The 144179-nt window shown below is 43.7% G+C and overlaps 2 protein-coding genes across 18 annotated transcripts in view; both read left to right on the top strand.

Moving 5' to 3' along the window:
• Nucleotides 1-19300, top strand: part of TDRD5 (tudor domain containing 5) — a 94887-nt gene extending 75587 nt beyond the window's left edge. For all 10 annotated transcript variants that reach the window (XM_021930079.2, XM_021930057.2, XM_031658116.1 and 7 more), the window contains 2 exons: nucleotides 252-456; nucleotides 18712-19300. In XM_021930079.2, the coding sequence (XP_021785771.2) occupies nucleotides 252-456; nucleotides 18712-18959 (453 nt within the window). In that variant the 3' untranslated portion in view covers nucleotides 18960-19300. The remainder of the gene's footprint in view (nucleotides 1-251; nucleotides 457-18711) is intronic.
• Nucleotides 19301-71029: 51729 nt separating this feature from the next.
• Nucleotides 71030-143044, top strand: FAM163A (family with sequence similarity 163 member A). 8 transcript variants are annotated; one of them, XM_021930016.2, is made up of 6 exons: nucleotides 71030-72380; nucleotides 131619-131649; nucleotides 133796-133887; nucleotides 138098-138118; nucleotides 138907-139251; nucleotides 139837-143044. In XM_021930016.2, the coding sequence occupies exons 5-6, from the start codon at nucleotides 139159-139161 to the stop codon at nucleotides 140245-140247; spliced, it is 504 nt and encodes a 167-aa protein (XP_021785708.2). In that variant the 5' UTR covers nucleotides 71030-72380; nucleotides 131619-131649; nucleotides 133796-133887; nucleotides 138098-138118; nucleotides 138907-139158; the 3' UTR covers nucleotides 140248-143044. The 8 variants fall into 8 exon arrangements, with proteins under 8 accessions (XP_021785708.2, XP_009190644.2, XP_021785701.2 ...); XM_009192380.4 differs by having other exon boundaries at nucleotides 131619-131762; XM_021930009.2 differs by lacking the exon at nucleotides 71030-72380 and adding an exon at nucleotides 72457-72518.
• The last annotated feature ends 1135 nt before the right edge of the window (nucleotides 143045-144179 follow it).

Below are 144179 nucleotides of genomic sequence, written 5' to 3'. Positions count from 1 at the left end.
TGTATGGTAGCACTCAGTGCCCTGTTTGCTTATGGGATGTGTTCCTTAAATGTTTCTTGAATTGAATTTATGTTCATTAAGATAGAGACGGACTCGCTTTTTCTAGAGAGTATCTAGGTTCTTGAAAGTGGGTAGTTTTATTTATTAATTATAATATGGAAATATTTGTATTTTGCTTATAATAAGGAAATAGGGCTTAATTCTTATACTAACATTTTTCATGCTTTTGCCCCATTTTTCCCATTCTGCAGCAACTAGACATAAATGGTTCTTCAGAGTCTTCCACACTGCCCAAATTGGAAGAATTCTATACCTCTCTTACCCAGTCAGAGGACCAGAGCCAGTCCGAACCCAACAACAGTCAGACTCAGCCAAAGCAAATTCAGCTTTCCACAGCAGTAGTAGCCCGTTCAACTCCTGCAGTGGATGATTCTGCAGAAAAGCCCTCTGGTTCTGGTATGTTTCTGTGTACTTGTGCATGCTCACAGCTGACAAACATGATGGTTTGCCATGTTGCTAAAAAAAACCTTCATTTATCCCTTGCAAAATATGTCTTGAAACATTACTGACCCTAGCGTTTGTGTTAAGTCCTTGTTTTATGTTTGGGCTCAATTGTTCCTTTAACTTTGCCACTCTTCTTTTTTTCCGCACATTTTTTTGGGGTGGGGTGTCCCATTTGTATAGAGTAAAATTTTCTGGCTGTAAAGTGTATAGTTCTTTGAGTTTTGACAAATGGATAGTCTTGTCATCACAGCCATAATCATGATAACATTTCTATCAGCCTGAAAAGTTTCCTTGTGCCCCTTTGCAGTCAGTCCCGTTGCCTGCTTACTGGCTTCTGGCATGTCACTTTCCCTTTTCTAGAATTTCATATAAATGGAATAATACATAGTTTTTATGTCTGGCTGGCTTCTTTCACTTACCGTAATATTTTAGAGTTTCATTTATGTTGTGCCAGTATCAGAAAGCTGTTCCTATTTATTTGCTGAATAGTATTCAGTTACATGGATATACCACAATTTACCTGTTTACCAGTTAATGGACACCTATATTGTTTCCAGAATTTGACCATTATGAATAAAGCTGCCATGAACATTTGCACACAGCTCTTTGTGTAGAAGTATGTTTTTATTTCTATTAAATATATACATAAAAGGTCGGGCACGGTGGCTCACGCCTGTAATCCCAGCACTTTGGGAGGCTGAGGCAGGTGGATCACGAGGTCAGGAGTTCAAGACCATCCTGGCCAAGATGGTGAAACCCCATCTCTACTAAAAATACAAAAATTAGCTGGACATGATGTCAGGAGCCTGTTATCCCAGCTGCTTGGCAGAGGCTGAGGCAGGAGAATTGCTTGAACCTGGGCGGCAGAGGTTGCAGTGAGCCGAGATTGCATGACTACACTCCAGCCTGGGTGACAGAGTGAAACTCCGTCTCAAAAAAAAAAAAATTTATATATATATATACACACATAGGAGTGGATTTGCTAGGTCATACAGTAACTGCATGTTTAACTTTTTAAGAAGCTGCCACACGTTTTCTAAAGTGATTGCACCAATTTGCAATCCCACCAGCAAGGAATAAAAGTTTCAAGCACTCCACATCCTTGTCAACAGATGTTATTGTTGATCTTTTTTTTTTTTAATTTTCACATATTTGGGTTTTTTATTATACTTTTGAGTTCTAGGGTACATGTGTACAAGGTGCAGGATTGTTACATATGTATACATGTGCCATGTTGGTGTGCTGCACCCGTTAACTCATCATTTACATTAGGTATATCTTCTAATGCTATCCCTCCCCCCTCTCCCCACCCCATGACAGGCCCCGGTGTGTGATGTTCCCTGCCCTGTGTCCAAGTGTTTTCATTGTTCAATTCGCACCTGTGAGTGAAGATGCAGTGTTTGGTTTTCTGTCCTTGCAGTATTTTGCTGAGAATGATGGTTTCCAGCTTCATCCATGTCCCTACAAAGGACACGAACTTATCCTTCTTTTATGGCTGCACAGTATTCCATGGTGTGTATGTGCCTCATTTTCTTAATCCAGTCTATCATTGATGGACATTTGGGTTGGTTCCAAGTCTTTGCTGTTGTGAATAGTGCCGCAATAAACATACATGTGCATGTGTCTTTATAACAGCATGGTTTATAATCCTTTGGGTATATGCCCAGTAATGGGATGGCTGGGTCAAATGGTATTTATAGTTCTAGAGCCTTGAGGAATCGCCACACTGTCTTCCACAATGGTTGAACTAGTTTACAGTCCCACCAACAGTGTAAAAGTGTTTATATTTCTCCACATCCTCTCCAGCACCTGTTGTTTCCTGACTTTTTAATGATCGCCATTCTAACTGGCTTGAGATGGTATCTCATTGTGGTTTTGATTTGCGTTTCTCTGATGACCAGTGATGATGAGCATTTTTTCATGTGTCTGTTGGCTGCATAAATGTCTTAGTCATGAAGTCCTTGCCTATGCCAATGGCCTGAATTGTATTGCCTAGGTTTTCTTCTAGGGTTTTTATGGTTTTAGGTCTAACATTTAAGTCGTTAATCCATCTTGAATTAATTTTTGTATAAGGTATAAGGAAGGGATCCAGTTTCAGCTTTCTACATATGGCTAGTCAGTTTTCCCAGCACCATTTATTAATTAGGGAAACCTTTCCCCATTTCTTGTTTTGTCAGGTTTGTCAAAGACCCGATGGTTGTGGATGTGTGGTATTATTTCTGAGGGCTCTATTCTGTTGTTCCATTGTTCTGTACCTCTGTTTTGGTACCAGTACTAGGCTGTTTTGGTTACTGTAGCCTTGTAGTATAGATAGTATAGTCAGGTAGCATGATACCTCCAGCTTTGTTCTTTTTGCTTAGAATTGTCTTGGCACTGCGGGCTCTTTTTTGGTTCCATATGAACTTTAAAGTAGTTTTTTCCAATTCTGTGAAGGAAGTCATTGGCAGCTTGATGGGGACGGCATTGAATCTATAAATTACTGTGGGCAGTATGGCCATTTTCACAATATTGATTCTTCCTATCCATGAGCATGGAATGTTCTTCCATTTGTTTGTCTATTTGATTGCGTCTATTTGATTCTTCTCTCTTTTCTTCTTTATTAGTCTTGCTAGCGGTCTATCAATTTTGTTGATCTTTTCAAAAAATCAGCTCCTGGATTCATTGATTTTTTGAAGGATTTTTTGTGTATCTCCTTCAGTTCTGCTCTGATCTTAGTTATTTCTTGACTTCTGCTAGCTTTTGAATGTGTTTGCTCTTGCTTCTCTAGTTCTTTTAATTGTGATGTTAGGGTGTCAATTTTAGATCTTTCCTGCTTTCTCTTGTGGCCATTTAGTGCTATAAATTTCCCTCTACACATTGCTTTAAATGTGTCCCAGAGATTCTGGTATGTTGTGTCTTTGTTCTCATTGGTTTCAAAGAACATCTTTATTTCTGCCTTCATTTAGTTATGTACCCAGTAGTCATTCAGGAGCAGGTTGTTCAGTTTCCATGTAGCTGAGTGGTTTTGAGTGAGTTTCTTAATCTTGAGTTCTAGTTTGATTGCACTGTAGTCTGAGAGACAGTTTGTTATAATTTCTGTTGTTTTACATTTGCTGAGGAGTGCTTTACTTCCAATTATGTGGTCAATTTTAGAGTAAGTGTGATGTGGTGCTGAGAAGAATGTATATTTTGTTGATTTGGGATGGACAGTTCTGTAGATGTCTATTAGGTCCACTTGGTGCAGAGCTGAGTTCAATTCCTGGATATCCTTGTTAACTTTCTGTCTCATTGATCTGTCTAATGTTGACAGTGGGGTGTTAAAGTCTCTCATTATTATTGTGTGGGAGTCTAAGTCTCTTTGTAGATCTCTAAGGACTTACTTTATGAATCATGGTGCTCTGGTATTGGGGGCATATATATTTAGGATAGTTAGCTCTTCTTGCTGAATTGATCCCTTTACCATTATGTGATGGCCTTCTTGTCTCTTTTGATCTTTGTCGGTTTAAAGTCTGTTTTATCAGAGACTAGGATTGCAACCCCTGCTTTTTTTTTTATTGTCGATCTTTTTAAATTTTGCCAGTCTCTCGGGTATGTAGTGGTATATTATTGTAGTTTTAATTTGCATTTTCCTGTTTACCACGATGTTCACCATCTTTTTCGTGTCCTTATTTGCCATTCGTGTATCTTCTTTAGCTAAGTGCCTGTTCAAGTACTTATTCACTTTTTAAATTGGGTTATCTTCTTACCTACTTGTAGAAGTTCTTTATTCTGTACACACATTCTTTGTCAGGTATAAATATTCCTCCAGTCTGTGGCTTGCCTTTTAGTGTCTTTGGAAGAGCAAAAGTTTTCAAGTCCAGTTTAGTGATTTTTTTTTTCTCTTTACAATTTGAGCTTTGTGTATCTTGTTTAGAAATCTTTAACTCAAATAACTAAGATTTTCTTCTACATTTTCTTATAAAATGTTTATAGTTTTAAGTCTAAGATCCAATTCAAGTTAATATTTGTATAGGGTATGATGTGAGGATCAATGTTTATTTTGTTTGCATCTGAATGTCCAGTTGTTCCAGCACCATTTGTTGAAAAGACTGTCTCCAGTAAATCGCCTTGATACCTTTGCCAAAAGTCAGTAGACTGTATTTGTGAGGATCTGTTGCTAAAATTTCCATTTTGTACTCTTGGTCTATATGTCTGTCTTTATACTGCTGTCTTAATTACCATGGCTTTATAATAAGTGTTGAAATCATATAATATTAGTCCTCCAACTTTCTTTTTCCCAGGTTGTTGTGCTATTATAGGTCCTTTGATTTTCACATAAATTTTAGAATTAGCTTGTCAATGTCTACACAAAGCCTGCTAAGATTTTGATCTGATTTTTTAATTTAAGTTTGTAGATCAATTTGAGGAGAATTCTCATCTTAACAATATTAAGTCTATCCACATACTACATTTTTTGTTTTGCAACAAAATTTTAATTAGAATGTAAGTTGTTCAGTTATAGTGTACTTCTTATGTATAATTTTCATAAAATATTTTGTAAAAACCTAGGATAAATTATATGATTTAAAATTTTTTTTAAATTGTTTTACTTCAGTATGTTTTGGGGGAACAGGTGGTGTTTGGTTACTTGAATAAGTTCTTTAGTGATTTCTGAGATTTTGGTGCTCTCATCACGTGAGTGCTATACACTGTACCCAATGTGTAGTTTTTTTATTCCTCGACACCTCCACCCTTTCCCTTGAGTCCCCAAAATCCAATGTATCATTTTTATGCCTTTGTGTCCTCATAGCTTAGCTCCTACCTATGACTAAGAACATATGATGTTTGGTTTTCCATTCCTGAATTACTTCACTTAGAATAATAGTCTCAAATTCCATCCAGGTTGCTGTATATGCCATTATTTCATGCCTTTTTATGGCTGAGAAGTATTCTGTGGTGTGGCGTGTGTGTGTGTATAATACACACATATATATACACACACATATATATCATATTTTCTTTATCCACTCGTTGATTGATGGGCATTTGAGTTAGTTCCATGTTTTTACCATTAAAAATTGTGCTGCTATAAACGTGTATGCAAGTATCTTTTTCGTATAATGATTTATTTTCCTTTAGGTAGGTACCTACTAGTGGAACTGCTGGATCAAATGGTAGATCTTAGTTCTTTAAGGAATCTCCACACTGTTTTCCATAGTGGTTGTAATAGTTTACATTCTCACCAATTCATAAAAGCATTCCCTGTCCACCACATGCATGCCAACATCTATTTTTTTTTTAATTTTTTGATTATGGTTATTCTTGTAGAAGTGAGGTGGTATCACATTGTGGTTTTAATTTGCATTTCCCTAATAATTAGTGATGTTGAGCATTTTTCCATATGCTTGTCAACCATTTGTATATCTTCCTTTGGGAATTGTCTATTCAAGTCCTTAGCCCACTTTTAATGGGATTGTTTCTTTTTTTCTTGCTGAGTTCTTTGTAGATTTTGGATATTAGTCCTTTGTTGGATGTATAGATTGTGAAGATTTTCTCCCATTCTGTAGGTTGTCTTGTTAACACTGCTGATTATTTCTTTTGCTGTACAGAAGCTTTTTAGTTTAATTAAGCCCCATCTATTTATCTTTGTTTTTGTTGCATTTGCTTCTGGGTTCTTGGTCATGAATTATTTGCCTAAGCCAATGTCTAGAAGGGCTTTTCCATTGTTATACTCTAGAATCTTTAAGGTTTCAAGTCTTAGATTTAAGTCTTTGATCCATCTTGAGTTGGTTTATAGGGTGAGAGATGAGGCTCTAATTTCATTCTTCTACATGTGGCTTGCCAATTATCCCAGCACCATATGTTGAATAGGGTGTCCTTTCCCCACTTTATGTTTTGGTTTGCTTTGTCCAAAATCAGTTGGCTGTAAGTATTTGGCTTTGTTTTTGGGTTTCCTATTCTGTTCCATTGGTCTGTGTGCCTATCTTTATGCCAGTACTGTGCTGTTTAGGTAACTATGGCCCAAAAAAAGAGTTTGAAGTCAGGTAATGTGATGCCTCCAGATTTGTTCTTCTTGTTTTGGCTACAGGGACTCTTTTTTGGCCCCCCATATGAATTTTAAGATTGTTTTTTCTAGTTCTGTGATGAATGATGGTAGTATTTTGATGGGAATTGCGCTGAACTTGTGGATGGCTTTTGACAGTATGGTCATTTTCACAATATTGATTCTATCCATCCACGAGCATATGTTTCCATTTGTTTGTGTCATCTATGATTTCTTTCAGCAGTATTTTGTTTTTCTCCATGTAGAAGTCCTTCACGTCTTGGTTAGCTGTATTCCTAAGTATTCTATTTTTATTGCAGCTATTGTGAAAGGGGTTGAGTTTGTGAACTCAGAAAATCTGAGATAGGTCTCAGTTAATTTAGAAAGTTTATTTTGCCAAGGTTGAGGATGTGTCTGTGACAGAGCCTCAAGAAGTCCTGATGACATGTGCCCAAGGTGGTTAGGGCACAGCTTGGTTTTATACATTTAGGGAGACATGAGACATCAATCAATATATGTAAGAAGTACATTGGTTTGGTCTGGAAGGTGGAACAATTTGAAGCAAAGGCAAGCAGGGAGGGAGCTTCCAGGTCACAGATAGGTGATTCACAAAGGGTTACATTCTTTTGAGTTTCAATCAGCCTTTCCAAAGGAGGCAAATCAGATATGCATCTCTCTCAGTGGGCAGAGGAGTGACTTTGTGTAGAATGGGAGGCAGGTTTGCTCTAAGCAGTTTCCAGCTTGAGTTTTCCTTAGTGATTTTGGGGGCCCAAGATATTTTCCTTTCACAAGTTCTTGATTTGATTCTCAGCTTGGTCACTGTTGATGTGACCAATAGCAGAGCTACTGATTTGTGTGCATTAATTTTGTACCCCAAAACTTTGCTGAATTCATTTACCAGTTCTAGGAGCTTTTTGGATGAGTTTTTAGGGTATTCTAGGTATACAATCATATCAGCAAACAGTGACAGTTTGACTTCCTCTTTACCGATTTGGGTGCCCTTTCTTTCTTTCTCTTGTCTGATTGCTCTGGCTAGGACTTCCAGTACCACGTTGAATAGAAGTGGTGAAAGTGAGTATCCTTGTCTTGTTCCAATTCTCAGGGGAAGTGCTTTCAACTTTTCCCTGTTCAGTGTAATGTTGGCTGTGAGTTTCTCATAGATGGATTTTATTACCTTAAAATATGTCCCTTTATGCCGATTTTGCTGAGGGTTTAATAAAGAGATGCTGGATTTTGTCAAATGCTTTTTCTGCATTATTGAGATGATCAAGTGATTTTTGTTTTTAATTTTGCTTATGTGGTGTATTGAAAGGGTGGCCTGCCCCTCCACACCTGTGGGTGTTTCTCGTTAGGTGGAACGAGAGACTTGAGAAAAGAAATGAGACACAGAGACAAAGTATAGAGAAAGAAAAAGTGGGCCCAGGGGACCTGCGCTCAGCTTACAGAGGACCCACGCAGGCACCGGTCTCTGAGTTCCCTTAGTATTTATTGATAATTATTTATTGATAATTATCTTTACCATCTTAAAGATAAGGGAGTGGCAGGACAATAGGATCATTGTAGGGAGGAAATCGGCAGTAAGACATATGAACAAAAATCTCTGTGACATGAATAAGTTTAAAGGAAAATGCTGTGCCTTGAGATGCATATGCAAACATCTCCATAAACCTTTTAGCAGCATTGTTTTAGCCTATCACATGGGGAGAAACCTTGAACAATACCTAGCTTTCCTAGGCAGAGGTTCCTGCGACCTTTGGCCGTGTACGTGTCCCTGGGTAGTTGAAATTAAGAGAATGGTGATGACTTTTAACCAGCAAGCTGCCTTCAGGCACTTGTTTAACAAAGACACATCCTGCACAGCCCAAAATCCATTAAACCTTGAGTCACCGCAGCACATGTCTCTTGCAAGGACAAGGTTGGGGGTAGGGTCACAGATTAACAGCATCTCAAATACAGAACAAAATGGAGTCTCTTATGTCTACTTCTTTCTATATAGACACAGTAACAGGGTGATCTCTTTTTCTTTTCCCCACAGTGTATCACATTTATTGACTTACGTATGTTAAACCATCCCTGCATCCCTGGTATGAAACCCCTCTGCCCATGGTGGATTATCTTTTCAATATGTTACTGGATTCAGTTCACTAGTATTTTGTTGAGGATTTTTGCATCTGTGTTCATCAGGGATATTGGTCTGTAGTTTTTTTTGTTATGTCCTTTCCTGGTTTTGGTATTAGGGTGATACTGGCTTCGTAGAATGATTGAGGGAGGATTCCCTCTTTATCTTTTGGAATAGTGTCAATAGGATTGGTACCAATTCTTCTTTCAATGTGTGATAGAATTCAGCTGTGAATCCATCTGGTCCTGGACTTTTTTTGTTGACAATTTTTTTATTACCATTTCAGTCTCACTGCTTGTTATTGGTCTGATCAGAGATTCTGTATCATCCCGGCTTAATCTCGGATGGTTGTGTATTTCCAGAAATTTATCCATCTCTTCTAGGTTTTCTAGTTTACGTGTGTAAAGATGTTAAAAGTAGCCTTGAATAATCTTTTGTGTTTCTGTTATCAGTTGTAACATCTCCTGTTTCATTTCTAATTGAGTTTATTTGGATCCTCTATCTTCTTAATCTCACTAATGGTCTTTCAATTTTTATCTTTTCAAAGAACCACCTTTGTTTTTCATTTGTCTTTTGTACTTTTTTTGTTTCAATTTCATTTAGTTCTGCTCTGATCCTGGTTATTTGCTTTCTTCTGCTGAGTTCGTGTTTGGATTTTTCTTGTTTCTCCAATTCCATGAGGTATAACCTTAGATTGTTTATTTATGCTCTTCTAGACTTTTTGATATAGGCATTTAATACTATGAACTTTCCTCTTAGCACCAACTTTTGCGGTATTCCAGAGGTTTTGATAGGTTGTATCATTCAGTTCAAAGAATTTTTAAATTCCCATCTTGATTTCATTGTTGACCCCGTGATCATTCAGGAGCAGGTTATTTAATTTCCATCTTCTATTTGCATGCCTTTGAGTGTTCCTCTTGGAGTTGATAATCCAATTTTATTCTGTTGTGGTCTGAGAGAGTACTTGATATAACTTCAATTTCCTTAAATTTACTGAGGCTTGTTTTGTGACCTATCATGTGGTCTTAGAGAATATTCCATGTGTTGATGAATAGAATACATATTCTGCATTTGTGGGGTAGAATGTTCTATAAATATCTGTTAATTCCATTTGTTGTAGGGTACAGTTTAAGTCCATTGTTTCTTTGTTGACTTTCTGTCTAGTGCTGTCAGTCGAGTATTAAAGTCCCCTACTATTATTGTGTTGCCATCAATATCTAATTTCTTAGGTCTAGTAGTAATTGTTTTATAAATTTTGGAGCTCTAGTGTTAGATGCATGTATATTTAGAATTGCTATGTTTTCCTGTTGTACTAGTCCTTTTGTCATTATATAATGTCCCTTTGTCTTTTAACTGCAGCTGCTTTAAAGTTTGTTTTGTCTGATATAAGAATAGCTACTCCTGCTAGCTTTTGGTGTTCATTTGCATGGAATATCTTTTTTTTTTTTTTTTTTTTCTTTTTCCACCTCTTTACCTTAAGTTTATGTGAGTCCTTATGTGTTAGGTGAGTCTCCTGAAGGCAGCAGAAACTTGGTTGGTGAATTCTTATCCATTCTGCAGTTCTGTATCTTTTAAGTGGAGCATTGAGGTCATTTATATTCAATGTTACTATTGAGATGTGAGGTACTATTCTATTCATCATGCTATTTGTTGCCTGAATACCTTGTTTTTTTCATTGTGTTACTGTTACGTAGGTCCTGTGAGGTTTATGCTTTAAAGGAGGTTCTATTTTGGTGTATTTCAAGGATTTTTTTCAAGATTTAGTCTCCTTTAGCAGTTCTTGTGCAGGCTTGGTAGTGGTGAAGTCTCTCAGCATTTGTTTTTTTGGAAAAGACTGTATCTTTCCTTCATTTATGAAGCTTAGTTTTGCTGGCTACAAAATTCTTGGCTAACAATTGTTTTGTTTAAAGAGGCTAGAAATAGGACCCCAGTCTCTTCTAGCTTATAGATTTCTGCTGGGAAATCTGCTGTTAATCTGATAGATTCTCCTTTATAGGTTACCTGATGCTTTTGCCTCACAGCTCTTAAGAGTATTTCCTTGGTCTTGGCTTTAAATAACCTGATGACTATGTGCCTAGGCAGTGATCTTTTTGTAATCAGTTTCCCAGGTGTTCTTTGAGCTGCTTGTATGTGGATGTCTAGATCTCTAGCAAGACCAAGGAAGTTTTCTTTGATTATTCCCTCAAATACATTTTCCAAACTTTTAGATTTCTCTTCTTCCTCAGGGACACCAGCTACTCTTAGGTTTGGATGTTTAACCTAGTCCCAAACTTCTTGGAGGCTTTGTTCATTTTTTAAAATTCTTTTTTCTTTGTGTTTGATGGATCAGGTTAATTCAAAAGCCTTGTCTTTGAGCTCTGAAGTTCTTTCTTCTGCTTGTTCAATTCTATTGCTGAGCCTTTCCAGTGCATTTTGCATTTCTCTAAGTGTGTCCTTGATTTCCAGAAGTTGTGATCGTTTTGTATTTATGCTTTCTATTTCATTGAAGAATTTTTCTTTCATATCCTGTATCATGTTTTTTATTTCTTTAAGCTGGACTTCATCATTCTCTAGTGCCTCCTTGATTAGCTTAATAGTCAACCTTCTGAATTATTTTTCTGGCAATTCAGAGATTTCATCTTGGTTTGAATCCATTGCTGGTGAGCTGGTGTGATCTTTTAGGGGTGTTAAAGAACCTTGTTTTGTCATATTACCAGAATGATTTCTCTGGTTCCTTCTTATTTGAGTAGAGTATATAAGAGGGACGATCTGGGATTTGAACGGCTGCTGTTCAGATTCTTTTGTCCAACAGGATGCTCCCTTGATGTGGTGTTCTCTTCTTTCCCCTAGGATTGGGGCTTCCTGAGAACTGAACTGTGGTGATTGTTTTTGCTCTTCTGGGTTTAGCCAGTAAGTGGAGCTACTGGGCTCTGGGCTGGTACTGGGGAGTGTCTGCAAAGAGTCCTGTGATGTGATCCATCTTCAGGTCTTGCAGCCATAGATACCAGCACCTGTTCTGGTGGAGGTAGCAGGGGAGTGAAGTGGACTCTTTGAGGGTCCTTGGTTGTGTGTGTGTTTAGTGCACTGGTTTTGTGTTGGTTGACCTCCAGCCAGGAGATGGTTCTTTCAAGAGTACATCAGCTGTGGCCCTATAGGGAGGATGCAAACTTGCCCTAGGCATACCTGGTTAAGTATTCAGGTTTCTTAGCCAGTAGGCAGGGCCATAGAGCTCCCAAGAGATTATGACCTTTGTCTTTCGCTACCAGGCCAGGTAGAGAAAGATCACCAACCAGGTGGGGGCAGGGATAGGTGTGTCTGAGCTTAGCCCCTCCTTGGGGAGGGCTTGCTTCGGCTGCTATGGGGGTGGGGGTGTGGTTCCCAGTCCAGTGGAGTTATACTCCCAGGGGGATTATGGCTGCCTCTGCCGAGTCATATAGGTTGCCAGGGAAGTGGGGGAAAGCCGGCAGTCACAGGCCTCACCCCGCTTCCATGCAGCCTGCAGTTCTAAAGGCCAGTCTCACTCCCACCGTGGCCCCCGCAACAGCACCGAGTCTATTTCTAGGCAGCTGGTGACCAGGGCTGAGAACTTGCCCCAGACCACGAGCCTCCCCGATGAGAAAGCAAAAAGACTCACAGTTTTTCGGCATCTCAGGGAACCTTCAGGGGTGATCCAGTTTCATCAAAGGGTCTATGGATTCTCTCAGCTTTCCCTGTTTGCTCCAAGAACTACCACAGGAACATAAGTTCACGACGTGAGTGTCCACGTGCTGCTTTGTCTATCCAAGCAGGAGCTACAAGCTAGTCCTGCCTCCTATCCAGCATCTTAATCAACTATATTTAAACATTTATCCTTCTTTAATTTCTAGCAATGATGTTTTGTAGTTTTCAGTGCATAGGTGTTTTTCATCTTTTGTTAAATTTATCCCTAAGTATTCAATATTTTTATACTATTGAATAAATGGCATTTTAAATTCAATTTTTTATGATTACTGGTATATAGAAATATAGTTGGTTTTCATATATTCCATGACCTTGCTAAACTAATTTGTTCTAATAGCTTTTTTGGGATTTTCTGTATAGACATTTCATATGTTGGGGGGGAAAGATCCGTTTACTACTTGTGAAATTGTTTGCCATTTTTCCTTTTCCTTGCACTGGTTAGGACTTCCATTATAGAGCTGAGTAGGAGAGGCCAGAGTGACGTCCTTGCATTGTTGTTGATCTTATAGGGAAGCATTTTATCTTTTACAAATAAAGTATAATGTTAGCTGTAGACTTTTTGTAGATGCTCTTGGTAGGCTGAGAAAGTTCCAATTTATTCCTAGATTTCTGATAGTTTTTATCATGAATGGGTGTTGAATCTTATCAAATGCTTATTCTGCGTGTGTTGAGATGATTATGCTGTTGCTTGTTTTGACTGTTTATGGGATGGTGAATTATATTGATTTTCAAATATTAAACCAACCTTAAATTCCTGGGATAATGCCCTCCTGGTCGTGATATACTATCCTTTTTATATAATGTTAGACTCTATTTGTTAAAGTATTGTTAAGGATTTTTATGGCCATGTTCATGAGGGATATTTATCTGTAGTTTTCTTTTTTAATAATATCTTTGTCTGATTTTGGTATCCAGATAATGCTGCTCTCATAAAATAAGTTGGGAATGTTTCCTCCTCTTCCATTAATATTTTCTGGAAGAATTTGTGTGGAATTCATATTATTTCTTTCTTAAATGTTTGGTAGAATTCAATAGTGAGGACCTCTGGACCTAGAGTTTTCTTTGAAGGAAGGTATTTTAAGCTAATGTCTTTAACAGATATAAAGTTATTGATTATCAGTTTCTTCTCAAGTAAACTTTGGTAGTTTTCTCTTTCAAGGAATTTATCCATTTCATCTAAACTGTAAAATTTATTAACATAAATTTTCATATTCCCTTATTTTAATATCTGTAGATATTAGTAATTTGTGCCATCTTTTTCCCGCCTGATCTTAGTGTGCCTAGAGGTTTATCAATTTTATTGAACTTCTCAAATAACCAGATTTTTTGTTGCATAGATTTTCCTGTTTATCTCTGTTCCATTTCATTATGTTCTTTCTTTTCCCTTCCATTTGATTACTTTGGGCTTAATTTTCTTTTTCTAGTTTTTCAAATTGAAACCTTAGATCATTCATTTTATAGTTTTTCCTAATATGTGTTTAGTGATACAATTTTCTGTCTAAACCCTGCTCTTGCTGCATCCCATGAATTTTGATATGTTGCATTTTCATTTTCATTCATTTCAAAATATTTTATAATTTTCCTTGTGAATTTTCTTCTTGACCTATTGGTTATCTAGAATTATGTTGTTTAATTTCCACATACTTGGGGGTTTTCCAGATGTCTATTATTTATTTCTAATTTAACTTGTTGTGATCAAGTAACATAAATTTTAATTCTTTAAAATTTTTGACACTTTTATAGCCTACAATGTGCTCTATTTTTGTAAATGCTTTATCTGTACTTTAGAACAATGTATATAGTCTGATGATAGGTAAAGTATTTCATAATATCAGGTTGAGGTGATGAATAGTGTTGTTTGAATCTTCTATATCCTTACTAATTTTCTAATTGTTCAATCAATTATTGAGAGATAATTGTTGAACTCTCTAATTATAGTAGTTGATTTGTCTTTTTCTTTTTTCAATTTTAACAGGTTTTGCTTCAAGAACTTTGAAGCTCTGTTAATTAGGGTTATTATGCTCTCTGGATGAATCAATCCACTTATCATTATTAATTTACTCTTTATCTTTCATAATATTCTTTGCTTTGAAATCTATGTAGTTGATATGAATAAAGACACTCCAAATTTCTTTTGATTTGCATTTGCAGGGCATATTATTGCCATCCTATCACTTTTAACCTATCTGTATCTTTATACTTAAAATAGGTTTCTTGGCTGGGTGCTGTGGCTCATGCCTGTAATCCCAGCATTTTGAGAGGCCAAGGCAGGAGGGTCACTTGACCCTAGGAGTTTGAGATCTGCCTGTGCAACATAGTGAGACCCTGTCTGTACAAAAATTATTTTAAAAACTAGCCGGGTGTCCTGGTGTGCACCTGTGATCCTAGCTGCTTGAGAGGCCGAAGCAGGAAGATCACTTGAACCCAGGAGGTTGAGCCTGCAATGAGTGGCGATTGCAGCAGTGCATTCCAGTCTGGGCAGCAGAGTGAGACCCCATTTCAAAAACATAAAAATGTAGATAGATAAAATTTTGTAAACACATGGTGTGGTTTTGCATTCTTATCAATCTTGACAATCTCTTCTTTTAATTGGAATGTTTGGACAACTTAAGGTGACAATTGATATGGGTTAATATACATTATTTTGCTATTTGTTTTGTTTGTCCATTTGGTCTTATGCCCTTTTTTCTCTTTTCCTACCTTTAAAGTGAGGTTTTTAAAATTCAATCTTTATCTCCTTTATTGACTTGGTAGTTTTGTTCTTTTTTTAGTGGTTTAGGGATTATAGTATATTTCTTTAAATTGTCTCCTTCAAATGATACCACTTTATGTATAACATTAAAACTTTTCATTTTTCCCATGCCAGCCTTTTAGCTATTGTTATTATATATTTCACTTTTTAAATATGTTGTAAACCCCACAATCCAATTCTTGGATTGGATATCAAAAATATCCAGTTCTTGTTATTTTTGCTTTATAGTCAATTATCTTTTAAAGATATTAAAAATGAGAAGTTTGTTTACTCACACATTTTCCATTCCAGTGTTCTTCATTACAATGTATAAATTGGGGTTCAGCAAAGAGCCGAAAAATAAATCTTTTTAGCTTTGTAGGCCATATGATCTGTGGCAATTATTCAACTCTGCTGTTACCACATGAAAACAGACGATAGGTAAATGAATGAGAGTAGCTGTATTACAATAAAACTTTATTTGTAAAATCAAGTGGATTTGGCCCACAGGGCCAAAAAAATTTAATTTTTCTGTCACCCTTCCCCCGTTTTCTTGTAACTGCAGTTACACGTGTGGTAGACTGTTTGATGTTGTTCTATTGCTCACTGATACATTTCTTACTCTCAGACTTTGCTGTGTCTCATTTGAGTTTGTTTCTACTACTATGTCTCCAAGTGTACCAGTCGTCTTGTTCAGTTTCTAATTCAGTGTTTTTTTTGTTTTTGTTTTTTAAGACAGAGTCTCACTCGGTCACCCAGGCTGGAGTGCAGTGGTGCACTTTCGGTTCACTGCAACCTCTGCCTCCCAAGTTCAAGCAATTCTTCCACCTCAGCCTCCCGAGTAGCTGAGATTACAGGCTTGTGCCACTACATCCAGCTAATTTTTTAAGTTCTAAAATAATGGATTATGCCTCCTTTTTCTCTGAAATCTATGTGTTTAAGATCTAGAGACAGGGTTTCACTGTGTTGGCTAGACTGGTCTCGAACTCCTGACCTCAGGTGATCTGCCCGCCTCTGCCTCCCAAAAGTGCTAGGAATACAGGAGTGAGCCATGGCACCTGGCCCAGTGTATTTTTCTTCTCTAGAGGTTTGACTTGGGTCTTTTTTATATCTTCCATTTTTTTCCACATTATAGTCATGTTTTCCTTTTTATCTTCTTGAATAGAGTGCTCTTTAAACAACTATTATAATATCCATGTCTTATGATTCTATCATGTATATAACTTTTGAATTCTGTGTCATTTCTGAATGTTTATATTGATTTTTTTTTCTCCTGATTATAGGTCTTATACATTCGTTGTCTCTGGTAATTTTTTATTGAATGCCAGACACTGTGAATTTTACATTGTCAGCTTAATTTCTTTCTAAATTATTATTATACTTAAGTTCTGGGATACATGTGCAGAATATGCAGGTTTGTTACACAGGGTATACACATGCCATAGTGGTTTACTGCACCCATCAACCTGTCATCTACATTAGGTATTTGTCTTAATGCTATCCCTCCCCTTGCCCCCCACCCCCCAACAGGCCCCAATATGTGATGTTCCCCTCCCTGTGCCCATGTTCTTATCGTTCAACTCCCACTTATGAGTGAGAACATGCGGTGTTTGGCTTTCTCTTCCTGTGTTAGCTGAGAATGATGGTTTCCAGCTTCATCCTTGTCCCTGCAAAGGACATGAACTCATTCTTTTTTATGACTGCATAGTATTCCATGGTGTATATATGTGTTGGCTTAATTTCTTCCATTTCTCCTTTTCTTCCTGTCTTTTCTTGGGGTGAGGAGATGCAGTTTAATTTCCCAATCTTTTTTTTTCTTTCAGTGTTCCTTTTAGGTTTATTAGGCTGGTCTGGAAAAGCCTGTGGTCTAGGTCTGGTTTGGTTTGGCTTTGCTATTTAGGCAGTACCTAATACCTTCTGAGATTATTGATGGACTTGATGTTGCATGTGTTAGGATGTCTTTCCGCTATGGCTGATGAGAACACAAACTGTTCTGTCCCAATGTAAGATCTAATGATTATTCTGCCTGCTCCTTTCTGGTAGTTTTTCCCTGGCCTTCGTAGTTTGCTCACATGCACAGGAGTCAGATGACTACTCAGTCCAAGACTCAGGGAGACCTCTCAGCGGATCCTCAGTTTCTTCTCTCTCTCTCTGCAGCTGCCTCCTCTCTGGTACTTTATATCCACAAATTCTAGATGCCTAGCCTTTCTGAATTCTGAACTTTGTTTTCTCAACTCAGTGAGACTACCTGGTTCAATCTGGATTCCTCCTCCTCATACTACAGCCTGAAAAGTCTTTTCAGGCAGTGAGCTAAAGCACTTACAGATTGCCTTCTCTCAGGGGTCACTGTCCTGGGTTGCTTGTTCAATGTCTGAAAGCTGTTGTTTCATACATTTTGTCCAGTTTTCCAGTTGTGTAAGGCAAAAGAGTAAATATTCTTGTCGAAAAACACCATGACTGAAAGCAGAAATTTTGCTACTCTTAAATTCTTTGGTCATGTGTTCCTGCTTTTCATACCTTTTACTATCTGAGCTCACCTAAGACTTCCTGTAAAATCACATTATTTAATTAAATTATTCTTTTTCCTCTCTAGTAGACACTATAGTTTTATGATCAGAATTTCACTTTTTAGAATATGCTGTCAAATCTTCCTTGAACATCTCTTCACAAAAGTGTGGAACATATACCACGCATTACTCTGCTAGATGCTAAAAATGCAAAGATGAATTAAATAATGGATTATGCCTCCTTTTTCTCTGAATTTTTTGAAATCTATGCTTTTAAGATCTAGAACAATGCTATTCAAAACGTAGTCTACATACTGGTGCCAGTTTGAAGGGTTTGCAGCAGTGGACTACACTGTAAGGAGTTTATTCCAGAGTATTCAAGCAGCTACATTGCTGAACACGTGCTTAGCTCACCTGAATTTTTTTTTTTAAGCAGGACTTTCTTGAAAGAAGCAATGTGTTGGTTTAGATGCCAGAAAAAGCACCTTCTTTCATTGTAGGCAGGTAATAAGCGGTTTATAGACCAGCTACGAGTACACATCTCAGAGTGCTTAGCATCGCCTTCCTTGGCTGTTAGGAAATCTCAAGCATTGCAGTTCCAGCCATTTTATTTAAAGGGTTATTTCTTCTTAATTAAAATGAATTACTTAGGCATTCATTTTATGGCTGATAACTGGTTTGGGGGACTTCTTAGCAACCACAGTCTAGGATGGTTTTATTTTTATCCTGGCACAGACTTGGAATTGGAACAACTTTGGCAGCAGAGAGAATGCCTGTGGGACACCATTCAGCTTAGTGCTGGAAGGAAATAGAAGCACTTATGGGCTCTTCTCTGGGATTATCTATTATATCCAATTTATTTTTATTACATTCCTAGAAATAAAGCATCCCTTCCTTGTTCATAAGTATATTTTCCCTCTCTCACCTTCATCCCGACAAGTTTTATTTTATCTCAATTCATGATTCCCCATTTCCTTTCCATTTGTTGACTGGTTTCTAAGTCTCATCTTCTCTGATTAACCATTGGTAATTGTCGCGACCTAACAGAAAATGATTGTAATACCAATTAGTATAGAACTAGAATGGGGGAAAGAAGGCAGTAAGTATGAGAACCCCGTGAAAAGATGTTTGTGTACTCTTTCTTTTCCAGTGGAAAGCTCACCAGAGATCCTAAAGAATGAAGATTTTTCTAGCAGCCGTGCTGTTACAGTGTACAAAGACAAGAGCCAAGAATCCATGGACCAGCTGTCTTTGATTTTGTCTTATGAGTGCCAGATTTCTCAGAAGCTCTACATTCCTCGAAGTACAGCCACTGCTGCCTTAGGTGCTGCCGCACGGTTAGCTACATCCAGGAGCCTCCTACACTGGTACCCCAGTGTGAAAAGGATGGAAGCATGAGGGAGGGAGGGAGGGAGGGAGGGAGAAAGGGAGAAAAACAGAATCCAGCCGCTTAGGCCTTGATGAACTCCCAGGCCAAAATGAGGAGATATTGACGCAAAATTGTATCTTGATTGTTGATACTTTTGTCTTTCTGTGGCTATATGTTAGCTTTATTATGCTAACAGTCTACTTTGATGTGTAAGTATTGATATTTACTGTTGATCTTGATTTTTCTTGATTTTATTTTATTCTGTGTTGTTTTGTTCACCTTTGTTTTTAATGTAGTTTAAAGGAATTTGTTTTTTGTGTGTGTTTTTCTTGTACATTATCATGACTGATAAATGAAAATTGAAAAACTAGTATTTGTGATCCATATTTGGCAAAACAAAATAGTCTTACATTCCTGTCTCCAGAAAAAAAGGATGTTTGACTCTTAGGGCTGCTTTCTAACTTGAAGTCTTCTATATCATAGAGCATCATCATGTCTTTGAAATATTGGGATCAATAAGAAAATCTACACCCTGAAGCTTTGGTCATATGAATACTTTTACATTTCAAAAAAATTAAGCTGTTTGCAGTAAAGGCAGTTTCTGAAATGTAGCTGAGCCATCTCTATAATTATCACAGTTCCCAAGAGCCTTAATGTAGCAATCGTTCCACAGTGGCATTCTTTAAGTATTTATATGACATGTTCTCTGAGGTCAAATTCTGTGAAATGTGATGTGGTAGTCTGTTGAGCTCATAATATAAATCATCAAAAAAGACTGAAGGTAAAATTTTTAAATGTGAGTAATGATGGTTAATTTTTTTACCAGACTTATTCCCAGATTTTAAAAATATTTTACTCACAGAATTAACCCCTAAAACAGAATCATTTCTTAGAAGTAAAATCTGAGAAAGAGATGTAAATAGTGAGCTTGCTTCATGTAACAAGGTTCTCACCCACACAGCTGCTCTTCTAAGGCCTCCTTTTTTGGCATTAAATGACAGAGCTGGTCTCCTGGTTCCTCTCTCTTTTTCTACAATAAGGAATTTCTCCTCTTTCCTTCTCAACTACTTAATTAGCAAAGTATCCACTAAGGAAGGGGCTCGGAGGGAGGTAAATACAGAAATACAGAGGTAAATACATTCAGAGTATTATCATGAGACAAACCAAAAGTCTTTACTGATCATTTTCTGTTTAAAAGCCTTAGGGAAAACATGTTTAAATGTAGTACAATTTAAAAGCTCAGATTCACCTCTGATTCCAATATATCTGTAAGAAAAATGTAAGGATACAGTAATTGACAAAAAAAGACAAAAGTAATCTGGAAACATCACTGATAGTTAATACAACTGATGAAACAGTTTTGGGCTTTTGTGATTTTGTATCACACATCTTTATTGGAGAAGGCAGGTAGAGAGTTATATGGAGGGTCAGTGGACAGTTAAATATCATGTGATGGTTAAATATTATATATATGTGATGCTCAATTGGTATGAACTGGTGGAGCTGTTTTTCATATAATTTTAGATAATTAGACAAAACGTGTTTCAAAAGAAGAAAATTCATTGTGAAGTGCTGGCACTTTTGATTCTTCCTTTAAAGAAGCTGCCAAATCTGATACTATATTTTACTTTTCCAGGTGAACACTTCACTTAAACTGAGTTTGGGGCAAGATGAATCTGGTAGAAGCAATATGTCATAAGGGTTGATGGAAATACACATTTAGTAAGCTAAACTGTAACCCTCCCTATAATAGCACCCAGATACCAGAAGGAAGTCTGCCCAAACTGGGTAGCCTTTTTGCAAGTTTGATAGTTGGTTTCATAATCTGACAGGGACTAATTTTACACCTTGCAAATTGGATGGGGATTATGAAATAACTGTGCTAAGGCTGTTTCAGAATCTCATTTGCCTGTGGCTGGATAGAGAATCATTTAGACAAAACTATCTCAAACTTCTTTCAAATGAGTGTCAACACACTTTGAAAGAAGCCTATTTAGTAATTAATAATTAATACCTCATTTCAGTTGGTGTGAAGAGCGAGCCTTTGAGAGGCTTGTACATGTTGACTACTTGGCTTTGACTAGGATAGCCACCCTGTCAATCTGTTTACTTATTATACCTTCTTCCAAAAAGGTGGGCTTTGTCTAGTAGTTAACTAAACTGTCAGCAAAGAATCAAAGTAGATACATCGTTTGAAAATGAGTAGATTTCTGTGTATGGGCAGGAACAGTGATAAAGAAATGTACAAAAGATATGTAGATGCTATGTGTTTTAGAGTTAATTTTATTGTGTTGTCAAAAGATGGACTGACATCTATACTCTGAACAGTTCCCTGCCCCACCCTCAACATTTTTGGCATTCAAGAGCTGTTTGCAGTAATGGAGGTCCCCAATGAATGTTGAATGGGAAGTGGGAGCCTGAGGTATGTGAAATGAAACGAGTGAGAACATAAAGGAAAATGCTGGTGCTAAATTCCTTAGGGATGGAAGAGGGACTGGCTTTACTAAAAACGACTCTGGTTTCACCTCCAGTGGCTTGTAGCCAATACTACCCATTTCCCATCCAGAAATACCCCAAAAGCCTGGGGTAGGGGGTGGCTCATGCCTGTAATCCTAGTACTTTGGGAGGCTTGGGTGGGTGGATCACTTAAGGCCAGGAGTTCAAGACCAGCCTGGCCAACATGTTGAAACCCTGTCTCTACTAAAAATACAAAAATTAGCTGGACTTGGTGGCATGTACCTGTTAGTCCCAACTACTCAGGAGGCTGAGGCATGAGAATCATTTGAACCCACGAGGCAGAGGTTGCAGTGAGCTGAGATTGCACCACTGCACTCCAGCCTGGACAACAGAGTGAAACTGTCTCCAAAAAAAAAAAAAAACCCACGAGATATCAAAAGAGGAGCTATTCCAGCAGCAAGCAGCCTTTCCCCTCTAAATTTCATGTTTGAGATGTCAGTAGAGGCTTCTGCCCACAATCAGCCTATGTCTAACCTAGAGACTTAGAATTACGGAGTTTTGATCTAGAAGGGAACTTACATGAGGAAATTTGAAGTCTAGAAAGATTAACTTGACAGCAGCCAGGGGTGGCTGGCAAGATGGCTGAATAGGAACAGCTCCGGTCTGCAGCTCCCAGCGAGATCAACACAGAAGGTGGGTGACTTATGCATTTCCAACTGAGGTACCAGGATCATCTCATTGAGACTGGTTAGACAGTGGATGCAACTCACAGAGGGTGAGCCAAAGCAGGGGAGGGCATTGCCTCACCCAATAAATGCAAGGGGTTGGGGATCTCCCCACTAGCCAAGGGAAGCCATGAGGGACTGTGCCATGTGGAATGGTGCATTCCAGCCCAGGTACTACACTTTGCCAATGGTCTTCACAACCCACAGACCAGGAGATTCCCTTGGGTGCTTACACCACCAAGGCCCTGGGTTTCAAGCACAAAACTGGATGGCCATTTAGGCAGACAGCCAGTTGCAGGAGTTTTTTCATACCTCAGTGGTGCCTGGAACACCAGCAAGACAGAACCGATCACTCCCCTGGAAACGAGGCTGAAGCCAGGGAGCCAAGTGGTCTAGCTCAGTGGATCCCACCCCCACGGAGCCCAGCAAACTGAGATTCACTGGCTTGAAATTATCACTGCCAACACAGCAGTCTGAGCTTGAACTGGGATGCTTGAGCTTGGTGGGGGAGGGGCATCTGCCATTACTGAGGCTCAAGTAGGTGGTTTTCCCCTCACAGTGTAAACAAAGCCGCCAGGAAGTTAGAACTGGTTGGAGCCCACCACAGCTAGGCAAAGCTGCTGTAGCCAGACTGCCTCTCTAGATTCCTCCTCTCTGGGCAGGGCATCTCTGAAAGAAAGGCAGCAGCCCCAGTCAGGGGCTTATAGAGAGAACTCCCATCTCCCTGGCACAGAGCACCTGGAGGAAAGGGCAGCTGTGGGCACAGCTTCAGCAGACTTAAATGTTCCTGTCTGCCGGCTCTGAAGAGAGCAGCGGATCTCCCAGCACGGCGCTTGAGCTCTAAGGGACAGACTGCCTCCTCAGGTGGATCCCTGACCCCCATGCCTCCTGACTGGGAAACACCTCCCAGCAGGGGTCTACAGACACCCCATGTGGGAGAACTCTGGCTGGCATCTGGTGGGTGCCCCTCTGGGACGAAGCTTCCAGAGGAAGGAACAGGCAGCAATCTTTGCTCTTCTGCAGCCTCCACTAGTGATGCCCAGGCAAACAGGGTCTAGAGTGGACCTCCAGCAGACCTGCAGCAGAGGGGCCTGACTGTTAGAAAGAAGACTAACAAACAGAAAGGAATAGCATCAACATCAACAAAAAGGACATCCACACAAAAACCCCATCTGAAGGTCACCAACATCAAAGGCCAAAGGTAGATAAATCCACAAAGATGAGGAAAAACCAGCTCAAAATGGCTGAAAATTCCAAAAACCAGAACGCCTCTTCTCCTCCAAAGGATCACAACTCCTCTCCAGCAAGGGAACAAAACTGGACAGAGAATGAGTTTGATGAATTGACAGAAGTAGGCTTCAGAAGGTGGGTAATAACAAACTTCTCTGAACTAAAGGAGCATGTTCTAACCACATGCAAGGAAGCAAAGAACCTTGAAAAAAGGTTAAACGAATTGCTAACTAGAATAACCAGTTTAGGGAAGAACATAAATGACCTGATATAGCTGAACATGAGAACTTCGTGAAGCATATACAAGTATCAATAGCCAAATTGATCAAGCAGAAGAAAAAATATCAGAGATTGAAGATCAACTTAATGAAATAAAGCAAGAAGACAAGATGAGAGAAAAAAGAATGAAAAGGAATGAACAAAGCCTTCAAGAAATGTGGGACTATGTGAAAAGACCAAACCTACATTAGATTGGTATACCTGAAAGTGATGGGGAGAATGGAACCAAGCTGGGAAACACTCTTCGGGATATTATCCAGGAGAACTTCCCCAACCTAACAAGACAGGCCAACATTCAAATCCAGGAAATGCAGAGAGCACCACAAAGATACTTCTCGAGAAGAGCAACCCCAAGACACATAATTGTCATATTCACCAAGGTTGAAATGAAGGAAAAAAGGGCAGCCAGAAAGAAAGGTCAAGTTACCCACAAAGGGAAGCCCATCAGACTATCAGCAGATCTCTCTGCAGAAACTCTCCAACCCAGAAGAGAGTGGGGGTCAATATTCAACATTCTTAAAGAAAAGAATTTTCAACCCCAAATTTCATATCCAGCCAAACTAAGTTTCATAAGTGAAGGAGAAATAAAATCCTTTACATACAAGCAAATGCTTAGAGATTTTGTCACCACCAGGCCTGCCCTACAAGAGATCCTGAAGGAAGCACTAAACATGGAAAGGAACAACAGGTACCAGCCATTGCAAAAACATATCAAAATGTAAAGTCCATCTATGCTAGGAAGAAACTGCATCAACTAGCAAGCAAAATAACCAGCTAATATCATAATGACAGGATCAAGTTCACACATAACAATATTAACCTTAAATGTAAATGGGCTAAATGGTCCAATTAAAAGACACAGACTGGCAAATTGGATAAAGAGTCAAGACGCATCACTTTGCTGTATTCAGGAGACCCATCTCACAAGCAGAGACACATAGGTTCAAAATAAAGGGATGGAGGAAGATCTGCCAAGCAAATGGAAAACAAAAAAAAGCAGGGGTTGCAATCCTAGTCTCTGATAAAACAGACTTTAAACCATCAAAGATCAAAAGAGACAAAGAAGGCCATTTCATAATGGTAAAGGGATCAATTCATCAGGAAAAGCAACTATCCTAAACATATATGCACCCAATACACGAGCACCCAGATTCATAAAGCAAGTCCTTAGAGACTTACAAAGAGACTTAGACTCCCATACAATAATAATGGGAGACTTTAACACCCCACTGTCAACATTAGACAGATCAATGAGACAGAAAGTCAACAAGGATATCCAGGAATTGAACTCAGCTCTGCACCAAGCGGACCTAATAGACATCTACAGAACTCTCCACCCCAAATCAACAAAATATACATTCTTCTCAGCACCACATCGCACTTATTCCAAAATTGACCACATAGTTGGAAGTAAAGCACTCCTCAGCAAATGTAAAAGAACAGAAATTATAACAAACTGTCTCTCAGACCACAGTACAATCAAACTGGAACTCAGGACTAAGAAACTCAATCAAAACCGCTCAACTGCATGGAAACTGAACAACCTGCTCCTGAATGACTACTGGGTACATAACGAAATGAAAGCAGAAATAAAGATGTTCTTTGAAACCAATGAGAACAAAGATACATTACCAGAATCTCTGGGACACATTTAAAGCAGTGTGTAGAGGGAAATTTATAGCACTAAATGCCCACAAGAGAAAGCAGGAAAGATCTAAAATTGACACCCTAGCATCACAATTAAAAGAACTAGAGAAGCAAGAGCAAACACATTCAAAAGCTAGCAGAAGTCAAGAAATAACTAAGATCAGAGCAGAACTGAAGGAGATAGAGATGCAAAAAACCCTCCAAAAAATCGATGAATCCAGGAGCTGTTTTTTTTTTTTAAAGATCAACAAAATTGATAGACTGCTAGCAAGACTAATAAAGAAGAAAAGAGAGAAGAATCAAATAGATGCAATAAAAAATGATAAAGGGGATATCACCACTGACCCCACAGAAATACAAACTATCATCAGAGAATACTATAAACACCTCTACACAAATAAACTAGAAAACCTAGAAGAAATGGATAATTTCCTGGACACTTACACTCTCCCAAGACTATACCAGGAAGAAGTTGAATCCCTGAATAGACCAATAGCAGGCTCTGAAATTGAGGCAATAATTAATAGCCTACCAACCAAAAAAAAGTCCAGGACCAGATGGATTCAGAGCTGAATTCTACCAGTGGTACAAGGAGGAGTTGGTACCATTCCTTCTGAAACTATTCCAATCAATAGAAAAAGAGGGAATCCTCCCTAACTCATTTTACAAGGCCAACATCATCCTGATACCAAAGCCTGACGGAGATACAACAAAAAAAGAGAATTTTAGACCAATATCCCTGATGAACATCCATGCAAAAATCCTCAATAAAATACTGGCAAACCGAATCCAGCAGCACATCAAAAAGCTTATCCACCATGATCAAGTGAGCTTCATCCCTGGGATGCAAGGCTGGTTCAACATATGCAAATCAAGAAATGTAATCCAGCATATAAACAGAACCAAAGACAAAAACCACATGATTATCTCAATAGATGCAGAAAAGGCCTTTGACAAAATTCAACAGCCTTTCATGCTAAAAACTCTCAATAAATTCGGTATTGATGGAACGTATCTCAAAATAATAAGAGCTATTTATGACAAACCCACAGCCAATATCATACTGAATGGGAAAAAACTGGAAGTGTTCCCTTTGAAAACTGGCACAAGACAGGGATGCCCTCTCTCACCACTCCTATTCAACATAGTGTTGGAAGTTCTGGCTAGGGCAATCAGGCAAGAGAAAGAAATCAAGGGTATTCAGTTTGGAAAAGAAGAAGCCAAATTGTCCCTGTTTGCAGATGACATGATTGTATATTTAGAAAACCCCATTGTCTCAGCCCAAAATCTCCTTAAGCTGAAAAGCAACTTCAGCAAAGTCTCAGGATACAAAATCAATGTGCAAAAATCACAAGCATTCTTATACACCAGTAACAGACAGAGAGCCAAATCATGAATGAACTCCCATTCACAATAACTTCAAAGAGAATAAAATACCTAGGAATCCAACTTACAAGGGATGTAAAGGACCTCTTCAAGGAGAACTACAAACCACTGCTCAGTGAAATAAAAGAGGACACAAACAAATGGAAGAACATTCCATGCTTATGGATAGGAAGAATCAATATTGTGAAAATGGCCATACTGCCCAAGGTAATTTATAGATTCAATACCATCCCCACAGAATTGGAAAAAAACTGCTTTAAAGTTCATATGGAACCAAAAAAAACCCCACATTGCCAAGACAATCCTAAACCAAAAGAACAAAGCTGGAGGCATCACGCTACCTGACTTCAAACTATACTACAAAGCTACAGTAACCAAAACAGCATGGTACTGGTACCAAAACAGAGATATAGACCAATGGAACAGAACAGAGTCCTCAGAAATAATACCACACATCTACAGCCATCTGATCTTTGACAAACCTGACAAAAACAACAAATGGGGAAAGGATTCCCTATTTAATAAATGGTGCTGGGAAAATTGGCTAGCCATAAGTAGAAAGCTGAAACTGGATCCTTTCCTTACTCCTTATATGAAAATTAATTCAAGATGGATTAGAGATTAAAATGTTAGACCTAAAACCATAAAAACCCTAGAAGAAAACCTAGGTAATACCATTCAGGACATAGGCATGGGCAAGGACTTCATGTCTAAAACACCAAAAGCAATGGCAACAAAAGCCAAAATTGACAAATGGGGTCTAATTAAACTAAAGAACTTCTGCACAGCAAAAGAAACTACCATCAGAGTGAACAGGCAACCTACAGAATGGGAGAAAATTTTTGCAATCTACTCATCTGACAAAGGGCTAATATCCAGAACCTATAAAGAACTCAATCAAATTTACAAGGAAAAAACAAAAACCCCATCAAAAAGTGGGCAAAGGATATGAACAGACACTTCTCAAAAGAAGACATTCATACAGCCAACAGACACATGAAAAAATGCTCATCATCACTCACCATCAGAGAAATGCAAATCAAAACCACAATGAGATACCATCTCACACCAGTTAGAATGGCAATCATTAAAAAATCAGGAAACAACAGGTGCTGGAGAGGATGTGGAGAAATAGGAACACTTTTACACTGTTGGTGGGATTGTAAACTAGTTCAACCATTGTGGAAAACAGTGTGGCAATTCCTCAAGGATCTAGAACTAGAAATACCATTTGACCCAGCCATCCCATTACTGGGGATATACCCAAAGGATTATAAGTCATGCTGCTATAAAGACACATGCACACATATGTTTATTGTGGCACTATTCACAATAGCAAAGACTTGGAATCAACCCAGATGTCCATCAGTGACAGACTGGATTAAGAAAATGTGGCACATATACACCATGAAATACTGTGCAGCCATAAAAAAAGGATAAGTTCATGTCCTTTGTAGGGACATGGATGCAGCTGGAAACCATCATTCTCAGCAAACTATCGCAAGAACAGAAAACCAAATACTGCATGTTCTCACTCATAGGTGGGAACTGAACAATGAGATCACTTGGACACAGGAAGGGGAACATCACACACTGGGTCCTATTGTGGGGAGGGGGGAGGGGGGAGGGATAGCATTAGGAGATATACCTAATGTAAATGACGAGTTAATGGGTGCAGCACACCAACATGGCACATGTATACATATGTAACAAACCTGCACGTTGTGCACATGTACCCTAGAACTTAAAGTATAATTAAAAAAAAAAAAAAGATGCTTATAAGCAAAAAAAAAGAAAGAAAATGTGGTATATATATATACCATGGAATACTACTCAGCCATAAAAAGGAATGAAATAATGGCAATCACAGCAACCTGGATGGAGTCGGTGACCATTATTCTAAGTGAAGTAACTCAGAAGTGGAAAACCAGACATCGTATGTTCTCATTTACAAGTTGCAGCTAAACTATGAGGAGGCAAAGGCATGAGAATGATATAATGGACTTTGGAGTCTTGTGGGGAAAGGTGGGAGAGGAGTGAGGGATAAAAGACTGCACACTGGGTACAGTGTACAATGCTTGGGTGATGGGTGCACCAAAATCTCAGAAATCACCACTATGCAACTTATCCATGTAAACAAAAGAGCACTTGTTCCCCAATAACTGTTGAATTTTTTTTAATAAAGTTCATTAGTGAGGAAAAAAAAAAAGAATATGTAGCACATATACACCATGGAATACTATGCAGCCATAAAAAAGGATGAGTTTAAGTCCTTTGCAAGGACATGGATGAAGCTGGAAACCATCATTCTAAGCAAACTAACACAGGAACAGAAAACCAAACACTGCATGTTCTCACTCCTAAGCAGGAGTTGAACAGTGAGAACACATGGACACAGGGAGGGGAACATCACACACCAGGGCCTGTCGAGAGGTGTGGGGTTAAGGGAGGGATAGCATTAGGAGAAATACCTAATGTAGATGATGGGTTGATCGGTGCAGCAAACCACCATGGTACGTGTATACCTGTGTAACAAGCCTGCACATTCTGCACATGTATCACAGAACTTAAAGTATAATTTTTTTAAAAAAGATCAACTTGCCTGTGGTCACACAGTTTGAATTATCATATCTGCTGATTCCTAGCTCAATGCCCTTTCCATAGGAAATATTGTAGCTCCATCTTCTGTACTTGAAATGATTTGATGCCAGAAGACACAGCTTTGATAGATCAGTCCATAAGAAAGATGCTTGTTGGCGGTGTTGGGCAAGGGACTAATTAGCAGGCTTAGTCATATCCTTGAATGTGGATACTTAAATAGTGGGCCAGTTCTACAGCTGAAGAACCTGAAAAAGGGATAGGATAGCATAAGGAATGAGAAACCAACTTCTTACAGAGAAATCTTTCTGAAGCTTTCTATTAACATTTATACTAATAGGCATTTCTAACATTTTTTATATCTTTTCATAATCTCATATACAGTCCAATGGATAGCATTCACTATATGCCTTATTTATAATTCTGCAAGAGCTGTCACTAAGATGTTGAATATATTTCATTTCATGAAGCCCATTCAAAGCTTGACCTTTTCCAAGATTCCAACCAAGGAGCATAGCTGTATGAACTAAATCTATGTGCTTTGAATTTAGCCCCATTCCTAACAAGTGGTGTTTGTTTCATTTGGACAGTCACCAGTCATTCTAGCAAGCTTTAGGTCCCACTGGCCTCCTGAAACCAGAATCCTTTAGACACTTGTTTTAACTGTGGACAGATGTTGTAACTACTCAGTTAAGGAAGTCTTTAATATTTAGTATCATAATTGACTTGTATGCCACTTTTCATGTGAAATTGAGTGACCGTACCTCAAAACTGAATAGAGAATTTATTCATAGCTAAATTTTCTTGTTTTTTTTTTAAGCTTAGTTTTCAGGAAATGCTTGTAGCTTTCTGTTTGGCGTAAACTTTGTTGTATGTTTCCATTAAAATTTTTTAATTTATGGAAAAATTATAATAAACAATATTTACTTGATTTTAACTTATTGGTGCAATTTAAATAAATAATCTCATGAGGAAGTCAAATGTATAACTCCATCTCTGTCCTCTAAACTTTTGTTACAGAACTAATGGGAAGTTGTTGGAATCAAGAAATGATTAGCTTAATCTTTAATCTTTGGTGTTTGTAACAGCATTTTGTTTGAATTAAATACTTATGAAGTTGAAATTTGTTTTTTCAAAAATGTCTCTGTGGTTCTTTGTAAATTAGTGTTGTTGATTCTATAGGAATGAACATTTCATTTAAATACATAAAGCACTTGAGTAAAACGCAAAATTTATGTAGTTGGAAAACAGATTTGACTCTTGACTAAACCATTTGTCTTCATTTTTGGCATGACCTCTTTATTTTTAGAGTACTGGCCTAGTCAGCCTTTCCTATATTTTAGATAATTCCATGAAATTGGAAATTCATTAATGTTGGAGCCACTTCTTAAGTACCTGACAGCTACATTTCAAAGAATTATTTATCGTGCGTATAGCAACGTGTGAAACTCTAAGTCATCATCTAGGTTCTTAAATTCCCTTTTGAAACTGTTCCAAACACCAAATACCAAACCTAATTCTATCTAGCAACTATAACTCATTGCTCATTCAGCTGCCTGCTTGATTTATTGATTCCACATTCAGAGCCTTTGCTGCAGTCCAGCTCTTCTGCCTAGAGCAGAACATTTCCAGATGGTTCTGAAATTCCAAAACTTTTCCTTAATCTGTCATTCCACTGGACCATAAGTAGAAGCTGTAAACAAGTTCAGTTCATTACTTACCAGAGCAAATGGTTCCCTGACAAAAGCATTCATTACTGCAGTGTTGTTACTCTGATGGAGAATCTCTTCTGATACCACATGTATGAAAACACCTTTCAGTTAAATAAGATGATATGTACCACTTAGGATACTGACTGTTAGGCAAAGAATATGCCCATGTATTTCCTCTTCATGATACCCTGTTTGACATGAGTATAATGTCTAAGACTTTTCAAGTTTCTATATGCTAGGGACCAGTGATCTCCAACTTTTATGGGCTCATTAACTTTCTTTTTAGAGACAGGGTCTCAGTCTGTTCCCCAGGCTGGAGTGCAATGGTGCACTCATAGCTCACTGCAGCCTCAAACTCCTGGGCTCAAATAACCCTCCCATCCCAGCCTTAGAGTAGCTAGGACTACAGGTGCATGCTACCACGCCTGACTAATTTTCTATTTTTTAAAATTTTTTATTAGGGACAGGGTCTTGCTATGTTGCCCAGGCTGGTCTTGAACTCCTGATCTCAAGCAATCCTCCCACCTCGGCCTCCCAAATTCCTGGGATTACAGGAATGAGCCACCATGGCTGGCCCAGACTTTGTTGAATAGGAGAAGTTCAGAAAAATCTCCCTCTTGCTCAAGCCCCACCTCTGCCCTGTGTTCCACGCCTAGATATGAACTAGGAGTAGATTCCTGGCTACTCCTAGCCCTTCACCCTGTGATCTAAAAAAAAAAAAAAAAAAAAAAAAGCCCCTTTATCAACTAAGAAAGGCACTAAGGTTAAAAAAAAAAAAAAACAGAAGTTACCTACGGGTCAAGGGTTCAGGGCTCAGTTGACAAGATACCTTCCTGAATGCCTAGGTAACAAGGAAAACTACACTCTTGCTAAACCCTCTAACAATAGAAGCTACCAGACTCCTCCTAACTGATTTCCAGCCCTACATACATTCTTTTCTGATAAGCACACCTGTAGATTCTAAGCCAGTTTCAGCCAGCTTATAGAGGCTGTACACAAACTCTGTGTTCTGTAGTTCACCTTTTAATGTAAAGAGCCAAATTCTACCTCATTTTAATGTTAAAAGCCCACTCTAGAGTGAACATGAGATGTGTGTTACACATATGTCTATACAATTGGGCATGTGCTCGACCCCTCCCCTTCATAAATATGTATAGCTTTTCCACCAATCCTGCTGAATGTGTATGACTATTATGTGATACAGCCCAGTGAGCTATCAAACTCAACCTCTCTTCCCCTCTTAGAAGACGGAGCACCTTCATCCATGCTGGAGATTATCCCTTCCCTGTTTGCAAACTGATACCACCAATAAAGCTCTCCTTTTCACTATGTAGCCTTTTCTGGTGGTTTTAGATGACATGCCTCACATTCAAGGACTGTCAAATTCTACCTCCTCATTATCTCACTAGTCCCTCTTTCTCTGTAGACCTGCTGCCATCCCAGGCTAAACCACTTCCATGTCTTTCCTGGCACATGGTAGATGCTCAGTAAATTTTATTGAGTGATAGAATGAGTAGATAGAACAGGGAATAGGATATAAATTAAGGCCAATTGAAATCTTAATCTTTTTTCTGCAATGCTGTGTTCTGAATATCTATAAAACAGAAGACTTATTGGGAAGAGCCTAATCAAACATGAGCAAACATCCCATTTAAACTTTGCGTTTAGAATTGGATGAAAAGCACGTCCTCCACATAAGCGTTCTGAGTAGAAAGGCAGGAAGTATTTTGTTAAGGTTATTCGTCTGCAGAAACCATATCTGATCATTTTTCTGGTTGGTTTTGTGAAGGAAAGTGTCCCCCTAAAAAAGCAATTTGATATTTTCTGCTTTTCAGCAACAGCCTCTTAGTCTCCCCAGAAAACACTGATTTGCCAAATTGGCTCCTTTTAATTTATTGTTCCTCATTCTTGGAGGTTTGCCTCTGACTTCATGGTTTATTTTCCAGAAAATTTTTCTAACACCACAAACCCCAGTGCAACAGGTAAACAAGTCAAAAGAAATTCATTTAAAGCTGCCGTTTAGAGTTAATATTTATCTTGAACTTTAACTTCTTTCTGTGGATCTTCCGGTGGTCTTAAAGTTTGTGGCTCAATCAAGGGATGTGTGTGTGTGTCAGAGAGTGAGAGAGTGGGTGCTAGCCTGAGCACTGGCTATGTGGTGCGCCAAATAATGAACTCCAGGGACAAAAGAAAAAGGAAAGAAACCAAAGAACTTGCTCTACTTACCAAGAAATGTCTTTGTATTTTGTGGTGGCCTTTCTTCCATGAATCCTTTTTAAGTATATATTGACTGTGAATGTTAAAATTGTGAGATTTTTGTTTTGCATGCGGTATAGTGTGAGAAAATGTGATTTTAAAAAATAATAATACAACTAAAGAAATGAGAAAGGAAAGTACCACCAACTTAAAGTTTTTATTAGATAACAAAGATTGAATCATGGATTCACACTGAAGAATAAAATGCATTAAAATAACCATTGCCAATGCAGCAGGCACAGCAGCAGTTTGCAAGCTTGGCCTTGCACTTTCATCCCCTGGAGGAGCTTTCAAAAACTTCCGAGGCTTGGAACACATCTCCTAAAGACTGATTAGTGTCTCCTACGTGATTGATTCTAACGAGCAGCAAGAGCTGAGAACTGCCACGCGGGAGGATAACACCGACTACATACAAGAAACAAACACAAACACCTATGTCCTGACCTTTCTCACTGAAACTTTAAAGTGGTGATTCTCAAGGGAAGGAGCTGGAGGAGCACACTGCCTGGATGAAGAGAGAACTTCATCGGTCTATTCACACTGCCCCTCGTCCCCACCCTGTTTCTTCAGTCCTTCTGTGAAAGCTGACCTTATGAATTGGGCCATTCTTGTCACACCCACCTGAAACAGTTGAGAAGCCATGGGGGAAAAGGACTCAGGACCCATAACGTTGCTCCAAAAATGTAATTCTCTGCACACCTGGCTGCTGAAACTGTGTGCTGTAATCTGAAACCCATTTCATCGAATAGTTCCTAAAATGATTTGCTGCAATTCTAAGACTAATTTTACCTACTGCCATCACTCACTAATCAAAACTTGCAGCTCCCTAGAACCTCATTAGTACCAAAGAACTTTCTCAAAGAGCAGTATGTAACGTTTCTCTTTTTTATTTGTATTATTATTATTTTTTGAGGCTGAGTCTCACTCTGTCACCAGGCTGGAGTGCAGTGGTGCCATCTCGGCTCACTGCAACCTCCGCCTCCCGAGTTCAAGCGATTTCTCCTGCCTCTGCCTCCCGACTAGCCAGGATTACAGGTGCCCACCACCACGCCGGGCTAATTTTTGTATTTTTAGCAGAGATAGGGTTTCACCATGTTGACCAGAATGGTCTGGATCTCTTGATCCGCCTGCCTCAGCCTCCCAAAGTGCTGGGATTGCAGGCATAAGCCACTGCGCCCGGCCACATTTCTCTTTTTTATAAAACCCCAACATTCTCCTTGTTCTTCAGACATACCAAAGACCGCCCTGTATGCCATGAATTGCAATTCTTTCTTCCCAAATGAAAGTGAGAACCACTGTGACATATCCAACGGTTTTATCCTTCAGACGTGAGCATGGGCATAAGAAGCTGAGAACTCCTATGTTAGAAAGTAATTTTATTTTTAATAAGTGAAATAGAGTAGCAATAGGTTACTGTAACTCATCTGAATCTGATTATCCACTGTCTAAGTTCTATATTCTTTTATCTCCCATAGTGGCATTTTCGTACCAAATATTGTAAAAAATGTAATGTGGGCCATATCACGAACAATACTTGAATTGTGATGGCTTTTTTCCCCTCTCACAATACTGGCCAAATGGATGGCAATGTGGGGAGAGTCGAAACAACCTTCCCAACAGTGGAATCAATGGCAACTCTTCTTTTGTTTGTTAATGCCATGACATTGATTGGGCAAGATAAACTGATATCACTGGAACTTTTGTGAAACCTTAACAAAATTGAATTTGCTGTTGTCTTTGAAATGAGTCTTTAGGAGTGTCAGGGTGTCATAAGGAGTGTTTAGTGTCATAAGGGCATTGGCCGAGGGTTAGTTGGTAATACTGCCCGGATAGCTGAGCTTTCAGTAGCAGCTGCTAAAACGGATAGCAAGGGGAAAGTAGTGTGTGAAAACCTCATTCGAGTTTTCAACTTGGAGATGATAAGCCCAGGATTTCTCTACCTGAATTACTCTTCAGAGTAGACTTGGTGAGGGGAATACTTCACCAAAGCTGGATTTTTAAAAAATGGTTTTGTTCTAAAGTCAAATTAATTATTCTTTAGAGGGTTTTGCTTTTTCCTTGCTGCTAGGTGGCGCTCTAGGACAGGAGTTCTGTTGCCAGGCCAGCTGCTAAAAGTCCTTCCCTTGTGTGTTTCATCGCAGGTTTTAGAGTTAAAAATGGAGTTAGGCGCTAACTTCATCCAACCCCTCTTTTTACTTGGAAGAAAAAAAAAAAAAAGTTAAGTGACCTAGAACTAGATCATGAATTCCTTGGAAATAGGGTCTTAATGTGTGATCTTCCCACAGATTAAAATTTCCCTTTCTCATTTTACCCTCCAGGAAATGGCCATAGAGCACTCCCTTTTTACAGAACTTAAAGTTTAATACTGCATAGGTATCTATTCTTTGAAGGTGGTGGGAAAACACCAACAACCCCTAATTTCATTCAGAAGCTGCAAGTACTGATTCTATCCTGCTCCACTGAAAAAGTTTTAAGAAAAAAAATCACTTTGCCATCTTTATTTTGGCCTTCCCAGGCAGATGTGTTTTCACCTCCTTTATAAATTACTGCTATAGGAAAAAATGCAAAATTATTACAAGTTAGGCACAGTTTTTAGTCTTTAACATGATTTTTTAAATTCCAGAGCATTAAATTTTGTGTTTGTCTGCCTTTCTGGGGAAAGTTCCTTGGCTTGCTCAGATTCTCAAAAATGATTAAGAATGCCTGCAGGAGGCCGGGCGCAGTGGCTCATGCCTGTAATCCCAGCACTTTGGGAGGCCAAGGCAGGCAGATCACCTGAGGTTGGGAGTTCAAGACCAGCCTGACCAACATGAAGAAACCCTGTCCCTACTAAAAATGCAAAATTAGCCAGGTGTGGAGGCGCATGCCTGTAATCCCAGCTACTCTGGAGGCTGAGGCAGGAGAATCACTTCAACCTGGGAGGCAGAGGTTGCAGTGAGCCGAGATCGCACCGTTGCACTCCAGCATGGGCAACGAGAGTGAAACTCCATCTCAAAAAACAAAAACAAGAATGCCTGCAGGAATTCTGCATCCTGTAATATGACTATTTGCTCACCAGATTCTCTGTGAGATGGAAAACTGATTAACCCTTGCGACTTCACTCTCAAATGAAGACAAGCAAATTCTGTGGTCAGAGCCTGGTTTTAACTCACATCAGGAGTCAGCTCTAATAACCATCACTTGCAGAGGACTTTACAAATTGCAAAGCAGCAGAGGCTGCTGCCAACAAGTTTAAATCACATTAACACAAGGATAGTATACAAGACAAGGGAGTTATTTGATAAGTTCTACACCCCTGTTCACTTCTAGGAAGCAAAACGTTTACAAAGGAGATAGACCAGCATTCACAAGAGAACTGATTGGATAATAAGAGCTTTATGGAGTTCGTATGTGCCACAAGCTATTTGTTCTGTGTGCTTTTATGTAGGTTACATCATGTAATCCTTACACCACCACCATGGGATAGGTGGTATTACTACTCCCATTTTACAGATAAGGAAATTGAGGCACAGAAATGTATTTTGACAACATGTCAGAAATTAATAGTTTTATAATAATCTTAATATCCAATTACTAAATGCTTATTATATGCCAAAACTTTTACATATTTAATATTTACAGCATCCTTGTTACTACTCCTTTTTTACAAGAGGAAAAACTTGAGGATCAGAAAATTAAGTTATTTACCAAGAATCATGCTAGTAAGTGGTAGGACCTTAAATATGTGAGATTTCGCCAAAGAGTTGCCAGTCTTCTTATACTTCTCTGATTCCCTCTTAAACCAATTCCAGTTCCACCTACACCACTCCACCAAAACTGCTCCTGTCAAGTTCTCCAGCAACTCCATGCTGAATCCACCAGCCATCCCTCAGTCATTCCATCTGACTTATCAGTAGCATTTGAATCACTTGACAATCCTCCTCCCTGACACTCTTTCTCTTCTCCCAGGACATCTCATTCTCTAGGGTTTCCTCTTACTCACTGATCAAAGCCTTAGCATCTTTTGTGCCGCCTCCTCTTTTTCCCTGACCTCTTAATGCTGCAGGGCACCCCAGGCCTCATTCTCTTGGGAATTCCTCCAGGCTCCTGGCTTTAACTACCATCTACATCTATAGGAAATCCTGTTGGCTGTGCTTCCAAAATGTGTCTGGAACCTGCTGGCTTCTCACTACCCCTACCTCCACCACCAGGTCTGAGTTATTGTGCTGAGCCTGGACCACTTCGCAGCCTCGTCTGGCTTCCCTGCTGTCCACAGTGCTCTCTCTCTCTGCTCTCCACAAAGCAGCCAGAGTGGCCCTTTCAAGCTCCAGGGCAGCTGGCATCCCTCCTCTGCCCAAGGCCCTCTGACGGCTCCTTACAATGGTCCACAGTGGTGTTGCCAAAGACAATGCAGGATGCCCAGTTAAATTTGGATTTCAGGTAAACAGCTAATAACTTTCTAGTTTAAGTATGGTTTCATGCAATATTTGAGGCCTATTTGTATTTTTAAAATTATTCATTATCTGAAATTCAAATTTAGCTGAGATTGCATATTTTTATTTGCTAAATCTGCCAGGCATATCCACCAGCTCTACATGATGCCCCGTTACCTCCTTGACCCCATCTCCCATGATCTCCCCCTTATTCAGTCCACTCCCCCACACTGGCCTCCTTGCTTTCTTCCAGTGCATAGTTCCTCACTTTGGGCTCTTGCCTTGGCTGTTCTTCCTCCAGCATCTGCATCATCTTAAAGAGGTGATTTCTAAAATGACTTCTCAACCCTGTGCTCCCAACGCCCCTCACCCTGCTCCACTCTTTTCCATAGCACCTGACTTCTAACATGACTTATTTGTTTTATTGTGAACGAATCTGGTAGGTCTCCATCAACCAGAATCTAAACTCCACCGGGCACGTATTTTTGTCCATTTCATGCATGATCATATCCCAAGAGGCTAGAACAATAGCACCTCAGTACACAGTAAGTGTTTGTTTATTTTGAATGAATGCTTTCAAAGGCTTTTGCTCCTTTCCATTGCATTATATATTCCCTCTGTTTCAACTTACGGTAAATATCTGAACAAACTGAGAGTGCACAGCCTGGAGAGGAGATGATGGGCAGAGGTGGAGAATGTGCTCACACCTCAGCTGGAGTGATCCTTTTGTTGTGGGACAGTCTGGTTCAAGGCACATAACTGTCCACAGCTCTCTGCCCAGGCAATTGCCACGTTCCCCACACCCTCAGTGTTGCCCTCTATTTAACAACAACAACAAAGCATGTATTTTCTATGTGTCGGGTCCTGTGCTAACCTCCAATACAAGGATAAACAAGATAATGCTACCTAGGAGGAACAGGCAATGAGCTCGAGGTTCTTGCCTGACTGATAAAATGAAAAAGAACTGGGCCTGACTGGCCAGATTCACTGCAAGAGCCACAAGCCCTTATATCCTATCATCTCCCCCCAGGTTATTTCCTACTTTGGTAACCGCCAAGAGAGAACCAAAGTGAATATTAAGCAGGAGCAGTGAGAAGAACATCGGCTGTAACCTCTCTCTGACCCCAATGCAGTAGCTCAGCAGAGATGAATTAAAGCGCAGGAAGCTTGTTGGCGTCAGTCTCGATTGACGCCAACAGGAAGGTGGAGCAGAGAAGCAGATTTGCTGCTGAAAATCATTTCCCCTGGAAAGTCCCAGGAGAAAAAAAAAATCATTACAGCTGGGATAATAATGTTTACTCAACAGCTTTGTGTAAATTTTTGACGCACCTTATTTCTGCACTATTAGGGTCTGGAATTACTGATTAAAGATATTATTAGGTTGGTGCAAAAGTAATTGCGGTTTTTGCTATTATTTTCAATGACAAAAACCTCAATTACTTTTGCACCAGCGTAATACCATCTTAATATTCAATTGTTAGCTGGAAAAGTCTAGGGCAGGTTACAGAGGTGTGGTATTAACATGGCTAAAACACACACAATAGAAAGTGGAGAAAGCAGTAGTATCTTGAGGGGAGGATGGTTTGCAATGCCCTTTTCTCCCTTTCATTCCAGGTGGGCCTCCAGCATATCCTAGTCACCAAATTACAGAGCTGACATTTTCTAATTCAACGAAAATTTACTGAGGGCCTGTTTGACACAGGCTGTATCACTTCCTGTCTCCAGGGTATTAAACTGACTAAAAGAGCTCATCCTGTACTAAAGAGGGTAGCTCCCTAGTGCAACTGTGACCAGGCATAGAGGGGTAAAAAGTCAACTCTGGCATTAATAAATGCCCACAGCAAGAGCTTGTTCTTTCTTGTAAAAAATGACCAAATGCTAGAACTCAGGACACCTTGGATGACACCCAATATTCTAGAGGAAAATCATAGATAGACCTGGCAGGTCTCGTAAGGCAGAGCTGGCCTGGCAAAACTGGGAAGTGAGCCATACTTATCCTCAACATTCTCTAATTTTCTTTTTCAACTCTTTTTCCCTTTGACCATTATTTGGTTCTGCCCCATGAGTGGCCACAAAGTTCCCCTGCCCTGCCCTCCCCTATCACAACCCACCCAGGACCTTGCTAGATGACACTGACCCATTCCACATTTTAGAGTCTGAAATTATTTCCCAGTCCTCCCAGCACTTTGGGAGGCTGAGGTGGGTGGATCACGAGGTCAGGAGTTCGAAACCAGCCTGGCCAATGTGGTGAAACCCTGTCTCTACTAAAAAATACAAAAATTAGCTGGGTGTGGTGGTGCACGCCTGTAGTCCCAGCTACTCAGGAGGCTGAGGCAGGAGAACCGCTTGAACTCAGGAGGCAGAGGTTGCGGTGAGCCGAGATTGCGCCACTGCACTCCAGCCTGGGTGACAGAGTGAGACTGCATCTCAAAAAACAAAACAAATACCCAAGGAATATTGCTATCTAGCAAGGGAATGTGACAAAACCAATTGAAAAGGAATAAACTAATGACTATAATAGTTTAGATAACTTCCTGGAGTGCTTGCCTTTTGGAGAGGCAATAAATAAGAAAATGAGGCTCTGAATGACCAGGACCAAATAGAACCTTCTCAGATTCTATCCTATTCCTCAAAGTAATATGATAATTAACTAAAATTTTGAGATTTTTGCCAAGGAGAAAACATTACATTGACTCTTCTAGTAACTGAGACAACTGCACTTCTTAATCCTCCCTTTTCCAGACAAATATCAGCCAGTAGGTCCCTCATTTCTAACTCCTCATATATGGCAATAGGACATGGCATTTCTAAACTATGAAAAGATGTTAAATTTCATCACTTTAACAATGTATGATTTAATCACATATAAAATGAAAGATGGTTGTTAGAGTTCTTCCAAGATAAGTCTCTAGCTCCTCACAAATTTAAAGGATCCATTTTAAACTGATGAAGAGGCTCTAAGAAGAGACACTAGAACCAAGTGTGAACAGACATCTAGACAATTGATTCCAGATGGCTAAAGCTCAACTTCTTCATTTAATTAACAAACACTTGTTGAGGACTTACCATGTGCCAGGCATCAGGCTCGATGCTGAAGACGAAAGACTGTTCCTGTCTTCAGGGATCTCACAGTTTGGTGGGACAGGGCAGAAGAAACTTACAAATAAGCCACCACAACAGGCTGTGATAAGTGCCATTATGGAGCACATACAGGGAGCACTGGGAGCACAGAACACTGCACTCACTCTAGAGTGGGAGAGAAGGGTATATTGGAGAAAGATTTCTCAAAAAAAAAAAAAAAAAAAAAAAAAACCTGTACTGGATTTTAAAGGTCATATACCTGTCTCTAGTTTTAGTGTATGGAAGGCATTTCCAAAGCACATAAATGGTATTTCAAAAGCACAAAAGAAAAAAGGGAAATGTGGGAGATATTATTCCAGTTGGTTGAGGAAAAAAGTAAAAAATAAGTTAAAGGGGCCAGACACAGTGGCCCATGCCTGTAATCCCAACACTTTGGGAGGCTGAGGCAGGCAGATAATTTGAGGTCAGGAGTTTGAGACCAGCCTGGCCAACATGGTAAAACCCCATCTCTACTACAAATACAAAAATTAGCTGGGTGTAGTGGCGCATGCCTGTAATGCCGGCTATTCCAGTGACTGAGACACAAGAATCGCTTGAACCTGTGAGGCAGAGGTTGAAGTGAGCTGAGATCTTGCCACTGCATTCCAGCCTTGGCAACAGAGTGAGACTCTGTCTCAAAAAATAAAATAAAATAAGTTAAAGGAAAATTACCCAAAACTTGTAGACAAAAGGTGATTATGACTTTTTAGGTCATGCTAACAACATTTTCTAATGAACCTACTTTATTTACACAACTGATCATGACTCAAACATTTTACAAGTCTGTAAAATTTGTAAGGTGATTTTGTTTCTACCAATGTAAAGAAGACCCATGGGTTATCTTCTTTACATTGGTAGAAAAGGTTCTTTACATTGGTTAAGAAAAAGGTGGGGGTGGGTGTAATTTTCCCATAGGACAGTTTGTAACTAGCAAATTTATTGCAGAATTCCTTTTTTCCCCCTCATTATAAAAATCTCAGTTTCTCACTCTCTTCGGAACCTTCTTGGCCATCCTACTGGTTTCATCATTAAAGAGTTAAATTATACTTTGAAATGAGCTCACCATTTTTTTTGTATAAGGATTAGGTTTTTAAATTCACATGAAAACTTGAGGGGCTCGGAATAGCTAAAAATATCTTGAAAAAGGACAAAGTTGGAAGTCTGATGTCCAGATTTTAAACCTACTACAGAGCTACAATAATCAAAATAGCGTGGGACTAGCATAAAGAAAGACACATAGACCAATGAATAGAATAGAGATGGCAGAAATAAACGTCCAATTAAATGGTGATTGAATCTTCAACAAGGGTGCCAAGACCATCTAATGGGGAAAGGACAGTCTTTTCAACAAATGGTGCTGGGAAAACTGAATATCCACATGCAAAAATATGAAGTTGGCCCTTTAGCTTACACCATATACAAATACAACTCAAAATAGATCAAAGGCCTAAACATAACACCTAAAATTATAAAACTGTTAGAAAAAAATATATAGTGGGAAAGCTTCATGACATTCAGTTTGACAACGGTTTTTGGATATGATACCAAATGCACAGGCAACAAATGTAAACAGATAAATTGGACCAAATTTGAAACTCTATCAAAGGACACAACCAATAGAATGAAAAGGCAACCTACAGAATGGGAAAAATATTTGGGTCTTGCAAAAGATTAGTAACCACACACATACACACATACGTACACACACACATAGCCAGCTAGCTATCTGCCACATTTTTTTTACCCATTCATCTGTTGATGGACACTTAGGTTGTCTTCTCCATATCTTAAATATTTTTGTCTTTTAGTCTTCATACTTAAGATATAAGTGGTTTATTTACCCCAATTACAGTATTAAAATACTCTGAATTTATCTGTTTTCTTTCATTTACCAGGGAGTTTAATACCTTCAGGTGTTTTATTTCACATTTGCATCTATTTCTTTCAGGTTGAGGAACTCCCTTTAGCACTTCTTGTAAGGCAGGTCTGATGTAGATTAATTCCCTCAGTTTTTGTTTGTCTGGAAAAGTCTCTCTCCATCCTATTTGAAGGATAGCTTTACTGGGTACAGTATTCTTGGTTGGCAGTATTTTCCCTTTAGCACTTTGAATATAGCATCCCATGTCTCCTGGCTTGCAGAGTTTCTGTGGAGAAATCTGCCGAAAGCTGTATTGGGACTCCATGGAATGTGATATGTTTCCTTTTTCTAACTGCTTTGAGTATTCTTTTTTTGTCTTTCATTTTTACTAATTTGATTATGATGTGCCTTAAGGAATTCATCTGTTTCAAATTTGATTGGTGTCCTCTGAGATTCCTATACCTGGATGCTGTTGTCTTTCTCCAGATTTGGAACATTTTCAGCCATTATTTCCCTAAAGATACCTTCTAGGCCTTTTTCTCTCTCATCTCCTTTGGGAATTTCTATTATGTGAAGGTTAGTTCTCTTGACAGTGTCTCATAATTCCCCTAGGCCTTCTTCATTCTTTTTAAAAAATTTTTTTGCTCCTCTAATTGGATAATTTCATGTGTTCTGTATTCATGCTTGCTAATTCTTTCCTCTGTTGGATGAAGTCTGCGCTGAAGCTTTCTAATGAGTTTTTCCGTTTAGCTATTGATATATTTATTTCTAGTATTTCCATTTGCTATTTTAAAATTGTTTCTATTTATCTGTAAAATTTCTCATTTTGTTTTTGGATTGTTTTCCAAATTTCATTTAGTTTTCTGTCTTCTCTTATATTTCTTATGATTCCCTGAACTTTTTAAAGAGGATTATTCTGACTGTCTGTGAGACATTTCACAGATCCGCAGTTCTTCTTGGTCTATTGCTGGAGCTTTGTTGGTTTCTCTTAGTGGTGTCATATTTCCCTGAATTTTCAATCTTTGTATAGCTTTATATCAACACCTGAGCATTTGAAGAGATAGCCACTTTTTTCAGGTTTTGCAGATATTCTTAGGTGGTATTAGAGTTTTACTATTTAGTGTCAGAACTTAAGCACTGGTCAACATTGCTTCCTGTTCTGGGGAGGACTTAAAGTGAGCACCAGAATGAAAACACTACAATGGAACTAACTCACTGCCCTGTCATTATTTCTTCATCTGGGGAATAATAATAGCAAACATCAGAACTTAAACATTGCCCTGGAACTATATTGGTACCCTGCTGTTATTTCCTGGTCTGGGGAAGGCCTACTTAAATAGGCACTGGAACTTAATCCTGATCATTTAGTTGTTTCTACATCAGAGAAATGCTCCACATAAGCACTTGGGCTTTGTAAAAAAATTTAGCCAGGAATTTGGGCCTTCCCATTAATTGTGCCCCTTGCAGTGCTGTGGGGCAAGCCAGTCTCTTGAATGTGGTGTTGCTGCTGTCCAGAGCACAGAATAGCCTCTAAGATCCATGGATCAGTCATTGTCATCAATGCCTTCTTCTTTGGCCCCAATTCACTGCTGGTGGTTCAACTTTCCTATTACCTCTAATGGTTCCTGCAGGGTGAGACCATAGTCGACTTCCTGTGAAGATTCCCAGACTGGTGGGAAGATCCGTTGTCCACCTCCAATTCCCTCCTCTCACTTCAGAAACTATAAGTCTAGGGAAATTCTCTGTGAGTGGCATTATGCCAGCTTGGGGAGTGGCTAGCTCAGCCTGAAATGACCATTTTTCTTACCAATTGCCACTTCTCTCAACTCTGTGGGCCCAGGAGGTTTCTCTACTCTCTTGAGTTCTGGTGAATTCATAGTGGTGTTCTTCTTTAGATAGTTTCTCTTTGTATTGTTGTAGGGGAAGATGCCAGGAGATCTATTCCACCATCTTGCTAACATCACCAACCTGTTTCCATATCCTGGCTTTTGTGAATGCCGCTGCAAATATGGGCATGCACATATTTCTACAAGACACTGATTTCATTTCCTTTGGATATACATCCAGAAGTTGGAATGCTGGATCATATGGGAGTTCTATTTTTAATTTTTTGAGGAATCTCTATATTGTTTTCTATTTTACATTTGACTGCACCATTTTACATTTCTACAACAGTGTACCAGGGTCCCTTTTTCTCCACATCCTCATCAACATCAATCATGTGTCTTTTGTCTTTCTGATAATTTGGTATTTGTCTTTTTGACAAATAATGGCCATCCTAACAAGTATAAGGTGATAGCTCGTGGCTTTGTTTTGCATTTACTTGATGATTAGCGATGTTGAGCATCTTTTCATATATTGCTGGCCATTTGTATGTGTTCTTAGGAGAAATGTCTATTCTGGTCTTTTGCTCATTTTTTATTGTTCGTTTTTGTTGTTGTTTTTGTTTTTTGTTTTGCTGGTGAGTTGTGTTAATTCCTATATATTTTGGATATTAGCCCCTATCAAATATATGGCTTGTGAATATTTTCTGTCTTTCCAAAAGTTGCCTTTTCATGCCACTGATTGTTTCCTTTAATGTGCAGAAGCTTTTTAGTTTAATGTATTCCTACTTGTCTATTTTTACTTTCGTGACTTGTGCTTTGGTGTCACATCCAATAAATCATTGCCAAGATCAGTGTCAAGATTTTTCCCTATGTCTTCTTCTAGGTGTTTTACAGTTTCAAGTCTTACATTTAAGTCTGTAATCCATTTTGCATTGACTCTTGTGTATGGTGTAAGATAAGGCTCCAATTTTATTCTTTTGCACTTAACTATTCAGTTTTCCCAACACCATTTATTGAAAAGACTATCCTTTTCTCATTGTGTATTCTTGGCACCTTTGTCTAAGATTAGTTGACTGTATATGTATGGCTTTATTTCTGGACTGTCTATTCTGTTCCACTGATCTATGTGTTTGTTTTTATGCCAGTTCCATAATGTTTTGATTCCTGTAGCTTTGTAATATAATTCAAAATCAGGAAGTGTGATGCTTCCAGCTTTGCTCTTCTTTATCTAGATTGCTTTAGCTATAGGTCATTTGTGGTTCCATACAAATTTTAGAATTTATTCTCTATTTTTGTGAAAAAATGTCATTGGAATTTTGATGGAGATTGTGTTAAATTTGTAGATCACTTTGGGTAGTATGGACATTTTTGCAGTATTAAATCTTCCAATCCATAACAGGGGATATCTTTCCATTTATTTGTGTTTTCAATTACTTTCATCAATGTTTTATAGTTTTCAGTATGCAGATCTTTCACCTCCTGATTAAATTTGTTCCTATCTTATTATTTTTGATGCTATTATAAATGGTGTTGTTTTCATTATTTCTTTTTCAGATAATTCATTATTTTTATGTTGATTTTGTAGTTTTTGACTTTAATGAATTTATTAGTTCTAAAAGTTTTTTGGTGAATAAAAGTTATTAATTTACTGATATTACCCAACCCCCTTCAGCTACATTACCCTCTGTTTTTCCATAGTAAGAAAAAGAATGATTTGGAGTTATTTTCTAGACTCAGCTCTCTCTTCTAGGCAGTGATCTCAACTATTGTTCTGCCATCCATGTACACTATCTGGGATAGTTTTTCTCTGCTTCATCTGGAGGCTTTATGGTGATGTTAGTTTATGTTTTTCTTTGTGATTTAAAAATTCTCCCAGAAAGCATATACATTTGCAAAGATTAATTTGAGAACACCAGAACCATGTAGCATCAAGTGACAATTTAGAAAATGTGATGCTTGCAGCTTTGCTCTTCTTTATCTAGATTGCGTTAGCTATACCTGACAGGAAATCATCTTCCATCCTGCTGGAAGTAGTGCAACATTGTGACTAGGGCACTTTCTACTGAATTTGACCACAACACTATCCAAAATTTTTGATGTGTGTTTAAACTGAGTAATTTTTTAATTAGTGTATAGATATTTTTAAAGGAGTTTATTTCTTCTTCACTTCACTCATTGCACATAAATTGACAGACAAGTGCATAGATTAAACAAGATGGATAGTGGTTATGTACCAAGCAAAGAGGACCCACATGTACAGAGGCATAGAGATGTGGGGACCAGGAACACAATGTTCCAAATAGGTAAATTGGATTGGATCACTGGGTGCAAATAAGATGATAGAGAATTAAGGCTACCCAAGCATGCAGAAGCCAAGTGAAAATGGATCTTGCAGGCCATACAAAGGAGTTGAGATTTTTTAGTTTAATAGGGAGCCATTGAAGGATTTCAAATGCACTTTATAAAGATGCATTTTGACAGCAAATATGAAGTATAGACTTGAAGGAGGCAAGACTGGAAACAGGAAGACTAGTTCAGGTTATTGTAATAGTCCATAACCCATGCAGAAGTAATGAAGGCCTAAAGTAAGACATAGGGGATAGAGAGAATCAGAGTGTCTCTCCTTGAAAAGGAAACAGTCCAAAGGTCTCACTCAGAAAATGCAACTCTTTTCCATGTCTTGTCTCCAGAATCTATTTGTATGAAAACAAATAAATAATACTAAAATTTCAAACAGCAATTTTATATGTGTATCTTGGGTCTATTCAGAGAACAGTATCCATTGGCATTTGGCCTCTCCAGCAATATCTTATTTTCCTTTTCTATTTTAGATTGAGAGGGTACATGTGGAGGTTTGTTACATGAATATATTATGTGATGCTGAAGTTTGGACTTCAATTGAACCTTTCACCCAAATAATGAACATAGTACCCAATAGGTAGGTTTTCAACCTTTCCTTCTTTCCTCCCCTTTTGGAGTCTCTAGTGTCTATTTTTCCCATCTTTATGTCCATATGTACCCAATGTTTCAGCTATATCTTATTCTGTACATACATTTAAGTGTGCAGAGTTCATGAAAATTTGCGCCACATTCCTAGGAAAGCTGGTCATGTGGGATAAATATTGAACTACAGTTATCTCCTTTCAATCTTTTGGAAGCAGAAGATTTCCATTTTCACAATTCCAATTAATCACTTACAATGAATTGAAGCTCCTTTTCTTAACAGATACATCATTTTCCTTTGCTAAAGTTGGTATTTTCTTAGGCATGCCGTGGAAAGACAAATCAGTTGATATCTTAAGGAAGCATCAGTCACAACTGGTTATTTAAGATTGAGAAGGAAACAACTGAGCAGCCCAGGACCTAAAGCCATCTGGAAAATTGGCAGAGTAAAGATCTTCAAAAATCCTTTCCTCCATAAAGGCAATAAAAATAGCAGCAAAACTGACAGAATCAACTTTTTCAGAACGCTGAAAATTAGCCAAAGACTTGCAGCAATCCAAAGAATGTTTAGTCAAAAGAAATGGCTGAAACCTGGTAAGAAGAGCAAGCTTTGTAGCATGTCAAGATGCCAATACTTTTCAAATTGATCTACACATTCAATGCAATCTTTATCAAAATCCCAGCTGGCTTTTTGTGGAAATTGACAAGTTGATCCTAAATTTCATATGTAAATACAAGGGACACTAAATAGCCAAAACAATCTTGGCAAGAACAAAAAAGAAACAAAGTTAGAGGATTCACACTTTCAGATTTCAAAACTCTCTATAAATCTACTGTAATCAAGACTGTGTGGTACTTGTATAAAGATAGACATATAAAACAATGGAATAGAATTGATGGTCTAGAAGTAAACCCATACATTTACAATTAATTTTTGACAAATATCAAGATTATTCATGCTGAAAGGGTCATCTTTTCAACAAATGGTTCTGAAACAAACGGATAAACACATGCAAAAGAAGGATGTTGGACCCTATCACACACTATATACAAAATTAACTAAAAATTGATCAATAACTTAAAAACTGAAACTATACAACTCTTAGGGAAAAAAGTAGTCATAAATCTTTGTGATTTTGGATTTGACAATTATTTCTTGGTTATGACACCAAAAACACAGGCAACAAAAGAAAAAATAGGACTTCAAAATAAAAAATACATAAATTGGACTTCACCTAAATTAGTAACTTTCGTGCTTCAAAAGACACCTTCAAGAAAGTGAAAAGACAGCCCACAGAATGGGAGAGAATCTTTGCAAGTCGTATATATGATAAGGAACTTGCAGAAAAGGCAAATAGCTCCATTAAAATGGACAAATAATATGAATAGACATTTCTCCAAAGAAGATAAACAAATGTCCCATAAACACATGAAAAGGTGCTGAACATTATTAGTCATCAGGCAAATACAAAGCAAAACCGCAACATAATACTTTACCCCACACTCACTAGCCTGGCTATAATAGACAGACAATAAGTGTTGGTGAGGATGTGGAGAAATTGGAACACTCATACACAGCTGGTGAGAATGTAAAATGATATAATCACTTTGGAAAATAGTCTAACTAAATATAGAATTACCATATGACCCAGAAATTTCACTCCTAGCTATATATCAAATGAAAAGTTATATTCTTACAAAAACTTGTAAATGATTGCTCATAAAAGCATTATTTGTAATAGCCAAAAAGTGGAAACAACTCAAATGGCTGACTCATGACAACTGATGGATGGATAAACAAAATGTGGTATATCCATACAATGGAATTTTATTTAGCCATAAAAAGGAATAAAGTACTGATTCATGCTACAACATGGATGAACCTTGCAATTATGGTAAGTGAAAGAAGTCAGACACAAAAGGCTACATACTGGATGATTGTATTCATATGAAATATACAGAATGGGCAAATGCATAGAGACAGAAAGTCAATTAGTGACTTTCAGCAGCTGGTGGGAGAAGAGAACAAGGAGAGGCTACTAATTCATATGGAGTTTCCTTTTGTTGTGATGAAAATGGTATATATCTCTGGTTTAGATGTTTAGGACCTTCCAGTTGTTAGAATACAACATTAGATACCAGAATTAGGAAATCCAGATGCCTTTCATTGTAAGTCGTTTGATTCTACACCAAGGTTGATCTGCCATATTCTAAGAATAATTGCTGTCTATCTCTCATGTTTCATGGAGAAAATTTACAAAGTATATTGGTCACTGATGCTTCTTTTCCCAAACTCATGCCAAAATCTCAACTGTGTCAGGCATGTAGGAGGTGGTCAATAAACATTATTTACTTTCCGTCACTATATCAATTTATGTCTGAGCCTCTAAGCCTTTAGAAATTGCTAGTGTTCCCTAACAGTAGCCATGGAATATGTAAAAAATAAAAAGAATTTAAGGATTAATATTGGGTAATCTGAAAGGAAACGTGAATTCTAGTGAAAATCAGAAATCTTCTTAATCACTCAATAGCATTATGTAACTCTCTTGCTCATAACCTCAGTCTTGGCAAGTATTAGGACACGAACTCTCCAGAGTTGTCCCAGGAACAGTAGGTCCCAGAAGAAGAAGAATGACTTGTGACAAGAACCCTGAGGAGTGCCTCAATCTGTTTCCATGATTTATGATCTTCTTACCTCAGTAATGACTCCCACCATTTGGTTCAGACTTACAAGAGGCCATGTCTGACATTTTAGCAGAGAGACGGGCATATACCATCCTGAATCTGTCTTGGGCTCACGAATCACACTGAGCTCACAAATCACCTTTCTTTCCTGTGAAGTTATCAGCTGTTTAATTATAGATAAGTTTGCATCTGTGGCCAAGAACCCTGGCCAGGTTTTATAAAACCCGAACTGTCTCTCAGTTTCCAAGGACAATCAACATCAAGGAATCTTGCTGCATGACTGTAGGGTTGATGAAAAATTCCATTTTTCACAAGTAAAACATTTTCTTAGATTTGTGAATAGCTACTGACAATGTCTAATGAAACAACTGATAATACATGTGGGTTTGGGTGAGATGGGAAGAAAACTGAAGCCAAAGGGGTCCTATAAAAATCACTTCCTGGCTGGGTGTGGTGGCTCATGCCTGTAATCCTGGCACTTCGGGAGGCCAAGGTGAGCAGATCAGTTGAAACCAGGAGTCCGAGACCAGCCTGGGCAATGTGGTGAAACGCTGTCTCTATTAAAAATACAAAAAAATTAGCTGGGCCTGGTGGCGCATGCCTGTAGTCCCAGCTACGTGGAAGGCTGAGGCAGGATAATTGCTTGAACTGGGAGGTGGACGTTGCAGTGAGCCAAGACCCCACCACTGCACTCCAGCCTGGGTTACAGAGTGAGACTTTTTTGGTACGGCCCTGTAAGAGGTAGAGAAAAAGACTGAATGACTCTCAAGATTCTTCAACTTCCCATATTGTAAAATCCGATGTTTGAGGAATTGTGTGTAATTATTATTTTTATAGCTAATATGTACAAGTTGTACAAAACATAAAAAATTCAAAGGGGTCCTATAGAAAAAAAAATCTCTATCCATCCGTTTTCTTTAATCATCATTTTTTTTTTCCCCCGAGATGGAATTTTGCTCTTGTTGCCCAGGCTGGAGTGCAATGGTGTGATCTCAGCTCACTGCAATCTCCACCTCCCAGGTTTAAGTGATTCTCCTCCCTTGGCCTCCCAAGTAGCTCTGATTACAGGCATGCACCACCACCACTGGCTAATTTTGTATTTTTAGTAGAGACGGGGTTTCTCCATGTTGGTTAGGCTGGTCTTGAACTCCCAACCTCAGGTGATCTGCCCGTCTCGGCCTCCTAAAGTGCTGGGATTGTAGACGTGAGCCACTTGTGCCCAGCCTCGTCATCAAATTTCTAATCCCAGGGGCAATGTTGCCAGGTACTGTTCTAGGTCCTGAGGATAAAGTCATGAACAAAATAGAGTCCCTGTCCTCAGTGAGCTTACATTCTAGTGTGAAGAGAAACAAAATAGCTTTGGGTATGACAAAAATAAAATAGCCTGAGGAGGAGCAGCTTTGAGGTAGGAGAAAAACCAGATGAGTATGGTTTCATAAAACTTAGAGAAGACAAGTATTTCAAGAATTAGGGAGTTATCAGCCATGTCAAATGCTGTAGAAAGGTCAAGTGAGATAGCAACAAAGTGTTGACTATTGGCCTTCACCAAGTAATGGTGATTGGTGACCTTGACAATTGTTTCAGTGGACTGGTACAATCAAAAGCTCAGCTGAAATGGGTTGAGGAGGGGATATAAAAATTACAATTAATCTGCTAGAGGAATATTGATTTAAAAATATGTGAGAGAAGCAGCAGAGCCCAGGTAACGGGAAATGTGCATTGGGCGGAGTTTTTCTTAAAATGTATTATATTAAGGCATGTTTATATGCACATGAAATAATCTAAAAGAAAAAGCAATGAATTCAGGAAAGAAAGCAGATCATTTCAAAAATAAAGTCCTCGGCCGGGCGCGGTGGCTCAAGCCTGTAATCCCAGCACTTTGGGAGGCCGAGACGGGCGGATCACGAGGTCAGGAGTTCAAGACCATCCTGGCTAACACGGTGAAACCCCGTCTCTACTAAAAAATACGAAAAACTAGCCGCGCGAGGTGGCGGGCGCCTGTAGTCCCAGCTACTCGGGAGGCTGAGGCAGGAGAATGGCGTAAAAACCCGGGAGGCGGAGCTTGCAGTGAGCTGAGATCCGGCCACTGCACTCCAGCCTGGGCGACACAGCGAGACTCCGTCTCAAAAAAAAATAAAATAAAATAAAATAAAGTCCTCGAGAAGGTAAGAGGGGATTAGAACAGGGCACAAGAGGAGGGCCTGGCCTTCGGTAGAAGCAGGGATACTCCTTCCATTTTAACATCCTTCCAGAGGATCTACACACACACACACACACACACACACACACACACACACACACACACACCGTACACAGATATGAATGGGTATATATCTTTTCTTTTTAATTTTTTTTTTTTTTTGAGTCAGAGTCCCACTCTGTCGCCCAGGCTGGAGGGCAGTGGCGCTATCTCATCTCACTGCAATCTCCACCTCCTGGGTTCAAGCAATTCTCCTGCTTCAGCCTCCTGAGTAGCTGAGATTACAGGCGTGTGCCACAATGCCCGCTAATTTTTGTATTTTTAGTAGAGACAGGGTTTCACCATATTGGTCAGGCTGGTCTTGAAGTCCTGACCTCAGGCAATCCGTCCGCCTCAGCCTCCCAAAGTGCTAAGATTACAGGTGTGAGCCACCACATCTGGCATAGATATAGATAGATAGATAGAGAGAGAGAGAGAGAGAGAGAATGAGATTTTGAGACGGAATCTTGCTCTGTCACCAGACTGGCATGCAGTGGCGCGATCTCAGCTCACTGCAACCTCCGCCTCCTGGGTTCAAGTGATTTCCCTGCCTCAGACTCCCGAGTAGCTGAGACTACAGGCGTGTGCCAGCACCCCTGGCTAATTTTTTGTATTTTAGTAGAGATGGGGTTTCACCATGTTGGCCAGCATGGTCTCGATCGCCTGACCTCATGATCTGCCCGCCTCGGCCTCTGAAAGTGCTGGGATTACAGGCATGAGCCACTGCGTCCAGCCCTATTTATACATTTTTAAACTCAAATAGCAAATAACAACATGCTTTATGTAGTGTTTTGCATCTTGTTTAAAAACACTTAACAGTATGTCTAAGTATATACTTACAGGCTTTCTCATTCATTTTGACTGTTGCATAGTGATGTCTTTTATTGCTACACCGTAATTTACTTCTAATCCTCTACTAGTAAACATTGTTTCCAGTGTTTTTCTATTGCAAACAATGCTTTAATGAACATCTTTGTACAGAGGTATTAGTGTGTCTGCAGAATAAATTACTAGAAATGGACTTGTTAGATCAAATAGTATAAACATTTTTAATTTTGAAAGCTATTACCAAATTGTGCCTAATTTATACCAATTTATAACCCCAAACATGTATTAGAGTCCCTGTTTCTACCTCATCCACTCAGTGTTAGGCAGACTTTAATATTTATCAGTCTGAGAGGTGAAAAATTGTGTCTCAGGGCCTTAATTTGCATTTATCTTTTTACAAATGAGGTTTGGCATTATTTCATGTTTAAAATTCATTTGTGTTTCCTTTTCTGTGTACTTTCTGTACATCTGCCTATTTTTCTATTGTTATTGGTCTTTTTTCATTAATATGTAGGAACTCCATACATTAAGAATTTAGAGTTTTGTTTGCCATATATGTTGTAAATATTTTCCTAATTTGTTGCACGTGTTTGTACTTTTACATGTATCAAATTTTATAAACTTATGTAGCTTATGTAGTTTTGTTGTCTATTGTGTGGTTTGTATATTTTCGGAGTCTATTATGTGAGTCCACATAGTCTATTGACCTCTTCCTGTACGGCTTCTGAGTTTGGTGTTATGCTTAAAAGTACTACTGCACTCTAAAATTATAAGAAAAAGAGGCCGGGCGCGGTGGCTCAAGCCTGTAATCCCAGCACTTTGGGAGGCCGAGACGGGCGGATCACGAGGTCAGGAGATCGAGACCATCCTGGCTAACACGGTGAAACCCCGTCTCTACTAAAAAATACAAAAAACTAGCCGGGCGAAGTGGCGGGCGCCTGTGGTCCCAGCTACTCGGGAGGCTGAGGCAGGAGAATGGCGTGAACCCGGGAGGCGGAGCTTGCAGTGAGCTGAGATCCGGCCACTGCACTCCAGCCTGGGCGACAGAGCCAGACTCAGTCTCAAAAAAAAAAAAAAAAAGAAAAAGAAAAAGATTATTTATTTTTATGTCTAAATCTTTGATCTATGTGAGATTTATTCTTACTAAGAAATAAGTTAGGAATCCAACTCTTTTTTTTTTTTTTTTTTTAGATGGAGTTTCACTTTTGTTGCCCAGGCTGGAGAGCAATGGCCCTATCTTGGCTCACTGCAGCCTCCATCTCCCAGGTTTAAGCAGTTCTCCTGCTTCAGCCTCCCAGGTAGCTGGGATTACAGGCATGCATCACCATACCTGACTAATTTTGTATTTTTAGTAGAGACAGGATTTCACCATGTTGGCCAGACTGCTCTCAAACTCCTGACCTCAGGTAGTCCGCCTACCTCAGCCTCCCAAAGTGCTGGGATCACAGGCGTGAGCCACTGCATGCAGCCCCAACTTAATATTTTTTGTGACTATCCAGATTCCCAATGCCATTTATATAATGCCATCTTAATCGTTGACTAAGTTCCTGACCATGCCAAGGGAGAAGTGGTTAAAGAAAAATAGTATGCATTCAAATATTTGTTAAATGAGAATAGAAAAATTCATGAGCAATGGAACATTGGGAATGGGAAATTTGTAAAACATTAGTTGGCAAAGACTTTGCTCCTGACTTGTAGTCTTTCTTTCTGAGCCAGTTTACACTATTGTCTTGGATGACTAAACTGTTCATGTTGAAGACCCATCTGGTGACTTAGCCTTGCAGTGTCTTCACCTTGATTCCAGTGATTTTCATCTTCACTCTATCCCCTCGTGCCCCTGGCTACATTCTGGTTTTCACTGCCATCAGGAGCTGTTCAATTTCTGAAATATGAAACTCAAGCATCCTGCTTTCTAACGACAGCCTCCCATTCTTCTGGCTCTTTAGCTCCCTAATCACTACCGCATGTCTTCACCCATCCACACGTGGGTCCTTTCACCTTTCTGACTTCTCTCAGCAGCTTTTCCTGCCTTTCCATTCATTCTCTCTCCAGTCATTCTAACCACTCTGGTCAGCCTTGAATTCCTTGTTCTTGTTGTCTTTTTCTCTACCCGTGGGTCAAAACATAATCCTGGATTGATGTGAATCTGCCTTCGCCATTCACACTGGCAATATACCACATACTATTGGGGGAAAATCATACTCTGTGCAAACTGGTGCCACTACAAATTAATGATTCAATTGCTTTCAAGAGTAAGTTCAAGTTCCTCTGCAAAATATACAAGGAAGGCCCTTCACAATCCAGCTCCAAGTCCCATTTGTTCTACTTCTCTTTCCAGTCACCCTCACAACCTATCCTCTGAGAACACCCCCCTTGCTTTTGAATAAGCTGCTCCCTTTGCCTAAAGTGACTTTCTTCTTCCCCTTCCTCTGGTTAATTCAGCTCAGGGCATCATCTCCAGGAAACTGCTACCAGCTCTACCTCATCCGTCTGGATTGTGTGTTCTTTTTGATTCCACCAGATTCCATGCTAACCTTTTTGAAAACTGATCATGCTTTTTTGGAGAAGGCTGTTTAAATGACTGCCTCCCTACAGAGGAGTGGATCTCAAAGCTCAGGATGCATAAGCATCAGGCAGAAAGCTGATTCTTATTAGGCCTTAGGTTGAATCCAGGAATCTGAATTTCAGCAAGCACGCCAAGTGGTACTAATGCTGGTGGTTCTGGGACTTCTCTTTGAGAAACAGCAAATATGAGCTCTTGGATGCCCGGGGAGTATTCTCAAACAGGTTTTTCTCTCCTGTGCTAAGCAGAGTGCCTGATAAGTGTCAATAAATGTTTTCTACAATAAATAATTGTTAAAAGGGTTATCATGTGCCAGGAACAGACCCAGGATCAAGGGTACAGACACAGCATTCACTTTCATGGAGCCTACAGGGGCCAAGTTTGTTGACTGAATGAAGGAGATTCAGATATCAAACAGATAATATCACAAACCTTAAAAGTCACTTCTGTCAAACCTTCTAAAACCCTATAAAATAAAGAAATGTGATTTTTTTTTCCTCTGAAGCTGTAACTACGTTCTAGTAGCAAGATTGCTATGGAACACTGTTACGTAGTGGGTTTAAGAGTGTGGACTCTGAAAACTTGGGATTGAATCTGAGCTCAAAAACTTAGAAATGTACATCTCTGAACCTCAGCTTTCTCAGCATAACATAGGGTTAAAGTAACATGCATTCATTTAACTGGTAATTACTGAACTCCTCCTATGTGCTAACTCACTATTAGGCACTGGAGACATGCAATAAATCTAGACAAACTCCCATGGCTATGCAGCTTACAGCCTAGTAAGGGAGACAGGCAAACAAACAGGTGGCACAGATATTTAAAGTTAATAAGTGCTCTGAAAGAAACATGCAGGTGGAGAGTGTAACTGTAGGTAGGGGTGGTAAGGGAACACTTTGGATGGTGTGGTCAAGAAAGGCCACTCTAAGGAAGTGACATTAACTTGAAGTCTGAAGAGTAAGAAGAACCCACTCCACGTGGGTTGCATGGAAGAAGAGCTTTCCAGGCAGCGTGAACTGCACGTGCAAAGGTCCTGAGATTGGATTGTCTGAGGAACAGAAAGGAGGCTTACATGGCCACCATGAAGTGATCAACAGAGATCAACGGGAAGATGGTGGTAGCAGACAGAAGTTACATCACATCAGGCTTCTAGGTCACAGCAGGGAGTTAGGATATTATTCTAGAAGCACCATGAGACCACTGACATAATCTTGAACTGATTAATAGTGTGGTGTTTTGGAAGCATAGAGAAGAGAAGTTCCCAAGAAAAACACGGTGAGTGCTATCAAACACTGACAAAATATTAAGGATGGAGTGAGATGTCGGGATGTGTCTACTATTAATAGATTTGCCAACATAAGAAAGTTGGTGACTTTGAGAATGGAGGGTAGAGATAGAAGCTTGATTATAATGGGTGGAATAATCAATGGGAAATGAGATGATGTTAGACAACTCCAGGGATTTTACTGTAAGTGGGCAGAAAAAGGAGACAGTAGCTGGAATATTATTGCACAGGTCAAATGAAATAGCACTGCTGATGTGCTGAGCCCAGTGCCTGTCACATAGTAAACACATCCCTATTCTTAATATTATGTTTCCTATCCTTAGTCCCTTGTTCAAAGTTCATTTTTTCCTAAAAATGTTTTCAAACTGTGATTATCTTGAGTCCTGGGAATGTACATGGTGACTCAGAGGGTCATCCACAGTTATGAATGACTGTATCTTTGGCCACTACAGACAAAAGTTACTTTTTCAGGAATTGTAAATGGAAGGGCTTTGTGTTTTAAGTGGCCTGTCAGAGTGCATTTGGTGCTGGCAGGACGCGGTGAGATGACAGCTCATTTCAGCCTGAAAGAGTGCTTTGTGGGTGCTGCCAGGCACATGACATCAGGCAGTAAGTGATCTGTCTCCTTTTTCTCTCTGGCACTTCTGTCCCAGCTTCATTTTGACCACAGCACAGATGTAAGAGCACCCAGTGAATTCGTGGTCTCCAGATGGGTCTTCTGGTACCTCCATATCTCCCTGTGATAATCTGGGAGGGTTGATGTTTGTGGGTTTGTGATTTGTTTTTGTCTTTTGTTTGCTCAGTGTCTGCCAAATAGACACATTTCCCCAGTTTTCACTGTTCAGGAGGACTTAAATGGTCAAAGATTAGCCACAGTGGCAAAATAATAAAGCTACTGGGATAATCTACAACCAAGGTAAACCAGCTACCCTAGCGGAAGGCAAAGAGGACTAAATGGTTTTTGTCCTGAAGTCGCTGCAGTGCCTTTCCTCAGAGTGCCAGCTCACTCCCCAAGACGTCAATACATGTTTGTGTCAAGACCTCAGCATAGGTACAGCATATAAGTCCTGTTAAAGCATCAGTGAACCCCAGCTTCTCAGTACATACATCTGTTTGTAGCTGGTTGATTAGCTATTGGTCTGGAAAGACAACATTTCTCTCATCTTCAAGGACACAGGATCAGAATGGACCCTTTTGTTTTTCTTCCTGCCAGCTGAAAGGCAGCATCCTGAGGCTTCTCTTCTTGGACTTCTTGCTTCTCAAAGTCCTCCTTTGTTGTTTCTCTAGAATAGTCTCTCTTTCCAAAGAAACTTGGTGTATATTGATAATATATCCCACGTATTTGTGACTTCAACCAGTCATTGCCTTGCATTGCCATATAGGTGTTCTATGTATGTGTTTTATTTTGCCAACTATAATTGTGAGCCCCTTAAACTTATTTGAATTCCCCTCAGTTAGGTACATAATATAGACACTCTGTAAATATTTTTGAATTAGTTTTAATACATTGTTCTACCCTCAAGGAGCTTAAGAGTTTCACTGGGGAAGCAAGGGATATCCAGGTGAAACAGGTCAATAACGGAGCAAAGCAATAATAATTCAGTGCCAAATGTGGAAATGTAGACCCAAGAGGTACAATGCTAAGGATGTCAGAGGAAAATCACCAAGCCGGGCCATTCTGAGAAGGCTCCTAGTTGCCTGTAACAGTTGTTACTTGTTCTAAGAGAATAAGTAGCTGCTTTCAGAGTTGGTCTGGTTTTACAAATGAATCTATCAGAGTAGCATTACTGCAATTGTCATTTTGTCCTTTGCATACTGATATCTCTGCTTCCTCAAAGGGGTTTATTGTACAGACAAGCCCAGCTCCTGGCCCCTAGAAATACCACAGTAAAGTTTACTTCTGTCCTCTTTTTCCACTCTCCAAAGCCCTTTCATCATTCGTATTTTTTTTAAAAAACTTCTGTTTCCATGAAAAGATTTATCTTTATGGTTCAGCTCTCTAAAAGAAAGAGCTGATAGCATGAGAATGGGCATAGCGAGGATTCATATGCCTTCCTGCATTGCTTTCTGGGGGCTGCACTTGTGCTTTTAATCCTGCTGCTGTCAAGCTCCATTAGGAGATTTGAGCATCAGCCTCCTACCTTTGGGGCCTGGCCTTCCATCAGCCCTGGCAGAAATGAGGACGGTGTTTGAGATGGGTAATCAAAAAGAAAGACAGGTTAGATATCCCAAAGAGCCCCACCTTAATTCACTATCCTGATGGCTGAGTCACCTTACACATCACACAGGGGCATTTATCCTCCTATTTGCAAGCACTGAGTCCCATTAGGGGAAGCCATCCGAATGCCATGTGCTGGCATCCATACAGTGATTTCAAACAGCAGAAGATGAAGGCTAAGAAATGATTTCCTCTTTCTGGGAATGTAGACCAGTGCAGAAGGAGGAGAACCCCCGACCCCCGTCCAAGGAAGCAAAATCATTCAGATCAATCCTGGTGGTCATGGAGTGACAGGTGGTACAGCCTTCACACCTGGCCCCTTTCGTAGCTTCGGTGAGTCAGAAGCAACACTTAGACTCTTGCCTTAGGGGACTGGCAGTAAGTTTCTTGGAAAGAAAAGGCCCCCTAAGTGACACCCCCTTTCTCTGCATTTGATATAGAGTAGAAACCAGTGCCATGGGAAGACTCAGAAGGAGGTGTTTGTGTCTCTAGCTGAAATTAGTGCCTTTGTTGTCATCTGTAGAAAATACTAAGTGCTCAGCTATGCAAGTTATTGCGCTGGATCTAAAACCAGAATCTATATATTTTTTGTGAGCTCTTAAAGCTCTTTTCTTAAAACTATTTTTATGTGCAAAAAAGCACTCTTTTATGTACAAAATAGCTTTTTTCTTAAGGTTCTTTTTGTGGAAAAAGGCACTAATTTGCATTCAGCAAATCTTGAAAACTTCATGAGCAACAACAATAAATAGATGGCACCTAAAGCTCAGAATCAGTGTTGGTAGGAAAACAATGGGAACAATTATGAGTGCCCATTCTATCTGGCTCCCACAGCTAATTGTTAGAGTAAATGCTTTTCCTTTTAGGGAAGTCCGAGGTTTGCACAGAGGTTTCTTTGCTGAGCCGGGTACTTACTTTGGAATTTTTATTTATTTTTTATTTAATAATTGTTATTTAATTTGGAATTTACATGAATTTGTGAAAGAAAAAGTTATATATCAGCACCTACAATTAATTTTTGGTGATACAAACCTGACACATTTTTTGAAAAGGTTAATTGTGCTTTCTTTGTTAGGTTAAAGCAAAGATTTTTCTAGGATTGTGCATACAGTCAGGGGACAAATATATTTTATATTGGAGGGTTAAAACAAATTGAGACAGGATGACCTGGGAAGAGAGAAGGTATATAGATTTATGAGGTAATATACCATGAAAAGCTACAAACGTGAGTTTGGATGTGGAGTAGCAGAGGAGGAAGTGAAATAGCTGCAAATGGCCAGATGACAGCCAACAAACCATTTCTGATGTGAGAGCCTCAGAGAGCAATACTGATTTCAGTACAAGGATTTAGGGTTCTTCTCTAGATAGCGATCATAACAGTACTGAAAGCAACTGGAATGAAATTTCCACAGGAAATCGAGCAGTTTGCTCTACAAGGCATGAAATATGAACCAACAAGTAAATTTATGTGGCAGATTTTTAACTATAACTTCTAGTATAGGGAGAAAATATTGACTTGTGATGCCCACCTTGAGCTAAATACACAATGCTCGGGACTGAGGCCATCCTGGCAGAACTAAGCAGTGCCAAACTGCAGGGTTTGGAACAGCCCCTCATGACTCCCTTGTGTCTTCATGTAGTCTGTTTGTTACTAGAATACCATTTTTCTCCCTTGTGCTCATTTACCTGTTTATAAATACACTACATAAAATCATATTTACAAAGGGCAAATGTTACATCACTATAAAAGGCAAATATTACATCATTGTAGAGGGCAAATAGTACATGCTTGAAAGCAAAGTGAGACCACAGTGCCAACAACCAAGTTCTAGGTCTATTCAGACCTTTCTGCATAATCTTGAGTCAGCCACCTATATACTCCATCCCCATGTGCAAAATGGGCTGATAATCCCAGTTCTCATAAACCCACAGAAGGTCCCAACCATGTGAATTAATTGTCGAATATGGTATTGTGTTGAGAAAGATAAGTATGTGAAGCTTGCCTATTTCTGGTAGCTAAAAACAGACCAAAGGCCAAAACATTCTATTTTGTTAAATCATTCTTCTTTGATTTAAAGTTTTAACAGCAATTGCAGGAATCACTTACAGAGGTTTCAAATCTGAGGAAGAAATTGCTCCTTACTCATTTACTAAATTACCTCATAGCTGTTTTGTGACTTTTTGTTCCAGAACAGATTCATCCTTAAGTATCTTCTGGTGACCCATGTCAAAACGGAAATTGGATGTGAACTTCATTTTATATGCGAACGTAGATGCTCTAAAGCGCTTTGGTGCTGGGTGAAACTTTCCTCCGTGTGGGCACTGTTACTGTGTCCCCACAGAACCACGCATGTTTTTGACCCTCAGTTTGCTGTACCAATTACTTTAACTCAGTTATGACGAAGTACTTCATCGTGGTTATAATACTTTTCAGCGCACTGGTTTTTGTTTGTTTGTTTGTTTTTTGCTTTGTTTTATTTTGGAGATGGAGTCTCGCTCTGTCACCCAGGCTGGAGTGCAGTGGCACAAATCTCGGCTCACTACAACCTCTGCCTCCTGGGTTCAAGTGATTCTCCTGTCTCAGCCTCCCGAGTAGCTGGGACTACAGGCGCCTGCCACCACGTCTGGCTAATTTTGTATTTTTAGTAAAGATGAGGTTTTACCATGTTGGGCAGGTTGGTCTTGAACTCCTGACCTTGTGATCCTCCCACCTCGGCCTCCCAAAGTGCTGGGATTACAGGCGTGAGCCACAAGGCCCGGCCAGCACATTGCTTTTGAATGTGTAATATTCATACCCTCCCAAGATAAGGGACTGAACACATTGGATCTTGAGAGCAGCTGTACTGGTTATAAATGATTGTTTAGGTGGGGTGCGGTGGCTCACGCCTGCAATCCCAGCGCTTTGGGAGGCTGAGGTGGGTGAATCACTTGAGCTCAAGAGTTGGGACCAACTTGGGCAGCATGGCGAAACCCTGTCCTACTAAAAATACAAAAATTAGCCAGGCATGGTGGTACGTGCCTGTAATACCAGCTACACGGGAGGCTTGAGGCAGGAGAATCGCTTGAACCCAGGAGGTGGAGGTTTGCAGTGAGCTGAGATCGCACCACTGCACTCCAGCCTGGGCAAGAGAGTGAGACTCTGTCTCAAAAAAAAAAAAAAAAAGAGAGAGAGAGATTGTTTACATGATTGTTAATCTCATGCATCAGCAGTTCTGGAGATGAGGGCAGGTGACAAGAGCCATGAGAGAGGATGTGGACAGAGACCTGCTCAGAAAGGCCACCTACAGAGTGGAAGTAAAAAGGGATTCTTGGCTGGTAATGTGAATATGAAGCACATACCGAGGAGGCAGGGACCAGGACAACTCTCAATATTTTTTAAAGCTATCATGTATTGCATTCTCACTATGCTTATGGCATGGGGCCTAGCATCCTCCACATGTATAGCCTTAATAGGTAGGGAGTATTTCTTTCCCATTTTGCAACTGAGGGACTAAGGCTTAGAAAGATGAAATAGCTTTCCTGAGAAAGGATCCAAACCCAGTTTGTCTGATTATAAGGTTCAAGCTGTTAATCATTTGCCTATTGACCATATTATCTGTTTTTGCAGTATGATTATTTGAAATGCAAATTAAATAATTCCTGGTTCCCAAGAAATGACTATAAAACACAAAATCTTGTCTCAAGAGAGGATAGATGCTTCACTTGTATTAGGGAGACCAGGAAAGGGAGGAAATTGTGAAAAACATGTAAAGCTAAATAAACTTAAATACAAGATAAAATTGAGAACTTCACAGAGGTAGCATGCTCTGTTCATTACATAATCGATGAGACCTTACCAGAATCCTAATTCCAAGGCCTTGTGAGACAGTGATGCTCCCCTTATCCCCCATAATTTATGGGAGGTCTCAGAACCCAGCCCTCAAATTTCTGTCTCTGTGCTCCTGTATCCACACGTGCTACCTCTCTTCTGACCCACTTCAAAACAAGCACAAAGACAACTCTCTTCACCTGGTCCCACACCGCCACAGATTCACTCACCACAGTGCATGCTCTTAGTAGAGAAACTCTGCTGAAGGCTTGGGGGAAGGTCACGGGAAGGGGTGACATGATAATGCTCAAAGTCTTCTCCCCATATCCCTGTATCCACTGTCGTCTTCTCTTCCTCCTTGTTCCTCCTATCCCAGGAATAACAAAATCTTCCTCTTGCCTCATGGAGAACAATTTTTTGAAAATCAATTTACCCCTAATTTTAGAAAGGTAAATTGGTGCATTCCTGTTTATTAGCACAACACACCCCAATAGTGTCTGGAGCAGCAAACACATCAATGTTTTTGCAGCAAAATGAATAAATATTGACACCAAGTGAGATGAATAAAGGCTTAAATAGCCTCGCTGTAGTTTCAGATTGGCCACCAAATCAGATCAACTCAGCTCAAATGTTGCACTCAACAGATCTTTTTTAAACTTTGACTATCAGAGATTTTTGAAATTCAAGTTGTAAATACGAGATTGTAGACCTGTATAGGAGAACACCACTGAGCCAGGCTTAATAATGTCGCTCCTGACTAGAGAAAGCTGTCATCTTAATCATTGACTAAACAAAACTTGACATCTTTAAAAGAAAAACTTGAATGCCGGATGGCAGACTTAGCCAAATGGAAGAAATTAAACTAATACTCCTTTTTCATATCTGTCTTAGTCTGTTCAGGCTGCCATAATAATACCATAGATTGGGTGGCTTATGAACAATAGAAATTTATTTCTCACCGTTCTGTAAGCTGGGAAGTCCTAAATCAAGGTAGCAGCAGGTTCTGTTTCTGGTGGAGGCCCACTTCCTGATTCATGGACGATTCCTTCTTGCTGTGTCCTCACATGCTGGATGGGACTAATGAGCTCCTCAGGAGTCTCTATTTTAAGGGTGCTAATCCCATTCACCTAATCACCTGCCAAAGGCCCCACCTCCAAATACTATCACCTTGGGGGTTAGAATTTCAACACAGAATTTAGGTAGGGGGTACATAAACATAAACATTCAGTCCATTGCAGTATTTCAGGAAGCTTCCACCAGATGAACCTGTCTTCAAGTAAAAAGAATCCCATGCCAACCAATTATACTGCCAACATAAAAATACATTGGAAGAAAGGACTGGGCTCGTCAGGTAAGAGAGCAAGAGCTGTTTCAATTGGCCAGTGAGACTAGGTTGACATTTGAGTTTTAGCCCATTCCTGTTATGTGATGTGGTCTCTGTCTGAATGGTCCTTTGAGTTTATGTTAAAAGTTAAAACAAAAAAAAGTTTACATTACATCTTACTTTGCTAGAATGCACCTGACAAAGCAAGGGGTGGGTAATTACGTTTTTCCTTGATGTAGCTCTGTAAATCTTTAGCAAAAAGGCAGTTTTCACTCAAAATAAGTCCCCCCAGATTAAACAACAACAATAACAACAGACAAGCAACTGATTTTATTTCTGAAAAAGCAGGTTAAATAATTCAAACCCATACTCCTGAAGGGCAAGCTAAAGATAACTAAAATGGTTGGATAAAATATGTTTAAAATCTTCCTAAAAGCATCAAAGAGCGAATACGTTAATAAGAAGTGACCAGCTTTAAGCCCCAAGAAAGGACAGAAATCAGAAGAAATGAGCCTTATATTAAGTGTCACTGGGGTTATTTGGTAATCATGGTTAGAGGTCAAAAGTTGGAGTTCATGGCTCACCAAAGGTATGAATGTTGCTAAACCACCTCCTGCTTTGAGTTGAAACCATAAAGGAGCTACATTCTGAGACAGGGTGGATGGGTAACAGAGCAGCACTCACACTTGGGTGTGGGCTGGATTTGGTGACTCGCTTTCAAAAGCAGGACACCTGCACTCCCATGTTCATTGCAGCATTATTCACAATAGCGAAAGTACCAAGTCTACACAATGGGAAAAGGAGAGTCTCTTCAATAATGGTGCTGGGAAAACTGGATAGCCACATGGAAAAGAATGAAATTGAACCCTTATCTTACACCATACACAAAATGTTAACTCAAAATGAATTAAAGGCTGAAGTATAAGACCTGAAACTATAAAACTCCTAGAAGAAAACACAGGGAAAAATCTTCTTGATACTGGTCTTGGCAATGATTTCTTGGATGTGACACTAAAAGCAAAGGTCACAAAAGCAAAAACAGACAAGTAGGACTACATTAAACTAAAAAGCTTCTACACAGCAAAGGAAACAATCAGTGGCATGAAAAGGTAACCTTGGAAAGAGAAAATATTTACAAACCATGTATTTGATAAGGGTTAATATCTAAACTATATAAGAAATTAATACAACTCAGTGACCAAAAAAAAAAAAAAAAAAAAATGGACAAAGAACCTGAATAAACATTTCTCCAAAGAAGGCATACAAATGGCCAAATGGTATATAAAAAAGTGTTCAACACACTAATCATCGGAGAAATGCAAATCAGAACTACATTGAGATATCACCTCAAACCTGTTAGGATGGCTGTACTCAAAAAGTCAAAAGGTGGGATGGGCGTAGTGGCTCACACCTGTAATCCCAGCGCTTTGGGAGGCCAAGGCGGGTAGATCACGAGGTCAGGAGTTCGAGACCAGCCTGGCTAAGATGGTGAAACCCCACCTCTACTAAAAATACAAAAAAAAATTTAGCTGGGCGCAGTGGCAGGTGCCTGTAATCCCAGCTACTCAGGAGTCTGATGCAGGAGAATTGCTTGAACCCAAACCCAGGAGGCAGAGGTTGCAGTGAGCTGAGATTGTGCCACTGCACTCTAGCCTGGGTGACAGAGCAAGACTCAGTCTCAAAAAAAAAAAAAAAAGTCAAAAGGTAACAAGTATCAGCAATGCTGTGGAGAAATTGGAACCCTTGTACATTGTTGGTTGGAATGTAAAATAGTATAGCTGCTGTGGTAATAGTATGAAATTTCCTCATACTATTTTTTGAGGAAAAAATTTAAAATTGAAAACCATATGATCCAGTAATCCCACTTCTGATATATATCTAAAAAATCAGTATCTCAAAGAGACATCTACACCCGCATGTTCATTGCAGCATTATTCACAATAGCCAAGATATGGAAACAACCCAAATGTCCACTGACATGTATGGAGAAAAATGTATGGTATATAAATACAATGAAATATTATTCACCCTTATAAAAGAAGGAAATCCTGCTATTTGTGACAACATGGATGAACCTGAGGGAGATGATGCTAAGTGAAAATAAGCCTGTTAGAAGAGGAAAAATATTGCATAATTCTACTTATATAAGGTATCTAAAATAGTCATTCACAGAAGCAGAGAATAAATAGTGGTTTCCAAGTAGCTGGGAGAAAGGAGGAAATGAAGAGTTGTTGTTCAACGGCTGTACAGTTTCAGTTATATAAGATGAATAAATGGCAGAGATCTGCCATACAGCATAATGCCTATAGTTAACAATGCTGGACTGTGCACTTAGAAGTTTGTTCAGAGGGTAGATCTCATGTTAAGTGTTCTTACAACAACAAACACCTCATCAAAAAAGACCAAAAAGCAAAGAGATACAAGGAAACTTTTAGAGGTGATGACTATGTGTATCGCCTTGATTTGTAGTGAGGGTTTCACAGTATGTACATATGTCCAAACTCATTAGATTGAATACTTTAAATAGGTGCAGTTTACATGGATGAGCTTGGAGGACATTAGGTTAAGTTAAATAAGCCAGGCACAGAGTGATAAATCTGCAAGTTCTCAGCACATGTGGAATCTATAAAAGTTGGTATCATAGAAGTGAAGAGGAAGGGAAGGGGAATAGGGAGAGGGGTGACCAAAGGCTGATTAACAGATACAAAAGTACAGCTAAATAGAAGGCATAAATTCCAGTGCTCTGTAGCACTGGATGAGTGCTATTTAGGGTGAGAATTAATTGTATATTTTCAAATAGCTAGAGGAGTAGATTTTGAATGTTCCCAACACAAAGAAATGATAAATGTGTGAGGTGATGTATTTGCTAATGACCCTGATTTGATCATTGCGCATTATATACTTGTATCAAAATATCACATTGTACTCCATGAATACATACAATTATTACATGTCAATTTAAAATAATAATAAAAGCAAAAAGTCATAAAAATATGTAGTTTTTATATATCAATTATACCTCAATAAAGTTGTGTTTAAAAAATCTAAAAACCAAGAATTTAGCACTATGTGAAAAGATTTATACACTTTGACCAAGTAGGCTTTCTTCCAGGAATGCAAGGCTGGTTCAACTTTCAAAAATCAATGCGATTCACCATATTAAAAGGCTAAAAAAAGAAAAAAAAACATATGATTATATAAACTAATGTAAAACATTTGACAAAATTCAACACCCATTTATGACAAAATTCTCAGAAAAAACAGAAATAGAAGGCAAACTAGACACCTATAGCTAATCTATAATTAATCATGAAAGACTGAATGCTTTCCTCCTAATTTATATCAAAATATCAGTGAGAATTTTTGTATTAATAGATATAGAGGAGATGATTCTAATATTTAAACAGAAAGGCAAAGGAACTAGAAGAGCCAAAACAATATTGAATAGAAAGAATAAAGTGGGCGGAATCAGTCTATCTGATTTCAAGATTTATTATATAGCTTCAGTAATCAAGACTGTATGGTATTGGTGGAAAGACAGACACATAGATCAATGGAATGGAATAGAGAATCCAAAAATAGACCCACACAAATATGCCCAGCTGATTCTTGACAAAGGTGCAAGAGCAATTAAATGGCAGACAAATAGCCTTATTAACAAATGGTGCCAGAGCAATTGGACCTTCTTAGGCAAGAAATAAAGAAAAAGGAGAAGAAGGAGAAGAAGCAGAAGAAGCAGAAGCAGAAGCAGAAGCAGAAGAAGAAGAAGAAGAAGCTCAACCTAGATCTCACATCTTATACAAAAATTAACTTATGATGGATTACCAACAGAATGTGAAACAGAAAAAAAAATAGGAGAAAACCTTTGGAATTTAGGGCTAGCCAGAAAGTTCTTAGTCTTGACACCAACAGCATGCTCCATAATAGAAAAAATAGTAAAATTAGACCTTATCAAAATTTAAAAATTTCTTTACAAAGTGCGTGTAAAGAGGATGAAAAGACTGGGGGAAAATATTTGCAAGCCACAGATCTGAAAAAGGACCAGGATCTCGACCAAGCTTGTCCAACTCATGGTGCACTGGCCACAAGCCTCCCAGGATGGTTTTGAATGCGGCCCAACACAAATTTGTAAACTTTCTTAAAACATCATGAGAATTGTTTTGTGATTTTTTAAGCTCATCAGCTATTGTTAGTGTTTTTTTTATTTTATATTTTATATGTGGCCCAAGACAATTCTTCTTCCAATGTGGCCCAGAGAAGCCAAAAGACTGGACACCCCTTATCTAGACTATAGAGAACTCTGAAAACTCAACAACCAATAAAACAAAACAATCCAATTAGCAAATGGCCAAAAGACATAAACAGAGATTTCACCAAAGATAGCATATAGATGGAAATAAAGATGGCAAGTAAGCACAAGCACCTGAAAAGACGTCCGACATCAGTAGCCATTAGAGGAATGGAATTTGAAACCACAATGACACATCACTATACATGTATAAGAATGGGTTAAAATTTTAAAATATTGACAACACCAAATCCTGCCAAGGATGTGGAGAAACTGGATCATTCATACGTTCCTCGTTGGGATGTAAAATGGTACAACTACTCTGGAAAACAGGATGGCAGTCTCTTTAACAACTAAGCATGTGATTACTATATGATCTAGCGATAGTTGTCCTGGGCATTCACCCTACAAACTAGCAATAGTTCTCCCAGAGAGAACTATTTCATATCTCTCAGAGATATGAAAATGTATGCTCACTTGAAAACCTGTATACAAATGTTATGCCAACTTTATTTGGTGGTTGTTGTTGTTGTTGAGACAAGGTCTTGCTCTGTTCTCCCAAGCTGAAGTGCAGTGGTTCAATTATAGCTTACTGCAGCCTCCAACTCCTGGGCTCAAGGGATCCTCCCCCTTTAGCCTCCTGTGTACTTGGGACTACAGGTGTGTGCAGCCACATCCAGCTAATTTTTAAAATTTTTATGTAGAGACAGGGTCTCACTATGTTGCCTAGCCAGTCTGGAACTACCGGGCTCAAGCGATCCTCCCACCTGAGCCAACTTAATTTGTGATACCCGCAAAACTGGAGGAAAACCCCCTAAATGTCCTTCATTAGGTGAATGGTTAAACAAGCTGGTAATACATTCATACAACGAAATACTACTAAGAAAAAGGAACAAAGTATTGCTACAACAACCTGCAACTCGGGTTGCTGAGTGGGAAAAAATTCAAAAGGTTACATATTGATTCAAAAGGTTACAAATGATTTCATTTATATAACATTCTCGAAATCACAAAATTTTGGAAATGGGAAACAGATAAGTGGTTTCAAGAGGTTAGAGATGGGGAGGGGTGCACGGGGAAGCAGGTGTGGCTACAAAAGGATAATATGAGGGATCTTGTGGTGGTGGAAATGTTCTGTATCTTGACTGTGTCAATGTCAATATCCTAATTATGATATTTCACTATAGTTTTTGCAAGACATTACCAATGAGGGAAACTGGGTAAAGGGTACTTGGAATCTCTCTGTATTATTTCTTAAAATTGCCTGCAAATCTACAATTATCTGAAAATGAAAATTCTTATTTAAAAAGTGACTCTTGATCAAAAGACACCATTAAATGAGTAGAAGATACTTGCAGTCTCTAACTGACCAAGGCATGCAGCAGCTAGAATTTATAAACAGCTTTTTATGAATCAATAAGAAAAAGCCATCTCAAAAAAGTGGGCAAACATTTGAACAGGCACTCAGAAAACAGAAAATTCATATAGCCTATAAACACATGTAGAAGTGCCCAATTTCACTGGTAATTAGGGATATGAAACGAAGATCACAATGAGACACCATTACATCTCCGCCAGACTGACAAAAAATAAGAAGTCTAATAATATTACATTTTGGCAAGGATGCAGAGCAGTGGGAACTACCATACATCTCTGATGGGAGTGTAAATTTTGTGGCCACTTTGGAAAACAATTTGGCATGATCTAATAAAACTAAATATATGCATACCCTATAGTCCAGTAATTCCACTCCAAGGTATACATCCTAAAGATTACACTTGCATACCAGGAGATATATACAAAAATATTATTAGCAATAAAATTTGTAATAGCCCCAACTGGAAAAATCCAAATGTCTAAAAGTGCCAGAATGGACAAAGAAATTGTGATATGTCCATACAAGGGACTATTAAGTAGCAATGAAAATGAATGAACTACAACTACATGCCACAAAAGTAGATGACTCTTACAACCAAACAGAAGAAGAGGCCAGAAATACACAAAAATATGCATGCAATATTATTCAATTTATAGAAAGTTCAAAACCAAGCAAAACTAAACTGTAGTGGTTAGGGATACATTACAAATTGGTAGAAACTATAAGATATATAAGCAAGTAATTACCATAAAGTCAGGATAGTTGCTTTAGAGGGAAGGGAAGGACTTGTGGAAGGGAATTGGTGGGGCAGGAGAACCTCCTGGGTGATAGCAATGACCTGGGTGGTGTTTGGTTTATGATTCATTAGGCTATGAAGGTATGTTGTCTTCACTTTTCTGTGTTACAGTTTATAGCAAAATCACACGCCCTCTTCATATTTCATTGTTTTGCCTTTGAGATGACACATGAATGTGGCATGAGCCTTAACTGTGTGAGAAAAGACGGCACATGAAAATCTGAGCTCAAAATGTAAAAACCTGTGAGAAGAGTTAAGAGTACAAAGTGGAGTGTGCTGCAACAACAGTAGACTTGCTGGAATGATGAGGTGGTGGCTTGCCTTGGGATTTTTGTTTTTTAATAGTGCATTAGGAAAAATAAGGTTGCTCCAGGGGCTAAATTTCTTACTCTCCTTTAGAAGTTGGACCTAGGCTGACGGTCCCCAGTTTTTAAATGTTTTGGAGTTTTCTCTTTTTGTTTTTCAAATTGATTCCCTGATCAGCTTTGCCTTGAATTCCCCTGCCTAAGAAGAGAGGAGAACTGTTGATGTAGTGGGAACCCTCCCTCCTCGAACATTAACTGGGTTGACCCCACCCCTCTCTTCAGTCCAAATCAAGATCGGAAAGCAGGATCGGAAAGCAGGCTGTCTTCAGTCCAATCAAGATCGGAAAGCAGGATCAAGAGAAAGATGATCAGACCGGAACAGGTAAACGTTCCATACAGAGATGCTTCGGAAGTGCGGAGAAGTGAACAGTTTATCCCCTCTCAGGCCGTCATGTTGTCTCAGCAGACGCTCTGAATTACTGATGTCAGAACTTATTGACTGGGGTACAGCACACAAGCAACTCGTAGAGTTTTAAGACATTAAAAGACGGTGATTTCAGACAAGAAATCTAGCGCACCATTCAGGTTTCTCCTCGGGTCGAATTGCTTCTCTCCCTTCCTGCCTCTTCCTGCCAGACCTCACCGTCACAGCTCTAATCACACCCTGACTGATCTGATCCCGCCCTGCCACGAGGCCCGGGTACCCCTCAGCGGCGGGGACATCCAGGTGTCCTTGGATTTCCAGGGCACAGTCCGGGCCGGAAACAGGAACACAGAGGAGCCCTTTGGGAGGCTCGAGGCAGTCTCTTCCCAGTGGATAGCGACACACCCTGGTCCCTAAGATTCTCCCGTTCTCCGAATTTTCCGTGCTGGACCCGATCTGTAGCGCGCAAAGTCCCCTGTACTGAGGCATTCCCAGGACGCCCGCCTCCCGAGTTTACATTTCTTAGGCAAAAGGGCGGCGGAGCTGAGGAGGGGTGTTTGGAAGGCGCCCGTTGAGCTGTTTCACTGCGTGGCTTCACTTGGCCCGCGTGCATCAGCCTCTCTGGCGGGGATTCTTCCCGGACTCCGGCCAGCGCCAATCAGGTCGCGCGGTACCTGCCCCCAGCCCTGGCCACCTGGAGGGGCGATGAGGCTCCACGCCCGGAGCAGGGCAGTCTTCGGAGCGCTGGGGAGGCCGCGGAGCCTCACGTGTGCCGCCCCAGCCGCAGGCGCCCGGAAGGACGCGCGCCGACCCCGTGGGAGCCAACGCGGGAGTCGCAGCCGGAGCGGAGCTGCTCAGCCGCGGTAACGGATCGGGGCCTCCATCGCGCAGGGGAGCGAGCGGAGGGACGGGGCGCGGGAGGGTGGAGGAGCCGCGGGGCTTGGGCTCAGCGCCCGGACGTGTCGACCACCGCGTACTTTCGAGGGCGCCGCAACACCCGGGTAAGCGCGCCCCGGCTGCCTCCCTCTGCCGACCCCGCCGCCTTCAGCATAGCAGTTCCCGACTGGGTCTGGGTCTGCACCTGGCTCTGCCTCTCCGAGGGGGGCGGCGGCTCGGGGGCATCTCCGGCCTCGTGGCCAGACCGCGAGTGGTGGTGCCCGCGCCTCGGGGCCAGACTCGCCGGGTCCCTGCCCCCGGGCCGTGCCGAAGGCGCTCTACTCAGCGTTTCTGCGTCGACTGGCTTCTCTGCGCCTTCAGCCCGGCCAGACCTCAACGCGGACCCCGCCGCTGCTGCTGCGCCTCGAGCCCGCTGCCACCCGGGGAGCATGAGGCCGGGGCAGAGGACCCGGGGAGGGTGGGGGCCGGGCCGGCGGGGTCTGTCGGGCCAATGCGCCGCCGTCGGTCTGTGTGTCCGGATTCGTGCCGGCAACTCTGGGCAGCCTTGCGACCGCTTCTCGGTTTGCCGGTGATTTTTCCGAAGTTTTACAAAATAAAGAGGGTGAAGTGCCTTCGCGGCGCGGCGTGGGCATGCAGGCGGCAGGGCCTGTGGGAGCCGGCGTCTCGGCCAGCGAGTCGGGGGCCAGGACGGCGGGGGTGAGACGGGGAAGCCCAACTTGCCCGTGGGGCCGCGGTGCGCTTGCCCTCGAGGCCCCAGAGCGGGCGACCGCACCCCGATCCCGGAGAGCCCTGCGCGCTGGAGGAGCCGGCCACACCGAAGCCTCTGCTCCGCGGCCCAGAGGAGGGCCTGGCCAAGCAGAGAGCAGAGCGGGCAAACAGAAGGCAGTGTGGGGACGAGGCCCGCATTGGGCTGCTGGGGCCCTGCCGCCCTGCCTGGCCGGGGTGGGGCGGGTGGAGACCGAGAGCCGGCGCGCCGCGGCCCTGAGTGGGTGGCATCCTAGTTCTCTGCGGCTCCAAAAGGCCGCGAGGGACGGCAGGGGTACAGATCTGTTCCCTCGGTCAGCGCCCTTTGGCTGACACACACCAGCCGTGTTTTCCTGTCACACTGGGGGTTCCTTTCCTCTGAGTAGAACTGTGGGGCCCTGGAAGTTTGCTCGTCCTGGCAAGTTTGACGTGACGGGGATGCAGTCATCCAACCTGCAGGCGGAGGCCCGCAGGCACTTCCTCCTGTCCTTTCGCCCACCTGGACCCTCCCCCAGAGGGCCCCATCCTGAGATTCTGAGGGGCCCGCAGCGTGGCTGGCAGGGCCGACGTCTGCGCAGTTGCATCTGTGCCCTGCTTGGTCCTCCAGCAGCCGAGCCAGACACATGTTTTATGTCGTGTGGGAGACAAACAATGACTGCGGACTTCAGTCCCGCATGTTCGCTTTGCCTAAGATTCGCTGGGGTCTGTGTCCTGAGGGGAAAGGCAGTTTTCCTTCTGTCCTAATGAAACACTTGCATGTAACGGACGTTCAGACCCTGAAAGAGGTGGACCCAGGGGAAGGAACAGTAAAGGTACATGCTCTGGAAACCGATTTTCTCCGCCTTCTCTAGGGAGGTTCCAGCTCCCATGCCTAAGAGCATCTAAACCAGCAGGTACAGACAGGGTCATTTTGGCGTCCAGAGGGGAAGTAATGCGGAGGGTTCTGCTGGGGCATCAGGCAGATCGGCAGCGGCCCCTCCTCACAGTCCCCCGCTCTCCGGAGGAGCACGGCTGTCATTTCCACTATCCCGGGGATGCATGTGATAGGGCCGTGCCTGATTGGGAAAAGCCTGTGAAGTTCTTTTGAGGTGGGAGTGGGAGGGCCACAGGCCTGGATAGAAACCTGAGTTGGTATCGCTAGCATTCCTGCCAGGGCTAGTGATTTGCATTCAGTAACCTCATCAGGCATGCTGTTCTGTAAAGGCAGGGCGAGATGGGCTTGTGCAGATGAGAGCAGGTCCCTCTGTTTGGCCCAAGAATCTCTGTTTTTTTTCTCTAGCTTGCCGTCTGTAACTGGACATGACCCGGGCTTAGTTCAGGGAGTACCTCAGTCTGAGTGCAAACATCAGCTGGTAACAGGGGAGCCTGGCCCCAGCACAGTCCAATCCTCACCCAGAGGCCCACGCTGGGATTTTCCTGGTCTGCAAACTTTAGAAGGCTGAGGTGGGTGAGAGGAGGAGCTGGGAATCTTCTGGATGGCCACTTAACAAAAAAGTCATTTGGCTCTGGTAGGGCCATTCCAGGGTCTGTCCATTGTGAAAAGTGTCCTGGGGTTTAGAATCTGGCCTGGTGATTATTAACATTAATGAAAGTTGCTGCCATTTATTAAATACCTGCTATGTGCCAGACACAAGGTTTTGCAAAATTAGTATTATTTCCCCATTTTTCATTTGAGGAAACTGAGTTTGGGGGTAGGGTAAATGATTTGCCAAGATCATAAAGCTAGTTAATGGCAGAGCAGAGCTTGAAGCCCAGGTCTCTCTGGTTCCAAAGTCACTACTCCTTCCTCGGGGCCACTTTCTTCCAATTAAGAACAGACACACATGTGGTAGCCGGAAATCCGGAACTGTCGTGAATAAAGACTCTTACTTGTAGATCCAAGAGATATTTATAACCCCTTTAGACTCTAGACTTCAGAAAACGCTGGTCTGGTAAACAGGATATTCTTCCTTCTCTCTAGCACTCAAGGGTTTAACTCCTACACAAAGGACTAATTTCTTATTAAGTACAAATCTTTCGGCCGGGCGCGGTGGCTCAAGCCTGTAATCCCAGCACTTTGGGAGGCCGAGACGGGCGGATCACGAGGTCAGGAGATCGAGACCATCCTGGCTAACACAGTGAAACCCCGTCTCTACTAAAAAATACAAAAAAAATAGCCGGGCGAGGTGGCGGGCGCCTGTAGTCCCAGCTATAGGGAGGCTGAGGCAGGAGAATGGCGTAAACCTGGGAGGCGGAGCTTGCAGTGAGCTGAGATCCGGCCACTGCACTCCAGCCTGGGCGACAGTGCGAGACTCCCTCTCAAAAAAAAAAAAAAAATTACAAAAAAAAAAAAAAAAAAAGTACAAATCTTTCAACTAGCAAACATCAAAGAGAGAAACCATTGATGAGGTTGTAGAAAAACAGGGACTGCTGTTATGTTGCTGCTGGGAGAGTAAACTGGTACAACTTTGGAGGGCATTTTTGGAAACACTTGTCAAAATTATAAATGCCCATGCCATCTGACCTAGTGATTCCATTTTTAGGAACTGAACTTGCTGTTTTACTTGCTGTTATATTTGCATATGGGCACAAAGATATAGTACATTATAGCACTGTTCAACTGTTCAACCGTAACAGAACAACTTAGTCGAACTGTGAAAGAATAACTTACATGCTTATCAGAGGGGACTTGTTAAGTGTCTTATGGTACTTCCAGAGAGTCAAATAGTGTCCTATTCATTCATAGAAAAAGAATTAGTAAGTTTACTATATAACTGATATGGAATGATTTCCAAGATATATGGCTAAGTGGGAAAAAAACATGCCTAGAGTGTTTATAATATGCTGCTGCTCATGTTATACGAGAGGAAGAAGGAGAGTCGTAGGGTATTTGCTTGTCTATGTATAACTATAGACACAAAACGTAATCATACCTGTTGCCTCCAGGAAAAGTGGCCTGTAAACCCTTTTGTACCTTTTGAATTCTGAACCATGGGAATACATTAACTATTTCAAAATTCTCTTCATCTGTCCTGTGCCTGATATGTTCCCTCAAACACTTCTCCAGCTTAACAGTGTGGGGTGACATACCCCACCCCCTTCAGGTTGCTTGAGAGGTTCCCTTTGGATTAAAAGCCAAAGGGCTGTGAGACTGCACAGTGCCCATAGTATCTGGGCCATCCAGTATTCCTTTGAAATATGCAGAGTTGTACTGGAAAGCTGGGGAGAGGTGTCTTTGGACAGCAGGCTCTCTGAGCTGGGTAGGCAAGTTATCATCATACAACCTTGAAAACATCTGCAGAAATAGAAACCACCCCTCTCTCTATTGCCCTAATGTTCTCTTGTACAGAATAAAATGTCAGCGACTGTATAGCATTGGGTAAAGGAGCAAGAGGAACACTGTGACTGGACATCAGAGAGGGCAAAAGATATGTAGGAGGGCTATTTCTGGTGTTGCATTTGGACCTCAAAAAGGAGAAGAGAGAGATGCTTGGAAAAAAAAAAAAAGGTTTGACATTATCCTAGGGTCTAGGGCTGTATTGCCCCAGAGAAAGAAGGAAGATTTTATTGGCGCAGTTGGCACTGCATCAATCAGTGTGTTCTACATGCCCCTTTGAGCAATTCGTATCAGCACAGATGCCCGGCTCAGTTCCTCCTACTTCCAAGCACCCGTTTCTGCTGATCCCTCAGCCTGGAAGCCAATGGATACACAAAGGGGATGGGGGAGGTGTTAGATACTGCCTTTCTATTGGGGATGGGTGATGGGACAGGCTGTTGAATAGCAGAAGCAATGGAAGAAGGACTTGCTTCCAGCCCCAAAAGATGGGTCCTCCAACGCCATTAGGTGGAAAGCCTTCATTGAGAGCTTTCTATGTTTCAGTCACTCTGCTAAGCCTACACTATTTCACTGAATCTCTTTATCTCAGGTATATGTGAGAGCCCAGGCTCTTTGGTATCAAGCAGCATGTCTTTCTGCTCTCCCTTCGCTGACTTTTCCATTCTCTACGCAGTAAGCTGCAACACAGGCACAACTGCATCACATGGGTGCTTACAGACCCGGTTTCGGGTTATAACAGCATGTGGCTGAGCATTGCATGCTTTGATGGATAAGTTGAAATTTCTGCAGTATGGATAGATTTGTACAAGGCACAGTTCAGAAACAAAGCAGTCAGTGTTCTGGGTTTGGATTTCCATTTCTCTTATTTCTGTTTCTGTGTGTGCATTAGGGCTGGGGCTGAGTAGACTGTGCATGTGATGTTCCTAGGGAAAGGAGGAGGAGGAGGAGGAGGAGAAGGAAGGGGAAAGGGATAAAGGAGGGGGGAGGGGTAAGGGGAGGGGGAGAGGGAGGGGTAAGGGGAGGGGGAGGAGGAGGGGGAGGAGGAGGGGAGGGGGATAAAGGAGAGGGGGAGGAGTAAGGGGAGGGGGAGGGGGAGGAGGAGGAGTTGAGGGGGCGGGGCTTGTCATTGCTTTGGTCGAGACACCAGTGGTGTGGAAGGCTGTGAAGATGAGCTTGTGAGGCCCTGTATCTGCACCCAAGGAGAAAGGTCAGCAAGGTGGCCACTAAGCCCCAAGTCTGTCCTGGGAGTCTGTCTGTTGTTTGGGAAAAAAACAGCCTGAGAACTGAGAGTCTCTCTCATTGCAAACCTCCTCCCTCTCATTAGCCAGGGCTCACCTCTGACTCCGTTTCCACTTCAAAAGGAAACAGCTCTAATTTTCCCCAAATACATTCTGGAACTCTAAAGGCAGCTGCTTTTTCTTGTGCTGTGGTTGCCCACAGTGGTGGGAGCAAGAAGCTGGGTTGGGCTCTCAGGTGGGGCTGCCAGAACCCGGCAAGGAGAGGTAAAGTCAGAGAGCCCTACTAGTTAAAAAAAAAAAAAAAAATTCACCTTAGGCCAAAAAAAAAAAAAAAAAGATGTTTAGATAGTATACGAGTAGCTGAGGACCAGTTTAACCACATCGGATTCAGAAAATGTCTGTTGTCAAAGCCCTGAGAACACAGAAGGATGAGCAAGGCATGACCCCCAGGCTCAGGTTGCCCATGGGCAGTGCAGGAGAGCAACGTTCACATCACCAGCAGGACTCTGCAGACTAAAGAAGCAGACACTAAGTAGAGGAGCAAGTGACATGCTGTCAGGTGCACAGGGCTAAAGTGAAGCAGCACTGGCCCAAGGAACTCTGATAAATTAAGTCCGTCTTGGAGAAGGTGATTTTTGAACTGGGCCTTGAAGATAAAGTAGTGATTTTGATATATAAGCAGGGTGGAACTCAGACAACAGGTTGAGCAAAGACACAGGGTTACAGTAGAATACAGAGTGTTTTAAAAAGCCTTAGTAATTCATCATTTACCCAACTTCTGCCACAGACATAATACATGTCATTTTTAATTACTTGTAGCATGAAACGTTTACATCCCCATAAAATAGTCAACTATGATTTTTCATGTGTGTGGTAAAATCAACAGGTATTGACAACAGACATGTGAAATCAACATTTCTGTTGTATTTCAATATCCAGCTACTGTGTCACTATGACTATTTCAGTGGGAAGGTAGCAGAGCACTGGAGTAAGAGTGCTGGTGATGAGGATTTGAGTTCTGCCTCAGCATTTTATTTGTTTATTCACTCATTCATCTACTCCTGCATTCCACAAATATGATCTTTGTGCCTGGACCAAGTGGAGGGCTGATTATGGAGAGAGAGAGAAAAGGAAAAGCATAGTCTCCGTACCCTTCAGGGACTCACAATACATGGAAGAGATCACAGAAGAAGGTGGTAACCATCATAAAAGCAGGGATAAGGGGCTGTGGGAAAACCTAGTATGTGCTCAATAAATAGTGGTGGCCAAAATGAATAAACAGCGTAATAAGCAATAGCACATACCACCAAGAAAATGAATCAGAAGACTAAAAAAAAATTCTCTGGATTTGGCCAGTGGGTCTCAAAAACTTGTTTATGTCATAAAACCCATGGAAACCGTGGGACTCTTTGGAGAATACCATGAATTATTGGTATATTAAAATAACTAAAAATAGGCCGGGCATGGTGGCCTATGCCTGTAATCCCAGCACTTTGGGAGGCCGAGGCAGGCGGATTGCCTGAGGTCAGGAGTTCAAGACCAGTTTGACCAACATGGTGAAATCCCATCTCTACTAAAAATACAAAAAAATTAGCTGGGCGTGGTGGCGGGCATCTGTAATCCCAGCTACTCGGGAGGCTGAGGCAGGAGAATGGCGTGAACCCGGGAGGTGGAGCTTGCAGTGAATAGAGATCATGACACTGCACTCCAGCCTGGGCAACAGAGTGAGACGCCATCAAAAATAGATAAATAAATAAAAATAACTGAAAATAAAATTTTGAGTTAAATCGAAGAACGCAGGTACCAAGTGTTAAGAAAACTTCATGAAACAAAAGCTTTACATTGAGAATATTCTATCAGCTTATTTATTGTCTATGAACTGGGGAAAGACTGCCAGGGTTCTATTTTAATGCAGGAAACCCTCAGTCCAGCTGGTAGAACACCAGGGCTCCACAGAAGCACAGTTTGGGCAGTCAGAAGGTTGTTGGTGACTTATCAAGGACAATATCAGTGGAGTAGCGAGGCCAGAAGCTAGAGAGGGCTGGGGCTGAAAAGGGAGGATTTCATTCTTAAGATGTCAGCAAGTGTTTACTGAATGTCACTGGAGATACAATGTTGGAGGCAGGGGGATAGGAGGAGACAGCCAAAATCCCTATCCTCATGAAGCTTGAAGTCATTCAGGGGAAACAAATTTGTCACAAAACAAATATAAAGTAACACTGTGATAAAAGCTATAAAGTGGAGGTGCATTGTATTATAAGAGTGTTTATTAGAAGGCCTGGGGCCATTCAGGAAGGAGCTGGAAGTCATCCTGAGGAAGTGATGATTGAGCTAAAACCTGAAGAATAAGTAGGAGCTAAGGAGGTGAGATGAGTTTGGGAGATGGGAGAGGATATTCCTGGAATGGGCAGAGAACATGGCTAGAGAGAATATGGCATTTTGAGGCCAGTAGAATTAGGGTTCAGAGAATGAGAGGGGAAATCATACAACATGAGTGGAAGAGGTAGGAAAGGGTTAAACATACCTCATCTCATCAGCCACATTAAGGATTTTGAGGTTGATTCTAAAGCAAGGGGTAGTCACTGAAGTACCTGAGCAGTAAGATGACAGTCAGATTTTCTATTTCAAAAAGGCCACTTTGGCTGTATAATTGAACAGTTTATTTGAGGTGGTCATGAGAAGATCCAGGGAAACCTGTTAGGAGACTCCTGATGTAGTCCAGGCAAAAAGTGACAGTTGTTTAGACTGGAAAGTTTGTAGTGGAGATGCAGAGACATAGATGTGAGAAGTTTGAGATGGTAAAACGGAGAGGAAGTGAGGGTTTGGATGTGAGAGTTGGGAGAGAGAAGGGTGTGGAGGATGAGTACCGGACTTCCAGCTTTGTGCCAGTGGATGGTGATGCCATTTCCTAAGACAGGAAACAGTGGTAAAGAACCAGGCTTTGGGGCAAACATCGTGAGTGAGTCTCAGTCAGGAGACTTTGAACCATCTGAGTGGATGGGTCAAAGGGACAGGTGGATATACAGGCAGGAGTTTGGAGGAGAGGTCCAGGCAGGAGCTATGCCTCTGTTAGTCATCAACATCTAGGGGTAATTGAAACCATGGCATGGATGAGACTGCCTAGGGAGAGAGGGTGGGCTTAGAAGAGAAGGCTTGGAATTAAACCTCAAGTAGAAGAGGATGGTCCTGAAAAGGAGGCAGAGAAGGATGAACCAGAGAGATCAAAGAAAAACCAAGAGTGAGAAATGTCATGAAAGCCAAGGGCAGAGTATTTCCTGAAGAAGAGAAGAGAAAGCATAGGTGCTGCTGAGGAGCCAATTAAGATGAGGACCTAAAAAGGTCCACTGGCTGTAGGAAAAGAGATTGTAGGTTGTTTAAGCAAGAGGTCAGTGATGTGGAGATCAAAAGCCAGATGTAATTGGTGGAGGAGAAAATGGAAGGTGAGAAATGGAAACTGCACATATAAATAAGTCTTTCCAGAGGTTCGCTGTGAAAGTCAGAGAGAAAGAGGGTGATTTTGTTAGTTTTAATGACAGAATTGAGGACCTTTAAAAGCCAGTGTATTCTCTAGCAAGCAGACTCAAAAAAGAAGGGGGAAAAAAAGCCAGTGTAGAGACCATAGCTAACATCATACTCAATGATGAAAAACTGAAAGCTTTTCCTCTAAGATCAAGAACAAGACCTGGAAGAAATTAAAGAAGACATAAACAAATGGAAAAACATCCTGTGTTCATAGATTGGAAGATTTAGTATTGTTATAATGTCCATACTATCCAAAGTAATCTACAGATACAATGCCATCCCTATCAAAATCCCGACGGCATTTTTAATAGAAATAAAAAGCCCTCAAATTCATATGGAACCACAAAAGACCCAAAAGAGTCAAAATCTTGAAAAAGAAGGAAAAGCTGGAGGCATCACACTGCCTGATTTCAAAATATATTATAAAACTACAGTAATTAAAACAGTATGGTACTGATATAAAGACAGACATATAGATTAATGGAACAGAATAAAGAGTTCACAAATAAATCCACATGTACAGTCAACTGATCTTTGACAAGAGTGCCAAGAGTACACAAAGTGGAAAGGATAGTCTCTTCAACAAATAGTGTTAGCAAAAGTGGATATCCCCATACAAAAGAATAAGATTGGACCCCTATCTTACATCATACACAAAAAATCAATTCAAAATTAATTAAAAACTTAAACATAAGAACTGAAATTGTAAAACTTCCAGAAGAAAACATGGGGGAAAGCTTCATGACATTAGCCTTGGTAGTGATTTCATGGCTATGAAAAGCACAGGCCACAAAAGCAAAAATGGACATGTGGGATTACATCAACTATAAAAGCTTTTGTACAGAAAAAAAAAATCAATAGAGTGAAAAGGCAACCTATAGAATGGGAGGAAATATTTGCAAACTGTACATCTGATGAGGGGTTAATTTCCAAAATATATAAGGAACTCATAAAATTCAATAGCAAAACACAAGCCATTTTTTAAATAGGCTGAAGACTTTGATAGATATTTCTTCAAAGAAGACATACAAATGGCCAACAGCATGTGAAAAGATTCCCCAAATCACTAATTTTCGGAGAAAGTAAATCAAAACCACAATGAGATATTATCTTACACCTGTTGGGATGGCAATTATCAAAGTATAAAACAATAAGAGTTGGTGAGGATGTGGAGAAACTGAAACTCTTGTGCATTGTTGGTGGGGGGCAGGGGTGTAAAATGGTGCAGCCACTATGGACAGCAATATGGAGGTTTCTCAAAAAATTAAATAATATTATACTAAGTGAAATAAGCCAATCACAGAAAGACAAATACTGTATCATTCTGCTTACATGAGGTAGCTAAAATAGTTACTCACAGAAACAGAGAGTAGACTGGTGATTGCCCAGGGCTAGGGAGAAGGGGGAGTTGGTAATCAATGGGTATAAAATTCCAGTTATGTGAGGGATCTGCTGTACAACATTGTGCTTATGGATAATACTGTATTGTGCACTTCAGAATCTGTTAAGAGGGTAGATCTCACGTTAAGTATTCTTACCATAACTTTTTGAAAAGCCAATGGAAAGGGCACAGTATAATGGAAAAGTTATTATAGATGAAAGGAAGGTTAATTCATAGTGTAAGGTTCCTGAGAAACTGGGTGGACAGCATCAAACTGCAGTGGAGGGACTGATTTTAGGAGGAAGAGGGACCACTCTCCTGGGGTAACTGGAGAGAAGGACAGGATAAGGGCACCTGTCAATAGGTGTGTATATGGTGGGGGGAAGGCAAGAGTGTTATCATCTCATGTAAAGAAGGAAGTTGAAAAGTGAATATAAGGGAGGGCAGGATGGAGGAAGAAGTTTATTTTAGAGTGTGTATGATGAGCACTAGGAGAAAGATTCGGTGAAGAGAGAAAGGGTGAGGACAGCAGAGAAAGATGATGATATTGGAGCACTTATTAATTGTGTGATATTGAGCCCATTTTCTTACCTGAAAAACAGGAATAAGCATGATACCTAACCCACAAAGTTGTAGATGGTACATAGAAAGTGATTAACAAAGGTATGCTGTTGTTTTAACTTTTATCTTACTGTCAGTGGCTAGCACAGTGCTGACCACATGATTGATGTTAATGTAAAATATTCACCAATTCTCCCAGGTGGGTAATCCCTCAGAAGCGGAAGGACATCTCTGTATCTACCACCTGTCTTACTTCCCCTCTCTGAAGCACCAGTCTCTTTTTCCTCTAAGCACTTGGGAACCTTTCCACAACTCAGTGCTGAAGGATTTGTATGTGGTGCTAAGCCAGGGTAGATTCTATTAGGCGATTTAATCATACAGGCAGGGCACTAAGCCAGGGCAAAGGGAGAAGAGGTTTACGTAATTTAAGAGCTCAATCTCTTCTGACCTTGCTTATATACAGAAGACTTTGGAACTCATTCCTCCAATCCTTTCATAATGTCTACAGAAGCCAGCTTTGCACCAGGCCTGCACCCGGGACTGAGACACACAGATGAAGAGGAATGGTTCCAGCCCTCATGATATTAATCTGATAAGATAAATGTTGCCATGGCTGTATTAGAAAGTGCTGGGAGTGCAGGAGAAAGCGCATAGCTGTGCCCAGACCAAGCAGGGAAGGCTCCTCAGAGAAGGTAGTGTTTGAGCTGGGACATGAAATGAACATCTTTACAGAGAAGCAGGAAAATGACCTTTCCGGGCAGAGGGAGAGCCAAGAGGCTTCAAGAGATGGCAAGGGGAACTGGGAGCTGTCCATATTCAGTGATGTCAGAACATGAAATGGCAGGTTATGGTGATGAGAGGCTAAACAGCAGCCTGGTGTACTGCCTGCTGGGCTAAGGACCCTGACTTGACCTTGTAAATATGGAACCACTGTAGACTTTTTAACAGGCATAACACCTGGTTTACATGTTAGAAAGATCACTCTAGGCTGGGCGCCGTGGCTCATGCCTGTAATCCTAATTCTTTGGAAGGCCAAGGCAGGCAGATCACTTGAGCCCAGGAGTTTGAGACTGGCCTGGCCAACATGGTAAAACCCCATCTCTACTAAAAATACAAAAATTAGCTGGATGTGGTGGTGGGCGCCTGTAATCCCAGCTGCTCGGGAGGCTGAGGCACAAGAATTGCTTGAAATCAGGAGGCGGAGGTTGCAATGAGTGGAGATCATGCCACTGCACTCCAGCCTGGGCTACAGAGTGAGACTCTGTCTCAAAAAAAAAAAAAAAGTCACTGTAAAGAATTCTTCCACTCTAGTGGTCAGTGAAGAATAGTTTGAGTGTAGAAGTGGGGTAGAATGGGGATGGAGGGTGGGTTTATAACCAAGATTCACTATAATTGGGGGCAGAATGATGGTCAGGAGACTGTGAGAGTGGTCCAGGTGAGGGTTGACCAGAAACAGTTTCAGTGATAAGGGTCCAAGGTGGGGCCACGGTAGTGGGTGAGTGAAATGAAAGGAAATGCCACTGGCATTAAGGAGATTTTTAAAATTTGTGGCTAGGATGTTACAGAGGTCATCTTTGTGCATGTTGAAACTTTCCAGGATGATGGCAGAATTTTCAGTGAAGGGGAAGCAAATGCTAAAGTTCTCAGTGAGTGGAGAAGAGTCAGTGGGATCGGAGTTAGAGTGAAGAATAATCACATGGTACGGGCCTCAAAGGAATGAGGATTTTTGCAAGGTAATGGAAATAGAACACTCTAATTCAGGAAATCAGAATTGATTCATGAAAATTTTGAACTGTTGCTTCTCATTTCCCAGGTGAAGCAACCACCACAAAACAGGTAGGGCATATTTCCAAGATGCCAGGCCACTGAGAACTGCTTGAGGACCACAACAACCTTACAGATGGGTGCCCATGGATTCAAGGTCTCCGAACTTAGCTGAGTCCTCGTGGTGACTCCACAATCCATGATGATGTCTTTGGTGGGGTCCCTTTCCCAGGCCCCTCAGAGGACCGTTCCCCACCGCTTTGCTGAAGTCTTGCTGACACTGAGGATAGGCTCTCACTGTAGCACAGGAATTAGGCGAGCAGCACCCTTTATCCCAGGTGCTGATAGTTCACCCCCAGCCTTCTCTTAGCAGATGTGTCTCATTGTTGCCTCATTTTCCTTCTGGGCATCTACTCTAGGCCCAGTACTGTGCTGAGCACACTGGAGGATTCAGCAAAATACTAGACGTGATCCATGCCCTCAAAGATCTCAGAGTCTTACCAGAAAAGCCAGACTGTCCATCTGGAACAGCAGAATGCAGTAACGCCTTGTGTAGTTTACGGGTTAGGATTGAGTACAGACAGTTAGGAAAGAAGGTAAATGTATCATAACTATCTAGTCAAGAGGTAATGAGGAGCCAAATTGAGACAATGGTATTTTTGTCTAAATATAGACAATGTCTATAGAAGAAAAGACAAGCTCTAGAAACACTTAAGAGAGAAAATGTGTAGGACCTGGAGATTGGTTGGATGTGAGGGGAGAGAAAGAGGGGCTAGTCTAGGACTTGTAACTCACAAGTTACGGGGCTTGAGGACGGGATGGATGGTGGTGCCATTAATTAAACAGTAGAAATACAGGAGGAAAAGCACTCTGGGGGAAAGAGCAGGTAAATGCTAAGATCTGTTTTAGACCATTTGAATTGGAGGTTCCTTTGGGATATCTAAGAATACAACGTCTAGGAGTCGATTGGCAGTGCAGTTCTGAAATTCGAGGAAGGTTGAACCCAGAGATCTAGCTTTGGGAATCATCCATAAGCAGGTGAGTGGCTAAGGCAGGAATGATGAGGCAAGGACAGAAATCTGGGGAAGCGAATGGTTATGGGGGAAGTGTGGAGTCAGGAGTCAGGGAGGGAACAGGCAGTAAAGCGTAAATTAAACCAGGAGAAGTAGTGTCATGAATGCTTGAAGAGGAGAAAAGTTAGGGATAACAAGTTTCCAATAGGAGTGTCTAGTCAGCAGAAGAGTGTTTGGGAGGTCACTGAAGACCTTTTTCAGAAGCAGTTTCAGAATAGTGAGTAGGAGGAGTTGGAAGCCAGATTTTTGTGAGTTTAGAATAAACAAATTGCAAGGAAGTAGAGACCGCAAGTTTACGCAAACATTAGAGAAATTTTGCTGTGATTAGGACAGAGAACTGCAGCAAAAGCTGTATAATTACTGTGAAGGTGTGGACACAGCAAGTATAGACTTTTATTCCTAGTAGCTTTTTTGGGAAGGAAAAGAGAGATAGTTGGGATAGTAGCTATGGGTGGGATGTGAGGAGAAGCAATGGGTTGTTTTTTAAGAGTAGAAGAAGCGTGACCATGTCCTTGGAATGAAAGGTAGAGTGGAGATGGGGAGAGGGGAAAACAGGCAGAGGGAGTACTAAGTGGAGCATGGCCTGAAAGGAGGAGGAGAAGCAGGATTAGATCACAAATGGGAGGCTGCACTGAGCAGCAGGAGGAATCTTTCGGCCTTTAGACATGGAGTGGAAAGAATGAGTTGGGGTAATCCTGGATATTTCAGATTAGGCTGGAGATGGGGGTAGGAAGCTTAAATCATTTACCCCTGATGGCATGAGTGCCCTCCATGATGTAGACAAGGTTGTTTGCTAAGAGTGAAGAGGATTGGCTGGGTTCGGTGGCTTATGCCTATAACCCCAGCACTTTAGGAGGCCCAGGTGGGTGGATCTCTTGAGCCCAGGAATTCGAGACCAGCCTGGCCAACATGGTGAAACCCTGTCTCTACTAAAAATACAAAAATTAGCCAGGCGTGGTGGCACATGCCTGTAATTCCAGCTACTTGGGAGGCTGAGGCAGGAGAATTACTTGAGCCAAGGAGGTGGAGGTTGCATTGAGCTGAGATTGTGCAACTGCACTCCAGTCTGAGCGACAAAGCGAGACTCTGTCTCAAAACAAAACAAAACAAAAAAACAGTGAAGAGGATGGGGATCAGGTAGAGGTGTGAAAAGAACAAAGGTTTAGAATAGTCCCTAAGGGAAATGGAAGTATTGTGAACTAAAGGATTCAAGTGTTTGAGCCTAGGCAACTGAACAATGATGATTGCATTGACAGAAATGGGAATTGTTTTGGGGAAGATGCTAAGGATGTTTTTGAAGCTGTTAAGTTCAGGCAATGGCAGAAAATCCATAGGAACAAGTCCTACACATGTTGAGAATATCTCAAGGGTATATTAAAAGGCAGCATCCTCTCCAGCTTCCAGATTCTGCTAACAGAACTGCGTAGCTGCCTGCTAGGCAGAATCTGGTGGTGACTTCCTCATACAGAGGAGGCGGTAAAACCAATGAGACATTTAGGAACATGCTGTGGGAGAGTCTCTAAGCACAAAGTCATATAGGCTTATCAATGTTGATATTATTATTGGATTCCTGATGCCTTGTTAGTTGAAAAGGTCATATGGGGTAAAGTAGGCTGGACAAGAACTCTTCTGGTACCTTTTTTTTTGTTTCTTTCTGTCTCTTAGCAAAGCCCTGCTCAGAGAACATGCTGAGAAAACAGAAAGAAGAAAAGAGCGAGCGCCCCACCCCTACTCCATCACCCTTTCTCTCTGCCCCAGCTTTATGTCTGCTCATACTTCTAGCATACTTCATACCTTCTCTTAGTTGGCAAATTTGAGTAGAGGTGAAGGGCACAGAGCTTCTTTGTCCACACATACACAAAAAGCAGGTCCTTCCTAGACCATTTCCTTCCTCCACTCACTAGCTGCTTCATTAGTGTTCCTATCCTTCTGTTCCTCCGACCAGGACTGACTTTTGGCAGGTATGCACTGGTAGGGCCGGGCAGATTGTTAAAATTTTTACGGGCTTTCTCATCAGATGGTAAATAACTACTTCCTGGAGTTCCTTGAATCCTCCACCCCTGGGGCTGCCTCAGCCCCTTCCTTAGGACCCCCAGACTTCCCCACAGTCCAGCAACCAAAGAGATAATGGCTAGCACAGCACAGCATCCTCACCCCAGTTCCAGCACTATGTTGGCATTTCTGATTGATCATGATATGCCCTACTAGTTGTTAAATAGTTTTAATAGCACCCCTGCATCCATCCATCAATTTTTCCATTCAGCTACATATCAAGCACTTACTGTGTCTCAGATGCTGGGCCAGGTGCTAGAGATACACTGGTGAACAAGTGTTCACCTGCCTTTGCAGAATGTATCATGTAAAGTAGGGTTTCTCAATCTTGTCGATGTTGACATTTTGGGCCAACAGTTCTTTGTCATGAGGAGTTTTCTCATGGACTGTAGAATGTTCAGGAGCATCCCTGGCCTCTGCCCCTAGAGGCAAATAGTTTACCTCCCAGTTTTAACAACCAAAAATGTATTCAGATGTTGCCAATTGTGCCCTTGTGGGGACAAAATCACCCCCCCCACCCCCACCACATTGAGAGGATAAACAGTATTATCAAACAAATGATCACAAAAATAAAAATACTGTTAAACAATATAAAGATGCTCTGGAGAAAACAAGCAGTCTACCATGAGCGAGAATGAAGGGAGACTGACTTTGGGTTCAACTATGAAGCAAGGCCACATGGATGAAGTGACACTTAAGCCAAGACCTAAGGGACAAGAAGGAGCCAGTGACATGAGGGACAAGGGAGCAAGCATTCCTGGCAAGAGACCATCCCAAGACCAGGAAGGGCTTTGACTGCTTGAAGAACAGAGACAGGTGAGAGAGGAGACTGGAGCGGGTGACAAGGGCCAGATTATGACAGCAAATACAACCCAGCAAAGATCTAGAGGATCCCAACAGCATGGCAGGGCAGAAGCATCAAACCCAGAGACAGGTGAGAGAGGAGACTGGAGCAGGTGACAAGGGCCAGATCATGACAGTAAATACAGCCAGAGGCTCCAGGAACAGCTGATGAGGTGGCGAAGGCAGGAGCAGAGGGGAAGTGTGGGGCCTCCAGCACTGTCTGGTCTTCTCTGACACATCCACCCTTGCTACAAGGGGGCACTTTCTAAAGTCTACAACTGCTTAAGACCTCTCAAGGTCCGTCTCTTCTTGTATGTCCCACAAGGCCCCGCGACAATCTGGCTCTGGAATGTCCTCTTCCCACCCCACTCCTGGCACACCAAGTGACGTTTACTTTTGCAAACCCACCACTCTCTTCTATGCCATGTGCCCACACTCATGCTGCTCCCTAACTCCTAAAAGGAGAAAGCACAAGATTGTTCATGCAATTAAAATAATTCATATCAACTGAAATGTTGCATAATAGGGGATTTGTTTAGCAAACCAGCAGCCATTTAAATGATGTAGAAACATATTTTGCATGAAAAAATAGTCATGATATATTATAAAACAGCACATACACGGTATAATCCTGGTAAGTGTATGTGCATTTTGTGTGTATGAGGGTATAACAAAATGTTAGCTATGCTTATCTCCAAGTGGACAGAGTTATAGCAAATTTTAGTTTTTATCTTTTATGTGATTTAACATTTTTCTAATACACAAGTATTACTTTTAAGATAAGAAGCAAACAACAAACAGAGCTGCTCTAGGGATCCGGTTGGCAATGTTCACAGAGTGATTGACCTCTGGCTGGTGACCGTGACTGCACATTGTAGACACAGCAGTCTTTCTCCAGGAGGACTGCAAGCAAGACTAATTCATTAAGTGCTTTCAGTCCTGAAGATGACAGGAGCCAGGAAAGCATAAAGTCTTGTTACTACGACAGCCGGTAGCCTTGATGTCTGTGTGTTTATTTATTAACTGGACTTTATGGATCCATCCTCCCAGAAGCTCCAGGAGCTTCCCAGCTGACTTTGATACAGATCACATTCTTAAAATAGTACAGTCCATCAGTCAGAATAAAGACAGGGCTGGCTCAACGAAGGATTGAAACTCCAAGAACACTGTCCTAAGAGGCAAAATGAATGTGGGAGAGAATATTGACTGGAGTTTGTGAGGTGTTAGGATAATCGAGTATTGAGCAGCAAACTGGATTTTTGGGTCACTTCCTTTAAGCGAATAATGATTGAATGCCTTTTTTTGCATCAGCTATTGAGTATAGCTCTAAACACATTCTTCCCTTTTACCTCACAGCAGCTTTGGGAGGAATTATTCCCATTTTAGAGCTGTTGAAACGGAGACTCAGAGAGAAGGAATTGCTGGTGAATCACAGAGCTTGTGTTTTAACATCGTTTCTGTACTGAACACCCCCTACTCCTCCACTTCCCTACTGAAAGGGTGCTGCTTAAAGGCCAGGAATTTTAAAGCTTGGAAAATGTCCTATTGATTTTGGCAGGAAGCAGATACCACATGCTCCTGTTGAATGGATGGATGGATGAATGAACAAAAGAAAGAATGGTTTTAAAAGGTCATATAATCCTATCAAGGCAGGGAGAGATAATCACATTAGAAACCTATCTCATAGATAGTTGCTACAAATGAATGTGACAAGGATTCAGTGGTTCTTTCTGTTTCCTACCCAATATTTATAAGTAGATGCCTGTGATGGGAGTAAACATCAGGAGAGTCTTTTTTCCAGGGCTGCAGAGAATTGGGATCATGCTGGGTATGCGGGTCAGTCAGTCTTGTCACGGTCTGGGGGAGGAGAGGTGCTCACCTGGTTGAGCTCCCATGCACAAGGCTAGATGTCTGCTGTTTTCATTTGCAGATTGCTTACAAGGTCCTTCCCTGTCCTGGCGGTTTGCTGGCCTCACCCATGGTCTAGGGACACAGAGGAGGAGGAGGCCCAAATGGCACAGCTTCTTGGGGCACGTGTGAGGGAAATGCTTTCTTTTTTTATTCAAGATTGTATCAGGTCAAGAGCTGGTTTTCACCAACTTCAGGAATGCTCGGGATAGGTTATTGGGTCAGCAAGTAGACAGTGAGGGAGGCTTCAGTTCACATCTCTTAGCTCCTTAGTCATCCTCCTTGCTGTGCAAGAAAAAGCTTGAATATAACTTCTTTCAGCTCTGCATTAGCCAGCAGGGGGAATGAGGCCATTGTGAACACACACTGTGGGGGCCTAGGAGAGAAATACTTCAGGCGACACGATGATGGTCCTTATCTTGCAGGAGTTACCAGGGGAGGGGAGGAAAAAATAATTTTCCTTCTGCCTTTCAGAGTTCATAGCTGGGACTGTCTGTAACAAAAGACAGATCAACAGGAGAGAAACAAACAGAAATTTGTTAATGTGTATACTTCATCTCTACCTGGGAGATACTTAGGGAAAAAATAAGTAAATCTCAAAGAGATGGCTTAGAATTCAGGCTTAAACATCATCTTCAGCTAAAGGCAAAAGAGAGAAGGGTGTGGGGGAGGCCAGTTATGGGGAGATGACCAGGCAAATTATCAGAATAAAGTCTGTTATGCAGATGTAAGCCTGCTCCATTAATAAGACTTTCTCGTGATTTAGTCATGCTTCTCTTCCTGCTACAGACACCCTTACAAATGGTGATTTCCTTTATAGATGTAAATTTCCCTTACAAAAGGGTAACTTCTACTCTGTTTTCAGAACTTCTCCTGTATCTGTTGTTTCTCAAAATAATCAGCTCAAAATCATCCTTATGCCAAAGAGGCATGTTTTGGCATGGCACATTCTGGTGTCTTACAACAGCTTCCTTGGACAGAGAATATGCACTGACTTTAGCATTACAGAGCAGTGCCATTGAAATAATTGTAAAAAACCTGTGAGCAAAGGGGATGCACAACACCAGACTGGCTAGTTGCTGCTTCTGAAAAATGAAGGCAGCTGGGATGCACTCTACTTTTTCCTACTTTCCTGCTCTAAGAATTTGTAATTCTTTAATCACAAATCTAATAAGGTTAATCAGAAAAGACCTGAAGATTTAGCTGATTTCTGAGAAAGGGCATGGGAGACTTTGGAGGACTCTAAGCTCAGCCTGAGAGGAGACACAGGGTTTCTGGTGGTAGGTTGTAGCAAGTCCCATTTTCCAGATGCAGAAACTGAAGACCAGACCTCCTCCCCAAAATGGCAGAGAAATCCTAATGCTTGGACTTGTGCAATGGGTACAAGTCAACTGCCTTCCCTTGGCTGAGGAGAGTTTCTCTCCTGGAGGACTTAGCTGGGTGTGTGGAGGGGTCTGAATTCCTCCCCTTGAATTCCTCCCACTGCTTCTTTGCCAGTCCCATCCAGCTCAGATGGGGAACTGCTTTTAAACATTATTTCTGAAAGACTACACACACACAAAGAGGAGAGAGACAGCATACGCTCTTTGTATTTTATTTGGGGAATCATAACGACTCTCAGGTGAAACAGAGAGCTGAACCAATCAAGCACTCTTCCCAGGGCTCAAAAGAAACAAGTGTCACAAAACTGGCTGGCAGTGCTGCAGAAAATAGATGATGGGAACACCCGTGTGGGTGTGGGTGACCTTGACAAGGGAAACACTAGCCAGTATTTTTATCTGCCCACTTTGTCTCAGGACATTGGTGGTGTTGCATCCACTAGCAACAGGCTCTGGTTTATTCTCATGACATCTGGGCAGAAGGGGTGGGAACGACGAGGCAGATAAGAATATACCTATTTTGAGGAGCAGAGAAACTGAGCCATCATTGGGGAGTGAGGCTTGTTTAAAGTCTTGTGGATAGGCTTTGGGGTTCTTCAAATGGAAACAGGTTGCTCAACCTCTCATTCCATGCTCCAGCAGCTCAAATTCTGTACTCTCAAAGATTTCCTATTAAATTTGATTTATTTTCCTTCTGTTACCCTTCCATGGTAGACGAGGTATTGATAGGGTAACCAACTTGTCAAGGACTCTCCCAGTTTTAGGACTAAAAGTTTGAAATCCAGAGAATCCCCTCAGTCCTTGGCAAACCAGGATGGTTGTTCACCCTCGAGGTGTGTAACTGCTTCAGAGAAATAGCTGTCGGGGGAGAGCGTTTCTGGAGGTGGTCTTACATGGTCGTTAAGAGCATGGGCTCTGGGCACATGCTAGGGTACAAGTCCCAGCTCTGGCACACATCCCTGTGACCTGGGGCAAATCACTTGACCTCTCTGTGCCTCAGTTGCCTCATCTGTAAAATGAGGATAGTGACAATCTATACCTCAAGAGGTTGCTGTGTGAATTATATAAATCCCTACGTGAAATGCTCTTTTATTTAAAATAGTGCCTGTCTCATAAGAAGAGCTCAGTAATTGTTAGCCATGATTACTTTGTCAGCATCTGCCTGTTGATGAATCACAAAGATCACGGGATCTCAGAACTGATGGGCTGCCTCCTTAGATTTCATCTCAGTGCCCCCAAATTTAAAGGCACTCCACACGTCGTAGCAACCCCCTTCCTTGTCCACCTCTTCCCTTTCTTCCTCACCCTATGGCTGCCGCTGGTGGAGGCTGGTTTGCTCTGTGTCAAAGTGGATGTCACCCCACTTCACTTGTTGGCAGGATTGGGGGATGGCAGGCAGGTGGGATGTGATCTCCGAGTGCAGTACTCTCAGACTTGAACATGCACACACAGCACCTGGGCATCTTGTTAAATTTTGTTAGATGTGGATTCTGATTCGGCAGGTCTGGGGTGGGGCCCACAATTTTGCATTTCTAATAAGCTCCCAAAAATACTGCCGGTTTGGGACCACTCTGTGGGTGCCAGGCCACATCATGTGTCAGCCTGTGGAAATCTAAGTAAAAGACGGTAATATTCTTGCCCAGCTGAGGACCCTAAAATAGAATTAGTGACGGGGACGGGGATGGGAGTTGCTTAGATATGCTTAGAGTGTTTGAGGGGAGCAGCTCAGAGAGTGGTGAAGCCATCGGGGCATGAAAGGTCTGTGGGGCCAATGCTGAGATCTGTGGTGAGTATTGTAGGTAAAGTTAATAACAGCGGTTGAGGAATTGAGCTTTGGGAATTTTTTTGCTGATTTTAAATATCAGAGCTGGTTCAAGACTATTGCTTAAATAGTCTCTCTCTCTCTCACACATCCATGGATTTGCTACCTTGAATGGTGGACAAAGGCTGTAGTGCCCCCCAGTGCCTGGGAATGACACCAGAACCCCTTTTCCCCAAAGCCAGCTATGAAACCTAAAAATATTACCCTAGCTTGCCCTCTGCATTCTCATAAAGAAATTATCTGACCCACCTTGTTTGACTGTAGGTCATGAGACCCCCCATTCCAAAGAGGGCCCTGCCCCACACCCCGAGGAAGGACTTCATGCTCAGAGGGGCCAAGAAGAATCCAGACCCACAGGCCTGGCTGCGTTTCCCCACTCAGTCTATTAACGTTAGATCAGACCCTTTTTGTCCAATCGTATTTCTACACAGCTGCCCATACTTTGTTGAACCTAAGCATAAAAATGAACAATTTCCCCTTGTATCTTTGGGTCCTCATTCTGAAGGCTCCCAGGTACACGTTAAATAAATGTGTATGCCTTTTCTCTAATTAATCTGCCTTTTTCGAGTTGATTTTTCAGTGAACCTTCAGAGAATCAAGGGGAACTTTCTCCTTACACCCCACAGCATAGACAGAACTTTCTCTTTATACCCCATGGCCCCTCACATTTGAGGTGCACTTTACTCCTTTTTCTTTTTTCTTTTTTTTCTTTTTTTTTTTTGGTTTGGAGACATACTTTCACTCTTGTCGCCCAGGCTGGAGTGCAATGGCACAATCTTGGCTCACTGCAACCTCCACCTCCCAGGTTGAAGCGATTCTCCTGCCTCAGCCTCCCAAGTAGCTGTGATTACAGGTGCCCGCCACCGCACCCGGCTAACTTTTGTACTTTGGTAGAGACAGGGTTTCACATGTTGGTCAGGCTGGTCTCAAACTCCTGACCTCAGGTGATCTGCCCATCTCGGCCTCCCAAATTGCTGAGATTACAGGCATGAACCACCGTGTTCCACCTTTACTCCTTTTTCAAAGCTACAAACAGGAGTCCTCCCTGCCATCCTTCTCCCAGTGTCTTCCCTCAGAGACGATATCAGGCGCCAAGACAATATGACCGTCTAGTACAGTGAATCTGCCCTCCGCTCTCTGGTATGCTCAGATTCCAGAGAAACCTTCCCAGAAGGGGTCACAGAGAAGGGGCTGGACTTGTTGGAGTCCAATCCTGCTCACTGTTGCCTGGCTTCCCTTAGGCCAGGCTTGTGCTAGTTTGAAAAATGGCCTTATGATAATGAGCACTAAAAGCACTCTACAGACCAGGTGCCCTGGGAAGACGTTCAGGGACTCAGCCTTCCCCAGCTCCCTTCCCTCCACTGCCAGCTCTCAGCATTGTGCACTTTTAATCTCCCACACGGCTGCCAGTGTACTACACATTTGTATCTGTCACTTCAGATCCCCCTGCATGGCTGCTCTCAGCCAACTGGGAGCCTTCTCCTTTTTTCCCAGAATGTTCCCCGAGGACCACTCAGCCCTTGATAAAGGCTTCCACTTTCTTTTGTTTCTCTTGGTGAGAAAACCCCTCCTCCTACCTTACAGAGCCTGCCCAGGCCCGGGCACCCCCTACCTGCAGCCTACTGCTGCAGGTACAGCTTCCCTCCCATCCCTCTCCCCACAGGAGAATCCTGGTGCTCCAATGCCCTCCCGACACAGGTCAATGTAACAGTATCCCAGAATTTTATGATGGCCCTCTAATTCCTATAGCCAGAAGGGACCTCAGAAGTTTTTTTAAAAAATTTATTGTGGTTAAGAAAACCACACAACAATTAATTTCCCCTTTTAACCATTCGTAAGTGTTCAGTAGTGTTAAGTAAAATATATATTGTTGGACAACAGATCTCTAGACAATTTTCATCTTGAAAAATTGAAACTCTGTAACCATTAAACACTAATCTCCCCTCTCCTCTTCCCTCAGTCCTTGGCCACCACCTTTTCTACTTTCTGTTTGTATGATTTTAACTACTTAGATACATCATATGAGTGGAATCATATGGTATTTCTTCTTTTGTGAATGTCTTATTTCATCTAGCATAATGTCCATCCATGCTGTAGCACATGACAAGATTTCCTTCTTTTTTAAGGCTGCATAATATTCCATTGTATGGATATACCACATCTCTTTATCTGTTCATCTATTGATAGACATTCGGGTTACTTCCTCAGAAGTTTTTTTTAACCCTTTATTTTGCAACTCATCACCCACATAAACAAAGACTGCACAGTCAATAAGACCAAGACCACACAGCCAGTAAGTGTGCAATAACTGCCCAAGACCACACAGCCAATATGATGTCTGTTTGTACAGGTTTTTATTGTTGTCTCCTGGATTCTGGCAACAGCATTTAGGGGCTCTGATCTAACATGGGGTTAGTCAAAATAGACTTTCCAAGACTACTAGAGGCTGCAGGGGCCGGTAATGATGTCCGGGTTAGTCCTGATGACTGTGTGCCCGTAAGAACATCCAGCTTTGGCTTTGGTGTGGTCAAGTGTCTTATGTGTATGGACACTGGATTTTTTTTTTTCTTTTCTTTTCTTTTTGAGACGGAGTCTCGCTCCTGTCGCCCAGGCTGGAGTGCAGTGGTGCGGTCTCGGCTCACTGCAACCTCTCTGCCTCCTGGGTTCAAGCGATTCTTCTGCCTCAGCTTCCAAAGTAGCTGGAATGACAAGCATGTGCCACCACACTTGGCTAATTTTTGTATTTTTAGTAGAGACGGGGTTTCACCATGTTGGCCAGGATGGTCTCAATCTCCTGACCTCATAATCTGCCCGTCTCTGCCTCCCAAAGTGCTGGGATTACAGGCATGAGCCACACCACATCTGGCCTGGACACTGGATTTTTAAAGATACTAAGGAATTATTGTTCATTTGTTTTAGTGCATTAGTGGTGTTGTGTTATATGTTTTTTTAAAAGACTTTTAGAGATGTATACTGAAATGATTATGAATTAAACATGATGTCTAGGTTATGTTTCAAAATCATTGTTGGAAGGTGTGGATGAAACAAGGCTGGGGGCTCATTATAGCATTCTCTCTACTTTTGTATATGTGTGAAATTTTATATATATTTATTTACTTACTTACTTTGAGACAGGGTCTTGCTCTCTCACCCAGGCTAGAGTGCAGTGGCGTGATTGTGACTCACTGCAGCCTCAAACTCCTGGGCTTAAACTATTCTCCCATCATAGCCTCCTGAGCAGCTGGGACCACAGGTGTGTGCCACCACGCCTGGCTAACTTTTAAATTTTTTTTTTTTGGTAGAGATGGGATCTCACTACACTGTCCAGGTTGGTCTTGAAGTCCTGGGCTCAAATGGTCCTCTTGCCTTGGCCTCCCAAAGTTCTGGGATTACAGAAATTTTCTAAAATAAAAATGTTTGAATCTTAAAAAACTCTTTTCACCTTACATTTGGATAGGTCACACCTGCCTCCCACTCTCCAAGAACTCAGCAGATTATTGCTGAAATAGGAGGAGTTTTGACTATTATCAATTGTAAGCTGTGGAAAATAAAGTACCACCACCATTGGGCAGGCAATGTAAAAACAAACAAAAATCCCTGCAGGCTGTGGGAACGGCACTAGCAGATTTGTGTAGACCCGTGGCAGAGGTGGCAGTGGCGTGAGGGGCTGAGCTTTATCCATGGGGCAGGCCGTACTCTGGGATCAGGCCTTCCATCCTGAAGTAAAGCACCTCTGGGGTGCTTCTCCACCAGAGGCAGTTGGCAGTCACCAGCTTCCTTACTTATAAACAGTTTGGCCGCATCGCAAAGTAAATACGTTCTTTTGTTCATTTGTTTAAGTATTCATTTACTCTTTCGTCCCTCTTTTTTTTTTATTCTTTGAGATGGAGTCTCGCTCTGTTGCCCCGGTTGGAGTGCAGTGGTGCGATCTCGGCTGACTGCAAGCTCTGCCTCCCGGGTTCACTCCATTCTCCTGCCTCCCGAGTAGCTGGGACTACAGGCGCCTGCCACTATGCCCGGCTAATTTTTTTTTTTTTTGTATTTTTAGTAGAGACAGGGTTTCACCACGTTAGCCAGGATGGTTTCAATCTCCTGACCTCATGATCCGCCCGCCTCCGCCTCCCAAAGTGCTGGGATTACAGGTGTCAGCCACCATGCTTGGCCTCTTTCATCCCTCATTCTTCCCTTTTTCTCACCACCTATATCCAACCAGCCCTGTGATTGAATTTGCCTCCTAAATACCTCATATTTGCTCATTCATGGCCATGGCCGCTACCCTAGTTCAAGCTGCTGTCATCTCTTACCTGGGTTATTGCAATGCTTCCTAACTGGTCTGTCACTCAGCACTCTTACCCTGGCTTCCTGAACTTCCCATCCGCTCTTCTGATCATGTCACTCATCCCTGTGTACATGGCTTGCTCTATCACTAAGGTTAGTTACCTCTTGGTTCAAGATGGCTGCTAGAACTCCAGCCATCATATCTTAATACAGACCAAAAGAAAAAGCACAAGAGCCAAAAGGGGGACTCTTCCAGCTGAGTCAGCTCCCTCCATTTAAGCAACCTTCCCAGAGACCCAAATAACACTTCTACTTAAATCCAGTTAGTCAGAATTTGGTCACATGGTCATACAAGGGAAGCTGAGAAATAGTTTTTTGTTCTGGGTGGCAATATACTCAGATAAAAATTGAAGTTCTTTCAAAATTTTACATATAGCATTATATGATCCAATTTATATACCATTCTTGAAATGACAAAATTATAGAAATGGAAAATAGATTGATAGTTATCAGGGGGTGGGGAGAGAAGGAAGTGACTGTGGCTACCAAAGGGTAGCACCAGGCATCCTTACGATAGAACTGTTCTGTATCTTGACTGTGGTAGTGGTCGTCATGAATCTACACAAGTGATAGAACTGCATAGAGCTAAATATATACATGCACACATACGCGTGCACACATGCATATGTTCATGTAAAACTGGAGAAATCCAAATGTCACTAGATTGTATCAGTGTCAATTTCCTGGTGTGATATTGCACTACAGTTTTGCAAGATGTTACCATTGGGGGAAACTGGGTGAGGAGTATATGGCATCTGTACTATTTCTTACAAATGCACGTAAATCTACAGCTGTCTCAAAATAAAACATTGAAGAAGCAAAAATGAGAGAGGGGAGGTGTCATAAGCAACTAGTGTCTCTGCCGTAAATCTAACCTGTTCCCCGCTATAAGAAGTCCAAGGTTCTCAGCATAATCGAGGCCTTCGTGACCTGGCAGTAAGGTGCTTCCTAAGCAGTCCATACCTTGCTGGGTTAGTGCTGTCTGCATTAAAGCATCGACTTCTAGAGAGCAGGCCCCAAAGCTGTGGCTGGTATTTGTGAAGCACTTGCCTCTTCACCTACACGGCCCTGAAGAGAGCCACTGAAATGGACATCTCTTACCTTCAGAAGCCTCTGTTCTGAGAAAGCACCGGTATTTGCAGGCATGTTGCCCACTGAACAGAGAATGAAAATGGCTTTGTCTAATTGAAAGGGGCAGTGAGCAAAGAGGGACTTTGGAGACCTGCAGGTTGCTGTAGTGACTGCAGTGACAGCAGGAAGTACTGAAGCATATTTCCAAGTGGTTTTTAAAGAACTCCATCCTGTCATCTTTGTCCATGTTCTGGAGCTCTCTTCCTTAAGGCATCAGCCAGCACCAGCTGCTTTCTCACCCCTGGGCAGACTTGCTGAACCTCACTGTGCCCCCATGGGGAAGGAATTAAACCACTTGTCAGGAGCTTGTGCTCGGCCGGAACGCTGCCCGAGGCTTTTCCACAACAGCTCTCTGAGACTCTCGGTTGCCCCGAGGAGGGACACACACGTTGCAGGGCAGGTGCTACCAGCTGAGGGGTGCTGCGGGCAGCCAGGCCTGATGGAATGTGAGAGGCTTCTTGGGCTACCGGTCTGGCCGTCCCAGTCCTGAACCCATGGACTCCCAGGGAAGTGGGCCGGGGGTGGGGGCTCCAAGGATGGGCTTTAGGGGTTTCATGAATTTTCTAAACTTGTAGGCAGAATTCCCTGTGTGCTTTTTTCTCCAGGAAGAATGTCCATAGCCTTCATCAGATTCTCAAAGGCAGCCACGAGCTCCTAGAAGCTGAGAATGAGCCCCAGTGATACAGAGAGTGGGAGGCTGGAGGAGGAGTACTGAGGGAGTTGAAGGTAAGGGCTGGGTACCGCAGGGAAGCAGCTAGAGCAGAAGAGCGGGTGAGAATGCACTGAGCTTTGACTGGTGGGCTGAGCTGATGGAAGCGACACTGATCCTCCCGGTTCCCTGTGGGGTGAGATGTCCTGAGCATCTTTCAGTCCAAGCAGAAGTCATGGCCGGGACAGCCTGTTTCCACCCGCAGACCCTGAACGAACTCGTCTCCATGCTGTCCCCATTGACCTCATTCTTAGTCCTGGCTGAGTGAATCCCTCAAGCTAGGGAGAGTTTCCCTCAGCCCCCAGGCCCAACTGTTCCACCGAAAAACATTCCGAAAGTGTTACCGGTAGAGGATCTTGACTGTAAGTTATCCAGGTTCTTGGCGTTTTGAACAAAGAATTGGACGAAACGCACAGCAAAGCAAGGAAAGAATGAAGCAACAAAAGAATGAAGCAACAAAAGAATGAAAGCAGGGATTTATTGAAAATGAAAATACACTCCACATTGTGGGAGTTGGCCCAAACAGCCAGCAGCAAGCTCAAGGGCCTGGATGCAGAATCTTCTTGGGTCCAAATACCCACTAGAGGCTCCCCATTGGCCACTTGACTCTCACCTCATTTAAATGAAGTGGTGGCCCACAATGGGTCTGATTGGTTGCCGAAAGCAACCAATCAGAGGCTGAAGTGAAGTTACAAAGGTCGCACTCCTGTGCAAACATCCGATTGGTTGCAAAAAGCAACCAATCAGAGGCTAAGGTGAAGTTACAAAGTTGCACTTCTATGCAAACGAAGACTCGGCCTGCAATCAGTCTGATTGTTGCAGACAGCCAGTTTCCCATCTGCCAGGCAGAAAAGGTGGGGATTTGCAAAGGGAGTAGCCTCTGGTCCTTTTGTTACTTAGGCGTGGAAAGTTAGGGTTTTCCTTTCAATTTAGTTCTAAGAAGTCAGCGTGAAATGCTATTCTCTTGCCTCAATCGCAGTTCCCCCTGTGAAAGCCCAGCGCACTTATAATTGTGGGCGTCTGTAGTTTCCTGTTGAGGGGAGCCTTGCTTGTTTTGTCTAATTTTAGCCCCAGTTATAGGCTGGTACAGTGCCTGGCATATGATCGACACTCACACTCAGTATTCAATAAATATCAGTAGGATAGATGGATGAAAACATAAAAGAATGTGTTGTCTTATGAGTGTGGACAGATGCCCAGAGAATACTTTGAGGACCCTCAGGAAAAGAGCTGGGGCCGACCTTTAATCTAGCAGTAAAGAACAGGACAAAGATAAGTGTGAGCGTATGAAGTAACTCTATTGAGGTGAGGCTGAATTTTGCTACCCTCAGAATACCCCCCCGGGGTCCTTGACGGAGAAGATTTATTCACATTAATTCTTTGCTGTAAATTCAAAAGCAGACAAGCCTGAATGAATTGATCAGATGGGGTGGGGGTTGGGTGGCATTAGGGAAATAGTTACATATGAGGCCAGGAGTTCGAGACCTGGCGAACATGGCAAAACCCCATCTCTACTAAAAATACAAAAATTAGCTGGGCATGGTGGTGCACACCTGTAATCCCAGCTACTCGGGAGGCTGAGGCAGAAGAATCACTTAAACCTGGGAGTTGGAGGTTGCAGTGAGCTGAGATCACACCATTGCACTCCAGACAGGGCGACAGAACAAGACTCCATTTCAAAAAAAAAAAAGAGAAACCACCTACAACTTTACTGCTGTAGCATTCACTTACGGTCACTTATCCCTCAGCCCTGCCTGATAAAGAGGTAAGTGTGTGTATCAGCCCTGACAAAGCCTCTTCATTTCCATGAGGATGCCAGGCCTACCCTCTGCCTGGTCAACTGTCAAAATGTGAAATGGTCTTTAATTGGCAATATTGATGATTTTCCCTGTTTAATCTATCTGTTTAATGTATTCAAGTGAAATTCATATATCATACAAGCACCATTTCAAAGTGTACAGTTCAGTGGCAGCACATTCGCAGTGTTGTACAACCACTACCCCTATTTAGTGTCACATTGCTATCGTTCCAAAATAAAACCCTATTGTATTTACCCATTAAGCAGTTCTCCCCAAGCTGTACCCTGTCTATGCATTTGACTATTCTGGAAATTTTACGCAAATGGAATTATGCAATAGGTGAACTTTTGTGAATGGCTCTTTTCACTTAACCTGTCTTGGAGGTTCGTCCATGTTGTAGCATGCATCAGAATGCCATTCTGTTCCATGACTGGTAGCGTTGCATTGTATGAACCTCCCACAATTTTTGATCCATTCCTCCAACCATGAACACATGGCCTGTTTCCACCTTTTTGCTCTTGTGAATAGTGGTGCTCTGAACATGCAGGTACCTGTATTTGTTTGAATACCCATCTTCTGGGTACATACCTAAGAATGGAAATCCACTTAAGTTTTTGCCCAAAAACTTCAAACATGAATTTACATTATGTCAGCAAATGCTTGTCAAAAGCTCAGTGAAGAGAAATATTACTCAAGACAGGTTTTTAAACTTCAGTTTTTGATGCAAAACTCTTTTGTCAAACAGCTGACCCTAAACCCTAACATGTGAAAACATAAAAAGGCAGAAATGCTGTGGGTGAGTTGGACAAGGAGGCCAGGAGCTCAGTGAGATGAGCCTCCGTGCACCACCCCCCACAGACCTGAAGAGCCTCTCGGACCTCCCGGGCTCTGGGCAGCGGTTCTGACGTGCTGCTGCACATGCCCCAAGCTCCAGATCAAGGTCACCGGCCAGAAAACTGAAGGTTTGAACACTGCTGCTTCCCGGTACACTCCCTTCGAAGAGCGGTACCTGGGTGTCAGGTCCTCAGACTCCCCTGGGAGATACAGTAAGAAGCTGCTTTTTAAATATCTAATGGTGTAGTAACAGCTTTCACCTGTAGCTCTCAGCCTCCCCTTTAAGAGGATCCTCAGGAGAAATTCCTCTCAAACTTAGTGGAAAGAAAACCTAAGCTCCTCCACACTGTGATTTGGTTTAATTGACTGTATTTCTCTTTTCACGTTGGTTGCTAAGAAGCTCAGAGTTAAATCTGCAGCTCATGTCCTGCAGTTCTGTAGACCAGCCTTATGACTGGCTGCATGTTGCTATGCTACGCTTGCTGCGATCTTCATTCCATTTTTATCCCACTGAGTGTACAGATGCTCCTGGACTATGATGGGGTTATGTTCCCATACGCCCATCATCACTTCAAAATGCATGTCATACCTTGACAAATCCATTATAAAGTCAAAAAATTGACCGGGCGCAGTGGCTGACGCCTGTAATACCAGCACTTTGGGAGGCCGAGGCGGGCGGATCATGAGGTCAGGAGATCGAGACCATCCTGGCTAACACAGTGAAACCCCGTCTCTACTAAAAATACAAAAAATTAGCCGGGCGGGGTGGCAGATGCCTGTAGTCCCAGCTATTCAGGAGACTGAGGCAGGAGAATGGCGTGAACCTGGGAGGCGGAGCTTGTAGTGAGCGGAGATCGCACCACTGCACTCTAGCCTGGGCGACAGAGTGGAAAAAATTATAAGTTGGGAACCATCTGTATTTCTGAAGCACCTAAAATCCTCTTTAGGTTGGATAGTTGTGAATACAGATGTCTTCCTGCCATGAACTGTGAGCGCAGAACCCAGGGCTGACCCAGGTAAGATCATGAGGAGGACAGAGCAGCCTCCTCACGCCCCACTATCCCCGACTCCAAGGAAGAGACAGCACCCCAGGACCATCAGGTGAAAATGGGTGAGCCCAAGGCCTTACACAGCTGTGATCAGTTTCAGTTCCGCCGACCCCAAGCACCTACTTGTGAACAGCATTTTATGGAATAAAAGGCCAAATGGGGTGATCCCAGGCCGCTAGGAATTCCAGAGGGTGAGGGAACATGTGCTTATGTGAGTCTGCAGTTCATGCAAAGAAGTGGAGTAGAGCATTGCGTGCCCCAGGAGCAGAGGGAAGGAAGATGTTTTACGGACCATGGGATCTGAAAAAAATGAGAATTGGATCTGGATTTCCTCACAAGCGGTGGTAGGAAGGATAGTAGCATTCCAGGCAAGGGCAATCTCTTGAGCAAAGGCAGGTGTGCGGAAAGGTACATGGATCAGTATAGCTAGACACTCAGGCCACAAACTCAAAGGCCTGCAGGGCTGTGCAGTTAACATACATGTATAAGGCGTGAGGGGTGGGGGAAGGGTGTAAGGAAATAGGTGCCAAGGGGCTTGTAGTGGGGCTGGGTACAACCCACCTGGTAACAGTGTTTCTTCAAACACTGGGGCATAGCCAGACAGACAGACAGAGGCCTGATACAGGCTCCGAGCTAGAGTCAGTCACAGGGTTTGGGAGGGAGGTTCATAAGGAGAGAGAAGGCTGATGCGGGAAGGCAGGGAATATTTAGGTTTCATCTCAGGCTGGAGGAGCCTTCAAAAGGTTTAGGCAGGACAGCAACCTAGTTATGTTTTAGAAAGTTACTTATAAAATTAAATGCTCTCAGTGTACACTCATATCGAAAAATGATGGAAAATATTAATGGTGATTAATTTGGGTATAAGAATCTGGGTCATTTTTATTTTCCTTACACTTTTATCTTTACCAATATTTATATTATTAGAACGGGATCAACAAAAGTCATATCAAAATAAAATATTTTATCCTGGCAGCAGTCTGTGAGGGGTGACCAGACCCTGAACCAGGGTGTTTGGTAGCAGGAGTAGAAGGAATAGGTTGGATTTCAGCCTTTTTGAAGAAGGCGTTAGCCTAGGCCAGGGGTCGGGGGGATATGAATGAAGCGGGCTGCAGTAGTCAGGATCATGGCTTCAGTTTGTGATTAAAGCAGGCCTAGGAGAGCCTCTCTGGCCCCTGATACTTTAATGACAGCCGGTGGGATTTTGGAACTGTGGGTGACTCTTGGCCAGCATAGAGACCTGCTCCCTCCTAAAGGCCTTAAAAGCCCCAGTGGGACCCGGTTTCTCGGAGAAAGAGCTCAGGCAGTGGCAAGATGATGTTTTCGTTGAATGAACAGACAGTTGTTCCAGGGAGCATGGTCTTGGCTTTCTAGACATTTGAGACTAAAAACCGAATGGTAATACGCATTCCTCTTTCCTGCTTATCGGCTCACATGGGCTTTTACTGTCTTACTGTAGATAAACAGACTTATGTTGTTTTCAAGTGGTGGTCTCAGGGCCTTCATAAAGATCAGTGCAGCTTTAACTCTGGGAATCCATGTGAATGAGAAAGTGGAGGATATGTTGGTTAGAGGCCTGGCTTCACCACTAACTGGAACATCTTGGGCAAATCACCTCAGTAAACTGAGCCACAGTTTATGTACGTGCTAAATAGCTTTGAAATACTAGCCCAGTTTATGTGAGAAGGTTGTTTTGAGCTTTATGTTAGATAATATGAAAATAATATAAAACTATAAATGGTTGTTTTCACAAAGATTGCATGCTCTGAAGAATGGCCTGGCCGTGACCCAAAGTCTGACTCATGGCTCTGTCCCTGGGAGTACAAGACATGGGCAGTTGGGGCCAGGCAGGTTCATGTGAATACTATGACACGTATTCAAGGGAGAGAGCCCTCTAGATAATGGGCCAAAAGGCACAGGACTATGCAAATGTATATTTATGTTATGAGTAAAGATCTCAAAGATTGACCATAACTGGCAGGATAAAATAATCCACAATCACACTTCTATTCAGAAAGGAAATTATTTATTACTTGATTATACCCTGTTGAAAGCACATAAAGGAATTGCTGATCTTGGCTCCTAAGTGTGAAATGGAAAATTTTGAACATAAAACGTACTTGTAGAAATACAAGCAGTGTTATTTGCCAGTGACCATCATCAAGACAAGACTTCAACCTTATCAGTTAGCCTAAAGAAGTGAAATCGAAACAAAGCCAAATGCATAAGCTGGGGGGATGGTTCTTCCTTGCTGTGACCATTAGTCAATATAGGGGTGGTAACTATGCCAGTGGTTCTCGAAGTGTGGTCCCCAGATGAGCACCATCAGCATCACCTGGGAACATGTTAGAAATGAGCATTCTCAAGACTCACCCCAGACCCGCTGAATCAGAAACTTGGGCTGGGGCCAGCAGTTCACATTTCAACAGGTCCTCCAGGTGATTTTGATACTTGCTAAAGATTGTGTGATTCCTACACAGGTACCTGCCCCAAGACAGTTTGCATTAACTGTCTTTGTGCTTTCTTATGTTGGCCTAAAATGCCTCATTCTTCATGACAAAATAAGGTTCTTGAGATTGGCTAAACTTCGAATGCTACCCTGTTACATCAGCTAGACCAGAGCTGTATTACCAGACTTTCATCAAAGAACCAGAGTATTCTCAACATTTTGGTGTTGACGGGACAGAGGGCATTTGCTGATTATAATATGCAGCAAGAACCAAGGAAACTGCAGTATTTAAGTGTTTTGAGAACTCAGAAGTAAAAGCATCTGATGTTGCTCCATGCAAAGGTCTGGTGGTACTCAGTTATGAAAACTATAGAGACGAGGGGAGAAATGCAAGCATACATGATGGCTTTACAACGAGTGGCTTAACAGAGAGTGAAAGTAGATTCATGGTTGCCAGGACCTGGATGGGAGAGGAGGATGGGGCATGACTGCCTACTAGGAACAGAGTTTCTTTTGAGGGTGATGAAAATATTCTGGAATCTGATAGTGATGATGGTTGAACAATATGGTGGTTATCCTAAAAACTACTGAATTGTACACTTTCAGATGGTGACAATGTGAATCTTACATAAATTTTACCTCAAAAAATATTTTTAAAACCCACTGGTTTATGTGGCGGCATGATTTCACTTCTCTCTGATCTCCCCTCCTCCCACATCTAGCTGCAGTATAGCAGAGTTCTCAGAGTTCTCAGTTGGTTGACTGCTCTGACCCCCGAGAAAGGGGTTCAAATGAGCAGGCACCTAGGAATTAGTACATGCTTGGACTATGCTGTCTTGGGATGGCTCCCTGGGGCAAGTGTACCTTTTCTTGGAGTAAATCCTTGCCTCCAGTGTGAGAGATTCTGCTGGGATTGCAGGGATGAGGGTGGTGAATGCAGCTTAGTTAAAAATGAGGTCTTGGCCGGGTGCGGTGGCTCACGCCTGTAATCCCAGCACTTTGGGAGGCCCAGGCAGGAGGATCACTAGGTCAGGAGTTCAAGACCAGCCTGGTCAACATGGTGAAACCCTGTCTCTACTAAAAGTATAAAAATTAGCCAGGCATGGTGGCAGGTGCCTGTAATCCCAGCTACTTGGAAGGCTGAGGCAGGAGAATCACTTAGAACCCAGGGGGTGGAGGTTGCAGTGAGCCAAGATGGTGCTGCTGCACTCTAGCCTGGGCAACAGAGTAAGACTCCGTATCAAAAAAAAAAAAAAAAAAAAGACGTCTTGCTCCGAACACAAGTTGTTTTCCAGTTCCCTGTGATGAGCACAAACTTGTTTATGCTATCAGACCTGGCTTGGGAGGCCAGCTGCTGCTCCTTGATGTGGAGAAGGCGCCTCTACCAGGCTGACTCCTTTGCACCTGGCAGACAGCCCTGGGGAACAGGCGAGATGATCTCACGGGCCGGGTGGAGTGAGCATCCCGGACAAGGACCAGGCCTCTGTGCGCATGGATATAATCAGCTTTGATAGGCAGAGGCTGAGGCTGTTTTTCCAATTAGAGCTGTTAGAGGATTCTGGCAGGGGCAGCAGTGGGCTTAATTTAACAGACCTGGGACTCATTGAATTAACCAATGTAGAGGGGATGAGGCGGACACTAATGTAAGGCTGTGGGGGCAGAGACAGGGAAGGGGTGAAGGGGCCCAGAAGGGCCGGTCGGCAGGGACACAGTGAGGCCTGGTGATGTGGTCCAGGCTGCACAGGAGCATCTTCTCATTTGGTGGGAAAGCTTGTGCAAGCAGGACGGGGTGGAGATTCCTCTGGTACTGGTAAGGCTGGCCTGGTGGGCTTTGCTCGCAGGATCTGGATTCTCAGAGGCCGTTGACCAGGGTTCTGGACAGTTTCTTGTGCCCATCATCCTTCCCAGGCACCCTGAAGCTGCTGCCATCTCCTCCCCTTTCTAGAAGCCAAAGTTCTAAGCCACACTGTCAGGCACCTTCTTGGTTTGAAAATAAAGAACATTAGGGCCAGAGCAATCATTAAATGTCCTGAGTCCATGCCTTCATGTTACAGAGGAGGCAACTGTTTCCTAGAGAAGTTGAGAAAACTTGTCTGAGAATATCCAACCCTTAGAGGCAATGTCAGCATTGCAATCCAGACCTCCCACCCCTAGCTGGTGCTGTTTCTTCAAACTGTGCTAACAGTTGGCCCTTCTGTCCTGGGCCTGTGTGCATTTCCAGCAACTTGTATCCCAAACCACTTGGATGGTTTGAAAGCCATTCATTCATTCATATACAAAATTAGCCTGGCATGGTGGTGCATGCCTGTAATCCCAGCTACTTGGGAGGCTGAGGCAGAAGAATTGCTTGAACCCAGAGGTGGAGGTTGCAGCGAGCCGAGATCATGCCATTGCACTCCAGCCTGGGCAGCAAGAGTGAAACTCTGTCTCAAAGACAAAAAGAAAAGAAAAAGCCATTCATTCATTAAAAAGCAGAATGCCAAACTGTACAGACAGCATAGTCTCAACTATCTGAAGAATAAAATATGTGGAAAAGACTGAGTAGAAACATGGGGAAAGACTTAACTGTTGCTGCTTCTGGAAAGTGAGTTGATTACTGTTAATAACTAATGTTTATTGGGTTTAATGACCTATCCTAACATTGACCTTATGTTGATAAGATTGTGGTACAACTCCTGTGTTGCTAGGTGGCAGTGAAATTTTGTAAAACCCTTTGGGAAAATAGTATGGCAATGTTTATTGTCTAAAAGTGCATTAAAAAGTATTCTAATTTAAAATAGCTGATCAACACCTTTTTTTATTTTTCCTGCCCTATGACATCCTGTTGAAATAGTAGAATAGGAAAAGATAATCTTACCTAGTATATAAGAAAAGTGAGGTATGGAAAGGTTTAAAAGTTGACCCATGGCTGCATAGATATTAAGTAGCAAATCCAGAATCTGATCCTCTCTGTGAACCATCAGCCACTATGTAGGACTGCCACACACTTTGCATGTTTTTTATACTTCCCAAATTTTATACAATAGAGTAATGAAAAAAAAAAAGAAACTAAAATGAATTGTATTTCCTGATGGGATATGCTAGTTGGCTATAAGGAACATTTTCCCGATTATACCTATCTGGCTCAGGAATTTGCTTAAGTCCCGAGGGAGAGAGATACAGGTGAGATTCCTGCCACCTCTGAGGCCATCAAGAGTCTGATCCTTCTGCATAGGCTGGCTGTGGTCTGTTGTGACCAGACCAGGTGGAGGCTTCCTGGAAGGCTAGGGTGCAATTCAGGGTTGGGTATAATTGGTAACAAGCCTGCCCTCCACCCATCATCTTGGGCCTTCCAGAACCTCGTGCCTTCACCAGAAATAACCTGGCCACAGCTCAACTTGCCCATGCCCCGACCTTGAGCCAAACCTGCCTCCTCTTTGAGATCAGTGGTGGAGGAGGTAAGAGTTTAAGATGCAGAGCCACGCTGCATAAGTTCACATACCAGCTCTGTCACTTACTGGATGTTGGAGACAAGTCACTTACTAGACAAGTTAATCTCTCTGAACCTGTTGTATCCTCTGAAAATAAAGACAGTTCTGCATTACAGAATCTGTTGTGAGGGTGAACTAAATTCACAGTTAACGCAGTGCCTGGCACGTGGCAGGCATGTCCCCAGTGTAACCTTCAATAGTCCCTTCCTGCTTGGTCCAGCATTGCCCTATATACCTACATAACAGACCCAGAGAAAACAGTATAGCATCTTCCCTTGAAGGGCTTATCTTGAGAAAGCACAAAACCTGCGCACATGAAACACAAAATTAGAAGGAAAAATAGACTAACATTTGCTGAATTCCTATTATATGCCCCGAAAAGACAAAGCATACTCATCTCATTTCTTTCAGGTAGAGGATAGCCTAGCATTGTGACATGTCGCAGTGTATAAAATCTAGATGCTGGGGGTGTGGGGTATTCCTTCCAGTCGCTTTCCTTGTGATGACTTTATTTCACTGACTTAACAAGTGACTTTAATCCTCCTCATCTCTGTCCCTTCAATTCTCTTGGGTAAACTGGACTCTTCTGTTGCCTGGATACCCGGCAGGTAGTCCCAAATGTCAAAGAAAAGCTGCCCAACCTTAGAATTTGGCCATGGACGTCACTGTGGGAGGACAAATAAATATAGAACATCAAGAGATTATTCATTTAGAGCCCAGCTTCTCCAGCATCTCACTGTGATTCACCAGCTCAATTAAAGGCGCAGTAATTCAGTGTGTCAGGAAGGCTGTTGTGAAGAGAACACATCCAGCCTCCCCTGGTCCACGACTCCCACCCCCCACTCCATCCCCCACCCTGGTCCACAACTTCCACCCCCCACTCCATCCCCCACTCCATCCCCCACCCTGGTCCACAACTCCCACCCCCCACTCCATCCCCCACCCAACCCTCACCCTGGCAACTGATTAGATTTGCTCCTCCCTTGCCTAGTATATAAGTTACCACTGCTTGTTTCCAGAAAACCAATTAAGAAACCATAAATTGTGGTCGACGAGAAAGGTCACTGCACAAGCTATAAATACAGGCATTTCTAAACTGTGAGTGGAAGTCTCTGAAGCACATTCTCTCCTGAAGACCCACGTCTTCCAGCTGAGGTTTTCTTTGATAAAATGAGAGAACATGAAGACGGAGATCAAAAGGGCATTCCCTGGGTTTTCGTTCTGCAGCCTGCTCTCTCGGGGGTAGCCGGGGATTCTGAGCCTCCGGCGGCCCAGCCCACACTCCAGGTTTGGTTTGGGTTTGTTTTTGTTTTGGGGGAGTGGAGAGGGGTCATAAAAATGATCTCTTCACAATGTATAAATGGTGTATGAGTTCAGGTAAAACCTTTAAAACACTGAAAAACAATGGAGAAATAACCCCTAATTCCACCCCTTAAAAAAATGGTTAGCACTTTAGGACATATTATTCCAGGCTTTTTAATAGGCTATATGTACACATATTTGTTTTGCTTGACAGAAACATATTTAAAGAGTGTCATTTACTAATACTGTTTTGTAGCCTGCTTGCTCAGCAATATTCGATAATATTATTTTTCCATGGTATTCTACATGTGCCATAGTTTATTTAACTTCCCCCGTTGTTAAGGAATTTGATTGCTGACAGATTTCCCTTCGTATATAATGCTGCAGTGAACATCACTGAGTTGACGTCTTCACGTAACCATAATTATTTCCTTCCGGGAAATGCTTGAAGTGGAATTGCTGAGCCCTTGATCTTTAAGACTGGTGTATGTTGCCAAATCGCCTTCTAGGGAGGTTCTACTAGTGTATGCTGGTGACCATTTCCCCACTCCCTTGCCAAAAATGGGCTAGTAATTGATACTTTTTAATCTTGACCAAGTTGTTAAAACGATGTTATGTTGTTTTAATCCAAATAGCCACTTAGTACCGACTAACACATCACAAAAGGCTCCCAGAGCCACACAGGCCCTAACCTGGAGTGGACGTTCCTTCCCACCAGCCTTGGCTAGGCTCTTCTGAGCTCCCTCACCCTCAGGACAGCAGCTGTGACGCACCAGGGTCTCAGGTCTCCCCAGGGTAGATTCAGAGCCAGGCATAAGTTGTATGTCCTATTCAACCGGAAAGAAAGACTCTTAGGGCCAGCCACCAATCTGGGCTGCAGGCCTGAGTGCCATGCACAAGGTAAAACGAACCCAGGTTATGGACCTAGGAGCAGAGTGGGCTCTTCTACTTCCCCACCAAAGCCCTCTGCCCAGCTGCGAAGAGGGTTCCCTGGGGCTCAGCCTCAAGGGGTAATAACCAGCCACGTGTGTGTGTGTGTGTGTGTGTGTGTGTGTGTGTGTGTGTGTGTGTGTAGCACTTAGCCACCTGCTAAGTCCTCTGACATAATTGTGCCATTTAATCCTCAAGACAACCCAGTAAGGAAGACACAAGTATTACACCCATTAACAAATGAAAGTATCAAGGTTCTGAGACACTGAATAACTTTCTCAAAGTCTCAAGGAAAACTAGGATTTAAATTCAGACCTCAGGCCTCAAATCCTGAGCATTTCCAAAGTGACCTATAACCTGTCTAGCCCCTGGCATGTCTCAGCCCAAGGCCTTTGTCCTCATCCTTAAGTATTTGAGTTTCAGGACCCAGGAGCCAAGGCCCTTTCCCGAGGGTCTGGCAGTGGACTGAGCTGGCTCACAAAGCAGGGTGCCAGAGTTCTCCGCTGGCACCTTGCCACCAGCTCTGCCTGCACCCTGGCTGCATCAGGCCTGCTGCCAGGAAAAGGGAGGGAGACCTTCCTACCCATCAGAGATGTGGAGGATGAATTAAAGTCCATTAGCAAACCGTGACATCCTTTAACATACAAAGCAGTATTATTAATAATGTTTGAAATGAGATTATTTCAAAAACATTAAGTGGTCATGGAACAAGTGGTATCAAACCCAAAGCAGAGCCTTCTAGTTCCTAAGCAATCTCTTTAGCCCGAGGCTCCTCTTAATTTGTAGTAAATAGAGTAAGCTATTTAGCTGGGCTATTAGGCCTTTGAGCAAGGAGAGCTCACCCTAAACACATCTATTCCTGAGACCTTCTTGATCTAAAATGCACGTCAGTGATAGCTCAAGGTGCCAGCATGCATGTGTTCATTCAGCCGGTGTTTATAGAGCTCCTACCATGTGCTCCAGGGATACAGAAATGAACAAGGCATAGCCCCTGCCCCGAAGATTCCCTCGCCCACAGTTTTGTGCAGATAAATGGTTCTGTAATCAAATAATGACATGACCCTCAGAGCATTGCTATAATAATAGAAGATCCACAGCACCTGCTCTGCAGGCAGGGGTGAAATCAGGAAACATTTCACAGAGGAGGAGCCTTGCATGAGGACTAGCCGGGGTCCGAGCATGAGGTCTAGACACACTGCTCTACAGCTCCCCCAAAGTGCCAGGCTTTCTCCTCTCTGGGAGCAGGGGTGGGACCTGACTCCATGTGTTTTAGGGAACTTCTGTCTGGTGGCAGAATGGAGAAGGGCCTGGATATGGGAGGACTGGAGCTCAGTGAAGAGCCCACTGCAGGGTCCAGGTCAGAGGCAGTGGCAGTTGTCCTGATGGAGATTGGCAATGCCCAAATCCAGATCACCATGGGAAGCCCCAGGGGCACATTTAACCCCCCAGCCTGCCATCCATAGAGACTCTGATTCCCTGGGTCTGGTGATATCTGGGGATTGTTACAAAGCTCCCCAGATGACCCAGATGTCAACCAGGCTTGGAAACTGCTGGTCCAGGTACCCTCCAACTCAGAGATTCTAGGAGACAACAGGTTAATATATGGGCTTTGTAAGGTGTGAAATGCTATGCAAATACGAGTGATGTGTTTTTCAGGCTTTTCTCTATAAAGGTAATTTTGTCAACCACCACCTAATCACTTCTCACAATGTGTAATCAGTGGCAGGTTTGACTTCTGTTTCCTTCTGCATCTATTTCCCTGCTCCTCTAGTCTCCAATCAAGCCAAGAGAATTCTTCTCCAGCCAAGGAAAATCATTTTGAAACTGAATAATCCTCTCTCTTTCCCACCACCCACTCACCTGTTCATAGCTTTGGTAAATCCAAACGATATTCCTCTGGTTTGAAATAAAACTGTTACTCCAAGACTGCATTTGTTAACCATCTGGAGCCCATTTACTTCCTCCCAGGGAAGATTCCTTGCCCTGAAGCTCACAGAGAAAGCCTGCTCTGAACAAGACCTGCTCTTCCACTGGCCCTGCTGCTTTCTTTTACATGCCAAAGCCTGTGAGAAATGGTGTAGATCACTAATGGGCGGAGTCCAGATAAACTCAATGTGGAGTGGAGCTTTCCGGTTTGCAGATCCTAGACCTGCCTCTTACCAGTGGCATGGGTTTGGACAAGTAATTTAAATTTCTGAGCCTCAGTTTTACTGTCTCCAAAAGAGGGAAAATAATATCTATATCCGAGGGAACTTGCAACATTGAATGATGTGATGCATGTTATATATCTGGTATGGCATTATGCAGGAATATAGAAATGCAGGGTTGCAGCTTTGCGGAGGAGAGATGTCACAAAAAGGGGCTTAAGAAGTCTGCAAACAAGGCACCCTGGCTGTGACTACCTTCCAGTGCAAGGCCCAACCCTCCAGCCTGCCTCACTCACCAGGTAGGGTGTTTACCTGGCACAGAGAATTGCCGCTGTCTCCGTCCACTGTGGTGCTGTGCCCAGGGCTGAGCCCTTGCTTACCCTCCAATGTTCCCTTAAACAGCCTCTTCATTTAGCACATGTCAGCCTCCACCCTCCAGCCTATGCTGATATGGAGCAGGCCTCCTAGTGGGCATGTCTGCCACCAGACTCTCTTCTGTGACCCGAAGATCACTCTGGTCAGCCATTAAAAACACAATTTGAAATAAGTAAAATTTTTGGTTACTTAATCTCAAAATCTTCAGTGTATTCCCAGGAGAGCAGAGAGGAGATTAGATTTTTTTTTTTTTTTTTAATTGAGATGGGGTCTTACTCTGTCACCCAGGCTGCAGTGCAGTGGTGCTATCTCAGCTCCTGCCTCAGCTTCCAAAGGAGCTGGGATTGCAGGCACCCACCACCACACCCAACTAATTTTTGTATTTTTAGTAGAGATGGGGTTTCACCTTGTTGACCAGGCTGGTCTTGAACTCCTGACCTCAGGTGATCCACCCACCTTGGCCTCCCAAAGTGTTGTGATTACAGACGTGAGCCACCGCGCCCAGCAGGGATCAGATTCTTATTTTTCCTCCTCTTCTACCACCACTCTTCCTTCCCCTTGTTTTCCTTATTTCAGAACATCATTGAATCTTGGCTCCTATCATCCAACCAGGAGGATGTAGACCTTGAGACATCCCTTAAAAGAGAAGGGCGAAGAATGGGCATGAGCTGCAATGGTGAAAGATTAAACATTGGTAGGGTGCTATCACATGGAAACTGGTCTGGGAGGAAGGCAAAGTCATTCTAATTGAGTAATATTACTACCCCCAGGATGAGAACACAGGCACTCAAAGGCAGTTAAAGCCCTGTCCAGGGTTACACAACTAAAAGAATGAAACAAACTGAATTTGGAACCCAAGATATCTACCAAAATCCACAAATAAAGCAACCACATTTTGGGTCCTGGGAAATCATAGCAGAAGAATAGGACTAGGGCTACATTTAGGAGGGCTGAACAGGTGAGGCTGTTTTATGTAGTGGGCAATAGCAACCCCCAGAATGTTTTAGAAGAGGGAAAGGACATGACCAAAGAATGATTTAGGAAAGTGAATATAGCAACATACAGAAAAGATGGAAAGGAGAAGAGATCGGTAGGAAAGGGACTGTTTGAAATATGACCCTCAACCCAGGTGGTAGCAGTAGGTACAGAAAGCAGTGTCAAAGATAATGCCATGGCTCCAAGCCTAGAGACTGGAGGGATACTATCAACAGGAGTGGGAAGTATTAATAACAGTTGATTTTTTTTTTTTTTTTTTGAGCCGCTGTTATGTGCTTGCCACTGCAAAACTAAGAGGTTTTTTGTCAACTTTCTCATTAAGTCTCCTAATGGCCCTAGGATGTATTTACTAGTCTCCCCATATTATAGATTTTGGAGATGGGAAACTGAGGCCCAAAGTGGTGACGTGATTTGCCCAGTTTACACAGCTCATAAGAAGGTGAGCCAGTATTCCAACCCAGGTCTGGCTGACAATCTCTAGAATTCACACTTCAAACTCAGCGCTGAGCAGCCCCTCCAACCCACCTGCAGATACAAGCTGGGTAAAGGGTGAGGTGGTTGGTTTGGCAAGTGAGGCGGACCTAGCCTGTAGAGCTTTTGTCTCCCCTAAGAGACCAAACTCACCCTTCCACTGATCTGGATGGATGGCAGTCAGCACTCACTGAGATTAGGATTTTCTGTTGAAGACACTCGCTCCACAAAGGGTCCACTGTCAGGGTGGGAGAAGGCAGCTCCAACTCAGGCTCTGGACAAACCTGGGAATATAGTGGCCTTCAGAACATTAGAGAATGAGGACACAGAAGAGACTAAGTAGAAGGAAGTTGTGGGATAAAAGGGAAATTCCTCCAAAACCCAGAATATTCCTAAGTAAGGGATGATGGATAGGCAGTCAACCAGGGAGAAAAGAACAGAACACGAAAGGAAACGAACTAGAGCTCCTATCACTTATTTTGCCTGCGTTTCTCCAGCAATAGTCCCTTTTAGGGCCACTGTACCCAAAGTCTAACAGCCCAGCAAAGCTCCCCTAAAGCCCAGCTCAGAATCATCCAGCCTAGATGTCTTTGTCCCAGACAGAGGCTGTTAGTCTTAATCTCACATAATATATTATCTCAAGATAATATAAACAGCCAAGAGAAAGGAAAGGCCCAAGGAACCTAACGTTATGAGACTTCATTGTCAGCAGTAACACTGCCCTCAGACCCAGGCACGAGACATCGCTCTGCTGGCCCTCCTCAGGCCACACCACCTTCTCCATGGAGAGTAAGCCTGTTCCGCTCCCTGCCAGACCGTATCCTTGCGCTGTCCCAACAACCTGAAGCTGCTTCCCGGGCCCATGCAGGCCTCTTCTCCCTGCTCTCTCCTCCCAAGGGTGTGCATACCCTGTGCCTGCAGCATGGCTAGGAGGCAGTTCTTTGGGGACAGGGGATGGAACCTGGACATTAGGGCTGGGGTGTTCACACTCCATGTACATGGGGCTCCTAAGGGGTACAGTCTAGGGTGGAAAGAGAAGAGGAACAGGCTGTAGCCTAGCAACTAAGCCCGCTCTTCCCATGCCACCGCATTTCAGCACGGAACTGATTTTCCAGGCGTTTGAAGATGGAACATTTTTTCATTTAACAGTTGCTAGCTGGATTTTTATTTTTTTTATTTTATTTTTATTTTTATTTTTATTTATTTATTTTTTTTTTTGAGACGGAGTCTCGCTCTGTCGCCCGGGCTGGAGTGCAGTGGCCGGATCTCAGCTCACTGCAAGCTCCGCCTCCCGGGTTTACGCCATTCTCCTGCCTCAGCCTCCCAAGTAGACGGGGTTTCACCGTGTTCGCCAGGATGGTCTCGATCTTCTGACCTCGTGATCCACCCGTCTCGGCCTCCCAAAGTGCTGGGATTACAGGCTTGAGCCACCGCGCCCGGCCGCTAGCTGGATTTTTAACTTTTAAATATTTGGACATATCATCTGTGGCCTCCATTTATCTTTTTGCCCTCACCCCTACAAATGTGAGGATAGCAAGATCTTGAGTTGAAGGAACCGTAAAAGTCATTCATTCCAACCACCTGGCCAAGCTTGCAGTCCCACCAAATGCTTAATCACTTCCAGTTATGATTATATGCTGGTCGGACTGCCTCCTGAAGTACTAGCTCATTCGTCTCTGCAGTTTTCTCACTGCTAGCAGCGGACCTTTATTCCGATGTCTTCCTGTTCCAGAAACAGCATTTAGTAGTAATAAGTTGAAGACTCACTCTGCCAGGCAATGGAATATAGAGATGAATGAACTTTGACTCATGGAGACCAGGCTCCAAATCCTGACTCTGCCACTTACTAGATGTGTGACCTTGAGCAAGTTTCTCAGTCTCTCTGATCTTCAGTTTCTTCATCTGTAAAATGGAAGCAATAATTCCCCACCTCTGTTGCCTCAGCTAGAGTGCAGTAGCGAGATCATGGATCACTGCAGCCTCAGACTGCTGGGCTCAAGCAATCTCTTGCCTCAGCCTCCTGAATAGCTGGGACTACAGACACCTGCCACCATATCTGACGTGTGTGTGTGTGTGTGTGTGTGTGTGTGGGTGGGTGGGTGTGTGTGGAGACTGGGTCTCGTTAGGTTGACCAGGCTGATCTCAAACTCCTGTGCTCAAGAAATCCACCCCCGCTCAGCCTCCCAAAGTGGTGGGATTACAGGCATGAACCACTGCTCCTGGACTTTGATCTCGATATCTTAAACAGAAGGTCCAGTCTCTGTGACGAGGGATGTAATTAGTGCCAATAAGTAGTGACTTGATTATTAATGTTACCTAGTTACGTTCACACTTGTTCTCATGGCAGAAAGGCTGGAGTTTTACATAGGAAGACCTGAGAACTAGTCTCTGTGCCTCCGCTTACTAGTTGTGCTACCTTAGACAAGTCACCTCTTCTCTGTGTGCCTCCGTTAGTTACCTGTCAATAAAATGGAGCTGATGATCTCCGTCACCTCACAGGGCTCATACTGAAACGCCCCTGCCAAAAAGTCATTTCTTCATTCATTCATTCTGGAAACATGCATGAAAGGGCTCCATTGTATTTGGTGCTGAGATAGAAAAGTGTGCCCAGCTCCTGCGCTCAAGGGACCCATACTCTAGTGGATGAGACACATAATAATAAATAAATATATATATAATACAGTGTGACAGGTGCTGGCATCCTGAAGGAGGGGACAGCTGGCTCTGTCCCAGAAAGGGTGCATAAGAAAGTAGCATTTGAGAGGGATTAGTGGGGAAGAGAATATCATGGAAAAAAAAGCATGGAATCATGTAGTTTTATGGAACAGAGATACAAAATAAAACGAATCTTTCCTTCCAGTGACAGGTCTTTCAATATCTGACAAAGATATCATCGCTTATCCCCCCATCCTTTCCCTGACAACTTCTCTTAGGCAAGCTCAACATCCCCAGTTTCTTCAACTATTGCTCACCTGCGTGGCTGTGAGTGTCCCCAGGCCCTCTCTGGACATGGTACCTTCTCTGTGTGTCCCGGTGGCAGGGCATACTCGTATGTCTACGTATGTCACACATGTCACCACAACCAGTTCTTTAGCCAGAGCATAATTAAAACTTTATTTGAAAGCAGTATTTGAATACTTTCCAAAATTCCAAGAGTCTATGAGTTTTACTGCAAATCAGAAGGTTCATCATCTATCTACCTAGTGACATATGGGCTTGTCTCATGGGAAAAGTATGTGTGTGGTGAAAGCGTGAAGCACAGAAATGAGAAAAGCGTACATGCTCACGCAGGGATTCCATGGACCATTGGCTTAATGCTATTAGGGGACAATGAAACCCCATCTCTAGAGGGTGTCTTATTAAAGCTCAAGGGATCCTGGTGAGATAGGTCTAGAACTCACATTTCAGGTGAATGTCATAGCTCGCTTTGGTTCAAAAGTCTTAGAATTGGCTTTGATAGAACTAGGTGCTTTTCCATGATTGTGAATTAAAAGGAAAAGCAAAATGAACAGAAGGCAAGTTCTCTTGAAAGGAAACAACAGCCCTGCCACAGGATCTGGAGGCCCTGCTGCTGTCTTCAGCGATGCAGTTGGCCCGGGTGCACAGTGCCCCCACCTGCTGGGTGGCCATTGTCGGCCCGGGGCTCTCTCACTTACAGGTATTCTCCCTCACTTAAGTACAGGGCATTATTTGTGTTATTGCTGTTCCCTTAAAGTCTCATCTGTGAGTGAAGAGGGCCTGGCCCTTGAAGGACAGCTGGAGAAGACATGAGCACCAGTCCCTTACAGCTTCGTTCACAGTGGCCACAGCCAGCATCTTCCAAGGTAGCGGGAGGACACTGCAGGCCAGGACTTGCACAGGGAAGCGGCTGCCCTTACTCACACTCCTGGCCACCCTGTGCTCCTGCTCAGCCTAATGGCAGCACGGTAGCTGCCTGCCTAGCCCATCAATTCAGGGGCCTGTCTTTGCTGCACAGTTTAAGGAGTTAAAGGGGAGAAGACAACTGGTTCTTACCACCAAAAGATTAGAGCATTGGGCAGCAGTTCTCACACTTGAGTGTCCAAAGAAATACTTGAAATGAGTGTGACTGTCCTGGTTTATGCCAGTTGTCCCAGCATAACTATTAATAGTACCCCCATTCACTCAAGTGTCCCAGTTAGGCAATAAATGGAATAATCACCCTACTTAAAATGCACATTACCAGGATGCACCCATAGGTATTCCCTGGAATCTGGATTTTAAACTAGCATCCTGGCATTTCTGTGGCTCACAGTGGATAGACACACTTTGAGAAATTCTGATGATAACATGAAACTAGGCAAACCAAAAACCATTATAACAACAATAATTTTACAAAGACAGTAATCCTCTGCTTTTGTGAGGGCTTATGTTGTGCTTTTTAATGTCTTGCTTTGGTTTAACAAATGTGAGTATCCACTATGTTTGTAGTACTTTGCTAGATGCTCTAGGAGATACAGAGATAAAGGAGCTGGGTCCCTGCATCAGAGGAGTTTACATCTGTCGAGGCACTCAGACAGATATTACATGGGAGCGAACCCTGGGTCATGAGGAAATGCTGAAGGGGAGGCATTTATGCAATAGTGTAACAGTGCAAGGGAGGAAGGGCATGAAGATAAGGAAATGGGAATTCGAAGAGGCTGAGTGACTTATCCAAAGTCCCACTGAGCCATGATTTGGCCTCCCAACTCCAAGGCCTGGGCTTCTTCCCACATACTTGCCACCAAACTCTAACCACCACCACCTGCCAGCAGCAACCCCAGAAGTATGCACGTGACAAACTCTTGGCAAGGTGGTAAGAAGGGGGATGGGAGAGGGCCATCAGAGTGACTAGAATTACTGAAAAGCAAGGATTAATCGAAAGAGGATTCCTAAAGAGGACAAAAAGGAACTTATGAAACATCATTATGAAACAGCTGGGCATGGTGGCTCATGCCTGTAATCCCAGCTACTCAGGAGGCTGAGGCAAAGTGGAGGTATCTTTCTGATTCTGATACATACTCTCAAATCGCCCTCAAATCACTTCTGCCAGTTTATACTCAGCTGTGGCTTGAATGTGTCCCCCAAAAGTTCATGTGTTGGAAATTTAATTGCCATTGTAACAGTTTTAAGAGGTAGGGTCTTTAAGAGGCCATTAGGCTATAAGGGCTCTGGCTTTGTAAAGGGATTCATATTGTTATAGTGGGAATGGGCTCCTGATAAAAGGATAAATTGGCCTGCATTTTCACTTGGTCTCCCACACTCCCTTGCTCACTCACTTTCTGCCATCGGATGACCCCCACCAGATGCTGGTGCCATGCTCTTGGATTCCCCTATCTTCAGAACCATGAGCCAAATAAGCTTCTGTTCTACATAAATGACGTCGTCTGTTATATGCTGTTATAGCAGCAGAAAATAGGCTAAGACACAGTCCCAGCAATAGTGCTAGTGCTATGGCCTTGACCACAGGCTGAATCAGGCTCAACAGCAGCTGGTTCCAGAGAGGCCACCAAATAGGAACATTCTGAAGAGTGTTTATCATTCATGTTTCCCACCAAATCACCATCTCCTTTTGTCTTTTTCTAACCCCTCTCCCCAAGTTTGGCTTGGTTTTATGGAAGTGACTTCCTGCACTGGCCATTCATAACTGATTTAAATTTAATTCTTCTTCCTTTCTCTGCCTATAGATCCTATGACAGGAGTCTTTCTCTATTATTATTATTATTTTACAACTGTTGTCTCCTTAGCCACCCCCTTCCTTTGTTACTTCCCTTCCATTCATCGTCTTATTCTGTTGCCCTTGACTTTTCTGCAGTCACAGAACTCTCTGATATCTGACAAAAGCTATGCACCCCTTCTCCAGAGAGACATTCAATAGCGCGCGCGTGCGCACACACACACACACTTAAGATTTGGGATGTACATCAATGCTAATCTATCTATTTCTTCTCAACTTTACCCAAATTGGCATCTTTCTATCTCTGAGAGCTACTGATAATTCCAACTGAATTCCTACTTTCTTTGGACAAGTCATTCTCATTTATAATTACAACCCGCAAAAGAAAAAAAATGTTGCCCTGTGGGCTCCATCTCTTCAAGGTGTCACATTCAAAGAGACTCAAATCTGATGTCCAAAACATAGTTTGAAAGCAATTAAAATGTTTATTGAACATTTGAGGAAAATTCCAAAGGGAGGAATTTCATTCATAACATATCTTTAAAACTTTAAAAAATCTCTTTCCCCATCTCCATCTCTCCCTCTATCTCGCACAGATGGCCGCTGCCCCTGAAGTCTCCTCCTCCCTGCAGGCTCTTCAGCATGTTTCTCACACACCTCTCATGCTGGCTCTTTGATCTCTCCCCCTCTTCTCTCATTGTCTAAGTACACCAGGTTGGCTACTCTGACCTTTGTAACATATAAACCCGTACCTCCCAACTTACCTTTTACCCCAAGTCTGCACAGCCCACAAGATGAGCTGGTAGACACCGTTTAGCAGAAGGCAGAAGAGGGGAAAGGCTATAGACACTGTATCTTAACCTACTATGTTTTTCTGTTACATAAAGGACTTGTGAAGTTGCCCTCTTGCTAACCTTCCTAACCTGTTCTCTAGGACAGCAGGCTTACCTGGACCATCCGTTCTGAGTCTTCCCCCATGGGTTAGCTACCACATGCAGTTCTCACCCCTTTAGCCCACAGGCCTGTGTATGACACGGGGGCTCCTGCCCACTTTCACCTCCACTTCTGGGAAAGAGTGAGAAGCTGCAGTTTAAAATCAGCACATCCTTGGGCCGGGCGCGGTGGCTCAAGCCTGTAATCCCAGCACTTTGGGAGGCCGAGACGGGCGGATCACAAGGTCAGGAGATCGAGACCATCCTGGCTAACCCCGTGAAACCCCGTCTCTACTAAAAAATACAAAAAACTAGCCGGGCAAGGTGGCGGGTGCCTGCAGTCCCAGCTACTCGGGAGGCTGAGGCAGGAGAATGGCGTAAACCCGGGAGGCGGAGCTTGCAGTGAGCTGAGATCCGGCCACTGCACTCCAGCCTGGGTGACAGAGCGAGATTCCGTCTCAAAAAAAAAAAAAATAGAATCAGCACATCCCGCCTCACCCCAGCTACAGGGTGCAAAGTGATAATGATTTCAGCTCTCAGAGCCATCGCAGGACTGCCCCCTGCAGAGAAGTCAGAGTATATTTCTCAGATAGAAATAAGATTTGTCAGCCGGGTGTGATGGCTCACACCTGTGATCCCAGGACTTTGGGAGGCCGAGGCGGGCAGATCCCTTGAAGTCAGGAGTTCAAGACCAGCCTGGCCAACATGGTGAAACCCCGTTTCTACTAAAAATACAAAAAATTAGCCGGGTGTGGTGGCACATGCTTGTAATCCCAGCTACTTGGGAGGCTGAGGCAGGAGAATCGCTTGACCCTGGGAGGCAGAGGTTGCAGTGAGCCAAGATTGCACCACTGCACTCCAGCCTGGGCAACAAGAGCGAAACTTTGTCTCAAAAAAAAAAGGAAATAAGATTTGTCAAGACAAGAGGTATAAGTTCAAGAGATCTATTCTGCAGCCTGCGGACTATAGTTCCTAGCAATATATACTTGAAAATTGCCAAGAGAGTACATTTTAAGTGTTCTCACCTTAAAAAGACAAAGTATGTGAGGTCATGCATATAACTAGCTTGATTTAGCCATTCCGCAATGTGTACATATATTAAAACATCATGTTGTACATCATCTTTATATATAATTTTTATCTGTCAATTAAAAAATAAAATCTAAACAGAGGTTTGTTGGGATACAGATGCTGTTTCCTTAGTTTTGCTGTCTCAGAATACTGATTATACTGATTCTAATAGTCAACTAGGCCAATTTCTAGTAGTTTTACTTGGACCTTAACAAAGATACCCAAAGAATGAGTTAAGAATTACTAAACCCCTATCTGGAATAGGAACTGTATGTGTTGATGTGCAGTTGACTTAAGCATGTGTGTGTCTAACTATTAAGAATAAAAGGCATGGCCGGGCGCAGTGACTCACACCTGTAATCTCAGCACTTTGGGAGGCTGAGGTGGGCGGATTGCCTGAGCTCAGGAGTTTGAAACCAGCCTGGCCAACATGGCGAAACCCCGTCTCTACTGAAAATACAAAAAGTAGCCAGGCGTGGTGGCGGGTACCTGTAATCCCAGCTACTCAGGTGGCTGATACACGAGAATCGCTTGAGCCCAGGAAGTGGAGGTTGCAGTGAGCTGAGATCACGCCACTGCACTCCAGCCTGGGCCAGACTCCGTCTCAAAAAAAAAAAAAGAATACAAGGCATGTGTTTAGATGTGAATGTCCCATTCCAACTCTCCAAGTGAGGGTGGAAGTTCCCGTCCGTGTGGCTGAGGACATCGTTTTGTTCTGATCCAGTGGGATCCTTCATTTGCAGGCTCCACTGTGTCTCACATGGGGCTTATGCCATGGGGTTCCCCTGGTGTCTTGCTCTTGTTTCAGGAGCTACCTCTGGACAGCCCCTCCGGTGGCTTTAGTGCAGCCCTGCACACCACGCGCACACTCAGCAGGCCTGCTGCCACTTTCACCTTATCACCTGCCCCTGGGCTTTTCACAGTCCTCCTCGGGGCACTTTTGCCCATCTTAAAATATTTCTCATGTGGTTGAGGACTTTGGATTAATCCTGACACGTTTTTTAAGGCCTCCTAACCCAGAAGCTGCCTTGTCCCACTCTGGACAAGCCTTAGCCTGGCCCAGTCAGATCCGACTGGCGGGATAAATAGGCCAGGCCCTCTGGGATGGAGGAAAGGAGAGGAGAGCGGCTCAGAAATGTTCCCTAAGCCTCCCTGCACGATGTGGGTGGACACAGCTTCCAAATGTCCCTGTTGCACTTGTGTATATCCTTCTGTGAGATTCATCTTGGACTTGGTCTAAAGTTTCTTTGGTATAATTTAATCAACCTAGTTCCATCCTGTCCCTTTTGGAAACTCCTTTGCAAGCCTCCCGCGTCCTGCCACCCTGAGTGTGAGGACTCTGGGCTCCGTGGCCAGTCTTTACAGCCAGCTCCCTCTGGCCCTCTTGTCAGCCTAACACAGTGCCCCTCTCCTTATCTCCTTCTGCCTCAGAAATCAAGCTCTCTGTCCCTTCAGTGGCCTGTGTTCTTACTGGATTTCTTCCAGTCTGCGGACATCTCGCTGAAGAAGTGAAACAAGCCCTCTAGATGTCTCTGCCTTTCCTAGCAAGTCTGTTTAGCCGTCACTGAGCTGCAGGCCTGCTGCGTAGGGAATCTCAGAACACCCTCTAAACAATCAAGGACAGATAGGGAGAAATCCAAGTCATAAAGTGCAACACAACAGACTTGTGAAATGTGAAGCCCTATCCCATGGCCCTAGGCTAGGCCATGGTGTCCCCATGCCTCCTGCGAATGGCTAGGGATTCAGGCTGCTGTGGTAGGCCAGAAAAGAGCACTGACTCTGGAGTTAGAAGAGCCAGGGTGGCATGGAGATGGGCCACTCGGCATGTTCCATGCATAGCAAGAATTACTCTGGTCATGGAAGAAGAGTGGCAGCAGGTTGTCCCGGAAATAGTCATGTGACCGTAGCCAAATCACTTGGCCTTCCTAAACTTAATATTTTCTGTAAAGAAAGAGAAATCAAAATCTGCCATGCCTAGGAGACAAACAAGATGAAGCATAGGAAAACTCTGTAAACTGTCAGTGAACATTGTTATGAGAGGCAGAAACTGAAACAAAACCCAAGTCCAACATGAACCAAACCCTTAACAGGTTTACTGGCCTCAGCACCGGCCTCTCCAAAGCGGAGCAGACAGACCTGTGATCAGAACCTCAAGAGCTCCAGAGACTAGCGTTATCTGCATAAAATTGTCCACACTCATGTAAAATGACACATAACTAAGTCCCAATTATGTCACATGGACTATAGGCAAAACTGAGGTTCTCAGGAAGAGAGGCCTGGAAGGATCAGAAAAGGCTGGGAGCTGGGGCAGGTGGAGCTTGAGGTGCTATGTGACACTCTGCGGCAGAGACATGTGGGCAGTGTGGCGGATGGTGACAAGGAAGACTTCCAATAAACATGGCATGCTCTAGACACTAGTTTCTGCATTAGACAGATACATATTGAGCATCTCCTATGTTCTAGGGCTAAAGATTCACTGGTGAGTAAGGCAGACATGAAACAGTGTGCTGTGGGGCTTCAGAACAAAGTCACAGCCCCTCCCCAGCCCAAGGGGCCCACAGCCAGGTTCTCAGGCTCTGCCAGTGCAGGGGTCCCACACCTGTGCCCACTCTTCTTCCGTGATCAGCACAGTTTTTGCTGAAGAAACATGCAGAGCAGCCTGTTTTGTGTTACCCCAATCAGGGAAGGGGTACGCTCAGCCTTGCCCTTGACAGGCATCCAGGATGCAGGCAGCACCTCTGAGGCAGTCCTTGGCTGGGAGGAGCAGGGCACCTCTGTTTATCTGCACCAAATATTTATTTGTAACCCCAAGCACTGAACAAGCCTGATGGGTGTGCCTACTCCAGGGCGTCTGTGCGCTCCAAGCCATGTCAGACCGTGGTGGTCTGACAGAGATTGCAGAGTCACTCCCAGGCCTTCCACAGGTGGACTGGACACTGGAGGTCCTGAAACCAGAGGACAGGCCATGTTTTCTGTCCGTGTCCCCTCCTGTGAGCTCCTCGGGGGCACTCTGCCTCTCCTCTTGTGTCCCTGGGGCGGGGCTCCATGCCAGGCACTTTCCTTAGTGCTCAGTAAGTAGTAGATGAAGGATAAATGAGGGGAATAACAGAGTTTCCACAAGGATGCTGAGACAAAGGCCCAGCCAGACAAGGTCCAGTCAAGGTCATGATCAGGAGCCTGCGGGTCATGTTCTGTTCTGAGCAGCTCATCAAGGATGGAATGGAAGAGAAGAGGAATAATAAACTCATTTTCACACGCATTACCTCAGGCATAACTCAAATATGAGCTGGGGTCACATGTTCCGCAGGATCTAGATACGACTTGCTCAAACCCCCATAATAGGGCTCAGCGGAAACCTAAACTCTATTCTGCGAGCTGCTGTTCTCATGGTCACCTCTGGCTCCAAACTCCTCCCTCCACCGAATTCTTCTCGCTGTGAGTGTCTTCTGTGGGCTTTGTATATGCACCCAGATAGGCACTCAGCCCCTTCACTGGATTGCCACAGAGAAGAAAAATATCACTCACGTTGAGGAGTCACCACCACAAACACCTGGAATTCAGTAAGGCACCTCCCAGCTCCTGGAAGCCTTCTGCAGAGGCTGACTGCTGGGGTTTTAACTGGCCAGGAGGCGCAGCGGAATCCCCCAGCCTCAGCGGCTTTTCAGGGCTCATCTCTCTTCCTCACCCCACCCTCCCGGATCTGCCTGCCACCCAGCGCCCACACAGCTCTCCCAGGCCCACTCCCAAACCTCAGCACAGCCAGACTCACCCAGAGACGAGTGAGCATGGAGACGCCTCTGCCGTGAGCAGCTCGGAGGGCTAACTGCAGGGACCCTGAGGCTCTTGGGACAACGTCAGCCCTTTTTAGAAGGCAGTGTGATTTGAAAGATCACCGTCCCCCCCATTTTCCCCGGTAATCCTCACCCCGAAGAGAAAGGTGTATTATTTATCTCCATTTTACAGATGAGCCTCAAGGAGATCATTAATTGTCCAAAGTCACCCAGGTAGTGAATGCAGAAAATAGGGTTTAAACCCAAATCTTGGAACTCCTGGCCTAGTGCTCTTTCCACTGTGCACAGCAGAGCACAGCAGGATGGAGGGCTCTGTGTGGGGACAGCACTCTGTGCAAAGCAACTTCCCCCTTAGACCTGGCCATTCCAGCATTCAGAATGTGCAGATACCAGGCAGGTGGCTGGAGTGGAGCTCAACAAAGACACGTGATTCCAAGTCTGTGCCCCAAAATGGTCTAAACTGTAAAGAAGAAAGCAAAATATACCCACAGGATACCCGTGTATCAATAAACGCCAATACTGGAGGACAAATAGGCCTCAGGAAGACCAAACAAAAATAAGCAGCATTTAGTCAATCCTGAAAGGCTCCCTGGGGGAAGGGAAAGCCTCCTTTCTTTTCTCTTTTTGTTTGAGTTGGACTTCAGATGCAGAAGACTAAGTTAACGGTGTTCTTCAGATCATAGCACAGTATCATGATCATTGGTCTGTGCAAGATCTGTCACATCTTATTTATGTTTCTCACTCTCACTTTCATTTACCTTCTTCCATAGGCAGCCATGATGTGTATTCATTTTTTGGTATGTGTTCTCGAACATGTGGATTGTGGATCTGTATGCTTGTAGTTTAAATCCATGTAAGCAGAATTCTTATGCCTCTCATGCTTGGTGGTTTGATTTTGTTTCGTTGTTTCTCTTACCACTGTGCTAAGCTTTCTCCTCGCTGCTGTGTGTTGCGGTGCCACATCTGGTCCTCTGCTTTCAGCAGGTGCATATCCTCTGTGATAGCATCTACCTGAGTTTTTGGGTCCGCTCCTCAGTGATGATCACTGAGGTTGCCTCCAAGTCCCCGCCATCATAAACAGCCCAGCATGGTAACAAACATCTTCACATATGACCCCTTATGGCTGTGTTAAGAAATTTCAGGGACATCGAAACAGGAGCAGAATTGCTATTTCATGGGCCATATGTGTACTTGCTGTGACTAAGTGGTACCAGGTCACTCCCTCAGTGGCTGCCCCAGCCATGCCCACCACCAGTGTTCCTGTATACCTACATCTGCACCAATGCTCAGCATTATCCTGCTCCTGACTTTTGCCAATCTAAAGGTAAAAAGTGATAGCTCATTGTGGCTTCAGCTTGTATTTCTTGAATTACTAATGAGTTTGTGCATCTTTTCATTTCCTTGGGAGCCTTTAGGGTAAACCACTTGTCCATTGCCTACTGTTACACTGGGGTTCTTGGAGGTCTTTTCTTGATGATTTGCAAGAGTCCTGTATCTCCCAGAGAGACCCCTTCTCAAAGAGTGCACATCTCTTTGCTGCTGTAGTTACCCATCTAGGGTAAGAGAACCCATGTGGTCACTAGTTCTTCAAACCCTCATCCTGGGGGTCAAGACTTTGTAATGGGCATACGTACAATCAAAGTAAAGGGAACCCCTTCCCCATTTCCTTCTTCCAGCCTTGCCTGAGGATTGCAGGACAGGAAGACAGGTAACAAGGAAAAAAAAGCTTCCTCTTCTTTGGGGCTGCTAACCTGCTGTGTCAATTTCATGAGTTAATAAATGAGTGGAGAAGGCTTAATTGCATCAGAGAAATTGAGATCAGCCGGTGCTTAGGCCCCACTCAATTAACCTGTGCTCCTCAGGGGGCTGAGCAAGGAGCAGGGGGCAGTCGATGGTTAATTACATGTGCTGGTGCCAGCCGCAGCTGGTATTTCCTGCCAGCATTCATCCAGGCAGTGAGGCGAGGTGACCCTGCTTCAGTGAGGCTGAGGCCACTGAGAACAGGGGGCCCTTCAGATAGAGCAGAGACCCCTGGTCTCCTGGGGAGTGAGAGACCCATTTCCCAGCACATTCTATCAGGGTGGCTTTTAGTGCCCAACTCCAGCCTCTACTAGACGAATGGCCTTTAAAGCCCCCATTCTTTTATTTTTATTTTTTTCTTAAGACAGAGTTTTGCTCTTGTTGCCCAGGCTGGAGTGCAATGGTGCGATCTCAGCTCACTGCAACCTCCACCTCCCGGGTTCAAGCAATTCTCCTGCCTCAACCTCCCAAGTAGCTGGAATTACAGGCACATGCCACCACACCCAGCTAATTTTTGTATTTTTAATAGAGACAGGGTTTCACCATATTGTCCAGGCTGGTCTCGAACTCCTGACCTCGTGAGCCACCTGCCTCGGCCTCCCAAAGTGCTAGGATTACAGGCGTGAGCCACCATGCCCGGCCAGGCCCCCCATCTGACCACTTTATTGGCTCCATCCCCGCCCAGGCTAATGCCACATGCCTTCGGTTCTTCTTAGGCTTCCCCCTCCTCCTGCCCCCTGGCCTGCTTGCCTTCAGGACACAGAACCCAGAGCCACTCTTGTCATGGGCACCAGATGATGCCACAGGCTCTGCAAGATCACTCCCCTCCCCTACTGCCTCCAGACTGAAATCCTCCCAGAGAAGTTTCTTCTTGCATCATTTTCCAAAAGGCCAGATGGTAAGGCTCAAACCTGCTAAGAATATAGATTCGTGGGCCCCACCCTGTAGATGCTGCTTCAGTAACTCTGGAGTCTCCATTTTTTAATACGTGGCTCAGGTAATTGTTACTGTCAAGCCAGAGTTACCATCAACTCCACTTCAGGGGACACCCTAGCTCCTGATGAAATAAGTGCAGATCTTCTGGAAGGAGAGACAACATCAAATGGAAGGGCCCTGGCCTGGGACCTCTACAGTGCCATCTCTGCCTTGTTGTGTGTGTTAAACAAGTCAGTTGTCCTGTCTGAACCTGGTTTCATCATCTAGAAAATAAAGATATTGTAAATCATTCTATTGTAAAGACACATGCACACAAATGTTCATTGCAGCACTGTTCACAATAGCAAAGCCATGGAATCAACCTAAATGCTCATCAGTGACAGACTACAGAAAATGTGGTACATATACACCATGGAATACTATGCAGCCATAAAGAAGAACAAGATCATGTCTTTTGCGGGAACATGGATGAAGCTGGAGGCCATTATTCTTAGCAAACTAACACAGGAACAGAAAGCCAAAGACCACATGTTCTCACGTGTAAGGGGGAGCTAAATGATGAGAACCCAGAACACAGAGGGAACAATACATGCTGGGGCCTACTTAAGGGTGAAGGGTAAGATGAGGGAGGGAGCAGAAAAAATAACTATTGGGCACTAGACTTAATACCTGGGTGATGAAGTAATCTGTACAACAAACCCCCATGACATGAGTTTACCTGTGTGACAAACCTGCACTTGTACCCCCAAACCTAAAATAAAAGTTTCTTAAAAAGACACTGGAGTCCTTACATTTCCATGGATCATTTTTCTGTAAGTAACAAGCACGTTGCATGATTTATGCTCAAAAAACAACTTTAATTTTTTTCCTTCAAATGTCCCTGTAAAATGTATTCAGTGGGAGAAATCTTCCCCTGCCCCTAGAAAAAAAACTTGGTCCAATCCCATTGCTTTTTCATCCAGTCTTCGGTGATAGCCTTGTAGTTACTGTAAGTTATAGATAGTCCACTCAGACATTAGAATGCATCAGAGGCCGGGCGTGGTGGCTCATGCCTGTAATCCCAGCACTTTGGGAGGCCGAGGCAGGTGGATCACCTGAGGTCAGGAGTTTGAGACCAGCCTGGACAACATGGTGAAACCCCATTTCTACTACAAATACAAAAATTAGCCGGGGGTGGTGGTGGGCACCTGTAATCCCAGCTACTTGAGAGGCCGAGGCAGGAGAATCGCGTTAACCCAGGGGGCGGAGGTTGCAGTGAGCTGAGATTGTGCCACTTCACTCCAGCCTGGGTGACAGAGTGAAACTCCATCTCACAAAAAAAAAAAAAAAAAGAATGCATAATAGTCGTGAGTAATGCAACACTCTTATTCTGACTGCATTGTTTTTCTCCTTTCTTCCAGTTTCGCTCTGCTCAAGCTGGAAGCACCTGAGGTGGGCCCCACACGTCCCTCTGCTGTCTACATCGCCCTGTTCTCTCTTCCCTACCACCACCCAGGAGCTGCTGTTTTACCACTTGCCAGGATTGAAATTCGGGGTTCTTACTGGTTAGAGAGCTTGGAGAAACTTAAAACTGGCTCTTGCTTTTGAAAATGTTTTTGTGGGCTCTCCTGGGGTTCCCTGCTGGACTGGACCCCTCTCTCCTGAAGTTCCCTTCACCCATTCAAGCACTGCATCTGTGTCCCAGGAGTCTCTTGCAACCCCTTGCTCAGCCTCTGGGCATCTGGAGGCCGCCCACAGCCTCTTCAGTGGAGGTCTTCTCCCTGTTGACACTTACACAATATTGACTCAAGACAGCCAGCCCCAGAGCCCTCCTCCCTTGGGATACATAGCTCAGCAACGCCTCTCACCATGGAAATCCCCTCACCAAACCTTCACCAAGTTACAGTCCTATCCATGTTTTCTAAAGTGGGTGAAAGCATCCATGGATCCTGAGGCAGATGTTCTTACATTCCCATTGTACAGTCTGTGCACAGCCAGGGGAAGAGGGCCCTGCCTAGACTCCCTTTCGCCTTCTGATTTCTATCCTTTGCCGTGTCAGAACTCGTGCAGGAAGAGCCCCTCTGTGATACCCAGTGACATTAAACTCTACGTCACAGGTTAATCTGAGTGAGAACATCTTGGAGAAAAGAAAGCCCAAGTGCCCAGAATGTCCAAGGCAGGAGGTGGGAGAGTGTAGAAAGGTCTAGATCTAGGAGGGAGGTGATAATGGGGACAGGGCTGCTCTGTCATGCAGTCACTCTGCCCCCTTCTCAGCTTTCCTCAGGGCTCTGCCCGAGAGCTGCTGGGCTCGGATAGGCCTAGTCCCTGAGGCATCATGCTAAATGTCTGTCCTTTGACCTCCAGCTTCTGGCCAAGGGTGAGAACCTGGAGGTGGTTAGCCCTGTCCCCTTGGAAGGTGGCTCTGTGGATATGGTTAATGGCTGGCTTTCCTCCCCAATACAAACATCCCCCACCCAGGGAGGCCTCTCCTCCTCGGGACCTCTGAGCCAGGGCTGAGCATCACCCCCACAGGGCATCCCTCCTCTCCCTTCTCTCAGTGTAGGGTTCAGACTCTTCCGAATAACGTTGAGTGGTTGTTTAAAGATCAACACCGTCCTGGCCGGGTGCAGTGGCTCAAGCCTGTAATCCCAGCATTTTGGGAGGCCAAAGCGGGAGGATCACTTAAGGTCAAGAGTTTGAGACCAGCCTGGCCAACGTGGTGAAACCCCATCTCTACTAAAAACACAAAATAGCCGGGCACAGTGGTGGCTGCCTGCAGTCCCAGCTACTTGGGAGGCTGAGGCAGGAGAACCGCTTGAACCCGGGAGGCCAAGGCTGCAGTGGCACTCCACCCTGGGTAACAGAGTGAGACTGTGTCTCAAAAAAAAAAAAAAAAAAAGAGATCAGCCCTGTCCTGGGTTAGAGTGATTGGTTAAATGAATAAACAAATAAAAGAATGTAAAGAGACCCCCAAAAATTAGCCTACCCTGGATTCCTGGATATCTCGAGAGGACCCTGCCTCCCCCTCCCCCAACAGCACAGCAGCCTGAACTTGCTCCTCTGGCTGTCCAGTCGCCATCTTTGGCCTGATAGAAGTCAGGATATTGGAGTAGGGGAAGGAAGTGTGCAGCCCAGGCACTGGGAAAAAATAGGACCAGGAAACGGTGGGGAAGGGGCTGGGAAAGAGGTATGTTAAGAGCAGGGTCAGTCATGCAAGCAACAAGGACGCATCCACTGGGCACAGATCCAGATCCTCCAGTGGAGCAGGAGAAAACCAGCCGAGCGCCCTGACCCGCTCAGCATCACCTCCCAGACACGTGCCCAGCATTCTGCTGCTGCCCTGGGCACAGGGTTCCAGAAGCACCACAGAGGGAAGGAGACACAGCTGGGGTAGATCTAACCTTACAGGTCTGTCCTCAGGTTCTTAGGCTGGGGCCTCGGAAACCAAGGCAGCTGCGGAGGTTTACCTCAAGAAGCAAACCCCTGGAGAGACTTCCACTCTAGAGCCGTGGGGTCACAACTGGGGGCCAGCAGGAGCTTGTCTGTCCTCAGCCTTCCTGTCCAGCTTTCATGGGTCTTCCTCTCTCTTCTCTGGCAGGGACTGATGCCCTTGGCCATGACGCACCCCCACCTGCTGTCTGCTCAGGCGTAGCCTGCGTGACTGAGCCACCACTGCTCCAGCTGTTTCACGTAAGTGTAAGGCACGGGCCACTCCCTTTTCCCTGGGGAGAGGGTATCTGGACCACCAGTGGGGAAGGAGCTTCAGAAAGTCCTGGTCACAGAGGGAAGGCCCTTAGGATAGTTTAGTGGGCAGCAGGTTTGTCCTCTGGCTACCCCCGTTCCCTGACTTGGCCACCACTGAGTCATTCTGCCCCAGACCTGCTGAGACCTGGGTGGGAACATAGGGACCGCTTTCTCCTGTCCTCAGGACACCTCAGGAGGCAGCTGGTGTGTTAGAAACTCCACAGCACTGGCCCTCGGGCCCTGACGCAGACACTTGTTATCCTATGACTTTAGAAAAATAACTTAATGGTCTCGCTTCTCCTCCAGCATTGCTGGGGCTTTTGTAAGATTCAAGAATGTGTATTCGCTATCTTTTGCTGCATCACAAACGACCACAAACTCCACAGCTTAAAATAATACACAATGATTCTGTTTCTGTGGGTCAGAGGTCCAGATGTGGCTGGTTGGCCCTCTGCCTCAAGGTCTCAGCTGGGGTTGTCAATTCATCCCCAAGGTCAACTGGAGAAGGATCCACTTCCACTCTCATGAATGTGGCTGTTCAGTTCCTTTTGGGGGGCTGGATTGAGGGCCTCAGTCCCCAGCCAGGAATTGGCCAGAGGCCACCCTAGGTTTCTTCACACATGGGCTTCCCCAACATGGCAACTTTCAGTATCAAAACCATCAGAGACAATGGCTAGCAAGAGAATAGTCTGAATCTTATATAATCTATTCACAGAAGTGACATCCCATTACCCATTCTGTTAGAAGCAAGTCACAGGCCACACCCATACTCAGAGGGGAGTACACAAGGGCATAACTGCCAGGAGGCAGTGACCACTTGGGCCATCTCAGAGCCCGCCCGCCATAAGAGAGCATAAATGGAGCACTTTGTAAACTGTAGGCTGCTGTTTGGGTATAAGAAGTTACTGCCAGCATTTGCATCTAATTGCAGAGAGACAATGGGCCCTTCTGAAATCATGAGAGCCACTGAAGGTGGGAATGTAAATGCTAAACTGTACCGTTAGTACAGAAATTAGCCGGGCATGGTAGCACATGCCTTTGGTCCCAGCTACTTGGGAGGCTGAGGTGGGAAGATCGCTTGGGCCCTGGAGGTTGAAGCTGCAGTGAGCCGAGATCACAGCACTGCACTCCAGCCTGGGTGACAGAGCAAGACCCTGTCTCAAAAAAAAAATTTGTTTTTTCCATTAGTACTGAGCCTTCAGGGAAACTGTTGAGAGCTGATTAGTTCATCTCACACCCTTTACATGTCCCTTCCTGGCTTATGATTTTAAGGCCAGACCTAAACAGCCACAACAGGTCTAGGCCTTCCTTCTCCCCGCAAACATGGTTGTTTGTTGGGTCTTTTCTAGTTTACAAAGAGCTCTCACACCCATCCCCCTCGTTCCTCACAGTCACACTTGAGAACTCAGAGGAAGATCGGCGATCCTTGGTTACAATTCCTTACAGTCCTACTGGCGAGGGAGACAGAGGAATGTGAGAACTGAGTGTTTTGTTCATCTTTGCTGCAGAAGTGAGAAAGAAGGTCATTTTCCAATATGGGGTAGCTGCTCAGTGGCACAGGTGATCCTCGAACCTGGGCCTTGAGAACCCCAGCTCTGCCCAGACTGCCATGCCCGCAATGTCCAGGCCATTGCTGTGCGCAACCTGTGTGGTCCTGAAAGAGGGCTGGCCCAGGACAGAGGCAGGGAGGAGGGAGGGCACTGTTCTTATACGGCTTCTCCATAATTCCCTGTCTCCTAAAACAGGCTGAGCACATCCTGGAGCACTAGTCCAAGCCTGTCTGTGGGGTGGATCACTGCTGCCTCCCCAGCTTCAGGTCACTCCTAGACCTCTCTGTCTGTAAGCAGCCTTCAGCGATGAATATGCAGGGAAGTGTTGGGGGGATGAAGTGGTGCTGTAGAGAAAGTGCCTAAGCCTTCCCCAAGCTGAGATTCATCTGGCCCCGCCTCCAGATGCCCCAAGAAACCTCTGAAGCATGGCCCACCATGCACCTGGGCAAAATCAAAGTGATCTCAAACAGGGACGCTCCAGTCTGCCGTTGGATTGAGCTGAGAGATACAGCTTGCTGCCCCCTGGTGGTCTGTCAGAGTCATAACTGCCAGGGCTGTGACAAGCTAAACAGTGAGCTTTTATTAAGTCTCACACCATGTGTCAGACATGGTGCCTAAGGCTGCAGAGGATAGGAGACCATGTAAGACACAACCCCTGATCCCAGAGGACTTATAATATAGTGGAGGAATCAACATGTTCCCACATGAAAAGTTGACTCTTATCCCACCAAGTCGGATTTGAAGAGCGAACCATGAAGGGCATTGCAGTAGGAGCCCAGAAGTGAGAGAGCATCAGGGCTGGGGCACTCAGGGGAGGCTTCTCAGAACCTTGAAGGAAGGGCAGGATTGAAACAGACAGAAAAAGAAAGACCACACACTCCCCTGTCGAAAGCCCCCTCGGGAACCCCCACGGCCTCCAGGAGAGTTCATCCGGATTCCTTGCCCGGGTTGCCGCCTCTCCAGGCACATGCCTGCCCTGGCCTGTCCCAGCCTCGCCAGATCCCTCGCAGTTCCTGGAACTGTTCTCTTCACACCCCTGGACTGTTCATTCTCCCTCCCCACCTTGTCTACTGGATAGGCTGTCACTCACCTTTTAGGATTCAGCTCAATACAACACCTGCAGTGGAGCATCTCCCCCCGAGTCATTAGCTGCCCCACTCTGTGTTCCACAGTTCTGGCCTACGATTCTGTGGCTACGAGTCTCACACTGTATCGTAAGGATTGCCCCGTGTATTTTCATCACTAGGCAATAAGCTGCTTAAGAACTGTAGGACTGTGGCTCACACTTGTAATCCCAGCACTTTGGGAGGCCGAGGCGGGTGGATCACCCACCTTGGTGGGTGGTCAGGAATTCGAGACCAGCCTGGCCAACATGGTGAAATGCTGTTTCTACTGAAAATAGAAAAATTAGCCCAGTGTGGGGTTGCACATCTATAATCGCAGCTACTCGGGAGGCTGAGGCACGAGAATCACTTGAACCCGGTAGGTAGAGGTTGCAGTGAGCCGAGACTGCGCCGTTGCACTCCACACTGGGGGACAGAGTGAGACTCCATCTCCAAAAAAAGGAACAATGGGACTGCATGATGGGGCAGCAGATCACGTAGGCGGAAGAAAGGGAGGTGAGGAGGGAAAGATAAATAGAGTGAGCGTGCAGGAACTTGGGGGATGGCTATGCCTTTGAAGCTGTCTCTAAAAGTTTATGGGCAGATAAATGTATCCTGCAGGCAATGTGGTGCATGAGAGTCACAGAAACGCCCAGGGATGTGAAGAAAGGCTTAACAGCTGGTGGCAGGAAGGGTACTCAGAGACAAAACTGGGAAGGTTCGTTAGGAAACCATTGCGCCACTGCAGCTTGAGAGGTGACAAGTCTTCACTGGAGTGGGCGACAGAAGACTGGGGAAGCCAAAGAAGAATTTGAGGAGTTTCAATTCTGGGCAGCTGGGGGAACGTCCCATGGCCTTGTCAAACTCTCATGTGCAACTTATTCAGTTGAGACCTTGTGAAAATGCAAACTCTGATTTATTAGTCCTGTGGAGGGCCTGAGATGCCATCTATCTAGTGGCGCTCCCAGGTTATGCCCACGCTGCTAGTCCACAGAGCAGGAGTGGATTTGGAGCCCCGCTGCTGGGCAGGTGCAGCTCTCTAGGACAACAGTGGTGGGCAGGTGGTACATTTGGGTGAAGAGATAAAGGTACCCCTTTTACCCGGTGAACACGCCAGGGTGCACAGCTTTGTGAGCAGAGTGCGGTTGGGTTCTAGCCCCACTTACCCTTTGAGTAATAAACAACTTGCAAAGCCCTTCGGGGCAGCTATGGTGGAGTCACCAACAGAGACAGACCGGTCAGAGGCGGGGAGTCCATTTGGAGAGCAGGGTGATGACTTTAGCCTGTCACAACTGAGTTTGAGATGACCACTGGGACATCCACTGAAATGTCCATCTGCTAGCAGTTGGAGACCCAGACTTGGGGTATGTGGGCTCACTGATGATATGCCACACAGTGAAGAAAGCAAAATGAGGGTTGGCTGGGAATCATCTAACCCTTCTGGCCTTTTTCAGCGGGTAACTCTCTTATTCCAACATCTCTGTCCTTTCTGTTGTCTTGCAGGTCACCGTTCCCTTTACTAATGTAAGTGATCTAGTCATGTTTCCATCTCCAAGATGCCAAGTCCCCAGTCCCCACCCTCCTGCCCCCTTGGTCCCAGTGCACCTGGGAGGCTCAGAAATCCGCATTTACTGACCTAAAAGGATAATCTGCCTGAAGCCAGGACAGCCTCATGCCCAGAGCTTGCCTCTGTCCTGTTCATTCAGCCTCAGAAGCCAGGACCAGTCTCCCCAGTCAGGCCACAGCCTTCCAGGGCCCAGGATGCCACACACCACGCCCTCTGGGCTTGCCTTGCCCTTGCTTTTCAGGAGGGTTTGAAGAACAGAGATACCCCTGAAAGAAGTGCGGGTTTGAGCCAGAGAAGAGTCACCTGATGTTTTTGAGAGTTGGCCCTTTCCCCGCCAGCCCGGGACAAGGGCTCAGGGACCACTGGGGTGTGTGCCAGGATGGCGGGGATCAAGAGCACAGCCTTGGGGATGAATGGGCTGGGTGGAATCGCAGCCAAATTATTCTCAGCCTCCGTTTAGCATGCATGCAGTAGGGATAGCTAATAACTGCCCTGAAGGGTTATCGCGAGGATGTGGTAAGATGCATGGGGGTGCTTAGCATGATGCCACACAGGGAGGAGCCCCGCAATCAGCAGCAGTTGTTCCTCTGTGTCTGGAGCCACGCAGAAGCTGGGGTTAAGAAGGGTGTGAGGGGAGAGGAAAGGCGAGAAGAGCACCAAAGGGGAAAGATCGTGAGAACTTTTTGAAACTGGATAGAAGCAAGGGGCAGAATTAGCACTCAGCTTTCTCTCTTCCCTCCCGCAGCTGTTATCTGCCCTGTGCCGAACACCTCCAACTTCCCCCACTTAGGCTGGCCCGGTCTGGAGCTAGAGCCAGTCGTCAGCCTTCAGGAAGCCCCTGGGGCCTGGCCCTCCCTGCACCTGCTGCTCTCAGGCCCCCTGCCCCAGCCTCGGGGCAGCTCCAGAAAGACTCCCCCCGGCCCAGCCCAGGGCTGCAGCCACAGCTGGTCCTCAGCCCTCCGCACATCTTTGCAGAGTTTGATGGGGCGCCGGGCGGATGACAGCGGGAACGGTTGTGATCACTGGCGGAATCCTAGCTACGGTGATCCTCCTCTGCATCATTGCCGTCCTGTGCTACTGCAGGCTCCAGGTCAGTCCCCGGGACCTGTAGCCAGAGGCTGCCAGGCCACCAGCAAACCTCTTTTTCATTATGGGGGCACAAACTGGAGGCTGACTTCAGGGCCCACAGAGCCCAAAGCCATGGAATATGGCAGGCGTAAGTCAAGGAGGCTGGGAGTTGGGGCTGGTCAGAAGGAAGCTAAGCACCCCCCAGCCTGCCCGCTCAGAGCACACAGAAAGTGTGCTGGGGAGATACGGGCTCATTGGGTTGTGTCTCCTGCACCTCTGAGATTTCAGGGGCGCGGGAAGAGCACCATTCTGGGGAGGCTCTGAAAGCTGCCGCCAGCAGCCCCAGCCCTGTCCTCAATATGTGTGTGTCCCTGCCCAACTCAACCACAGCCTGGAGTTACTGCCAGGAGTGGTGGGAGGGGAAAGGGAAAGCAGCACTGGCCTTGCAAAGCCGGGAATAGAAACGTGTGGAGCAAGCCCCTGGGGTTCAGTGCCTGGCACTAGGTTCTCCATGGAGCAGGGGGCAGGAGCACCTGTGCACACTCAAAAATGCGTGGGGTCGGGGAAGCATTCATCCGCTCAGGCATCCCTCTCCCCTTCCGCACAGTATTACTGCTGCAAGAAGAGCAGAACCGAGGATGCAGACGAGGAGGAGGATCGGGAGCACGACCTTCCCACGCATCCCAGAGGCCCCAGCTGCAATGCCTGCAGCTCCCAGGCCCTGGACGGCAGAGGCAGCCTGGCACCTCTCACCAGCGAGCCCTGCAGCCAGCCCTGCGGGGTGGCCGCGAGCCACTGCACTACCTGCTCCCCGTACAGCTCCCCCTTTTACATACGGACGGCTGACATGGTGCCCAATGGGGGTGGAGGCGAGAGGCTCTCCTTTGCTCCCACATGCTACAAAGAGGGGGGACCCCCATCCCTCAAATTGGCAGCACCCCAGAGTTACCCGGTGACCTGGCCAGGCTCTGGGCGTGAGGCCTTCACCAATCCAAGGGCTATTAGTACAGACGTGTAAACCCTTCCACCCCTGACCCCACACACACCCACACTGCTGCCCTGGCGGGGGCCCTGGGGGCAGTGGATGACCCTCCAGCAGCCCCACAGGGGCTGTCTCTGTGTCTTTGGCTTTTCTCGCTCCGCAGTGGAGGGTTTGCTAGGATTTAAGCTTTTGAGTGCATTGAGAACCAGGACAGGGCCTGGCTCCAACTCTGTGGCCCAGAGGTGGGGCACTGCTAGGTCAAGTCTGCAGCTTCGCCAGTTTCTTGGTTGGGACACTCCTCTGGCAGCCCCAGCACCACCACAACCCCTTGCAGTGTGCCCCAGTCCCCTGAATTTGCTGAACTGCAAAAAGGAGCATGGGGGAAAGCTCAGCAAAGGCTCTGGAGCCCTCCAGGGTCCACGGGAGATGAAGCATTCGTGCCTAGGAGAAGCGGACAGAGGGCAAGGGAGAAGTGAGAGCTGCAATTCCAGCATTGGAGAAGCGAGGGGCGGAGCGTCAACAGCACTGCTTCAGGAGGAGCTTGCTGAGATGAATTCAACAGCTAGTTCACAACCAAGTTTTGTACGTTGGTTACCATAACTACTGCTGTCACTGTAGCTGCTCCCGTAGGGACGTTGATTCCTGAACGTATCACATCTCACCGGCCCCCTTCCTCGTGGAACACGTCAAGTTGACTTTAAAACCTAAGGTTGCCTGTGGGGACTGCACCAGAAAGTGACTGTCTAACCGTGTTCCCCGAAATCCTTTCTCTGCCTTAGGAACCAGCGCCCCCTGCTGGAGAAGCTTTTTCATTTTTGTTAGCCGACTTCTAGTAGCTTAGCAAAGAGACCAGCTGACTGTCTCTCGGCCCAGCCCACCACGCCGAGCAGCTTGCGTGGACGCAGTCCTGTGAGAGTGTGTGCATGCCCGTTCCCAGGTGTACACACACACACACACACACACACACACCAGTCACCACGGGTAGGCACCAGGGGCTTTGTACCTTCAGGAGCTGCAGAAAGGAAAGGTCTCCCATGTACCATCGAGAAGGAAAAGTCTGATACCCAAACAGCTTGAACGAAAGCTGGTTAACGTGGCCAATCCCCATGGCAGCCAGTCTCCGTGGGGCGATGCTGCAGCGGCTGAAACCACGTTAACTCTGCCAGAGCCCGGCATTCTACGTGAGCATCCACCCGTGATGCCATTGAGCAGGATCTTCAACCCACCAGAGCAACAGCCCAGTCCTGAGGATGGGAGGGACGTGACTTAGGGATTCCACGCTCGCCGCCCTCCCTTGGCCGCCCTACTCCCCAGTCTCCTGGCAATGAGCCTTTTATTGTGTCTCACACCAGCCTCATTTCCAACTCCGACTTCCCACTTAGAATGTGGCAGTGGCTTTATGCTTTGTGAGTATCTTGATGAGTTTTCCAGTGGCCTCTGCAGAAGCTGGCCCCCTTCTAAGGGCATAGCTAACCCCCTCCCACTCCTGAGTCACTGAATTCAAGGAGGGTGGGGCAGGGAAAGGTGGCCCCCCTGCTGAAATCTTGATTCTGCATCTGACGAAGGTCAGGGTGCCGCTGAGGGAGCAGGGAGCGGGCAGGGAGGAGGAGGGGAATGCCCATCTTTTGCGCCACTATTAAGGCACCTATCACCTCACATCTCAATCTAGAATCAAAGTGCCCTGGGTTGAGAAACAGACCTGGGCTCTGGTCACACTTTGGTCACTCATTAGCTCTAGGACCAGTCACTAGTCTCTTGAGATTCCATTTATTCCAGGGAAACGAGGCTTGCCCAGATAGACTAAGAACCCTTTAGTGCTCCAAGAAGTGAGAATTTCCGAAAAAGATCTGCCAGCCCAGACCACTCCCTGTTGCCCTAATCCTGGCAGGGCCTGGATGTATTTACCCAACTCTCCGATCTTGTGTGCAGGGATGCTTGCTGATGGGTGAAAGACCACCATAAAACAAGATTAGCAGCAAAACAATTTTAATTGTCAGTGAAAAGCAAGCATGTTTGTCAGACTCTCCTATGGAGTCACTTCAAATGGTAACTTCTCTTGTACCAGGAAGCAGCTGTAGGTGGGGTAGTAGGATCTGTCTCCTGGCGCAGAGGGGCAGCTCACGGCAGCAGTTTCAGCACGCGCGTCCCACAGCCAGCCCTAACGGCCAAGTGCAAGCTCCTGACGAGCTGCTGGGCCTGGCAGTGTTCCTCACTTCCTAGTGCCTTGCTCCCCTGGAATTCCACAGCCAATCAACCACAGCAGCCACGTCTTCCTCACCAGAAATGACATCATTCCTACATCCTGCCTTTGTAAAAATCAAGACCCAATTAACCATCACCCGCTTCTTGCCCCTGATCGATGGGGTCCCTGAGTGCAAGCGTCCTGTGCAATCCCCTCCCTCCTACCACTTTCCTAGCTAAGCCCTGCCAGCCCCACAAATCACAATCTGGGTTTGGGGCATTGGAGAGACGGTGGGCCCCAGCTCTTCCCCACATAGCCCACGCTGCTCAGGGCACGGTCTCCAACCAGGCTGGAGATTGCCTGCCTGCCCGCTGCAGCTGCAGGGCCCCACCCTGTGGAAAAGGGAGCTCCCCCACTCAACTGCACTGTCCTTTTCTGCTGTCTAGTCTGTGCTAAGGGACACTATTTGTACTCTTTTCAAACGGTGCCCTAAATTGGAAGAGAAGGAGGGGCCAGGAACACAGCCCTCTCCGCAGTCTTTCTCCACCTCCACTTCACCACTCCTGCTATAGACTTCTTGTCTTGCATCTTTGATAACTTGGAGTCGCAACCGAGTGAATGTCGGAATAAATGAGAGATTCGAAGTAGAAATCCCACAGGGTCCTTCGTTCTTCACCGGGGGAAGTGAAGGGAGCAGTTGGTGTGGATTTAAGGGTGAAGCCTCCTCTTCAACACCCAGAGCGTCTGTGTTCAACGCTGTCCCTGCTCCCACGCTAGCAAACCTCCACCTTGTTGCCTGGCGTGCCCCCATTGCCTCGGTCACAGTTCAATCGGCGGAGATTTGCTGCTTGTTGGGAAAGTGGCTGAAGGGCCCTGCTGAGGATAGTGAGTTTCCCTGGGGGGCAACCTGGGCCTCGGCCCCTGCTCCTGCCCTTCCCGTCTTCCCAACCCACCACACACCTTCCAGGCTGGTGGTCTTCCCGCCTGTGTAGCTCGGGGTAAAATCACTTCTCTGAAGCCTCAGGAGATCATGTCACATGGCCAGCCCTTTGTTACAGGGGCAGCAAGGGAAGGGGGGAATTGGGACCAGATCCCCAGTGCAGCCCAGCAGAGACTACAGAAGCGGAGAGGGATGGAGGGGGACTGGAGAACTGAAAACTAGCTTTGTGTGTGGAAGGGAGAATTCGGGGATGAAGTGAGAGCGTCTTTTGTGTGTGTGTGTGTGTGTGTGTGTGCGCGCGCGCGCATGTGCACATGGCTGTGTACGAGAGAGCTGCTTTCTCCCCACCTCAGGGCCTCAGGGCGAGCCCTGACTGCAGCTTGGGGGTGCAGCAGGCAGCCTTTCCCAGCAGTCCAGCACCCAGGCCTCCAGCCCTGCAGCAGCCTTCCCTAGCACCAATGGGAGCACAGCTTCTTTCACCCTCAGCCCAGGGAGCAGTTGGCCACAGCTCTGTCACCACAACTGTCCTATGGGAACAGAAACCGGACCCTGAGGCACACTCGACCTCGCACCCATCCCAACCTCCAGCCATGTCCTTTGCCGCTGCAGGGCAGCCAGCTCCCACCTGGCCTCCAGCCTGTCACCCAGCACATCTGCTTGGCCTCATGCTTGCTGGCGGGTCACAGCCCTGACCCAGCTCTTCTCCCTGGTGGCCCTCAACTGCCCTCAGCCTGAGCTCCAGCTGGGGAGGAGGGTGGAGGAGCAGCTTGAGTCAGACTGAGGAATGCAAGGGAGGTGCTGGCCGTCCTTGTCACTGTTCTTTGGAAAATGCCTCCGTCAGTGCCT

Source organism: Papio anubis, chromosome 1, assembly GCF_008728515.1.
Source record: "Papio anubis isolate 15944 chromosome 1, Panubis1.0, whole genome shotgun sequence".
Classification (NCBI taxonomy): domain Eukaryota; kingdom Metazoa; phylum Chordata; class Mammalia; order Primates; family Cercopithecidae; genus Papio; species Papio anubis.
Note: the sequence above shows the minus strand (reverse complement) of the source record. Positions and strands in the feature narration are given on the sequence as shown.

Excerpts from the sequence above, each read along its gene's own strand:
- FAM163A (XM_021930016.2), top strand. The coding sequence starts at position 139,159 with ATGACAGCGGGAACGGTTGTGATCACTGGCGGAATCCTAGCTACGGTG. Across the intron at positions 139,252-139,836 it reads TGTGCTACTGCAGGCTCCAG|TATTACTGCTGCAAGAAGAG; the intron begins GTCAGTCCCCGG and ends CCTTCCGCACAG.